Source organism: Oryctolagus cuniculus, chromosome 8 (genome assembly GCF_964237555.1).
Source record: "Oryctolagus cuniculus chromosome 8, mOryCun1.1, whole genome shotgun sequence".
NCBI classification, from domain to species: Eukaryota; Metazoa; Chordata; class Mammalia; order Lagomorpha; family Leporidae; genus Oryctolagus; species Oryctolagus cuniculus.
The window spans coordinates 128,645,565-128,789,743 of record NC_091439.1 but is presented as its reverse complement, the minus strand read 5'-3'; the positions used below and the strand labels follow the sequence as shown (position 1 = coordinate 128,789,743).

Sequence of the window (144,179 nt, the reverse complement as noted above, 5' to 3'; positions counted from 1 at the left end):
GCTTATTTTTAATAAATCATGTAATAAAATCAGGATTGTGGCAGTAAGTTGAAATTCAAGTAGTTCTGCATTAGATTTTTTTTTTTCAATTAAAGTACCTGGCGCTCATTTGAACTTGGTTTTAAAAAATGGTTGCCATTATTGTTGCAAAACCCGCAATCAGCTTCAATTTACATTTATTCCCTAAGTGATTTTTAGTGCTCTTTAGATATATTGAAAGCACTAATAAAGCCCTACAATTTAACTTGCAAAATTTAACCTTAATGTAAGCTAAAGAATGTGTATAACATTGTAAAACTGAAAAAATACTGGTTGGCGTGTCTCAGAGAAAGTCAAGTTACTAGAGGCCTTTTCAAAAATCCTTGATTTGAGCAGTAGTGAGTAAACCTTTTTTAAACTGAATTGAATAGAAGTAAACCTTTCTTAACTTCCTTTTTTCGTTCTCTGTGCTGTTTTCATCTGAATTCAGGTTCCTGAGGGTACAGGTCATTTAAGGGATAATAATGGCTGATAGAGAGGGACATTACCCGTCACTCCACAGAGGGCTGAAGGCTGCTGAGAGTCTATTAACTTTTACTGTTGTTGGAAAGTAAATAAAACAATTGGTTTCCATGCCTACTGCAAGGACAGCACTCTACTGCTTCCTAAGACATTAAAATTCAAACCAGGAGAATCTTCAAAGAATGTCCTCAGTATTGTTTAAGGTTGATGATGCAGCCTGATCATGTTTCTTGAGTAGTAGGCATACCCTGAGCACTGTAGAATTCTCCCTTACGCTACCTCAACAGGTGGCAGCACAGTTCACTCTTCTACTTTGCAAAGAATATGTGCCAAATATAAAATTAGAGGATTATTAATAATTTGGATAAGTTTAACAAAGTAACTGCTATTTTCTATAGCAGTTTCTATTTTCTAATCCTAATAATGGATACTCGATTCTTAAGAAAATGCACACTATCAGCGTTTCTTGTCATGGAACTTTGCTAACCGTTGTAATTATGTTTTATCATAGTTGAGATCATAGGCTTTTCTTGTAAATTCTTAATATTTAATTCACTGCCTTAACATCAGTGTTTTTCTTTCTTTCTGTTGCTTTATTTATTTGTGAAACAGGGAGCTCCCATCTGCTGGTTCAGTTTTCAGATACCCACAAGGGCTGGGGCTGAGCTGAGGTTGAAGGTAGTAGCCACCAACTGAATCCAGGTCTCCTCTGTGGTTGATAGGAAGCCAGTTATTTGAGCTGTCATCTGCCTGCCAGGATCCGAAATGACAGGAAGCTGGAGTTGGGAGCCAGAGCCTGGAATTAAACCCAGACACTCTGATGTGGGCTGCCTGTGTCTAGGTGCTAGGGCAAATGCCTATTCCTCTTTTGCTTCGTTGATGATAATATACCATGTGCCTAGTACTTAACAAGCTGTTGACTATCCCAAGGTGCTTCAAAAAATTCATGGAAAAAAGAATTAGAAGATACATTGATTTTTGTGCAAAAATTGAAATCCATGCATACCATTTTCTTAATATTCATTTTACCTGAATAATTGAAAGTCCTTGATACTGTTTGTATTTGCAGGTCACAGCAAGTGAGAATATAGAATGAAATAGCATTTATATGGGACTGCTATTCATATTGTTTAAATCAGGACATTTAATCAAGTGAGAGACAGTTGACTTCTGAACTCAAGTAATAGTCTGACAGTTGTGGGACCAGTGAGTACCCACAGTGCCAAGGGCTAGCCATTTGCAGCAACCTGAACCATACCTTGTTGTCTGGGTCCTACTTTAGCTCTGATTGCCATATAACTTCTGCATTCCTATTTCTTTACGCTGCCATTGTCACCACTGCCATGCTCACTTGTCAGAGTGAAGATTGGCTTTGTCACGTCAGGTATCACATCACAAAGGAAGCCAGGTCAGAGGATGTACCCTTATTTGATCGTTTCTGGAGAGGGAACCTTGAAAGTGGTGGTATCACATTATGAGACTCCACTAGGGTGTTTGAACTGAATACAAAGTGTAGGAAATTTGCTGTGGGCTCAGTATCACTGAAATGATAGGGAAGTAGACAATCTTTTTAACTCCCCAGCTCTCATAACTTCTAGTGAATTAGTAGAAAAGTGCAGTGAAGTATGTTATATATTAATGTTAGCCGTCGCAAAACACACCAGACACCGGAGTAAGGGAAAGGGTTTATTGGGGAATACCCTACAGACCAGAGTGAAGGGGCAGCAAAGGAAAAAGAAAGAGAATATAAGAGAGAAACAGAGAGGAGAGGAGCTAGCAAGGAGAGAAGATAGAGCAGAGAAGAGGAGAGAGGAGAGCAGAGCCAAGAGAGAAGAACCAAGAGCCTAGAGACCAGAGGAGGAGGCTAGAGAGAGGAACCCAGAGAGAAGAGTCAAGAGATCCCGTGTGCAGGAACAGACCCTTTTAAACTTTGCCTGAGGGCGGGCAGGGAAGCAGGAGCAGCAAATCCCATTAGGATGGGGGTGGAGCCTGGCTCAGGTAGCTGGGCCATGCGGCACCTGGCTACAACTGCGCCAGTTTCCTAACAAAGTATATTGAGAAATAAATTATTCTCTGCATGTTTATGTCATATATATGTACATTTCTGTATTTGTAGGTGTATGCATAAATGTATTTGCATGGGGATATTTTGAAATTCAGGAAAGATAAGTTTATTTTGGTAGAAAGAAATTGAGATCAACATATAGGTTTTTCATAGTAGGCAATTTCCATGAACTTCTTGAAGATCCCATAGATGCCTGTGTTTTAGAAGTTTTTGCACCAAAATAAACTTTTCAATTCATTTTCCATGAACATTCTGAAGTATGCTTGTATACATGTGTGTGTCTTCCAATAGCTAACAGGTGAAATAATCTGAATATCAAGACATGCATATGTTATACTAAAGATACTATATACCAGGGGCTTCAAAAGGGGTGTGAAAAATCTGACCAAAAATGATAAAGATTTTGCATCAACTTTCGAAAGTACCGCCCTTGTAATATGCTCCTATGTGTATTATAGTTATTAGACTTAATATACTAAGTAGAAAGCAAGTGCCGCACCATCACCTAGAACGTTATGATGTGTTAGGGTTCCCTCCCGCATCCCTTGTTGGGTTTTCTGCATCCTACTTTCTGTGAGTGTGGCCTGTGTGCTTTCCTGCTTCTTACAGGAAATCAGCTTGTCTGGGATTGGATTATATCCTTAAACTTTGCAGTTGGATGTTCAAAAGGAACACTGTGTACTGTGGTAAAGCATTTATGTTCCTACTCTGACTGCTGGGTAAGACTACTGGGTTGGAAGCTTTTAGATCTCATGGTTCTGACTCGGAGTGACATTTTACCTCTTATTTTTTCATGATTGCATACTCTGGGTCAGAACTGTATTGTGTGTACTTATTTTTATAGGCTCATCATTGAATCTTCAACACATACCATCTGACCCTTCTGAGTTCCTATAGTATTTACATGTCTTTTCCTGTTTATGAAATTCCTTTCATCTTTCTGTCTGCCGGTTTTTAGAGTTGGAGACCCCCATGCAACTGTGAGCTCGCTACAGCTATAGGTTGGCTATAGGTTGGCTATAGGTTGTGGTCTCCCTTTGCTCCATACGACAGTTTAGCTAGCATTAGCACAATAACTAGCTGGGAACTTGTATTAGAAAATAGGGGCCGGTGCTGTGGCGCAGCAGATTAAAGCACTGACCTGAAGTTCTGTCATCCATCCCATATGAGTGCCGGTTCGAGACCTGGCTGCTCCTCTTCTGACCCAGCTCTCTGCTATGGCATGGGAAAGCAGTAGAAGTCCTTGGGCCCCTGCACCCGCATGGGAGACCTGGAAGAAGCTTCTGGCTCCTGGCTTCGGATCGATGCAACTCCGGCTGTTGTGGCCATTTGGGGAGTGATCCAGTGGATGGAAGACCTCTCTGTCTCTATCTCTCTCTGTAACTCTTTCAAATAAATAAAATAAATCATTTTAAAAAATGAAAATATATGTATTAAATGAAGGAACGTGATATTCAGTGCTGCCTCTCCTGTTGTCAATATATTAGAGATAGAGGAAGATCCTGCAAAAGGGAGGCCTTGAACCAGAGTGCCTTCGTTAAGATAGAGGTCATTTCCCAACCATGCAACCGACAAGAGATGGCTGTCCAGGCCTGGGCTTTGAATGACTCCCTCAGCAGGGTTGTGCCTATATGGCCTTTCTATGAACAAGAAACATTTAAGAGAAAGTCCGGAGCAGGCAGCTCACCCTACAAGTGCCCTTGAACTGGTCACACAGGACTTCTACTTGTATCCCCCAGTCCTCAATTTAGTTCCATGTCTACACTTAACCACAAGGGGAAATAACAAAATTTAATCCCTGGTGGAGAAGGATTAATTTCTAAAGAAAGAAGTCAATACCTGGTACTGGGAAAGAAATATAAAGAATATATTATATTGTATATTATATATATAGAGAGAGAATATAGAGAACTATAATGTAGTAGACAACTACTACTTTACAGGGGAACTTTAAAACATTTGCAGAAAAATGGAATTAAAAGAAAATTTTTGTGCAAATTGTTTTTGACATCCATGAAAATTTTTTTTGATAATACATATTTCCCAAAGACTTTCTGAAGACCGCCTTGTGCATATAGATTTCAAAATTTTGTATCAAAATGAATTTATCCTTTAATTCAGTTTTCTACACACATTTTAAAGTTCTGTCATATTTGATCGTGCTCCATCAGTCATCTAAATATCTCTTGAAGATGTTCTCAACCTCCATCCTGTGCCTACTGATAAAATTTTTTGTAGTCAGCAAATTGCCTTGCCTTCAGTTTTTTCCTCTTAATTTCATGTGAGCCCTCTGTCCTCAGCCCATGAGAGAGGCTGAACAGGCAGGCAGCCTGCATAAAATTGGAGTGCCTGGTACCTAAGGGGGTGAGTCTAGGGGTTCAGTATGGGTGCAAGTGGTGGTGTGCTGGTTTCTAAGAGGAAGTGTTGGTCAGAACCCAGAGGTATCCAACAGGTTATCACAGGAGAGAGCCTGCCTCTGCTGACCAGCCCTGTTTTCCTCCAGGGAAAGCATTTAGCGTATCTTCTGTGAAAGTTTTTTCAGCTTTCAATGTGGGGGTCAGAGTTTCCGAATGCCCTTGTGTGTCAGTAGTGATGCGTCGGGGAGAAGTAGAATTTACTTTTTACTTCCCTGAGGTGAAGGGACAGGATGCTGTCTTGCAGCCCAGGTTGTACTTCCTCTGAGAAAAGGAAAAGGGACAAATGTGCCAATTCCCATTCACTGAAATATTGCTAGAGATCATGCCATTGCCAGGTTCATGCAGCTCCTGGTATGGAAGCAAAGCAAACAGTCTGTTTAGCAGTCCCATCTCTGGGGCAGTTAGACTTGCTGAGTGGCCCTTGTGCTTTCTGTTTGTTTCTTGACATCAGAGACGGATGGCAGCTTGAATGCCGAGTCTCTGGCCTGGATCCCAGGCAGCGCTGGGGGATGACACTGGTTGACTCTTGTTGTTTTGGAGAGATCCTTGATTCCTTCCTCCTTCATACGTGTCAAAACTTTACTAATGAGCCGAGGTGCCGGCCCATTTGTGTTTTCTTACTCATTAACAGCTGTTAGGTTAGTCATTAACAGCTGTTAGGTTAGTCATTACTGGCCACTCAGAACGGTTTTCTATCTTTTGAAATGTGACATTTGGTCTTTCAAAATCATCACTTTGACTGTCTTTGTTATTTTTGAGACCAAGAGGTGGATAATGCTTTGGGATGTTTATTAGGATTTATTGTCTTTAATACAGAATCCCAGTAATTTGATGAGTTTATCTTGAAGTCAGAATAAAAGGCCTCCAGTTGACTGTCCTGGTTGACTGCCTTACTGGCCAGTAGTCACGAGGCACACTCTGCTCAAAGGGTAATGTTTGTTGTTGTAGGGACACCACTACTGGTAATAGCATGTTACTGCTATTTATACTAGTGAGCTTTCTGTGACATCTCAGCACAGTGCTAAATATCTTAGTTGGGCAGGAATGGCTGTTAGAAGGAATGTTAAAATATCCTTACACTAGCTATTGTTTGGTCAGGTGTCAGTGTGCCCATCTACAGTTGTGGTTGATTTCTTTTCTTTTTTTTTTTTCTTGATAGATTAAGCCCCTTCCACCCCCGCCCCAACTCACATGTGCACACATATTTTCAAAGCATGTAAAACCTGGAAATGGAAAAGAAATTATTTGCTTCAAATAAACATTAGGAATTCATAAATTATTATTGTATAGAATCACATGCACCTGTAATGTAAGTGAAATCCATGTGGAATGGGTTCTGAGAGTCTTCCAGTCTGTATCTAGCAGATCACTTACTCTTTCATGTTGAATATCAAAGCATGATATAATGCTATTGACTTAGAAAAATGAAGCCCTGTCATATATAAAGTAGGTTGGAATATAGCTAATGTTTTATATTTGGAAGGCCTTTCTATTCAGAATTTCATTTAAGAGATTAAATAGCATAATCATTGAACATGGATTCACTGCTTTGGAGTTTTGTAGCAAAAGAGCAAAACTAATTAGCTGCCAGACTAAGGAAAACACAGAATAAATTAAAATTCAATGATTTCTATATTTTATTCTTAGTGAAGCTAAATCATTTTGAACTTTTTAATGCTAAATTTTAAACTAAGTGCGATATGAAATAAGTGGGTATATGAAATATTCTCTGACAAAAATGAAAACCAGCATTTATATTGAGCGTTCCAGATGAATTTTGTGAGTTGATTCTCAGCATAAGGACAAACTTATTTAGCTGGACTGAAAGAAGAGGGAGCAAAAATGTAACAACTTAATCTCATTTTCTGCAAATACATAAAACGTTACTGGGCATGTCTTCCTGAATATGGTGATATACTTACTATAGAGAACTCCTAAAAATAGTAATTTGATGGCGCCTTAATCATAGCTCACTTTTATTTTCCGATCACCAAGCTACTTTGTGACTTTCAAAATATTTACACAGGGTGCTCTAGGCAGGGTATTCTGAAATATGAGCTCGCTAATTGCCTTGGCACATGGTATTAGCATCTGCTGAAGGATCCGTTTTGGAATATCAGGAGAATATTTATAGTCCTTTCATGGCATAGAGTAGGGAATTATAGGAAACCTTCTAGTCTTTAGCAAGGCTGTCTGAGGTGCCCTTGGCAACATCTGATATTCTCCTCAAATGTCCCTCAGGCAGCCAGAGTCATCTAAAGTGAACATTCCCTGAGGCAAAGCTTTCTAGAACATTGTTTCAACAGCATTCACCTAGTGTTACCTGAGAAACCTTTCTTGGACATAAAAATATAGGGCTGAGATCTTATACTCTTTATTGTTTTTGAAGAACTATTGTATTTACTGAAATTGAGTGAATTAAAAGCCCACTCCATGCTGATAACTTGGGAAGGTTCATTTGGAAGATGTAAAATTTGAAAGCAGTCCTAGGCAAAGGTACACATTTGTTTGTAGATCAATACATTGGGCATTTTGTCCCCAGAACTCCATGTTGATGAAAATGCTAACCCAGGACTGGAGTTTGGTGTAGCAGTGAAGTCACCTCTTGGGACACCTACATCCCATTGTGGAGTGTCGGGTTTGTGTCCCAGCTACTCTGCTTCCCATCCAGTTTCCAGCTAATGTGTGCCCTGGGAGGCAGCAGATGATGTCTCAAAGTATTTGGATCTCTGTCATCCATATGTTAGCCCCAGATGTAGGTCCTGGTTCCTGGCTCAGCCCTGGCTGAGCCCAGACTGCAGACATTTGGGGACTGAACCAGGGAAATCTGTTTCTTTGCATTTTTTTTAAAGATTGATTTATTTGAAAGTCAGAGTTACACAGAGAGAGGAAAGGCAGATAAAGAGAGGTCTTCCATCCACTGTTCACTTCACAATTGGCCACAATGGCCTGAGCTGCACCGATCCGAGGCCAGGAGCCAGGAGCTTCCTCCAGGTCTCCCACACAGGTGCAGGGGCCCAAGGACTTGGGCCATTTTCCACTGCCTTTCCAGGCCACAGTAGAGAGCTGGGTCGGAAGTGGAGCAGCTGGGTCTTGAACTGGTGCCGATATGGGATGCAGGCACTACAGGTGGTGTCTTTACCTTCTATGCCACAGTGCCAGGCCCTCTGCATTTCAAATAAGATGAAAATGAATAAGCAAAAATGCTAATCCTACTTGTTAGTGTTATTGCTATTTATAATCAGAATCAAAAGAGTTCTCTTTTTAATCTACGCATTTCCTATGTAAAAGTTTTGAAAACATGTGAAAAATGCCAATAGAGAATGACATATTTAACTTACACAGCATATCAATATTGTAGGAGAAGACATCCCACCTAGTCTTTGGAGATTAAAATGTATTTGAGAAAAAGAAGTTATTGGATGCATACAGTGCTTCAAATCTTTAAAGTGACTGACAACCACAAGTAGTTTATAGGGCAATGAATGAGATCTGGAAATCTAATTGAGAACTGTTTTGTTTGCTCTGAGTATCTGGAAGCCGCCTGGCTTTTGCTGCCGGAAGTCTTGCATTTGTTCTTGGAAGGAGGCCCGTTTATTTACATGCACTGTGTGCACTGATGTTTGGCTCAGGAAAAAGATTTGCATCAGCCTCAGTGGTGACAAAAGCACCCATGGCCCAGGTGTCTTGTGTGGCTACTGCTCTGGTCCTGCAAGGAAAGTAGCATAAAGTGTCAGAACTGCACTGAAGGTTGCGTGTATTTGGCCTTGAACACAGGATCATTTTTGAGCTAACAGCGGTCCCTTGATCTCAGCTTCCTCTGCTCTGGGCTCCTGAATGACTTTCGAGTGTCCTTTGAACTCTAGTCTTGAATTCTCACAATAGGTTTTTTGTGTACAGTGCTCTTAATACGTGGTAAGTAGTTTATGATTTCTAAATGTACTTAAAATTGCTTTTAATTATTGGTCTTGGATGAAATCATTTCATTTTAACTTCTGTGCTGCTGAGGTAGACTGTGATGTTTCTTATTTGTATTTGTGCTTGAATAAAACCCTGGTGTATTGAAGTTTGTGAGTGTAACTTTTTATTTTACTTAAACAAAGTTGTATAAATACCTTTCTCCTAGATAGTGCAATAAAAATCTCAGCATCTCACTTTTCCAGAAATACAGCAATATTTGTATCACATTATAGGTCTGGAGTATGTGAAAATACCTATTTAGGACAGGCTTCTGAACTGGGCTTAAATTATCTTCATTCCCACATCCTTTCTTAAATAAACATTGGCTAAGCACTTAGAAGTCAAAATAAACTGTGTAAAGAACATATGCTAATAGAATGTGTATTATGCAAATTTGAAATAGCATGTTTTCCAAATTTTGTAATATTTTAATATATTACAATTTTTCTGAAATAGCTTTGTAAATTAAAGGAATGGCTAGTTTAGAAGTTTCAAATAGTCTCTCTCTTTTTTTTTTTTTTTTTTTTTTTGACAGGCAGAGTGGACAGAGAGAGAAAGAGACAGAGAGAAAGGTCTTCCTTTACCGTTGGTTCACCCTCCAATGGCTGCCACGGCTGGCGCATCGTGCTGATCCAAAGCCAGGAGCCAGGTGCTTTTCCTGGTCTTCCATGGGGTGCAGAGCCCAAGCACTTGGGCCATCCTCCACTGCACTCCCAGGCCATAGCAGAGAGCTGGCCTGGAATAGGGGCAACTGGGACAGAATCCGGTGCCCGACTGGGACTAGGACCCGGTGTGCCAGCGCCGCAGGTGGAGGATTAGCCTAGTGAGCCGCGGCGCCGGCCTCAAATAGTCTCTTTAAAAAATTTTATTTTCTTTTTGGAATTCAAATGCATTAATACAGTGCAAATAAAAACCAACATTAATTTCATCTTACATTGTTTAGTCAAGTTTTAAAAATACCGACACTGGAGTAAGGCAATTTGTATGTGTATGTTTAGTTTGACAAAATGTTTATTTCTACTCTCTGATCCTATTTAAATTTACTTTTAAGTTACCCCTAATGTTGTCATTCAATCAGGAGTATTAACTTCTGCAATATAATTAATAAAAAAGTTTCTATATTTATAAAACTGACTCTTTTCCAAAGCTAATCTTCTGAGCCAAAAGTCTTTAACATTGTGGGGTACAGAAACTCAGAACTCAAGGACAGCTACGATCACTTTATCCAGAAAATGTTTAGATACACAAAACATGTTTTAAAATTCAGGTGACTCAAGGCCGGCGCTGTGGCAAAGCGGGAAAAGCCGTCACCTGCAATGCCTGCATCTTCACTTCCCATCCAGCTTTCTGCTATGGCGTGGGAAAGCAGTGGAAGATGGTCCAGCTTCTTGGGTCCCTGCTCCCCTGTGGGAGACCTGGAGGACACTCTAGGCTACTGGCAGCCATTTGGGGGAGTGAACTAGTGGAAGGAAGACCTCTCTCTCTCTCTCTGCCTCTGTAACTCTGCCTTTCAAATAAAATAAATAAATCTTAAAAAAAAAAAAACACATTCAGATGACTCATTGCTTCGCTGTGATAATCTGAAACATGGATATAGGTGCCTCTGCAAGGCAGCGATCACTGTGGAACAGAGGCTGTAGCTTGGAGCTGTGGGGATTTTTTGATGCTCTTGGGATTTTAGGAAATTTCTAATGGAAGTTGTCTTAGAGCCGTGCGTGCCTCCATTGTTCCCAGTCCAGGCCCTTGCCAGTCTTGTCAGGATCTCCTCTGCAGTATGTTTCAAAGCAAGACCCTTTGCTCTTCCGAGCCGCTCACTTAGACTGTGAGAAGTTACCCTCATGCTCCTGGTGACCTTCATGTTTCTAGACGATCTTCCCGTTTTTCTGTGAGCGTCGTGCTTTCAGACTTTTACCTGCCAGTGAGATCTATAGTGCTTATTGATCAAGTACGTTCTCCTACAGTGTAGCTCTCCTGTGTTGCTCCTCTGTTCAAGGCTTCCCATTCAGCATTTAATTTATTACGGAGTAGTACTGATCCCATTGCTACTGTAAGCTGCCATCCAAAAATTCCAGAGTAGAATTGCCTTGAGTGGGATAAATTGTAACCTGCACATAGTGGGACTGTTCTTATATTTTGTATAGGCATATTGGAGGGAGATTATATGCTCCTAAATATGTTAGAGTTAATGTAAGCCCCAAGGATATTGTAACACCTACTGGGAGGAGGGCTGTCAGAGCAGTCTGAAATGAGTCAGAGAAAATAGTTCTCAGAAAACTCTGACGGTGCCCCGGAAGGAGAATAATTCCTTCCAAGTTTGGTCTAGTGCTCTGTAACATGTAGAAGAAAAAAAATCCCTGTCTCCGAGTCTGTGTTCATGCAGCAAACATCTGATTTCCATGTAGCTCAGACTCGGGGAGATCATGCACCGGGCTTTCTGACATGCTGTTTCTGCTGTCAGAACCAGGTTTTTTCCTGAGGCTTCGGGGCCGGAGGCCAGGTCCTAGGTGGTGGTAAATTTATCAAGGTAACGCCACGGTGTGAGCTCCTTGGTTGGTAGCCAGGATCTTTCTGGTGCAGACAGAGATCTCCAGGAGATTTCTGTTCAAATGTCAGCACCAAATAGCATTCGGTTTTCCTGTCCTCAAATCCAAAACCCCTTATCTACCTCCTCCAAACCATATTTACTTCCCTCTGTCCTGCATTCTTTGCCAATCAAATTGAATTCTTACCTGTATTTTTGCTACATTTTCTGCTTTCTGTGTGTGGCTTACTCACTATGAGCCCTTCATCCAGAAGGGAAGAGACCAAGGCCCTACTATTTATAACTTCCCTAATATTTCTCATTTTTGATGGCCCATTTCATATTCTTTTTTTCCCAAGACTCCTGCCATGATTTCCATGGTCAAATGCAACATTTCTTTTCCTTGAACCCCTGAAGCTTTTTTGAAACATTTGTGTTTGCTCAGAGGATTATGCTCCTTTTTTTCTTCATCTTCTTTCTTTTCCCCAAGAAATCTTTTATCTACAGAATACACTTCATGCTTTTCATAATGTAACATTAGGAATTGAATGGATGTTACCACCATACCTGCCCTTCCACCCATACTCCCAGCCCTCTTCCTCTTCCCTCTGCTATTCCCATTCTTATTTTTTAATAAAACCTATTTTCAATTAACTTTATACACATATGATTAACTCTATACTAAGTAAAGAGTTCAACAAATTTTATGGAAAAAAAGCTATTTCTCAATTGTCAAGACATTTGCATCTTGAAGTGTTAATTTCACTTCTATAGATTATCTTTAAGGTGCATTATTAGTTATCACAGATGAGGGGGAGCATATGGTATTTGTGATGTCTTTTGGATCCCCTATATATAGAATCATGTTACCAGCAAATAGGGATAGTTTGGCTTCCTCCTTTCCAATTTGTATCCCTTTGATTTCTTTTCTTGCCTAACGGCTCTGGCTAAAATTTCCAGGACTATATTGAGTAGCAGTGGTAAGAGTGGGCATCTTTGTCTGATTCCAGAAGTCAGTGGGGATGCTCCAACTTTTCCCCATTCAATAGGACTCTGGCTGTGGGTTTATCATAAATTGCCTTGATTCTATTTAGGATTGTTCCTTCTATACCCAATTTGCTTAGAGTTTTCATCATGAAAGGGTATTGTATTTTGTCAAATGCTTTCTCTGCATCTATTGGGATGATAATACATTTTTTTGTTCCTTAGTTAGTTCATGTGATGTATCATATTGATTGAGTTTTGAATGCTGAACCATCTCTTGCATACCAGAGATAAATCCAACTTGGTCCAGGTAAATGATCTTTCTGATATGTTGCTGGATTCGATTGGCTAGTATTTTGTTAAGGGCTTTTGCATCTATGTATTGCATCTAAGTATTCCCTCCCTTTCAATTGTTTTGAATAACTTGAGAAGAATTGGGATGGTGAGGCCATCTGGTCCTGGACTTTTCTTTGCTAGGAGGGTCTTTATTACTGATTCAATTTCTGTCTTTGTTATTGATCTGTTTTGGTTTTCTTTGTCTTCATGACTCAATTTAGGTGCGTTGTATGTGTCTGGGAATCTATCTATTTCTTCTAGGTTTCCTGATTTGTAGCATGCAGCTCTTTGTAGTAATTTCTAATGATTCTTTTTATTTCTGTGGTGTCCGTTGTTACATTTCCTTTTTCATCTTTAATTTTATTGATTTGGGTCTTTACCCTCTTTTTTTGGTTAGTTGGGACAATGGTGTGTCAATTTGTTTATTTTTTCAAAAAAATAGCTATTCATTTGGCTGATGTTTTGTATTTTTTTGTTTCAATTTTGTTTATTTCTTCTCTAATTTAATTATTTATTTTCTCCTACTAGTTATAGGTTTGGTTTTCTGTTGTTTTTCTAGGTCCTTGAGATGCATTGATAGCTTATTTATTTGGGTACCTTTCCGATTTCTTGATGTAGGCACCAGTTTCTATAAACTTCCCTCTTATTACTGCTTTTGCTGTATCCTGTAAGTTTTGATATGTTATATTGTCATCTTCATTTGTTTCCAGTAATTTTTTGTTTTCTCTTTTGATTTCTTCTATAATGCACTGTTCATTCAGGAGCATGTAGTTCAGTCTCCATGTGTTTGCGTATGTTCTGGGGTTACTGAGTTGTTTCTAGCGTCTGAGTGCAGCAGGAACACCTACCAAGCAAGTTCATGTACAGATGAGTGAACAGGGATGTGACTGGTTCTTTTCTGATTACATGTGGCATAATTTTCCTGTTGCTTATTTTCATTTTATTTGAATGCTGGAGGAGGGAGGAAGAGACAGACTCACACACACACACACACACTGCTTGACTCCCCAAATGCCCACATCAGCTAGGGTTGTGTCAGGTGGAAGGCAGGAGCCTAGAACTCAGTCTGAGTTTTTCAGGTGGGTACAGGGATCCCAGTACTTGAGCCATCACCTGTTGTCTCCCAAAGTGCACATGAGCAGGGAACTGGAATTGGGAAACAGAGGCCCTCCAGTGTGGGATGAAGGCTACGCAAGCAGCATCTAAACCACCAAGCCAAATGTCTATCCCTGGTGTTGACAGAGATATCAAAACTCTGGTTAACACTATTAGCTGATTGCACAACATTTAATCTTATTTTCCCTTAGGGTTTTCATTGAGCCTGTCAGTTAAGGAACATATGTTCATTTCCAATTTCAGACCATCTTTCTGAGATACCTGATTTTGCAATTAAATGCTCAGCTAATATACAAGAACATTGTTTCTTTTGCCACCAAGTTTGAACTGTACTGTGGGGTTAATATAAAAGAAAAAATATTAACAAAAATTTGCCATGTCATATGTGACACATTTTTGCTCTTCCAAGCAGCCAACTCCTGATCTATAATTACTATAAAAATGTCAACGGTAGGCTGCTGGATTTCTGCCACAGTCATCACAGACATTAGCCACCCCCAGGCAATCTTTCACAGGCAGAGAAAGGGTTGTCACTGCCTGTCTTCTTCTACCTTCAAACTTTCTAAAAATGAGAGTCTTAAGTAAGAAGCACCATTGATGACCTACTGTTAAAACTCAAAAATGATTTATTTATTCTCTGATAATATTAGAGAAAAATGAAATTTATAGACTTTCTGAAAGATGATCTGCTGAAAGGTAACTCTTTAACTTGATTTCATAATAAAACATATTTAATGTCAAGAATAATCATTTGGGAAACACCTATTAAAAAGACACAGTTTGGGGCCAGCGTAGTGGCGCAGTAGGTTAATCCTCCGTCTGGAGTGCAGGCATCCCATATGGGTGCCGGTTCTAATCCCAGCTGCTCCACTTCAAATCCAGCTCCCTGTTGTGGCCTGGGAAAGCAGCAGAATATGGTCCAAGTCCTTGGGTCCCTGCGCCCATGTGGGAGACTGGAAAGAAGCACCTGGCTCCTGGCTTCGGGTTGGCACAGCTCCAGCCATTGCAGCCATTTGGGGAGTGAACCAAAGGAAGGAAGACCTTTCTCTCTGTCCTTCCCTCTCACTGTAACTCTACCTCTCAAATAAAATAAATAAAATCTTTCAATAAAGACACAGTTTATCCGAGATATATTACATAGCTTGAAGTTTTACCATATGAATTAAGCAAAATACAGGTTTTGATTACTACAAATGCCATTGAATTCATAATTCGCCACAAAACCTTTTTCTTCTTTTTTCCTTGTAATCTTATATTGTTATACACTCAGTTTGGAGAACTTGGAGTACTAGAGTCAGACAGATGGACTTATAATCCATGATATGGACTGAACTTATTTTTAAAGGGTAATGACAACTACTATTTGTTGACATTTTATTCAACTGTATAATGCAGTAGGAACAACAAATACAATACCAGAAATCTGCTATATATTGGATGATTTCATCCTGTTATACTTTCTATTTCTTAAGACATTTTCTAAAGTTACTTCTTGGAAGGGAGCCTTAGCCAATTTAATGGACGGTACATCTATACTCATAAAATCAAAAGCAGAAATGAGGCCTTTGAGAACATAATTTGAGATCAAATCATATACTCCAATTGCTTGAATTTTACCATAGCATTTTACAAGTGTAAGATTAGAGTGTTTCAATTTTCATCATAGTGAAAAATTAAGATATTTAAATCATACCATCTTGTTACAATGCAGAAGATGACCAAATCTACCATGGAATGCTACCTTGAAGTTTACCAATTTTTACAGTGACTGCTTATGAACATTGTCATATGACATTTTATACTTACTGCTCTTTTGTAGTACTTCAAAGATTCAAGAATTAAATGCATCATTTCTTATGATTTACGAATCTGACCTTAATAATGTAAGGTAGCTGAATTTAGTTATATGAAAGCAGTTATGTTTTGATTGTTACTGAAATTGATCATGAGGAAAACGAGATTTCTGTTCTTTCATTATGATTAAATAAATATTTCTGGCAATAGTGTTTGCATTTCAAACTACAGCTCCGTTTTTTTGTTCAACACTTAGTATCAACTGATACTATAAAAAAGTCACAATAAAATAGAGATGTTCTGCTTAATATTTAATGTTTCTATGTTTTTGAGAGAGTTATTTAATAGTGTAACTTAGAATTTTTTTTCACAGCCTACCTTTAATGAACATGAATGAAACAGAATAAATATTTTATATCCTCATATAAATGACAGAAATTTTATTAACATAATTACAATGCTTGAATAAATTATGGTAGGTCTTTATGACAATGACTCCGTATAACACAGAACTGCATTTAATTAATTTCACAAATGCAGTAATAAATCTAAGTTGTAAACTGATTTTTTTAAAAAAGATTTATTATTTATTTGAAAGTCAGAATTATAGAGAGAAATGGAGAGACAGACAGAGAAACCATCCATCCACTGGTTCACTCCCCAGATGCCCACAATGGCCAGGGTTGAGCCAGGGAAAAGCCAGGGGCCTCGGGTTTCTTCCAGGTATTCCATGTGGGCGGAAGACCCAAACACTGGCCCATCTTCTGCTGCTTTTTCAGGCACATTAGCAGGGAGCTAGATCGGAAGTGGAGCATCTGGACGTGAACCAGTGTCCCCATGGGATGCCAGAGTCCCAGGTGGCATCTTTACCTACTACTATGCCACAACATTTGCCCCCAAACAGTGAATTTTATGTCAAGGGTAAACTAAAGTATTGTCATGTTTTAGTGGCTGAGTATATTTTAAACCACTATAGGAGGACAGCACTATTTCCCGAGCAAGGAGCTGAGACCTGTGGGAGCAGCATCACTACTTACTTTGCCATCAGTGAGCACAGACTGACGCCAGGCCATCTATGCAAACACCTGAGTGACTGAAGTGCGTGCCGCTGAGAGCACTGAAGTGGTTGTTCTAGAACAGCTGAAAATGCTCAGGTATAGATTAGGCTGCGGCATCATTGCTTGTAGGCAGTGGTGATAGCCAAACCAAGCATTTTAAGATGGTTCTTGGATTTATCTGGGCTAATGCTCTGTGTTTTAATTTGTGCTGCATGTTGTCACATGTCTTAAAAAAAAGTTACTCGTGTCATTAAATATCTTGAATTTCTCAAGATTTCTATTACTCTAAAGATTTCTAATGAGTTTATGTAAACAAATGGGAAAAAGGTGTTTTATCAGTTTTGAAATGACTCTAGATGGATTTTGACTTGAGAGAGTTTGCTGTTTTATACTGTGATCTGTTGAGTGAAGAAAGGAGTCCTTTGGTTGTTGACTGATTTACATCAAATAGTTTTCTAGGCAATGGTTGCTCTTTGTGGAAGCAATTGGGAGAGAAGAATGATTAGTTTAAGTTGAGATGGTTAAAGCTGCTTTAATACAGTTATATATCCATAGTTAAGAGGTAGTAGACTGTCTAGCTTTATTTTAAGTTAGATAAACAAAATAACAGCTTTAGTAAAAACTCGAAATAAGGATTACTCAGATTATAGTGCCTAGAAAAGGAGCAGAAAACACTTTGAACTTGCTTTTGTTGTGCATCACCAGTTTTTAAAAATGCTGTAATGTAGTATCATTGTCATTGCTTAACAAAGAAGGCAGAGTAACAGAAAATGGTGGTTGTAGATTAGTCTGATACTAGAGTAAGTGTGTTTATATTGGCTATTGTGTGGCAGCTTTAAGAACCTGTAAATAGTAATGAAACTATATGTTGAAGTCTCTGTGTTACAGAATGATCTGCATAGCCTAGCATGAGAAAGTTGTTTAATTAAACCACTGAGTCCAAGTATGCTATTGCCTGTTGTCAAAATGAAAAGGATTATATTTATTACATTTTAATGTGCGTATTTCATAATTTTATAAAGGTCATTTTTAAAATGAAATAGGTTTTTTAAATGTTAGATAGACAATATGGTTTTTTGTTTGTTTTGTTTTCTGCAAACTGTCAATAAATAATTATAAAGATAAGAACAATCCTAATACGCTTTACAGAAGACAGAGCATTTAATCTATCTTAACTGTATGAAAAGCTGATTTGATTGACTGTACTAAGTTGCTTGTTAAGACTTAGTGTTAAACCTCTATTCATTAGTGGTCCATTAAAAATCCATTCAAAGCAGTCTCAAAATGCAGAGCGTATACTTGGTCTTTGACAAAAATCTAAGACAATATTAGTGGTTGGCTCATTAGATTAGATGAACAAATATTTACATTTATTTAGAGAAACATGATTTAAAATTAATTTAATTAAAAATTAAAGATAGAATTGGTCTCATTTCCTAAGATCATTATCCACATCAGACGAAGAGATGCTAAGCATCAAAGTATGGTGTCTTCATTATTGGAGGGGTTATATGTGAGGCCTGGCATGGCTCTTTAGCTCCTGAGCTACAAATAATGCTTACGTAAGAAAAACCTTCTTTTCATATAGTTTTAGAAAGAGAAACATAATAATTTCTAAGAAGCAGCAGTTTTACAGTTTGTACTATTTTCTGAGATACTGATCAAACATGAATGAATCTGGTTTTTTTTGGAGATTCTTAGAATCCGTTATTCCTGAAGAGATAGGTGCCTGGTTTTGAAAGTTCTTTTTTAAGTTCTGCATCATTAGCATCTTAAGAAAGTCAAAGCCTGAAGTTATTGATCTGATTGACTGCTGCACTGGATTCCGTCAGCCCAAGTAAAACCAGAAAACGCTTCAACACACAGTAACAGCAAGGAACCCTATTACAGTTCATAAACATAGTGAGATGTCATTTATTTGGTTCAATACACTGTAATCTTCTGTTGAATATTGGGAGCTTCGATCTGGATACTATAAAGAATGGCTTTTATGGTGTTATATTATCTTGGTGTAAGACCTCCTGAGTTTGAACACTGAAGAGATACTGCTGAATGAACCTGGGTGAGTTATAGTCTGTCCTAATTGTCTGACTTTGTAAAAGGGAGATGATGTTAACACCCCCGTCCTAGTATGCAGGAGTGTGATGTCTTAGTACATATGACGTTCCTAGTTCATGTTGTCATATATTAAGTGTATAATATATGTTAATAATATTTTGTTCAGATCATTACCCATAACTTATTATTTTGATTTATAATCTGTTGACCTTTTACAAAAATAATTGTTTTTTTGACAACTAAACCAAACTTAGATTAAGCATGTTGTCTGAAATTTGAAGATCTGGAATTTTTTTTAATACATTAGAAGTATATATTCAATGACTGAGAAGTATGATCAAATGTTAAGTTAAAGTAAATATATCTAAAAAAAACATTCTTTTTTATTTTTATTTTTTTTGACAGGCAGAGTGGACAGTGAGAGAGAGAGACAGAGAGAAAGGTCTTCCTTTGCTGTTGGTTCACCCTCCAATGGCCGGCATGGCCGGCGCGCTGCAGCCAGTGCCCTGCACTGATCCGAAGCCAGGAGCCAGGGGCTTCCTCCTGGTCTCCCATGGAGGTGCCTGGAACCCGGTGTGCTGGCGCCGCTAGGCGGAGGATTAGCCTAGTGAGCTGCGCCGCCGACTAAAAGAAGCATTCTTTACTAACCTATTTGCTTGGGAGATAATTACATAACTATAATACTCAGTTATTTAGCCATTAAAAGAGAACAATACTTGTTCTTTCTAAAAATGAGAGGCCATTTGGGGGGTGAACCAATGGAAGGAAGACCTTTCTCTCTGACTCTCTCTCACTGTCTAACTCTGCTTGTCAAAAATAAAATAAAATAAAAATGAGAGAATTATTATAAACTTCAGATGATTAGATGTACCTGAAAACTGGAAGATAAATTGTTAAAATATTGTATCTTTTCAAAAACAGATGTTCATTTGTTTATAAATCTGATCTCTTTGCTAAATACAAACATTTCTATTTATAAAATCTATAGTAATCATTTTCACTAAAATACATATCAAAATGAAGGATAAATGATGTTTTATCTTAATCACATGCACTATTTATTACCTTTGCCCAAGACATACCATCTTCTCTCTGAAGAATCCTTGGAATAGTTGTAAAGGTTGACATGATGACGAATGATGAGACTGCAATGTGACAAGGGAAGCAGATAAGTACATGCAAATTACATCTGCAGGGGGAGGTGATTCAGGGAAGGCCTGGCAGAGTCCATGACACTTAATCTGAGTTTTGATGGATGAGTAGAGTGTGCTGTTTGGACAACTGGAAGAAAGCAAACCTGAGAGGGATTTGCATGTGTGAAGGTAAGAGAAGTGTGCAAGGACATGGCGTGTTGAATAGCTGTACAGAAATTAAGTGTGGCATAAATGAAGATTAGATGATAGGGACTCATGGGAGATGGGACTGTAAAGTATAAGGTCTGGAATGGGAGGGCATCCTGATGCTCTCATTTGAAGGCTACAACCTGCTAAGCAGATTGTCCTTTGTAAACAGTGAAAGGTTCTTACGATTACCACTCATGACAGCTGCCCGAATAATTTTGATGGATGTCCATGAAATCAGAGGAGGCTCTCCCGTTCAGAACAGCTTGTGATTCCTGCTCCACTGCTCCATATGCAATATGAAATAAAAATAAGAGTGTGAAACTCCTATGAGGGATTTCAGCAAAGTTCTGTCTCCCTCCACCATGATGTCTGCTTTGCTTTGATTCTTCCAAAGTATAGAAAGTCTAAAAATCTCTATAATTTTTGTTTTCTTCTTTTAAAAAAAGATCCACTTACAAAGGGAGAAGCAGAGAAAGCTATCTTCCATCCACTGCTTCACTTCCTAGTTGGCAGATCAGACCAAAGTCAGCAGCTTCATCCAAGTCTCCCACATGGGCGGCAGGGGCCCAAGCACTTGGGCCATCTTCCACTGCTCTCCCAGGCCATTAGCAGGCAGCTGGATCAGAAGAGGAACAGCTGGGACATGAACTGGTGCCTCTGTGGGATATTGGCATCATAGGTGGTGGCTTTATCCAGTGTGCCACAACACCACCTCCCTGTTTTCTTTTTTAAAAACTGTTTGGGGGTTTTTAGTTTGCTAGACTTCTCAGTTAATGTGCCATCTCAGGCCATTTGTTTCTAAATGATTGGTTTCCCAAGTAATGACTTGGGAACACATTCACATTTTGTACTCTGTCTACTTAAGGGAGAGAATGAGGACTGGAATGATGTCTTAATCCAGATAGCATTAACAGGAAATCTGCAAGAACACTGGGGTATTTTGAACATAAGGACTTGTAAAGACGTGAGAGTGTTCCTGCTAGCATCCAAAAAGAGAAAACAAGATTAATTTCTATACTTAAGATTGCAAAACTTTTCAGTGTGTGCACTGTGCAGTATCTTGGAAATATCATTTTTCTTTAAAATTCATAAGCCTTTTGTACAAATGCAAAGTCTACTCATCCATCAGACCCAGATTAAGCATAATAAAACTGTCTGCTTCTATGTAAAAGTTATATTTTCAAACAGTACATGGAGAACTGATGAGTTGGAAGTTTAGAAGATACTGCTACTTTTCCGGGGACATGAACTTTCCATGGCTTGTCATCTGATGTGTGTTCCCCAGTCTGAGAGGCATGCTGTCAACACTAGCTGCTTCACCTTCCTCTTCGGTTATTGAAACTAAAGTGCTGACCTTCTTCTGGCTTCAGCTGTGACTGTGCTGTTTTATGGGAAGTGAGACAGTGATTAGGACACCTGTATAGCGCTTTCACTCATCCAGTTTCATCTGTATATTAAAATGTCAAAGGAGAAAGTTAACTTCTAGTAGTCTATATGCAGAATACAAATAAATAGTTAACTAGCATATTTAATTTTTGAAAGGAATTATTGCAAACTAATATAATGTGCAGACTATTGTGTTTGACAATAAGATTGTGATGTTTTCCTTGCTAGAATACTTTGAATCTTTTTAGTTATAGCCTCTCTGGGAAAGGAGAATTTTCTGTCAATATATAAATAAAAAATAATCACTTAATTTTAATAGATAGAAGTGTGTTAAATTTAGAAGAAATTTTTCTTGTATTTTCAGAAAGACCTACTTGTATAAACAGAATGTTAAATTGGAGGCAGGCAGGCATTTGGCACAGCCGTTGTTAAGTTGCCGATTTTGCTGTCCACATCCCTTATTGGGGTGCCTGGCTACAGTCCTGGCTGCTCTGCTTCCAACCCAGCTTCCTGCCAATGCACATGCTAGGAGGCAGTGGGTGATGATTCAAGTAATTGGATCCTTGCCATCCGCATGGGAGACCTTAACTGAGTTCCAGGCTCCTTGTTCCGGCCTGGCCAAGCTCTGGCTATTGTGTGCATTTGGAGAATGAAACAGTGGATGGACGATCTTTCTCCATCTGTTTCTTTGCCTTTCAAATAAAATGAAAATAAATTTTAAAAAACTAAGAAAATATTGAATCTCACTCAGTTGCTACTGCTACGTGTAAATACATGCTTGCATTGCCAAAAATGTACTTGATTAAAAAATGTATAAGATTTAAAAAAAAGAAAAAATATATAAATACCAGTAAGTATGAGAATTTATTTGCCCAAGATGACTTAACCAGTAGTTCTGAGAGATGTCCTGTTTCACTCTGAAGCCCAACTTCTTACTCATGTTCTTCACTGATAACTCAAATCAGGATGGATTTTCAAGTCTACAGATCCTAAAAGTAAATGACCAGAGTCTAGTACCATTTGGAGTGAAATGATAGCTCTAAAAGACAACACCTACATTTCTTGTTGTACCTCATAGAGACAAAGAACTATAAATAACAAACTGCAAGAATTGAAAAAAAAATGTTTCCTTAGTTTTGGTTGGTTGGACATTTTCATTCCACTTATGAATCAACCGATCTCTTTGAAACTGCCCCTTCATTGTTCTCCCTCACTGTGCCAGGCAGTGGTTATTCAAAGACAAATACCTCAAGAATCCTACCTTTTTTTTTTTTACCCTGGGTCAGGAAATTTCTCATAGAAGAGGATTCCTTGAAGCGAGTATTGAGGAATAAGTATTTGCCAAAGCTTAGCAACTGGGGAGTAGAGAAGTGTTGAGTCCTAGGGAGCCCTGAATAAGAGCTTGGAAGTAGGAAAGCTTGGGAGGCCATTCACAAATCAGGCTTCCTCCCTGAATGGGTTTTCAATTCTTGGGCACACACAGAATGAAAGCAGCATGACCCAATTTTGCTAGAGGCAATTTGGAATTTAATTTTTGTTGGATAATTAAAATATGAATAATCTAAAATTTACAATTAACTGTAGGAATACATTTACTTTTATGTTAACCATTACTCAGAACATGTGTAGTATGCTTCACAACATTTAAAATAACATGTTAAAATAAATATTTTAGACAGCACTCCAGTGGGTTTGTATAGAATAATAGAGTACTCAATAAGGTTTTACATTATGCTCATCATTGATTAAAATACTTAACTTTGACATTTAAAAATTATGTATAGCTGCAGTGATTTTACATACTATATGGTATAGTAGTTAGAAAATATTATTTTAAAGGTATTTCCTACATTAATTTTATAGTCTTTATTAGAAGGTCAGTGTTCTGTTAACATACATTTCTACAACCCTTTCACAATGCTATGAATTTGATGATATCAGTATTTAAATGTTTACAGTTCTTAACTTCTTTTGAGAGAGTAGAAGTTGATTGTTTGAAGTTGTAAATAAATTACTATACAAGTATAAATAGTAAATCAACAAATCTGCTGAGCCTTATTACCCATGCATTCTTGTGTAGTTTTATATCAGACAAATAAAACAGCTTGAACACGAAATCCATGAAATATTTGCACAATGACAGCTGGCCTCCCAGTTATTTAAATTTGATAATTTTTAGTCATACAGCTTGCTTGTTAGACTAAAAAACCCACCAAGAAATCAAACACAAGGACAAAACAAAAGAAATTGTGACTCAAAAGAGAAAGTTGGTATTTGTTCATAAAAATGTTTGAATTTTAAGCTTCTTACTATGTTCAGTTTATATAATATTTTATGTATGTATATGCTTATTTACTTGAAAGGAAGAGAAAGAGAGTGAGAGAAGGAGAGACAGAATATGAATGAATATGAGATAGAGATCTTCTATCCTCTGGCTTATTCCCCAAATGGCCACAGCAGCCAGGGCCTGGCTGAAGGTAGAAAGCCATAACTCCATCCTGGTGTCCCACACAGGTGGCAAGGGCCCTAGTACTTGGAGGCCACCTTCTGTTGCTTCCCAGGTGCGTAGCAGGGAGGTGGATTGTAAGTAGAGCAGCTAGGACTCAATGCAACACTCATCCATTGTGTCACTGCCAGCACTCCATGCATGTCTATTTGTTGAAGAATAGCTACATCTCCTTCTCATTGATGAACGCTTTAAACAACATAGTAATTTATTATTTTATGTTATTATGTATTGTGATAAAAATAATACATTAAATTGTTTGCAGATACTTTTATCTATTAATGATTTATACATTCAATCTGCATATGTGACACATGTAAACATACTTCTAAAAAGTCTTTCCATAATAAGTGTGCTAATTACTCTGGCTTAGTCTAATCCAGATATACATACATGAATCAAAACATCACCTTCTACTTCATGGTATGTACAATTACAGGGTGTCAATCAAAAATATAAATTTCATAAAAAGCTTTCTAGAATCATATGTAATTAATGTAAATTTTTGATGGGTAATTACCTTGAACAAATTGAAAAATCAAGAAGTTCTTCTACAGCATTTAAACTCATCTAAACTGAAATAAATCATTTTCCCTATTGGGGAACATTTTTCTTTCAAGATTTGTTTATTTGAATAGCAGATTCACAGAGAGGGAGAAAAAGAGACACAGAAAGAGATAGAGAGATCATGGGTAAATTTTTTCATTAGGGTAAAGGCTAAGCTAATATTAAAATAAAAAAACTCTCAAAAATAACAGTGACAAAATTTTTCAAAGATGAATTCTCTATCATATAACAGTTCAAGCATAGTCAACCAAGGACGTTGCAGCACAGAACGCAGGAGTCATGCCTTTCTTTCTTGCTCTGTTCTACTTCGTGGCTCCAGATGGTTGTTGTAACTCTGCCAGCACATCTGGATTCCAGCTCCTGGGAAGGGGAGGGAGGGACAGTGGAGGGCAGGATTTCTCTCTAGGCCTGGTTCCGTTGGGGAAATCCTACACACCAATCTCACTGGTACCTGTTTGGCAAGGATTTCTTGGCATGCATTCACTCAGAGGGGCAGGGAGATGTATGTGTCTCTACAGCTAAAATCAGAAGTTCTGTTGCTAACACAAATGAAAAATGGATATTAGTTGAAAACAAGTAGTTTCTGCTATAGGAATGTCAGAATGTAGTTTAGAAGTCTTAGACAAAGATGTTTGCCTAAAATGTTAGTGCATCATTTAGAATAGTTTCTTTGAAAAAAAAAAAAGATTTATTTATTTGAAAGTCAGAGTTACAGAGAGAGAAAGGAGAAAAGGAGATACAGAGATCCTCCATCCAGTGGTTTGCTCTCCAGATGGCTACAACAGCTGGAGCTGGGCCAGGCTGAGGCCAGGAGCAAAAACTCCGTCCAGGTCTCCCCTATAGGTTCAGGTGCCAAAGCACTTGAACCATCTGTGGCTGCTTTCCCAGGTGCATTTGCAGGTAGCTGGATGGGAAGTAGGAAGCAGAGCAGCTGGAACTCCAAACCATGTGGGATGCCCACAGTGCAGATGGCGGCTTTACCCGCTATGCCACAGTGCCAGCCCCAATTTAGAATTTTTTATACTGAAAACACCAAGTGATGTAATTGAAAGTGGTGTATACTATAAGAACATTTTTTTAGCTGAAACAAGGAGAGCTATGACATGATCAGTTATTAAAAATATTTATTTGTTTATTTGATAGGCAAAATGACAGAAAGGAAGATGGTAGGAGAAAGAGGGAGAGAGAAGAGAGAGGCAGGCGGTAGGGAGAGATCCATCTTCTCTATCTTCTATCTGTTGGTTCACTCCCCAAATAGTCACAACAGCCAGGGTTTGTCAAGGCCAAAGCCAGCAGCCAGAACTTCAACCAGGTCCCCCATGTGGGTGGAGGGTCTCAAGCACTTGGGCCACCATCTGCTGCCTTCCGAGGCGCAGTAAGAAGTTGGGTGGGAAGTGGAGCAAATTGGCTCTCCAGTGTGGGATGATGGAATTGAAAGTGGTGGCTTAACCCACTGCACCACTATGTCAACCCCCAAGATTGGCTACTTTGACTCAGGAATTTTATCAAGGATATACAGTTTTCCTTGATCTCCACTTGACATCCTCAGCAAGATTGTCACTTACAATTTTGTCTTCATGGTTACAAATGGCTACTGTAGCTCCAGGCAACACCTTTTCAGAAAGCCATGCCCAAATGTAGGAAGCCCATTCTTTATTTATTTACCTTTCTTTGCTCCCTTATTTTAAAATCAGATAGAAAAAATTGTTTCTGTTGTCTCCCAGATTCCTTATAGGACTGAATGAAAAACTATGAGTCACACATTTTTTGTCTTGGTTGCAGAAAGTGTTAATATATTCTAGAAAAGAAAATATTTAGGAAATTATGCTTGAATAACATTAAAAATCTCAACCACAATTAGGTTATGTAATTCATAAGCATATATATATATAGAAATGCATTTGATGTTTACTTACATTTCAAAAACAGTTCTAATGTGGAAGCTATTATTAAAAAGAGAAATATTTTATTTCTTTTTTTTAAAGATTTGTTTATTTGAAAGGCAGAATTACAGAGAGAGAGAGAGAGAGAGATCTTCCACGTACTGATTCACTCCCTAAATGGTCACAACAGGCAAGGCTGGGCCAAGCTGAAGCCAGGAGTTAGGAGCCAGGAGCTTCACCCCGCTTTCCCAGGTGGATGCAAGGGTCCAAACAGCTGGGCCATCTTCTGTTGCTTTTTCCAGACCATTGGCAGAGAGCTATATTGAAAATAGAGCAACCAACAATTGAACTGGCACCTAGATGAGATTTTGATACTGCAGGTTAATGTCTTAACTCGCTGTGAGAGTCAAACATATATTTATTAATTACCACAAATCAGGGAGAACATTGCGTTTTGGGGACTGGCTTATTTCACTAAGTATAATGTTTTCAGTTGGATCCATGTTGTTGTAAATGACAGGATTTCATTTTTTTAAGCACTGTGTATAATTCCATGGCTTACATATACCATAATTTCTTTATCCAGTCTTAAGTTGACAGGTATCTGGGTTGATTCTGTACCTTAGCTATTGTGAATTGAGCTGCAGTAAATGGCCCCCAATTTGCTGCTTTAACATTGAATTCATTTTTTCAAAAACATTTTTATCTTTATTTCTATAGGGAACAAATTTCATGTTTTTCATAAAATTTTAAAATTTTCAGTTTTAATTTTCATTTTTAAGAGTGTAATGACTATTCCCACCCTAAACTCCCTCTCTCACTCTTTCCTTTCTTGTTTTTCATTTAAGTTTTACAATGACCTACTTTCTTTCCTTTTTTTTGAATAAAATAATGAATCTTATTTTGGTGCAGAAAAACTTTTGGAATCTATATAGCTTTTTTTTTTTTTTACCTAGAAACCTTTTATTTAAAGTATATAAACTTCATGCATTTCAGATATACAAATTTAGGAACATAGTGATTCTTCCCACCCTACCCTCTCTCCCACCCCACTGCCACCCTTCTTCCTCCTCCCTCTCCTATTCCCATTCTTACTATCTGCTACAATTCACTTTCGATTAACTTTATCCACTAAGATAAACCCTATACTAAGTAAAGAGTTCAATGAATAGTATGAAAAAAAAAAAAAAACTGTTCCTCAACAGTTGAGACTAGGGCTGTTCAAAGTCATTGCATCTCAACGTGTCAATTTCACTTCTCTAAATTGCCTTTTAGGTTGTTTATTAATTACCACAAATCAGGGAGAACATAATAAACATATATTTATTAATTACCACAAATCAGGGAGAACATTGCATTTTGGGGACTGGCTTATTTCACTAAGTATAATGTTTTCAGTTGGATCCATGTTGTTGTAAATGACAGGATTTCATTTTTTTAAGCACTGTGTATAATTCCATGGCTTACATATACCATAATTTCTTTATCCAGTCTTAAGTTGACAGGTATCTGGGTTGATTCTGTACCTTAGCTATTGTGAATTGAGCTGCAGTAAACATGGATGTACAGAGATCTCCTTCATATGCTGGTTTCATTTCCTTTGGGCATATTCCCAGGAGAGGGATGTCTGGGTCATATGGTAGGTCTGTATTCAGATTTCTAAGGTATCTCCATACTGACAATGACTTACTTTCAATTTACTTCATAATTAGAAGTTTACTACTACATTAAATAAAAAATTCAACAAAGAGTAAATAGAGAAACCACTGTTATTCAAATAGTATAGACAGGCACTATAAACAATAATCAAATCTCAAAATGTCACTTTTGCTATATACATCACTTCTTTTGTATTCTGTGTATTAGTAACCATAAGTCAGGGAAAATATATATTTGTCTTTTGGGGACAGGCTTCCAGTTGCAACCATTTTGTTACAAAAGGCAGGATTTCATTCTTTTTTATGATTGAGTAGAATTCCATCATGTATATATACCACATTTTTGTTATTCAGTAATCAGCTGCTGCTATAAACATAGGGGTATAGACAACTCTTTCATATGCTGATTTCATCTCCTTTGATTCCCTCCAACAGTGTATTAGGGTACCTTTTTCATATATCCTCACCAGTATTTGTTATTTTTTGTTTTTGTATGATAGTCATTCCAGCTGGGGTGAGGTGAAACCTCATTGTGGTTTTGATTTGCGTTTCCCTGATGGCTAGTGATCCTGAGCATATTTGTGTGTTTGTTGGACTCAGGCCCCTAAACCCAGAGTGGAGCACCGGATACAGTCCCCGGCTTCTGCTTCGGCCTGGCTATGTCTTCCTTTTCTTAATTTTTTTATTTTTTTTGAAGATCTTATTTATATGAAATTCAGGGAGGGCTGGAGGGAGGGAGAGAGAGGGGGAGAGAGAGAGAGAGAGAGAGAGAGAGAATCGCTATGGAGAGGTCTTCCATCTGCTGGTCTGCTACCCAATTGGCTGCAATGGGCAGGCCTGAGCGGATCTGAAGCCAGGAGCCAGGAGCCTCCCCGGGGTGTAGCGCATGGGTGCAGGGGCCCAAGGATTTGGGCCCTCTTCTGCAGAGAGCTGCACCGGAAGTGGAGCAGCCGGGACTCGAACCTGCGCCCATGTGGATGCAGGCGCTGCGGGCGGTGGCTTTACCCGCTCCCCCACAGCGCCGGCCCCTCCTGGGAGCCTTTCCCCGTGGGATCCAGCTGTCTGCTGCCATGCCTGGGAAAGCAGAGGGAGACGGCCCAAGGACTCAGGCCCCTGAACCCAGAGTGGAGCACCGGATACAGTCCCGGGCTTCTGCTTCGGCCTGGCCCGGTCCCGGCCTTAGTAGCCACCTGGGGGTTGAACCCCCAGAGGGACGATCCGTGAGAGAGAGCAAGAGGCAAGAGGGCTCGCGATGCCCGGTGCTCTGCTTCTCTCCCCAAGCGGCTCCAACGGCCAGCGCCGGGCCAGGCAGAAGCCAGGAGGCTTGACCTCCATTCAGGGCGCCCAGGAGGCCGGGAGGCGTGGTCCCTGGGTCACAGGCTGGAGAGGCCGCCCCGCCTGCAGCCCTGGGGCTTCGGACGCTGGACGCGGCAGGCAGCGCGGAGGTGCGTCCCGCGGCGCCACGGTGGCCGCCCATGGGGAGTGCGCCTGCGCCCGGCGCTGTGACCCGGAAGTGGCCCCTTGTGCCCCGGAAGTGGCCCCTCGTGGCCCGCGGCGCTCAGGTAGGAGTCCTCGCGGGTCCCGTCCGCTGCTGCCGGAGAGCCCGCGCGAGCCGTCGGGAGCCGTCCTGGACGCTGCCGGCGGAGCCTGCGGGAGACCCAGCGCCCCCGGGGTCAGGCCGGGCTCAGAGAGGCTGCGGCCCGAGGCTGCCGCGCCGTTTCCCGGGCGCGGTTCTCTTCTTCGGCCCTTCGTGGAAGCAGCGGCCTTCGCGGGCCCCTGTGCCGCCAGCAGACCGGGCCCCCTTGGCGGTGAGTGATGCGGGGGCTGTTGGGGTTTCCCGCTGCGAGTCTTCGCTGCCGGCGCGTGCCTGTTGCTCTCGGGTCCCGAAGGCGCGGGTGGAGTCGTGGTCTTGCTGTGCGGACGGTCGGTCTGGAACTTTCCCCAGTGTGCGAGCAGCTGTGCCAGAGCAGAGGGGCTCCGTCTCCTCCTGGAGCGGCCCCGCGTTCCCGTCTGTTTGCGTTTTGATGGCCCAGCCGCCCTGCTCGAGACCCCTGAGACTGCTGACGGGGAGGAATAAGAGCGAAAACGCTCGTCTGTTTCCTGGTCTAGGAGGACAGTTTCCGGTTAACTGGCATTTGGTGTGATGTTAGCGCTCTGTGGGTTTTCAGTGAGAGGCCATTGTCAAGCCGAGGTTTACCTTCTGTTCCTGATTTGATGATTCCTTTTTTTTTTTTTTTTTTTAATATCGCCAAAGCGGTGGGAGTTTTTGTGAAATAGGTTTTCTGTGTCTATAGGGATACTTTGTGGGCTTTCCCCATGTTTATTCTGTTCTGTGATATATTGATTGTGTATGGTAGCCATCCTTGCATTCCTGGAGTTGCACCCAGCGTGCTAAGCTTTGGTTGTGCTTCAGGAGCGCGTTTGGTAATATTTTGTTAAGGAATGTGACAGCGCAGTCATGACAGATACGTATGTGCCGTGTTCTTTATGATGCATTTGTTTTGGATGTTGGGAAAATGTTGGTCCGAAGGGATGAGATGGAAGATTTTTCCCCTTCGTCTCCTTTTTGGAAGGGTTTGCAAATCACGGGTTTTAACTATCCTTCCCACAGGAGTTCTGTGTTAATAGGCCAGGTGATGCATATAGTATCAAGTTCGATATAAACTCTAGTAGTTGGCCGTGATGTAGTATTTTATTTATAGCTATGTCTCCCCCCCCCCCTTTTTTTTTTTATGAAGTTCTTATTTGTTTATTTGAAATTCGGAGTTACATGCAGAGAGAGAGAAAGAGAAAGTAAGTCTTTCATCTGCTGGTCCTCTGCAAATTGGCGCAATGATGGGAGCTGAGCAGATCCGGAGCCAGTATTCAGGAGCCAGGGGCCCGGTGGCAGGTTCTCAGAATGGGGCACCAGATAAAGTCCCTGGCTTCTGTTTCAGCCTGGCCCAGCCCTGGCCTTTGTAGCCACCTGGGAGGGGGGCGAACCACCAGATGGGCAATCACTGAGAGAGAGCAAGAGTGCTTGCGATGCCCCATGCACTGCTTCTCTCCCCAAGTGGCTTCAAAGGCCAGCGCCGGGCCAGGCAGAAGCCAGGAGGCAAGAACTCCATTCAGGACTCCCAGGAGGGAAGGAGGCAGGATCCAAGTACCTGGGCCATCAGCGGCTGCCTCCCTGGTTCCCAACCTGGAGTAGCGGGATTGGAATCGGCTCTTGGGCACCCCACACTGGACGTAGCAGCATGCAGATGTGTCCCATGGCGCCATGGCAGCTGCCTGTGGGGAGTGAATTTGCGCCCTGCGCTGTGACCAGGAATTGTACCCGTAGGTACATCTCCTGCTCAGCCATCCTCAGATGGAAGTCTGCTCCTCATCTGTTCCTGCCCAAAAGCCTGTTCAAGTCTTGAGGAGCCGTCCTCGATGCTGCTGGCGGAGCCTGAGTGAGACCCAGTGCCTCCGGGGTCAGGCCTGAATCAGAGACACTGCAGCCCGGGACAGCCGCATCAGTTACCTTGCCCTTCTGGAAATGTGTAGGCGCGGTCCTCTTCTTCGGCAGCTTCCGGACGACTACCCCTCGGACCTCGGCTCCTGTTCCAGAGGAGCAGAAACGCTCTTTGGTGAGTTGGGCGCGATGGCCTTGCTGTCGTCACGGGGTAGGTGGGGCCTGGGGTGCAGATAGCAGGCAAGGGGTGTGCATGTGAGGGGTGGAGGGGAGAGGAGGAGGAGAGAGGCGGCCAAGGGAGATTCGGGAGGAGAGAGGAAGGGGGGAGAAGGAAAAGGTGGCGTGAAGGTGGGGTGGCGTGGAAGGAAGGGGAAGGAAGGCGTGTGGGGCAGCGTCGAGGGAGGGCGAGTGTGACAGGAGTGCTGGTGGGCGGGTGGAGGCGGGGGTTGGGAGAGGAAGAACTTTTCCCACGGCCCGGGTTCCATTTTGGAGGTTTCCTGGCCCTGGCTGGAATCAGTCTTGGCCACGTCCGTGAGAAGCGGCCTTGACTCCCGGCCTCTCTTCTCTGGGTGGTTCTGAACTGTAATGTGTGTGCGGGAAAACTGGCCTGGGGCACTCGAATTAACTTGCACGTAATCCGGTGAATTTTCACAGACTGCACACAAGGACTAGACAGCAGAAGCTTAGAGAAACCCCAGGAATCCCTTTGTGCTCTGTTCCAGCCTGTCCAAGGTTCTGACACCTCATGGTAAGTACTGGATTGTTTTTTCTTTTTAAAGACTGGTGTGAAAGGCAGAGTTACTGATGAGGCAGTGGTGGAGAGAGAGTCAGTGTATGGGTTCACACCCCAGGTGGCTACGATGTCCTGGGGCTGCGCCAGGCTGAAGCAGAAGCCAGGTACTTTATCCAGGACTCCAGTGTGGGTTCGGGTGCCCAAGTCCTTGGGCCTCTTGCTCTGCTTTCCTGGGCTTGTTAGCAGCCAGCTGGATCACGAGTGCAACCACCTGGGCATTTGGGGGTGGGGGCGGGCCGAGCCGTGGCAGAGTGGATGAAGCTGCTGCCTGAAGTAGCAGCATCCCATATGGGTGGTGGTTCAAGTCCCAGCACCTCCACTTCCGTCCCAGCACCTCCGCTTCCATTCCAGCTCTGCTGTGGCCCGGCCCAGCAGTAGAAGAGTACCCAAGTCCTTGGTCTCCTGCAACTGTTTGGGAATCCTGGAGGAAGCTGCAGGCTCCTGCTTCAAATCTGCTCAGGCTGAAAATGGAGAGAAGTGGAGAAAGTTTACAGGTGGCACTGATGGCTTGATGGAAATGAAGGAGTGAGAATGATGCTAGGGTTTGACTTGAGCTGCTGGTGAAATGGTGGGTCAGTTATTGCAGGGGAAGATAGGGGGCCAGAGCAAGAGGTTTCATGGGGAAATCAGCAGTTTGGTTTTGATACATTGAGTTTCCTGTGTGTGTGGTTGTGGTTGTGTAAGGACAGATGTTGATGGAATGGTATGACTTTTTATTTTAGACAATTGGGATAGATTTAAATCCAGAGTGAATTTCTGGGAGCAGCTATTGCAGTTATGTAGGTGACACGATGAGACTCTGAACTGGGACAGTGGCTGTGCAGGGGGAGGATGTGCAAGGTCTGTGTGAAATAGGACCAGTTGGCCTTAGTGACAGTTCAGTTGTAGCTACTGGTACAACTTAACCAATTGAACTTAGGTAACATTGGTGGTTCAGGATAACTCTTAGTTCTAATGCTTGGTGATTAGTGGTGCCGGCCTGTCAGGAGAAGGAAGAAGGGAGTGAGTGAGCTCAGCCCAGGAGGTGTGGAGTTTTCCGCCTGTGGGCTCTCGCAGGGAAGACACCTGGCAGCCTGCCTGGGCTGTGAGCATGGAAAGGGAGACTCACTGCTCCTAGGATGTCAGATGTGTGTATGATTGCTTTGGAACCTTAAGAGTTGCTGCTTTAGCTTCAGACTTAGTAATCTGGGGCTGCATTGAGAAAAACAGCATTGAAAGAAATGCTCCCAAAGGAAATTAGATATTGCATTCTAGGATCACAACACAGTTAGTGCTTTATGATCCACTTGTTCTGCAATCTTCTACTCTAAAGAAATAAAAATGCAAACAAACATTCACGTGCAAAGATGTTTAAAGTCACCTTAGTTGTAATGAAGAATGGGATAAATGCACAGAAGGTAATCCTCCATGTTAGCATGCTCATTCTAGTGAAGGGGTTATGGTGGCTTTTATCCTCTCCTTTTTGAATGATTGTGATTTACAGTTTTTCAAAACTGAGCATGTCTTCCTTTCTGATGAGGGAGGAAAAATGAAGTTAGGAATAATATATACATGGAAAAGAATAATATATAAGTAAGTAGCAAATTCTGCTGCATCCATAGAGTAAAATGTTAGAAAGCTATTTAGTTTTTTAAGATTGTATGGATGTAAGTAGGTATGTATGTATTTGAGAGGCAGAGTTACAGACAGTGAGAGGGAGAGACAGAGAGAAAGGCCTTCCGTCTGGTGGTTCACTCCCCAAATGGCCACAACGGCTGGAGCTGTGCCGATCCGAAGCCAGGAGCCAGGAGCTTCTTCCTGTCTCCGGCATGACTGCAGGGGCCCAAGGACTTGAGCCATCTTCCCCTGCTTTCCCAGGCCATAGCAGAGAGCTGGATTGGAAGAGGAGCAGCTGGGACTAGAACCGGCGCCCACATGGGATGCAGGCGCTGCAGGCAGAGGATTAACCCACCCACCCACAACGGCAGCCCCGAAAGCTATTTCTTTTGTTATGAAAAGTTTTTAAGTAGGTGGGTAAATGCTTATAAAGTGTTAAGGATCACCTCTTAGTTGAGCCTGTGATTATATGAGCATATACGTCTTCTGTTGGCAAGCTGGCATCAAAAGGGGTTTTCGTGGGATTGATTTTGAATACTTGTTTTCTTATTTTCCAAAATAGTTTTAAATACATTTATTTTCCTTTTTCTTTTTTAATAGATTTTTTGACCTCTCTTTTAACTTGAAAAATTTTGTTCTATTCCTGTTGATGCTACCATTTGAGAAACTACACATATGCTCTACTGTACCAACATACACACATACTTTAGTTTTTCAACTTCTATTTAATAACTATAAATTTCCAAAGCACAATGTTTGGATTATAGCGGCTTTTCCCCCAGTAACATCCATCCCACCCGCAACCATCCCATCCCCCACTCCTTCTCCCATCCCATTCTTTATCAAAATTCATTTGCAATTCTCTTCATGTATAGAAGATCAAATTAGTATATACCAAGTAAAGATTCCAACAGACTGCACCCACACAGACACACAAAGTATAGAGTACTGTTTGAGTAGTAGTTTTAGCATTCATTCACAGAGTACAACACATTAAGGACAGAGATGTTACATGGGGAGTAAGTGCACAGTGACTCCTGTTGTTGATTTAACAATGGACACTCTTATTGATGACGTCAGTAATCACCAGAGGTTCTTGTCATGAGCTGCCAAGGCTATGGAAGTTCCTCTGGAGTTCACCAACTCTGATCTTATTTAGACAAGGCCAGAGTCAAAGTGGAAGTTCTCTCCTCCCTTCAGAGAAAAGTACCTCCTTCTTTGCTGGCCTGTTCTTTCCTCTGGGATCTCACTCACAGCGTTCTTAAATTTAGGTCATTTTTTTTCTTTTGCCAGAGTGTCTTGACTTCCCATGCCTGAAATACTCTCATGGGCTTTTTAGCCAGATCCGAATGCCTTAGGGGCCGATTCGGAGGCCAGAGTGCTGTTTAGGGCTTTGGCCATTCTATGAGTCTGCTGTGTATCCTGCTTCCCATGTTGGATTGTTTTCTCCTTTTTAATTCTATCAGTTAGTAGAAGCAGACAGTAGACTTGTTTATGTGATCCCTTTGACATTTAATCCTCTCATTATGATCAATTATGAACTGAAACTGATCACTTTAGACTAGTAAGATGGCATTGGTACATGCCACATTGATGGGATTGAATTGGAATCCCCTGGCACGTTTCTAGCTCTACCATTAAGGGTAAGTCTGAGTGAGCATGTGCCGAACTGTACATCTCCTCCCTCTCTTATTCCCACTCTTATATTTAACAGGGATCACTTTTCAGTTGAATTTAAACACCTAAGAATAATTGTGTGTAAATTAAAGAGTTCAGCCGATGGTAATAAGTAGAACAAACAAATACTAAAAGGAATAAAGTAGTAAGGTGTTCCTGGACAGTCAGGACAAGGGCTGATCAAGTCATTGTTTCTCATCTGAGATATTTCTATCACCAAACATTTTCTACCAGTGATATTCAACCTTTTTTTTTTTTAAGATGTATTTATTTATTCATGTGAAAGGCAGAATTACAGAGAGGCAGAGGCAGACAGAGAGGTCTTCCATCTGCTGGTTCACTCCCCAGATGGCCACAATGGTCAGAGCTATGCCGATTCAAAGGCGGGAGCCAGGACCTTCTGGGTCTCCCATGTGGGTGCAGGGGACCAAGGACTTGAGCCATCTTTTGCTGCTTTCCCAGGCCACAGTAGAGAGCTGGATCGGAAGTGGGGCATATGGGATTCGAACCGGCACCCATATGGGATGCCGATGCTGCAGGTGGCAGCTGTATCTGCTACGCCACAGCGCCAGCCCCTCAACCTCTATCGTTTTTACCTTCAGCTTTTGGAACGTTTTCGGCCGTCATTACTTCCAATATTGCCCCTGTTCCTTCCTTTCTTCTAGTATTCCTGCTTTGTGTGTGTCATACCTTTGTAATTGTCCCATAATCTCAGGCATTCCATTAGCGTTTTCCCCATTTCTTTCTTTGGCTTTTAGTTGAGGAAGTTTTTATTGATACACACCCGCTCACGGATTGTCTTCTCTCTAGTGTCTAGTCTGATAATGAGCCCCTCCAAGACATTCTTCGTTTCTGTCTCAGTGGTTGTTTTGATCTGGCGGCCCCTTTTGATTCTTTGAGAGTTTCCATCTATCTGTTTGCATTATTCATGTGGTTCTGTATATCGTCCAATTTTTCTATTACAGTTGTTTTAATAACCCAGTCAGACAGCTCCAGAATCTTTGCCATGGTAGGGCCTGGTTTTGATGCTTGCTTTGTCTCTTCAGACTGCATTTTTCTTGCTTTAACTTTTTTTTTTTTTTCTGAAAGCTGGACACAATGTATCAGGTAATAGAAAGCAAAGTAAGCAGGTCACTTAGTGTGAGGTTTATGTTCCTCTGGGTGGGAGTTAGGCTATTTAATGTTTGCTTTGCTGTAGGTATCAGAGGTTTCATTTTCCTTTGGGGCCTTTATTTTGGTGTCTCACACTCTTTTTTGGGGTTTCCCTAGAAATTCCTTCTTAAATAGAACCTGTGTCTGGTATAGATCTGGAGCCCGGGTGATGTGCTAAAGTATTGAAGGAAGAAAGCATGTATAATCTTAGGATTGAATATTTGGTTTCATTGGCCTACACCCCTAGCCTGTAGCTTTCACAATACTTTTCTAGCCTTTTTCTTTGCTCTTTTATCCCCTGTGTAAGACAGCAAGTCTTCCAGGGGCAGGAGTTGGTTAATTGCCCTTCCCCAAGGTCGATTAGGCTCTAAGGTAGAGTGGTCTCCTTGTTCTCAAGTGGAGAACATATAGGCAGGGCTATTTCAAAATGATGGCCTTTCCTCTCCCCTGCGGTCTGTATATGTATGTGTGGTGTACATGGCCCGTAATTTCTTTCTTCAGTCTTCAGGAGAGCGGCATTTTGGTTGATTGCCTATCTTTGCTGTTGTGAAATGAGCTGCAGTAAATATGACTCTTCCATATGCTGATTTCCTTTCCCTTGCCTATATTCCCCGGGGTGGAACGGCTGGTTTGTCTATATTCAGGTTTCTGAGGTTTCTCATACTGTCTCCCACAGTGGCTATACCAGTTTACATTCCCACCAACAGCGGAGCAGGCCGCCTTTCCCCCCCTGACATCCTCAAGGCTGTTGTAGTATTGCTGTGCATTTCCCTGATGGCTAGTGACCCTGAGCATTTTTGCATGTGTTTGTTGGCCATTTGGATTTCCTTTCTTGAACCATGCCTGCGGAAGTCCTTGGCCCGTTTCTTGAGTGGGTGGTTTGTTTTGCTGCTGTTGAGTTTCTTGAAAACCTCTGGTAGTGAATCCTTTACCAGCTGCATACTTTGCAGATAATTTCTCCCATTCTGTTAGTTGCCTCTGCGCTTTGCCGAGTGTTTTGCTTGCAGTGCAGAAGCTTCTCAATTTGGTTTTTTGCTTTTTGTCCTCTTCTATTCCTTTCTTTAATCTGTTGTGATTCTCAGCTAGTGGACATCCTTGGTTGAAATGGTCCCCAGAGCCTGTATTTTCTTTGTAGCTATGTGGACGGGATTGGTCCTAGACGTTCTTTCTGAGCCACGGCACTGTCTGCGTATACAAAGGCTGTTGATTTTCTATCCTGCCACTTTACCAAACTCTACTCTGAGTTTCGATAGTCTCTCAGTGGAGTCGTGTGGATCTCCTCTGTATGGAATCATGTCCTCTGCCAATAGTGATAGTTTGACTTCCTCCCTCCCAACTTGTATCTAACGTTGAGAAAGGAGAGAAAAAGTACCAACGTGATAACGTGCACGTAGAAAATGCCAAGAGGGACCTCAGACGCTACATTTACGTATTCTATGGTGCTTTGTGGAAGACACGGTTTGTCCTAGTTCAAGCATGCTCCATCCATTAAATGCAGGCCTAGACTGTGGAGGGCGGAGGTTGGGGAGCAGACCTGTGTTCAGTGGAGAACTCTGTAGATCACAGGTGTCTCAAGTCCCTGTGCGAGTGGGTACCCAAGTGTCTGAATAAATAAACTACATTGATTTCCTCATGCGTAAGTCATAGATAATACCACACGGAACGTTTCTAAGGTAGAAGAGAAAGAATGGGTACCAACACCTTTTTTTTTTTTTTTTTTTTTTTTTTTTTTGACAGGCAGAGTGGACAGTGAGAGAGAGAGACAGAGAGAAAGGTCTTCCTTTGCCATTGGTTCACCCTCCAGTGGCCGCCGCTGATCCAAAGGCAGGAGCCAGGTACTTATCCTGGTCTCCCATGCGGGTACAGGGCCCAAGGACTCGGGCCATCCTCTACTGCACTCCTGGGCCATAGCAGAGAGCTGGCCTGGAAGAGGGAGCAACCGGGACAGAATCCGGCACCCCGACCGGGACTAGAACCTGGTGTGCTGGCGCCACTAGGTGGAGGATTAGCCTAGTGAGCTGCGTTGCCTGCCACCAACACCTTTTCTAAGAGTGAGTTAAATTCCTTTTCAAATTCTATGTTAATAGGGTAGGTAATGTATATAATATCAAATTGTAATGAACTGTAATAGTTGGCCTTGATGTAGTATTTTATTTAAAGCTATGTCTTCCTTTTCTTAATTTTTTTATTTTTTTTGAAGATCTTATTTATATGAAATTCAGGGAGGGCTGGAGGGAGGGAGAGAGAGGGGGAGAGAGAGAGAGAGAGAGAGAGAGAATCGCTATGGAGAGGTCTTCCATCTGCTGGTCTGCTACCCAATTGGCTGCAATGGGCAGGCCTGAGCGGATCTGAAGCCAGGAGCCAGGAGCCTCCCCGGGGTGTAGCGCATGGGTGCAGGGGCCCAAGGATTTGGGCCCTCTTCTGCAGAGAGCTGCACCGGAAGTGGAGCAGCCGGGACTCGAACCTGCGCCCATGTGGATGCAGGCGCTGCGGGCGGTGGCTTTACCCGCTCCCCCACAGCGCCGGCCCCTCCTGGGAGCCTTTCCCCGTGGGATCCAGCTGTCTGCTGCCATGCCTGGGAAAGCAGAGGGAGACGGCCCAAGGACTCAGGCCCCTGAACCCAGAGTGGAGCACCGGATACAGTCCCGGGCTTCTGCTTCGGCCTGGCCCGGTCCCGGCCTTAGTAGCCACCTGGGGGTTGAACCCCCAGAGGGACGATCCGTGAGAGAGAGCAAGAGGCAAGAGGGCTCGCGATGCCCGGTGCTCTGCTTCTCTCCCCAAGCGGCTCCAACGGCCAGCGCCGGGCCAGGCAGAAGCCAGGAGGCTTGACCTCCATTCAGGGCGCCCAGGAGGCCGGGAGGCGTGGTCCCTGGGTCACAGGCTGGAGAGGCCGCCCCGCCTGCAGCCCTGGGGCTTCGGACGCTGGACGCGGCAGGCAGCGCGGAGGTGCGTCCCGCGGCGCCACGGTGGCCGCCCATGGGGAGTGCGCCTGCGCCCGGCGCTGTGACCCGGAAGTGGCCCCTTGTGCCCCGGAAGTGGCCCCTCGTGGCCCGCGGCGCTCAGGTAGGAGTCCTCGCGGGTCCCGTCCGCTGCTGCCGGAGAGCCCGCGCGAGCCGTCGGGAGCCGTCCTGGACGCTGCCGGCGGAGCCTGCGGGAGACCCAGCGCCCCCGGGGTCAGGCCGGGCTCAGAGAGGCTGCGGCCCGAGGCTGCCGCGCCGTTTCCCGGGCGCGGTTCTCTTCTTCGGCCCTTCGTGGAAGCAGCGGCCTTCGCGGGCCCCTGTGCCGCCAGCAGACCGGGCCCCCTTGGCGGTGAGTGATGCGGGGGCTGTTGGGGTTTCCCGCTGCGAGTCTTCGCTGCCGGCGCGTGCCTGTTGCTCTCGGGTCCCGAAGGCGCGGGTGGAGTCGTGGTCTTGCTGTGCGGACGGTCGGTCTGGAACTTTCCCCAGTGTGCGAGCAGCTGTGCCAGAGCAGAGGGGCTCCGTCTCCTCCTGGAGCGGCCCCGCGTTCCCGTCTGTTTGCGTTTTGATGGCCCAGCCGCCCTGCTCGAGACCCCCGAGACTGCTGACGGGGAGGAATAAGAGCGAAAACGCTCGTCTGTTTCCTGGTCTAGGAGGACAGTTTCCGGTTAACTGGCATTTGGTGTGATGTTAGCGCTCTGTGGGTTTTCAGTGAGAGGCCATTGTCAAGCCGAGGTTTACCTTCTGTTCCTGATTTGATGATTCCTTTTTTTTTTTTTTTTTTAATATCGCCAAAGCGGTGGGAGTTTTTGTGAAATAGGTTTTCTGTGTCTATAGGGATACTTTGTGGGCTTTCCCCATGTTTATTCTGTTCTGTGATATATTGATTGTGTATGGTAGCCATCCTTGCATTCCTGGAGTTGCACCCAGCGTGCTAAGCTTTGGTTGTGCTTCAGGAGCGCGTTTGGTAATATTTTGTTAAGGAATGTGACAGCGCAGTCATGACAGATACGTATGTGCCGTGTTCTTTATGATGCATTTGTTTTGGATGTTGGGAAAATGTTGGTCCGAAGGGATGAGATGGAAGATTTTTCCCCTTCGTCTCCTTTTTGGAAGGGTTTGCAAATCACGGGTTTTAACTATCCTTCCCACAGGAGTTCTGTGTTAATAGGCCAGGTGATGCATATAGTATCAAGTTCGATATAAACTCTAGTAGTTGGCCGTGATGTAGTATTTTATTTATAGCTATGTCTCCCCCCCCCCTTTTTTTTTTTTATGAAGTTCTTATTTGTTTATTTGAAATTCGGAGTTACATGCAGAGAGAGAGAAAGAGAAAGTAAGTCTTTCATCTGCTGGTCCTCTGCAAATTGGCGCAATGATGGGAGCTGAGCAGATCCGGAGCCAGTATTCAGGAGCCAGGGGCCCGGTGGCAGGTTCTCAGAATGGGGCACCAGATAAAGTCCCTGGCTTCTGTTTCAGCCTGGCCCAGCCCTGGCCTTTGTAGCCACCTGGGAGGGGGGCGAACCACCAGATGGGCAATCACTGAGAGAGAGCAAGAGTGCTTGCGATGCCCCATGCACTGCTTCTCTCCCCAAGTGGCTTCAAAGGCCAGCGCCGGGCCAGGCAGAAGCCAGGAGGCAAGAACTCCATTCAGGACTCCCAGGAGGGAAGGAGGCAGGATCCAAGTACCTGGGCCATCAGCGGCTGCCTCCCTGGTTCCCAACCTGGAGTAGCGGGATTGGAATCGGCTCTTGGGTGCCCCACACTGGACGTAGCAGCATGCAGATGTGTCCCATGGCGCCATGGCAGCTGCCTGTGGGGAGTGAATTTGCGCCCTGCGCTGTGACCAGGAATTGTACCCGTAGGTACATCTCCTGCTCAGCCATCCTCAGATGGAAGTCTGCTCCTCATCTGTTCCTGCCCAAAAGCCTGTTCAAGTCTTGAGGAGCCGTCCTCGATGCTGCTGGCGGAGCCTGAGTGAGACCCAGTGCCTCCGGGGTCAGGCCTGAATCAGAGACACTGCAGCCCGGGACAGCCGCATCAGTTACCTTGCCCTTCTGGAAATGTGTAGGCGCGGTCCTCTTCTTGGGCAGTCTGGAAGTCTACCCCTCGGGCCTCGGCTCCTGTTCCAGAGGAGCAGAAACGCTCTTTGGTGAGTTGGGCGCGATGGCCTTGCTGTCGTCACGGGGTAGGTGGGGCCTGGGGTGCAGATAGCAGGCAAGGGGTGTGCATGTGAGGGGTGGAGGGGAGAGGAGGAGGAGAGAGGCGGCCAAGGGAGATTCGGGAGGAGAGAGGAAGGGGGGAGAAGGAAAAGGTGGCGTGAAGGTGGGGTGGCGTGGAAGGAAGGGGAAGGAAGGCGTGTGGGGCAGCGTCGAGGGAGGGCGAGTGTGACAGGAGTGCTGGTGGGCGGGTGGAGGCGGGGGTTGGGAGAGGAAGAACTTTTCCCACGGCCCGGGTTCCATTTTGGAGGTTTCCTGGCCCTGGCTGGAATCAGTCTTGGCCACGTCCGTGAGAAGCGGCCTTGACTCCCGGCCTCTCTTCTCTGGGTGGTTCTGAACTGTAATGTGTGTGCGGGAAAACTGGCCTGGGGCACTCGAATTAACTTGCACGTAATCCGGTGAATTTTCACAGACTGCACACAAGGACTAGACAGCAGAAGCTTAGAGAAACCCCAGGAATCCCTTTGTGCTCTGTTCCAGCCTGTCCAAGGTTCTGACACCTCATGGTAAGTACTGGATTGTTTTTTCTTTTTAAAGACTGGTGTGAAAGGCAGAGTTACTGATGAGGCAGTGGTGGAGAGAGAGTCAGTGTATGGGTTCACACCCCAGGTGGCTACGATGTCCTGGGGCTGCGCCAGGCTGAAGCAGAAGCCAGGTACTTTATCCAGGACTCCAGTGTGGGTTCGGGTGCCCAAGTCCTTGGGCCTCTTGCTCTGCTTTCCTGGGCTTGTTAGCAGCCAGCTGGATCACGAGTGCAACCACCTGGGCATTTGGGGGTGGGGGCGGGCCGAGCCGTGGCAGAGTGGATGAAGCTGCTGCCTGAAGTAGCAGCATCCCATATGGGTGGTGGTTCAAGTCCCAGCACCTCCACTTCCGTCCCAGCACCTCCGCTTCCATTCCAGCTCTGCTGTGGCCCGGCCCAGCAGTAGAAGAGTACCCAAGTCCTTGGTCTCCTGCAACTGTTTGGGAATCCTGGAGGAAGCTGCAGGCTCCTGCTTCAAATCTGCTCAGGCTGAAAATGGAGAGAAGTGGAGAAAGTTTACAGGTGGCACTGATGGCTTGATGGAAATGAAGGAGTGAGAATGATGCTAGGGTTTGACTTGAGCTGCTGGTGAAATGGTGGGTCAGTTATTGCAGGGGAAGATAGGGGGCCAGAGCAAGAGGTTTCATGGGGAAATCAGCAGTTTGGTTTTGATACATTGAGTTTCCTGTGTGTGTGGTTGTGGTTGTGTAAGGACAGATGTTGATGGAATGGTATGACTTTTTATTTTAGACAATTGGGATAGATTTAAATCCAGAGTGAATTTCTGGGAGCAGCTATTGCAGTTATGTAGGTGACACGATGAGACTCTGAACTGGGACAGTGGCTGTGCAGGGGGAGGATGTGCAAGGTCTGTGTGAAATAGGACCAGTTGGCCTTAGTGACAGTTCAGTTGTAGCTACTGGTACAACTTAACCAATTGAACTTAGGTAACATTGGTGGTTCAGGATAACTCTTAGTTCTAATGCTTGGTGATTAGTGGTGCCGGCCTGTCAGGAGAAGGAAGAAGGGAGTGAGTGAGCTCAGCCCAGGAGGTGTGGAGTTTTCCGCCTGTGGGCTCTCGCAGGGAAGACACCTGGCAGCCTGCCTGGGCTGTGAGCATGGAAAGGGAGACTCACTGCTCCTAGGATGTCAGATGTGTGTATGATTGCTTTGGAACCTTAAGAGTTGCTGCTTTAGCTTCAGACTTAGTAATCTGGGGCTGCATTGAGAAAAACAGCATTGAAAGAAATGCTCCCAAAGGAAATTAGATATTGCATTCTAGGATCACAACACAGTTAGTGCTTTATGATCCACTTGTTCTGCAATCTTCTACTCTAAAGAAATAAAAATGCAAACAAACATTCACGTGCAAAGATGTTTAAAGTCACCTTAGTTGTAATGAAGAATGGGATAAATGCACAGAAGGTAATCCTCCATGTTAGCATGCTCATTCTAGTGAAGGGGTTATGGTGGCTTTTATCCTCTCCTTTTTGAATGATTGTGATTTACAGTTTTTCAAAACTGAGCATGTCTTCCTTTCTGATGAGGGAGGAAAAATGAAGTTAGGAATAATATATACATGGAAAAGAATAATATATAAGTAAGTAGCAAATTCTGCTGCATCCATAGAGTAAAATGTTAGAAAGCTATTTAGTTTTTTAAGATTGTATGGATGTAAGTAGGTATGTATGTATTTGAGAGGCAGAGTTACAGACAGTGAGAGGGAGAGACAGAGAGAAAGGCCTTCCGTCTGGTGGTTCACTCCCCAAATGGCCACAACGGCTGGAGCTGTGCCGATCCGAAGCCAGGAGCCAGGAGCTTCTTCCTGTCTCCGGCATGACTGCAGGGGCCCAAGGACTTGAGCCATCTTCCCCTGCTTTCCCAGGCCATAGCAGAGAGCTGGATTGGAAGAGGAGCAGCTGGGACTAGAACCGGCGCCCACATGGGATGCAGGCGCTGCAGGCAGAGGATTAACCCACCCACCCACAACGGCAGCCCCGAAAGCTATTTCTTTTGTTATGAAAAGTTTTTAAGTAGGTGGGTAAATGCTTATAAAGTGTTAAGGATCACCTCTTAGTTGAGCCTGTGATTATATGAGCATATACGTCTTCTGTTGGCAAGCTGGCATCAAAAGGGGTTTTCGTGGGATTGATTTTGAATACTTGTTTTCTTATTTTCCAAAATAGTTTTAAATACATTTATTTTCCTTTTTCTTTTTTAATAGATTTTTTGACCTCTCTTTTAACTTGAAAAATTTTGTTCTATTCCTGTTGATGCTACCATTTGAGAAACTACACATATGCTCTACTGTACCAACATACACACATACTTTAGTTTTTCAACTTCTATTTAATAACTATAAATTTCCAAAGCACAATGTTTGGATTATAGCGGCTTTTCCCCCAGTAACATCCATCCCACCCGCAACCATCCCATCCCCCACTCCTTCTCCCATCCCATTCTTCATCAAAATTCATTTGCAATTCTCTTCATGTATAGAAGATCAAATTAGTATATACCAAGTAAAGATTCCAACAGACTGCACCCACACAGACACACAAAGTATAGAGTACTGTTTGAGTAGTAGTTTTAGCATTCATTCACAGAGTACAACACATTAAGGACAGAGATGTTACATGGGGAGTAAGTGCACAGTGACTCCTGTTGTTGATTTAACAATGGACACTCTTATTGATGACGTCAGTAATCACCAGAGGTTCTTGTCATGAGCTGCCAAGGCTATGGAAGTTCCTCTGGAGTTCACCAACTCTGATCTTATTTAGACAAGGCCAGAGTCAAAGTGGAAGTTCTCTCCTCCCTTCAGAGAAAAGTACCTCCTTCTTTGCTGGCCTGTTCTTTCCTCTGGGATCTCACTCACAGCGTTCTTAAATTTAGGTCATTTTTTTTCTTTTGCCAGAGTGTCTTGACTTCCCATGCCTGAAATACTCTCATGGGCTTTTTAGCCAGATCCGAATGCCTTAGGGGCCGATTCGGAGGCCAGAGTGCTGTTTAGGGCTTTGGCCATTCTATGAGTCTGCTGTGTATCCTGCTTCCCATGTTGGATTGTTTTCTCCTTTTTAATTCTATCAGTTAGTAGAAGCAGACAGTAGACTTGTTTATGTGATCCCTTTGACATTTAATCCTCTCATTATGATCAATTATGAACTGAAACTGATCACTTTAGACTAGTAAGATGGCATTGGTACATGCCACATTGATGGGATTGAATTGGAATCCCCTGGCACGTTTCTAGCTCTACCATTAAGGGTAAGTCTGAGTGAGCATGTGCCGAACTGTACATCTCCTCCCTCTCTTATTCCCACTCTTATATTTAACAGGGATCACTTTTCAGTTGAATTTAAACACCTAAGAATAATTGTGTGTAAATTAAAGAGTTCAGCCGATGGTAATAAGTAGAACAAACAAATACTAAAAGGAATAAAGTAGTAAGGTGTTCCTGGACAGTCAGGACAAGGGCTGATCAAGTCATTGTTTCTCATCTGAGATATTTCTATCACCAAACATTTTCTACCAGTGATATTCAACCTTTTTTTTTTTTTAAGATGTATTTATTTATTCATGTGAAAGGCAGAATTACAGAGAGGCAGAGGCAGACAGAGAGGTCTTCCATCTGCTGGTTCACTCCCCAGATGGCCACAATGGTCAGAGCTATGCCGATTCAAAGGCGGGAGCCAGGACCTTCTGGGTCTCCCATGTGGGTGCAGGGGACCAAGGACTTGAGCCATCTTTTGCTGCTTTCCCAGGCCACAGTAGAGAGCTGGATCGGAAGTGGGGCATATGGGATTCGAACCGGCACCCATATGGGATGCCGATGCTGCAGGTGGCAGCTGTATCTGCTACGCCACAGCGCCAGCCCCTCAACCTCTATCGTTTTTACCTTCAGCTTTTGGAACGTTTTCGGCCGTCATTACTTCCAATATTGCCCCTGTTCCTTCCTTTCTTCTAGTATTCCTGCTTTGTGTGTGTCATACCTTTGTAATTGTCCCATAATCTCAGGCATTCCATTAGCGTTTTCCCCATTTCTTTCTTTGGCTTTTAGTTGAGGAAGTTTTTATTGATACACACCCGCTCACGGATTGTCTTCTCTCTAGTGTCTAGTCTGATAATGAGCCCCTCCAAGACATTCTTCGTTTCTGTCTCAGTGGTTGTTTTGATCTGGCGGCCCCTTTTGATTCTTTGAGAGTTTCCATCTATCTGTTTGCATTATTCATGTGGTTCTGTATATCGTCCAATTTTTCTATTACAGTTGTTTTAATAACCCAGTCAGACAGCTCCAGAATCTTTGCCATGGTAGGGCCTGGTTTTGATGCTTGCTTTGTCTCTTCAGACTGCATTTTTCTTGCTTTAACTTTTTTTTTTTTTTTTCTGAAAGCTGGACACAATGTATCAGGTAATAGAAAGCAAAGTAAGCAGGTCACTTAGTGTGAGGTTTATGTTCCTCTGGGTGGGAGTTAGGCTATTTAATGTTTGCTTTGCTGTAGGTATCAGAGGTTTCATTTTCCTTTGGGGCCTTTATTTTGGTGTCTCACACTCTTTTTTGGGGTTTCCCTAGAAATTCCTTCTTAAATAGAACCTGTGTCTGGTATAGATCTGGAGCCCGGGTGATGTGCTAAAGTATTGAAGGAAGAAAGCATGTATAATCTTAGGATTGAATATTTGGTTTCATTGGCCTACACCCCTAGCCTGTAGCTTTCACAATACTTTTCTAGCCTTTTTCTTTGCTCTTTTATCCCCTGTGTAAGACAGCAAGTCTTCCAGGGGCAGGAGTTGGTTAATTGCCCTTCCCCAAGGTCGATTAGGCTCTAAGGTAGAGTGGTCTCCTTGTTCTCAAGTGGAGAACATATAGGCAGGGCTATTTCAAAATGATGGCCTTTCCTCTCCCCTGCGGTCTGTATATGTATGTGTGGTGTACATGGCCCGTAATTTCTTTCTTCAGTCTTCAGGAGAGCGGCATTTTGGTTGATTGCCTATCTTTGCTGTTGTGAAATGAGCTGCAGTAAATATGACTCTTCCATATGCTGATTTCCTTTCCCTTGCCTATATTCCCCGGGGTGGAACGGCTGGTTTGTCTATATTCAGGTTTCTGAGGTTTCTCATACTGTCTCCCACAGTGGCTATACCAGTTTACATTCCCACCAACAGCGGAGCAGGCCGCCTTTCCCCCCCTGACATCCTCAAGGCTGTTGTAGTATTGCTGTGCATTTCCCTGATGGCTAGTGACCCTGAGCATTTTTGCATGTGTTTGTTGGCCATTTGGATTTCCTTTCTTGAACCATGCCTGCGGAAGTCCTTGGCCCGTTTCTTGAGTGGGTGGTTTGTTTTGCTGCTGTTGAGTTTCTTGAAAACCTCTGGTAGTGAATCCTTTACCAGCTGCATACTTTGCAGATAATTTCTCCCATTCTGTTAGTTGCCTCTGCGCTTTGCCGAGTGTTTTGCTTGCAGTGCAGAAGCTTCTCAATTTGGTTTTTTGCTTTTTGTCCTCTTCTATTCCTTTCTTTAATCTGTTGTGATTCTCAGCTAGTGGACATCCTTGGTTGAAATGGTCCCCAGAGCCTGTATTTTCTTTGTAGCTATGTGGACGGGATTGGTCCTAGACGTTCTTTCTGAGCCACGGCACTGTCTGCGTATACAAAGGCTGTTGATTTTCTATCCTGCCACTTTACCAAACTCTACTCTGAGTTTCGATAGTCTCTCAGTGGAGTCGTGTGGATCTCCTCTGTATGGAATCATGTCCTCTGCCAATAGTGATAGTTTGACTTCCTCCCTCCCAACTTGTATCTAACGTTGAGAAAGGAGAGAAAAAGTACCAACGTGATAACGTGCACGTAGAAAATGCCAAGAGGGACCTCAGACGCTACATTTACGTATTCTATGGTGCTTTGTGGAAGACACGGTTTGTCCTAGTTCAAGCATGCTCCATCCATTAAATGCAGGCCTAGACTGTGGAGGGCGGAGGTTGGGGAGCAGACCTGTGTTCAGTGGAGAACTCTGTAGATCACAGGTGTCTCAAGTCCCTGTGCGAGTGGGTACCCAAGTGTCTGAATAAATAAACTACATTGATTTCCTCATGCGTAAGTCATAGATAATACCACACGGAACGTTTCTAAGGTAGAAGAGAAAGAATGGGTACCAACACCTTTTTTTTTTTTTTTTTTTTTTTTTTTTTGACAGGCAGAGTGGACAGTGAGAGAGAGAGACAGAGAGAAAGGTCTTCCTTTGCCATTGGTTCACCCTCCAGTGGCCGCCGCTGATCCAAAGGCAGGAGCCAGGTACTTATCCTGGTCTCCCATGCGGGTACAGGGCCCAAGGACTCGGGCCATCCTCTACTGCACTCCTGGGCCATAGCAGAGAGCTGGCCTGGAAGAGGGAGCAACCGGGACAGAATCCGGCACCCCGACCGGGACTAGAACCTGGTGTGCTGGCGCCACTAGGTGGAGGATTAGCCTAGTGAGCTGCGTTGCCTGCCACCAACACCTTTTCTAAGAGTGAGTTAAATTCCTTTTCAAATTCTATGTTAATAGGGTAGGTAATGTATATAATATCAAATTGTAATGAACTGTAATAGTTGGCCTTGATGTAGTATTTTATTTAAAGCTATGTCTTCCTTTTCTTAATTTTTTTATTTTTTTTGAAGATCTTATTTATATGAAATTCAGGGAGGGCTGGAGGGAGGGAGAGAGAGGGGAGAGAGAGAGAGAGAGAGAGAGAGAGAATCGCTATGGAGAGGTCTTCCATCTGCTGGTCTGCTACCCAATTGGCTGCAATGGGCAGGCCTGAGCGGATCTGAAGCCAGGAGCCAGGAGCCTCCCCGGGGTGTAGCGCATGGGTGCAGGGGCCCAAGGATTTGGGCCCTCTTCTGCAGAGAGCTGCACCGGAAGTGGAGCAGCCGGGACTCGAACCTGCGCCCATGTGGATGCAGGCGCTGCGGGCGGTGGCTTTACCCGCTCCCCCACAGCGCCGGCCCCTCCTGGGAGCCTTTCCCCGTGGGATCCAGCTGTCTGCTGCCATGCCTGGGAAAGCAGAGGGAGACGGCCCAAGGACTCAGGCCCCTGAACCCAGAGTGGAGCACCGGATACAGTCCCGGGCTTCTGCTTCGGCCTGGCCCGGTCCCGGCCTTAGTAGCCACCTGGGGGTTGAACCCCCAGAGGGACGATCCGTGAGAGAGAGCAAGAGGCAAGAGGGCTCGCGATGCCCGGTGCTCTGCTTCTCTCCCCAAGCGGCTCCAACGGCCAGCGCCGGGCCAGGCAGAAGCCAGGAGGCTTGACCTCCATTCAGGGCGCCCAGGAGGCCGGGAGGCGTGGTCCCTGGGTCACAGGCTGGAGAGGCCGCCCCGCCTGCAGCCCTGGGGCTTCGGACGCTGGACGCGGCAGGCAGCGCGGAGGTGCGTCCCGCGGCGCCACGGTGGCCGCCCATGGGGAGTGCGCCTGCGCCCGGCGCTGTGACCCGGAAGTGGCCCCTTGTGCCCCGGAAGTGGCCCCTCGTGGCCCGCGGCGCTCAGGTAGGAGTCCTCGCGGGTCCCGTCCGCTGCTGCCGGAGAGCCCGCGCGAGCCGTCGGGAGCCGTCCTGGACGCTGCCGGCGGAGCCTGCGGGAGACCCAGCGCCCCCGGGGTCAGGCCGGGCTCAGAGAGGCTGCGGCCCGAGGCTGCCGCGCCGTTTCCCGGGCGCGGTTCTCTTCTTCGGCCCTTCGTGGAAGCAGCGGCCTTCGCGGGCCCCTGTGCCGCCAGCAGACCGGGCCCCCTTGGCGGTGAGTGATGCGGGGGCTGTTGGGGTTTCCCGCTGCGAGTCTTCGCTGCCGGCGCGTGCCTGTTGCTCTCGGGTCCCGAAGGCGCGGGTGGAGTCGTGGTCTTGCTGTGCGGACGGTCGGTCTGGAACTTTCCCCAGTGTGCGAGCAGCTGTGCCAGAGCAGAGGGGCTCCGTCTCCTCCTGGAGCGGCCCCGCGTTCCCGTCTGTTTGCGTTTTGATGGCCCAGCCGCCCTGCTCGAGACCCCCGAGACTGCTGACGGGGAGGAATAAGAGCGAAAACGCTCGTCTGTTTCCTGGTCTAGGAGGACAGTTTCCGGTTAACTGGCATTTGGTGTGATGTTAGCGCTCTGTGGGTTTTCAGTGAGAGGCCATTGTCAAGCCGAGGTTTACCTTCTGTTCCTGATTTGATGATTCCTTTTTTTTTTTTTTTTTTAATATCGCCAAAGCGGTGGGAGTTTTTGTGAAATAGGTTTTCTGTGTCTATAGGGATACTTTGTGGGCTTTCCCCATGTTTATTCTGTTCTGTGATATATTGATTGTGTATGGTAGCCATCCTTGCATTCCTGGAGTTGCACCCAGCGTGCTAAGCTTTGGTTGTGCTTCAGGAGCGCGTTTGGTAATATTTTGTTAAGGAATGTGACAGCGCAGTCATGACAGATACGTATGTGCCGTGTTCTTTATGATGCATTTGTTTTGGATGTTGGGAAAATGTTGGTCCGAAGGGATGAGATGGAAGATTTTTCCCCTTCGTCTCCTTTTTGGAAGGGTTTGCAAATCACGGGTTTTAACTATCCTTCCCACAGGAGTTCTGTGTTAATAGGCCAGGTGATGCATATAGTATCAAGTTCGATATAAACTCTAGTAGTTGGCCGTGATGTAGTATTTTATTTATAGCTATGTCTCCCCCCCCCCTTTTTTTTTTTTATGAAGTTCTTATTTGTTTATTTGAAATTCGGAGTTACATGCAGAGAGAGAGAAAGAGAAAGTAAGTCTTTCATCTGCTGGTCCTCTGCAAATTGGCGCAATGATGGGAGCTGAGCAGATCCGGAGCCAGTATTCAGGAGCCAGGGGCCCGGTGGCAGGTTCTCAGAATGGGGCACCAGATAAAGTCCCTGGCTTCTGTTTCAGCCTGGCCCAGCCCTGGCCTTTGTAGCCACCTGGGAGGGGGGCGAACCACCAGATGGGCAATCACTGAGAGAGAGCAAGAGTGCTTGCGATGCCCCATGCACTGCTTCTCTCCCCAAGTGGCTTCAAAGGCCAGCGCCGGGCCAGGCAGAAGCCAGGAGGCAAGAACTCCATTCAGGACTCCCAGGAGGGAAGGAGGCAGGATCCAAGTACCTGGGCCATCAGCGGCTGCCTCCCTGGTTCCCAACCTGGAGTAGCGGGATTGGAATCGGCTCTTGGGCACCCCACACTGGACGTAGCAGCATGCAGATGTGTCCCATGGCGCCATGGCAGCTGCCTGTGGGGAGTGAATTTGCGCCCTGCGCTGTGACCAGGAATTGTACCCGTAGGTACATCTCCTGCTCAGCCATCCTCAGATGGAAGTCTGCTCCTCATCTGTTCCTGCCCAAAAGCCTGTTCAAGTCTTGAGGAGCCGTCCTCGATGCTGCTGGCGGAGCCTGAGTGAGACCCAGTGCCTCCGGGGTCAGGCCTGAATCAGAGACACTGCAGCCCGGGACAGCCGCATCAGTTACCTTGCCCTTCTGGAAATGTGTAGGCGCGGTCCTCTTCTTCGGCAGCTTCCGGACGACTACCCCTCGGACCTCGGCTCCTGTTCCAGAGGAGCAGAAACGCTCTTTGGTGAGTTGGGCGCGATGGCCTTGCTGTCGTCACGGGGTAGGTGGGGCCTGGGGTGCAGATAGCAGGCAAGGGGTGTGCATGTGAGGGGTGGAGGGGAGAGGAGGAGGAGAGAGGCGGCCAAGGGAGATTCGGGAGGAGAGAGGAAGGGGGGAGAAGGAAAAGGTGGCGTGAAGGTGGGGTGGCGTGGAAGGAAGGGGAAGGAAGGCGTGTGGGGCAGCGTCGAGGGAGGGCGAGTGTGACAGGAGTGCTGGTGGGCGGGTGGAGGCGGGGGTTGGGAGAGGAAGAACTTTTCCCACGGCCCGGGTTCCATTTTGGAGGTTTCCTGGCCCTGGCTGGAATCAGTCTTGGCCACGTCCGTGAGAAGCGGCCTTGACTCCCGGCCTCTCTTCTCTGGGTGGTTCTGAACTGTAATGTGTGTGCGGGAAAACTGGCCTGGGGCACTCGAATTAACTTGCACGTAATCCGGTGAATTTTCACAGACTGCACACAAGGACTAGACAGCAGAAGCTTAGAGAAACCCCAGGAATCCCTTTGTGCTCTGTTCCAGCCTGTCCAAGGTTCTGACACCTCATGGTAAGTACTGGATTGTTTTTTCTTTTTAAAGACTGGTGTGAAAGGCAGAGTTACTGATGAGGCAGTGGTGGAGAGAGAGTCAGTGTATGGGTTCACACCCCAGGTGGCTACGATGTCCTGGGGCTGCGCCAGGCTGAAGCAGAAGCCAGGTACTTTATCCAGGACTCCAGTGTGGGTTCGGGTGCCCAAGTCCTTGGGCCTCTTGCTCTGCTTTCCTGGGCTTGTTAGCAGCCAGCTGGATCACGAGTGCAACCACCTGGGCATTTGGGGGTGGGGGCGGGCCGAGCCGTGGCAGAGTGGATGAAGCTGCTGCCTGAAGTAGCAGCATCCCATATGGGTGGTGGTTCAAGTCCCAGCACCTCCACTTCCGTCCCAGCACCTCCGCTTCCATTCCAGCTCTGCTGTGGCCCGGCCCAGCAGTAGAAGAGTACCCAAGTCCTTGGTCTCCTGCAACTGTTTGGGAATCCTGGAGGAAGCTGCAGGCTCCTGCTTCAAATCTGCTCAGGCTGAAAATGGAGAGAAGTGGAGAAAGTTTACAGGTGGCACTGATGGCTTGATGGAAATGAAGGAGTGAGAATGATGCTAGGGTTTGACTTGAGCTGCTGGTGAAATGGTGGGTCAGTTATTGCAGGGGAAGATAGGGGGCCAGAGCAAGAGGTTTCATGGGGAAATCAGCAGTTTGGTTTTGATACATTGAGTTTCCTGTGTGTGTGGTTGTGGTTGTGTAAGGACAGATGTTGATGGAATGGTATGACTTTTTATTTTAGACAATTGGGATAGATTTAAATCCAGAGTGAATTTCTGGGAGCAGCTATTGCAGTTATGTAGGTGACACGATGAGACTCTGAACTGGGACAGTGGCTGTGCAGGGGGAGGATGTGCAAGGTCTGTGTGAAATAGGACCAGTTGGCCTTAGTGACAGTTCAGTTGTAGCTACTGGTACAACTTAACCAATTGAACTTAGGTAACATTGGTGGTTCAGGATAACTCTTAGTTCTAATGCTTGGTGATTAGTGGTGCCGGCCTGTCAGGAGAAGGAAGAAGGGAGTGAGTGAGCTCAGCCCAGGAGGTGTGGAGTTTTCCGCCTGTGGGCTCTCGCAGGGAAGACACCTGGCAGCCTGCCTGGGCTGTGAGCATGGAAAGGGAGACTCACTGCTCCTAGGATGTCAGATGTGTGTATGATTGCTTTGGAACCTTAAGAGTTGCTGCTTTAGCTTCAGACTTAGTAATCTGGGGCTGCATTGAGAAAAACAGCATTGAAAGAAATGCTCCCAAAGGAAATTAGATATTGCATTCTAGGATCACAACACAGTTAGTGCTTTATGATCCACTTGTTCTGCAATCTTCTACTCTAAAGAAATAAAAATGCAAACAAACATTCACGTGCAAAGATGTTTAAAGTCACCTTAGTTGTAATGAAGAATGGGATAAATGCACAGAAGGTAATCCTCCATGTTAGCATGCTCATTCTAGTGAAGGGGTTATGGTGGCTTTTATCCTCTCCTTTTTGAATGATTGTGATTTACAGTTTTTCAAAACTGAGCATGTCTTCCTTTCTGATGAGGGAGGAAAAATGAAGTTAGGAATAATATATACATGGAAAAGAATAATATATAAGTAAGTAGCAAATTCTGCTGCATCCATAGAGTAAAATGTTAGAAAGCTATTTAGTTTTTTAAGATTGTATGGATGTAAGTAGGTATGTATGTATTTGAGAGGCAGAGTTACAGACAGTGAGAGGGAGAGACAGAGAGAAAGGCCTTCCGTCTGGTGGTTCACTCCCCAAATGGCCACAACGGCTGGAGCTGTGCCGATCCGAAGCCAGGAGCCAGGAGCTTCTTCCTGTCTCCGGCATGACTGCAGGGGCCCAAGGACTTGAGCCATCTTCCCCTGCTTTCCCAGGCCATAGCAGAGAGCTGGATTGGAAGAGGAGCAGCTGGGACTAGAACCGGCGCCCACATGGGATGCAGGCGCTGCAGGCAGAGGATTAACCCACCCACCCACAACGGCAGCCCCGAAAGCTATTTCTTTTGTTATGAAAAGTTTTTAAGTAGGTGGGTAAATGCTTATAAAGTGTTAAGGATCACCTCTTAGTTGAGCCTGTGATTATATGAGCATATACGTCTTCTGTTGGCAAGCTGGCATCAAAAGGGGTTTTCGTGGGATTGATTTTGAATACTTGTTTTCTTATTTTCCAAAATAGTTTTAAATACATTTATTTTCCTTTTTCTTTTTTAATAGATTTTTTGACCTCTCTTTTAACTTGAAAAATTTTGTTCTATTCCTGTTGATGCTACCATTTGAGAAACTACACATATGCTCTACTGTACCAACATACACACATACTTTAGTTTTTCAACTTCTATTTAATAACTATAAATTTCCAAAGCACAATGTTTGGATTATAGCGGCTTTTCCCCCAGTAACATCCATCCCACCCGCAACCATCCCATCCCCCACTCCTTCTCCCATCCCATTCTTCATCAAAATTCATTTGCAATTCTCTTCATGTATAGAAGATCAAATTAGTATATACCAAGTAAAGATTCCAACAGACTGCACCCACACAGACACACAAAGTATAGAGTACTGTTTGAGTAGTAGTTTTAGCATTCATTCACAGAGTACAACACATTAAGGACAGAGATGTTACATGGGGAGTAAGTGCACAGTGACTCCTGTTGTTGATTTAACAATGGACACTCTTATTGATGACGTCAGTAATCACCAGAGGTTCTTGTCATGAGCTGCCAAGGCTATGGAAGTTCCTCTGGAGTTCACCAACTCTGATCTTATTTAGACAAGGCCAGAGTCAAAGTGGAAGTTCTCTCCTCCCTTCAGAGAAAAGTACCTCCTTCTTTGCTGGCCTGTTCTTTCCTCTGGGATCTCACTCACAGCGTTCTTAAATTTAGGTCATTTTTTTTCTTTTGCCAGAGTGTCTTGACTTCCCATGCCTGAAATACTCTCATGGGCTTTTTAGCCAGATCCGAATGCCTTAGGGGCCGATTCGGAGGCCAGAGTGCTGTTTAGGGCTTTGGCCATTCTATGAGTCTGCTGTGTATCCTGCTTCCCATGTTGGATTGTTTTCTCCTTTTTAATTCTATCAGTTAGTAGAAGCAGACAGTAGACTTGTTTATGTGATCCCTTTGACATTTAATCCTCTCATTATGATCAATTATGAACTGAAACTGATCACTTTAGACTAGTAAGATGGCATTGGTACATGCCACATTGATGGGATTGAATTGGAATCCCCTGGCACGTTTCTAGCTCTACCATTAAGGGTAAGTCTGAGTGAGCATGTGCCGAACTGTACATCTCCTCCCTCTCTTATTCCCACTCTTATATTTAACAGGGATCACTTTTCAGTTGAATTTAAACACCTAAGAATAATTGTGTGTAAATTAAAGAGTTCAGCCGATGGTAATAAGTAGAACAAACAAATACTAAAAGGAATAAAGTAGTAAGGTGTTCCTGGACAGTCAGGACAAGGGCTGATCAAGTCATTGTTTCTCATCTGAGATATTTCTATCACCAAACATTTTCTACCAGTGATATTCAACCTTTTTTTTTTTTTAAGATGTATTTATTTATTCATGTGAAAGGCAGAATTACAGAGAGGCAGAGGCAGACAGAGAGGTCTTCCATCTGCTGGTTCACTCCCCAGATGGCCACAATGGTCAGAGCTATGCCGATTCAAAGGCGGGAGCCAGGACCTTCTGGGTCTCCCATGTGGGTGCAGGGGACCAAGGACTTGAGCCATCTTTTGCTGCTTTCCCAGGCCACAGTAGAGAGCTGGATCGGAAGTGGGGCATATGGGATTCGAACCGGCACCCATATGGGATGCCGATGCTGCAGGTGGCAGCTGTATCTGCTACGCCACAGCGCCAGCCCCTCAACCTCTATCGTTTTTACCTTCAGCTTTTGGAACGTTTTCGGCCGTCATTACTTCCAATATTGCCCCTGTTCCTTCCTTTCTTCTAGTATTCCTGCTTTGTGTGTGTCATACCTTTGTAATTGTCCCATAATCTCAGGCATTCCATTAGCGTTTTCCCCATTTCTTTCTTTGGCTTTTAGTTGAGGAAGTTTTTATTGATACACACCCGCTCACGGATTGTCTTCTCTCTAGTGTCTAGTCTGATAATGAGCCCCTCCAAGACATTCTTCGTTTCTGTCTCAGTGGTTGTTTTGATCTGGCGGCCCCTTTTGATTCTTTGAGAGTTTCCATCTATCTGTTTGCATTATTCATGTGGTTCTGTATATCGTCCAATTTTTCTATTACAGTTGTTTTAATAACCCAGTCAGACAGCTCCAGAATCTTTGCCATGGTAGGGCCTGGTTTTGATGCTTGCTTTGTCTCTTCAGACTGCATTTTTCTTGCTTTAACTTTTTTTTTTTTTTTTCTGAAAGCTGGACACAATGTATCAGGTAATAGAAAGCAAAGTAAGCAGGTCACTTAGTGTGAGGTTTATGTTCCTCTGGGTGGGAGTTAGGCTATTTAATGTTTGCTTTGCTGTAGGTATCAGAGGTTTCATTTTCCTTTGGGGCCTTTATTTTGGTGTCTCACACTCTTTTTTGGGGTTTCCCTAGAAATTCCTTCTTAAATAGAACCTGTGTCTGGTATAGATCTGGAGCCCGGGTGATGTGCTAAAGTATTGAAGGAAGAAAGCATGTATAATCTTAGGATTGAATATTTGGTTTCATTGGCCTACACCCCTAGCCTGTAGCTTTCACAATACTTTTCTAGCCTTTTTCTTTGCTCTTTTATCCCCTGTGTAAGACAGCAAGTCTTCCAGGGGCAGGAGTTGGTTAATTGCCCTTCCCCAAGGTCGATTAGGCTCTAAGGTAGAGTGGTCTCCTTGTTCTCAAGTGGAGAACATATAGGCAGGGCTATTTCAAAATGATGGCCTTTCCTCTCCCCTGCGGTCTGTATATGTATGTGTGGTGTACATGGCCCGTAATTTCTTTCTTCAGTCTTCAGGAGAGCGGCATTTTGGTTGATTGCCTATCTTTGCTGTTGTGAAATGAGCTGCAGTAAATATGACTCTTCCATATGCTGATTTCCTTTCCCTTGCCTATATTCCCCGGGGTGGAACGGCTGGTTTGTCTATATTCAGGTTTCTGAGGTTTCTCATACTGTCTCCCACAGTGGCTATACCAGTTTACATTCCCACCAACAGCGGAGCAGGCCGCCTTTCCCCCCCTGACATCCTCAAGGCTGTTGTAGTATTGCTGTGCATTTCCCTGATGGCTAGTGACCCTGAGCATTTTTGCATGTGTTTGTTGGCCATTTGGATTTCCTTTCTTGAACCATGCCTGCGGAAGTCCTTGGCCCGTTTCTTGAGTGGGTGGTTTGTTTTGCTGCTGTTGAGTTTCTTGAAAACCTCTGGTAGTGAATCCTTTACCAGCTGCATACTTTGCAGATAATTTCTCCCATTCTGTTAGTTGCCTCTGCGCTTTGCCGAGTGTTTTGCTTGCAGTGCAGAAGCTTCTCAATTTGGTTTTTTGCTTTTTGTCCTCTTCTATTCCTTTCTTTAATCTGTTGTGATTCTCAGCTAGTGGACATCCTTGGTTGAAATGGTCCCCAGAGCCTGTATTTTCTTTGTAGCTATGTGGACGGGATTGGTCCTAGACGTTCTTTCTGAGCCACGGCACTGTCTGCGTATACAAAGGCTGTTGATTTTCTATCCTGCCACTTTACCAAACTCTACTCTGAGTTTCGATAGTCTCTCAGTGGAGTCGTGTGGATCTCCTCTGTATGGAATCATGTCCTCTGCCAATAGTGATAGTTTGACTTCCTCCCTCCCAACTTGTATCTAACGTTGAGAAAGGAGAGAAAAAGTACCAACGTGATAACGTGCACGTAGAAAATGCCAAGAGGGACCTCAGACGCTACATTTACGTATTCTATGGTGCTTTGTGGAAGACACGGTTTGTCCTAGTTCAAGCATGCTCCATCCATTAAATGCAGGCCTAGACTGTGGAGGGCGGAGGTTGGGGAGCAGACCTGTGTTCAGTGGAGAACTCTGTAGATCACAGGTGTCTCAAGTCCCTGTGCGAGTGGGTACCCAAGTGTCTGAATAAATAAACTACATTGATTTCCTCATGCGTAAGTCATAGATAATACCACACGGAACGTTTCTAAGGTAGAAGAGAAAGAATGGGTACCAACACCTTTTTTTTTTTTTTTTTTTTTTTTTTTTTTTGACAGGCAGAGTGGACAGTGAGAGAGAGAGACAGAGAGAAAGGTCTTCCTTTGCCATTGGTTCACCCTCCAGTGGCCGCCGCTGATCCAAAGGCAGGAGCCAGGTACTTATCCTGGTCTCCCATGCGGGTACAGGGCCCAAGGACTCGGGCCATCCTCTACTGCACTCCTGGGCCATAGCAGAGAGCTGGCCTGGAAGAGGGAGCAACCGGGACAGAATCCGGCACCCCGACCGGGACTAGAACCTGGTGTGCTGGCGCCACTAGGTGGAGGATTAGCCTAGTGAGCTGCGTTGCCTGCCACCAACACCTTTTCTAAGAGTGAGTTAAATTCCTTTTCAAATTCTATGTTAATAGGGTAGGTAATGTATATAATATCAAATTGTAATGAACTGTAATAGTTGGCCTTGATGTAGTATTTTATTTAAAGCTATGTCTTCCTTTTCTTAATTTTTTTATTTTTTTTGAAGATCTTATTTATATGAAATTCAGGGAGGGCTGGAGGGAGGGAGAGAGAGGGGGAGAGAGAGAGAGAGAGAGAGAGAGAATCGCTATGGAGAGGTCTTCCATCTGCTGGTCTGCTACCCAATTGGCTGCAATGGGCAGGCCTGAGCGGATCTGAAGCCAGGAGCCAGGAGCCTCCCCGGGGTGTAGCGCATGGGTGCAGGGGCCCAAGGATTTGGGCCCTCTTCTGCAGAGAGCTGCACCGGAAGTGGAGCAGCCGGGACTCGAACCTGCGCCCATGTGGATGCAGGCGCTGCGGGCGGTGGCTTTACCCGCTCCCCCACAGCGCCGGCCCCTCCTGGGAGCCTTTCCCCGTGGGATCCAGCTGTCTGCTGCCATGCCTGGGAAAGCAGAGGGAGACGGCCCAAGGACTCAGGCCCCTGAACCCAGAGTGGAGCACCGGATACAGTCCCGGGCTTCTGCTTCGGCCTGGCCCGGTCCCGGCCTTAGTAGCCACCTGGGGGTTGAACCCCCAGAGGGACGATCCGTGAGAGAGAGCAAGAGGCAAGAGGGCTCGCGATGCCCGGTGCTCTGCTTCTCTCCCCAAGCGGCTCCAACGGCCAGCGCCGGGCCAGGCAGAAGCCAGGAGGCTTGACCTCCATTCAGGGCGCCCAGGAGGCCGGGAGGCGTGGTCCCTGGGTCACAGGCTGGAGAGGCCGCCCCGCCTGCAGCCCTGGGGCTTCGGACGCTGGACGCGGCAGGCAGCGCGGAGGTGCGTCCCGCGGCGCCACGGTGGCCGCCCATGGGGAGTGCGCCTGCGCCCGGCGCTGTGACCCGGAAGTGGCCCCTTGTGCCCCGGAAGTGGCCCCTCGTGGCCCGCGGCGCTCAGGTAGGAGTCCTCGCGGGTCCCGTCCGCTGCTGCCGGAGAGCCCGCGCGAGCCGTCGGGAGCCGTCCTGGACGCTGCCGGCGGAGCCTGCGGGAGACCCAGCGCCCCCGGGGTCAGGCCGGGCTCAGAGAGGCTGCGGCCCGAGGCTGCCGCGCCGTTTCCCGGGCGCGGTTCTCTTCTTCGGCCCTTCGTGGAAGCAGCGGCCTTCGCGGGCCCCTGTGCCGCCAGCAGACCGGGCCCCCTTGGCGGTGAGTGATGCGGGGGCTGTTGGGGTTTCCCGCTGCGAGTCTTCGCTGCCGGCGCGTGCCTGTTGCTCTCGGGTCCCGAAGGCGCGGGTGGAGTCGTGGTCTTGCTGTGCGGACGGTCGGTCTGGAACTTTCCCCAGTGTGCGAGCAGCTGTGCCAGAGCAGAGGGGCTCCGTCTCCTCCTGGAGCGGCCCCGCGTTCCCGTCTGTTTGCGTTTTGATGGCCCAGCCGCCCTGCTCGAGACCCCCGAGACTGCTGACGGGGAGGAATAAGAGCGAAAACGCTCGTCTGTTTCCTGGTCTAGGAGGACAGTTTCCGGTTAACTGGCATTTGGTGTGATGTTAGCGCTCTGTGGGTTTTCAGTGAGAGGCCATTGTCAAGCCGAGGTTTACCTTCTGTTCCTGATTTGATGATTCCTTTTTTTTTTTTTTTTTTTTTAATATCGCCAAAGCGGTGGGAGTTTTTGTGAAATAGGTTTTCTGTGTCTATAGGGATACTTTGTGGGCTTTCCCCATGTTTATTCTGTTCTGTGATATATTGATTGTGTATGGTAGCCATCCTTGCATTCCTGGAGTTGCACCCAGCGTGCTAAGCTTTGGTTGTGCTTCAGGAGCGCGTTTGGTAATATTTTGTTAAGGAATGTGACAGCGCAGTCATGACAGATACGTATGTGCCGTGTTCTTTATGATGCATTTGTTTTGGATGTTGGGAAAATGTTGGTCCGAAGGGATGAGATGGAAGATTTTTCCCCTTCGTCTCCTTTTTGGAAGGGTTTGCAAATCACGGGTTTTAACTATCCTTCCCACAGGAGTTCTGTGTTAATAGGCCAGGTGATGCATATAGTATCAAGTTCGATATAAACTCTAGTAGTTGGCCGTGATGTAGTATTTTATTTATAGCTATGTCCCCCCCCCCCTTTTTTTTTTTTATGAAGTTCTTATTTGTTTATTTGAAATTCGGAGTTACATGCAGAGAGAGAGAAAGAGAAAGTAAGTCTTTCATCTGCTGGTCCTCTGCAAATTGGCGCAATGATGGGAGCTGAGCAGATCCGGAGCCAGTATTCAGGAGCCAGGGGCCCGGTGGCAGGTTCTCAGAATGGGGCACCAGATAAAGTCCCTGGCTTCTGTTTCAGCCTGGCCCAGCCCTGGCCTTTGTAGCCACCTGGGAGGGGGGCGAACCACCAGATGGGCAATCACTGAGAGAGAGCAAGAGTGCTTGCGATGCCCCATGCACTGCTTCTCTCCCCAGGCGGCTTCAAAGGCCAGCGCTGGGCCAGGCAGAAGCCAGGAGGCAAGAACTCCATTCAGGACTCCCAGGAGGGAAGGAGGCAGGATCCAAGTACCTGGGCCATCAGCGGCTGCCTCCCTGGTTCCCAACCTGGAGTAGCGGGACTGGAATCGGCTCTTGGGCGCCCCACACTGGACGTAGCAGCATGCAGATGTGTCCCATGGTGCCATGGCAGCTGCCTGTGGGGAGTGAATTTGCGCCCTGCGCTGTGACCAGGAATTGTACCCGTAGGTACATCTCCTGCTCAGCCATCCTCAGATGGAAGTCTGCTCCTCATCTGTTCCTGCCCAAAAGCCTGTTCAAGTCTTGAGGAGCCGTCCTCGATGCTGCTTGCGGAGCCTGAGTGAGACCCAGTGCCTCCGGGGTCAGGCCTGAATCAGAGACACTGCAGCCCGGGACAGCCGCATCAGTTACCTTGCCCTTCTGGAAATGTGTAGGCGCGGGCCTCTTCTTGGGCAGCTTCCGGAAGTCTACCCCTCGGGCCTCGGCTCCTGTTCCAGAGGAGCAGAAACGCTCTTTGGTGAGTTGGGCGCGATGGCCTTGCTGTCGTCACGGGGTAGGTGGGGCCTGGGGTGCAGATAGCAGGCAAGGGGTGTGCATGTGAGGGGTGGAGGGGAGAGGAGGAGGAGAGAGGCGGCCAAGGGAGATTCGGGAGGAGAGAAGAAGGGGGGAGAAGGAAAAGGTGGCGTGAAGGTGGGGTGGCGTGGAAGGAAGGGGAAGGAAGGCGTGTGGGGCAGCGTCGAGGGAGGGCGAGTGTGACAGGAGTGCCGGTGGGCGGGTGGAGGCGGGGGTTGGGAGAGGAAGAACTTTTCCCACGGCCCGGGTTCCGTTTTGGGGGTTTCCTGGCCCTGGCCGGAATCAGTCTTGGCCGCGTCCGTGAGAAGCGGCCTTGACTCCCGGCCTCTCTTCTCTGGGTGGTTCTGAACCGTAATGTGTGTGCGGGAACACTGGCCTGGGGCACTCGAATCAACTCGAGGTGATCGTACTGCTGTGGCTTGAACCGACGTCTCTATGAGACTACCTGCCAAAGCAGTGTCTCCATCCTCAGCCTCTACCATGGGATCTACCTCTCCGTTTGCATTGCCTCTTAGACACACACTTGAGTGTCCTGCAGGTACCGCAGACTTCCTGTTCCATTCAAACCTGCTCCACACATTGCACTGATCTCTGTATTGGCGGCTCCATCTGACTTGCCTTCCAAGTTGGGAAGCTTGGCAGCACCCTCTTTACCAGCATCTGTCTCCTAGTAGTCACCGAATCTATGTCAGTGGTGGCTCAGGTCCTACACAAGCCCTCAGGCCGAGGCTGCCTGCTGCCAAGTCTCATTGCTCTCCGGATTCTTTCTTCCAGGCTTTTCTGCTTCAGGCCTGCATACCACCTGCATTTCCCTAGAAAGCACAGGGGACTGTCTGATCTTTTCTCATCTCCTCTTGCATACTTTCAAAAGCCCTAATCCCTTAGGGGGGCATTCCAAGGCCTTGTTCTCAGGTCTGTTCACAGCTTCCTTTTCCAAGCTGCACAGCCCCTGCTTCTGTCATGCCAGACTTGCCACTGCTCTGCAGATAGGCAGCCACTACTTGATGTTCCTCAGTGTTTTCAGCTTGAGAAAGTCGTAGCCATGTTTCAAAATATCCAACTCAAGGGTCTTCCTTCTCTGTGATACTTTTCTCTCATCCTCCCAGGCAGGGATACGTTTCCAGAACTTGCATAACACACTGCTTATCTTCGTAAAGCGCTTAACCCATTTTATCAGCATGTATTTGCTAAATACCTGTATCTCATAGAAGACTGTGAGCTTGTCCAGGGCAGGCCTTTTCTCTCTGCTTTCATTCCTGTAGTCCCTGGTACACAGTTGGTATTCAGCCTATGCAGAACTAACAATACACTCATTGGTGGGTCTTGGGACAGGAACTGATGGTTTATGAAGGGTCTGGTCTCAAGAACAAGGGCACGAGGGCCAAGGAAGGAGACAGCAACAGAATCAGCATTCTTGAAGCACTTTCACTTGTCAGGGTTCTTAGTGTATCATCGTCTCATTTCTAAATAGCAGCACAAGGAGGGAAAGCAAGAGTTTTATTTAATTATACCACATTGTACTGTTTAATCCTCTTCAAAGCTCTGTGAGGAAGGCACTGCTGATCCCCTTTGAAATAGGAGGCTAAAGGAGGTGGGCACCTGTCCTAGGCCATATATCAAAAACAGTAAAGCCCCAGTTTAAAACCTGCTCTGCTGTGTCCCTCCTGGGGTTGGAACCCCAGGTTCCAGTAGTTCTAGAGGTGGCGTATCAGAGAGGTGTAGCTCATAAAAACCAGTGGTACTTTTCTTTTGGGCTTGTCTTTGTATGGAGCAGAACCACAGGGACTTGTCCTATGTTACTAAGGACCCTTCTTAATAACTCTGTGGCCTCATGCTGTGATTTGTTAATATAGGTCCTGTGTCCTGGTTCCCACCAGTGGTCATCTTTCTTTGAGCTATCGGAGGAGTCTGAGGTGGACATCTTGCCACCCGGGGACTGGAACTGACTTTTGAGAGGGACCCTTAGGTATGAAAGGAGATTTGCTGGTAGGGTTAAGACCAGAGGGTTTGAGGGGTCCACAAGGTCCCTGGCGATTAGTCTTTGTTTCTTATTTCTTTACTTTTGAGAGGGACCCTTAGGTATGAAAGGAGATTTGCTGGTAGGGTTAAGACCAGAGGGTTTGAGGGGTCCACAAGGTCCCTGGCGATTAGTCTTTGTTTCTTATTTCTTTATTTCAAAGGAAGAGAGAAATATTTCATCCCTTAGTTTCCTTCCCTAGTGCCCACAACAGCTGGAACTGTATCTGAAGCCAGGGCCTGGGAACTCAATCCAAGTCTCCTATGTGAGTGGCAGGGATGGAAGTACTTGAGCCTTCACCTGCTGCCTCCCAGGGTGGATTAGCAGGAAGCTGGAATCAGGACTTCAGCCAGGACTTGATCCTGGGCACTCTAACATGGGCTGTGGGGATTCCAGCAGTGGCTTAGCCACTATACCAGAAGCCATTCCTTGATTAGTCTTCCGTTCCCTCCTTCACAGGGTGGCTGGCTGCTTGGGAGGGGTTTGCATCACCACTGCTAACAGGGCCTGCTGCATAATTTTGTGAGCGCCTTGTTCCTAAGGCAGGGATAAAGTGCCACTAAAGGTACTAAGTCATAAAGCTCTTTCCTTTCTCCCGCATACCTCCTTGGCTCAGCCTCATGTTCTTTGGACTCGCTTACAAACCGAGGATTTTGAGTCACCACCAGCAGAGGTTTACACCCAGTGAAGGCCCTTCTGAGTACCAGCGCTGTGTGATGGCTCCTTTGTGACCATGTAGGCTGCGCCCGTGAGGTTGGCCTTGGCTGCTGAGTATAATCCATTGGCTGTGACTGTATAAGATTACATTGTATTCCAACATAAGCGGTTGCTATTTTGTATGATAATTCTGATATTTCACCATTAAAGCAATGCTGCAGGGAGCAACGTGGATTATCCATACCAGAGCATTCCTGGAACTGTTTTGATGACTTGTGTTAGTTCAGAATCACTAGGTCTTTGCTAGCATTCTGCAGTAGGCAATGGCATTGCAGGCCAGCTCTCTCCCTAGCACAAGGCTGACCGCGTTGAAATTTACACAGGTGTTGAACAGATCTCCGCACCTGCAGTGTGGAAAAGACTAGAGCAGTGCCCTCTTGTGCCTGACTGCCCTTCTTTCTGCCTCTTTGCTTTGTACATTATTAAATGTGCTCTCAAACCACTAGGACTCACAGCTGAAAATAAAGTAGGTTGGTGGACAGTCACAGACAGCACTGTCCACTCACCAGGCCCGGGTTGTTTCTCCTTAAGCACTGTACCAGATGCCCTACTCCACCCATTAATAACTCTTGTCCTTTCCGAGTTGTTAGCTGTGTCATAAAATTTCTAGATTTCTGAGGGGTTTTGTAAATCTTAAAGTAGAAGATAAGAACTTTTGCTGCCAGTGTTTTGGCTTAGCTGGTAAAGCCGCCCCCCATGATACCAACATCCCATATGGACGCTGATTCAGATTCCCAGATCCACTTCCAATCCAGCTCTCTGCTAATGCACTTGGGAGGGCAGCACAAGATAGCCCCAGTGCTTGGGCTCCTGCACCCACGTGGGAAAGCCAGAAGAGGCTCCTGGCCATTGTGGCCATCTGGGGAGTGAACTAGTGTATGGAAGACCTCTCTCTTTCTCTTTTCTCTTTCTCTTTCTCTTTCTCTCCCTCTCTTTCTGTAACTGTGCCTTTAAAATAAATAAAATGTTTTTTTTTTTTTTAAAAAGAACCTTTAACCATTCAAAGAAAGCCTCAAGTAGAAAGAAGAAGAATCTTGCAGACCCACAGTACTCACTGACCTAAAATCTTGCCTGAAATTCTTGTTGAAGTTTGCTGATATTTATAATTTCTGATGATTATAATTTCTGATGATCATCAGAAATGACACATACTGACTTGTGTGAAGTGAGCTAGTAGATATTCTTGGCCTGTGTAAAAGTCACGTCTGCTAGTTTTACAAGATGTAACTGCTACGCTCCTGAGCTACTCGAGAGCTGTTGGGTAGAGATGTTATTACTGGCAGAGTCGTCACACTGCACAGCCCCCATGGGCATCGTTACGCCCTGTGACTGGCATTTCCAGGGCTAGTGCTGTGCACACTGGGGAGGCCTTACCCACAGGTGGTGTGGTGTCTGCACAATGTCTGCATGATGGTTCTCCCTCATTTGGATGGCTGGTAGGGTTCTGTTAGTACACAGCCCCTCAACTTGTGACTTTTCAAAATTGCTCAAGCACGCGTTTTTGAGTCACCTCGGAGGGGAACAGTTGGGGCCCTGGGGGATTGATTGCCCACTGTTCTAGAGACTAGAACAGACCTACCCTTGCCTCCTGGAACTTTCTCTGAGTTAGAAACCTCTTAGAGTTATTATAAATCCTTGAAATATTTTATTTCATGGTGTATCTTTAAGCAGAGGTATCTTAAATTAGTGCAGCAATCATAGACTTATTTTTATTATATTTTTATTAAGTAGGAGGGAGGAAAGCATTGTTGGTCAGCGCACATGGTGCTTAACGTGGAATCTGGAGGTGGAGATGGTGTTTTCTTACTTCAGAGTTTGTGATTTCCAACTCTTGCCAAGGGTAAACACTAGAATTAGGTCTAGGCTGTGGTTCTAGCTGGTATGCCTCTGTTTCAAATTTCATCTCGCTTCTGCTTGGCATCAAGATTTCCAGCTTTCCAAGGCTGGCCGCAAATTCAAATCAAGTGTCTAAACCAGTAGTTAGAGGAAAAGATCCCGCAGTGGTAATGGTACTGCTAAATGACCTAAATACCCATCCTACATTTTTTTTTCCTGTCAAGAAAAAAAAAATGGACACCTGCCAAGGCTGTGTATGAGATTCTAAGCATGATTTTCATCACACTCTGCCCTGAGCAGTAGGGAGAGGAGAGCCTGCCTTCAAAAATCTGTCTTGAGGTGTTCTGAATTTCAGGACCGCCTTAAGTTGGCTGGTGGATGCCCTCAATCTATGTTTCTTTGTAAAAATTTTCTGGTGTTATGGATGGAAGAAAATCATCACTGCTCCCATAAATTGTTTTTAGAAATTTATTTATTTGAAAGTCAGAGTTACAGAGAGAAGGAGAGGCAGAGAGAGAGAGAGAGAGAGAGAGAGAGAGCGAGTTTCCATCTGCTGGTTCCCTCCCCAATTGGCAGCAACGGCCAGAGCTAAGCCAATCTGAAGTCAGGAGCCAGGAGCTTCTTCCTGGTCTCCACGCAGATGCAGGGGCCCAAGGACCTGGGCCATCTTCCACTGCTTTCCCAGGCCACAGCAGAGAGCTGGATCAGAAGTGGAGCAGCCGGGGCTCGAACCAGCGCCCATATGGGATGCTGGCATTGTAGGTGGCAGCTTTACCTGCTACGCCACAGTGCCGGCCCCTGCTCCCATACTTTCAAGCGCTGCAGCCAAAGCATTTTTTTCAGTGCCTTACCCTCCACCTGTGCTTCATTAGAATTAAGCACAGAGTAAAGCATTAGTGACTGTGATCCTGCTGTGTGCCAAGGTTATGGGCGCCTGTCTTAGCCCCAGCAACGGGATCACCATGCACCTTCCACCAGGGAGGGATCCAGCTGCACGATTCAATCCTGAAGACAGACTCTCAGTGACCACTCCTGATCTCAATGCTCTTGGTCAAGGTTCCCAAGAAAGCAGAGACTGAGATTTAAAAAAAAAAAAAGTGCTAATAATTTATTAAGACGTGCAGTTTCAGGAAATCCAAGGTCAAGAAGAATGAGGTGGAGCAAGAGGAAGAGCCAACACAGAGGTGCACCACAGAGGTGTCCACGGCTTAGTATCTACACGGCTAATAATTCATTCCCTTGGGGTCATCTTGCAAGAGGCCATTTAAAGTGGGGTGGGCATTTGACCCAGCAATGAAGACTCCAATTAGGATGACCACATCCCGCAGTAGAGTGCCTGGACTTAAGAATGACCTTCAATTCCTGAGAGCAGGAGTGCTTCGGTATACAATGACGTGATGAGCTCTTCCAGCCAGAAGACACTGTCTCACTGTTGGCACCTCTGCTGGGGCCGCTCCTGCAGTATTTCCTGGTGAAAGGACACATAAAGCGAGGGTACATACGCTGATTCGAGTAAGAGAGTGTGCGTTTCAGAACCTCAGCTGAGGACGCCCCGAAAATCATTGAGCGTGCAGAAACCAACAACTCCCTCATGTTAGTTGGATGCTAATTCAGTGTAAGCTGGCTGACTATGCGCTCAACTGTGAGAGAGAATATGACTTAGTAACACTTCAAATGCTGCAAATTTGTCTTTGGAGACTCTTCCAAAAGGAAGGTGCGAACATAACTTTCTACCATTTTCTAGATTTCTTGCTTCACATCCTTCTGCAGACACTATTTTTTTTCTCTGTAAATGTGACTTTCATGCATGAGAGGACTTTAAAAAGTTTGTGGGAAATGTTTATTATGAAAAAACCATGCATGGATTTCATTGTTTTTACAAAAAAAAAAAAAAGTCCTTTTAGTTCAATTTTTCACAGGCTTTTTGAAGCAGCTTCAGGTATTTTCAGAAGTGTTTTGTGCCATGCAGTGGTGCCACACCATCTTCTTCTTCTTTTTTTAAGATTTATTTGTTTATTTGAAAGTCAGAGTTACACACAGAGAGAAGGAGAGGCAGAGAGAGAGAGAGAGAGCGGTCTTCCATCTACTGGTTCACTCCCCAGTTGGCCACAATGGCCAGAGCTGTGCCGATCCAGAGCCAGGAGCTTTTTCTGGGTCTCCCACGTGGGTGCAGGGGCCCAAGCACTTGGGCCATCTTCCACTGCTTTCCCAGGCCATAGCAGAGAGCTGGATCAGAAGTGGAGCAGCCGGGGCTTGAACCAGCGCCCATATGGGATGCTGGCACTGCAGGCGGCAGCTTAACTCGCTATGCCACAGTGCCTTCCCCACACCATTTTCTTTTGAATGACTTGCAGCAAACATATTTGGGGGAAGGATTGTGAAAAATATCCTCTTGGGTAAATACGAACTGGGAAGATTTAGAGAGAGAAGTAATAAAGCAGATGTTACTGTTGAATGAGTGAACTATCGTGATATCTTATTTTTAAAAAATGGGTAATGCTTAATAGGTTTGCTTTTATAGATCATGGCTACTGCACCTGCTGTGGCAGGTGAAAAGTCAAGCTCCAGTGACAGTGACAGTGACACTGAAAATGATAGCTCTGAAGCCAGTGAGACCACGGAGAGCGTGTCCTCTTTTGATCAATTTGAAGAAGAAGATGACCTGAGCTCAGAAGGCATCGTAGAAGAGCCAACTTCCAGGCAACTGCAGTTTGAAATCAATGAAGAGACACCTCCAGGAGCTGAAGCTACAGTTGAGAACAGCTGTCAGTTGGGAGAATCAGGTGAGGGATTACCCATGCATGTGAGTTTCTTTCATGCTTCTCCTCTTTGGGAAAAGATTTATTATTTATTTATTTCCAAGGTAGAATGACACAACAGAGAAGAAGAGATACAGAGGGTGGAAGATGGGGAAAAGGAGAGGGGAGAGAGAGAGATTGATCAATCTTTCTTTCGCTAGTTCACTCCCCAAATGGCCTCAATAGGCAAGACTAAGCCAGGAGTCAGGAACTCCCTCTGGGTCTCCCACATGGGTGCAGGGGGCCTAAGCACTTGGACCACCCTCTGCTGCTTTCCCAGGAGCATTGTCAGGGAGCTGGATGGGAAGTGGAGCAGCCGGGACTCGAACTGATGCCTAGATGGCATGCTAGTGCTGCAGGCTGGGACTTTAGCCCACTGCGACACAGCGCCGCACCGTGGCAGAACTTTTGAAGGTAGATGTAGATATTTAGAAATTTATATAACTGTTTATTTAACATCTCTCTCTCTGTGTGTGTGTCTCTCCATATAAAATATTCACATGAATTAACTTTGGAAGTGGCACATTGCTCAAGTTTTGTTTACATTTGTATTTTGCAGATTTCTTAAAGATTTATGTATATCATAAAATTCATTTGTGACTGAGAATTTATGAAAAAGCTAATTTCAAAATTGTACGATTTGGCTGCCCTGGCCCACAATCATTCTGTTTAATGAGTGGGGTAGGCAGGCTGTCATTATGGAGACAGCGATGTGTCTTTCACATTCTTAGGAACGTTCCATTGATGTGTTTGCAGCTTTGCATAAAATACAAATATAGTCAAAGTTATCAGCAGAAGTTGTCTTTTAAAACTGAATATGAGAGGGTGGTGTTGTGTCACAGCAGGTTAAGCTGCTGCCTGCAATGCCAGCATCCCCTGTGAGCACCAGTTCGAGTCCTGGCTGCTCCACTTCCAATCCAGCTCCCTGCAAACGTGCCCGGGAAAGCAATGGAAGATGGCCCAGATGTTTGGGCCCCTGCTATCATGTGGGAGACCTAAGCAGAGTTCTGGGCTCCTGGGTCGATCTCTCCCTCCCTTTCTGTTGCTCTGCCTTACAAATAAATCTTTAAAAAAATGAATATTAAACCTCTGTTATTTATTTTGAAAGGATTAACTGAATGTGGGGAAATTCTAAAGAAACTCTCCAGGTACCTTTGGGCCCACCTGTCAAAATCCGAGTAAGTATAACACAAATAGTTCAAAGTCACACATCACGACATGTTATTTCCCTCTGCATGGCATATTTTTTTTTAAATTTTCTTCCTGCTAAGTTGTTTTGTATAACCTTCCAATGGGGTAAAAAGTTAATGTTATTAAAAATAGAGAAATCTTTCCTTGGGAAATGTTATGGTCTAAGTCATTCGGTAGCCAGGAGTAAGTTATTGAAGAATTTGAAGAGGGGTATAAGCGGAGAAAAGACTCAATTTTCTTTTAATACTGCACAATAATAAAGTAGCTGTTTAACTAACATTGTATACCATTTAAAACATTGCGTGAGTTTCATGAAACTGACTTTGGCACAAGTTGACCAACGGTGAAACATTCTATAATATCAGCAACGATGACTGCACCACGCCAGTGTGTTGTGTTGTTTTCCTGACAACCATTTGTGTGTGCTTGCTAATGTGCTAGGGACTTTGCACACCACAGTGAAGAGAGTAAAAATGTTCCTGCCACTGGTGGTTTATTGAGTCTAATCTTGGCATTTGGTACCTCATTCCAATTTTCTCAATTAATTTACAATAGAATAAGTTTAGAATCAAAATGGAATTTATAATACTACAATACCAATTGTATTCAACTACAAAGTAAAATAAAAACTCAAAACATTCTTTATAACAAGCATATTTTAAGTATAGATTATGGCCTAAGCATATTTTGGTTCTAACCACTCATGTTTATCTCATTAATCCTCACAGCAATTGTTTGAAGGATTAGCTGTTCTGAATTCTTTTTTTTTTTTTTTGCAAGTCAAGAAACTGTAGCACAGGATAGACAAGCAATTTGTCTAAAGTCACGTAGGAGCAGGCTTAGAATCCAGAGCATTTGGTCTTAGCCAAAACATTATGTGTTGAAATTTGCGGAAAGTGAATTCTGAAAGAATACATAGAGTTAACATTTTCCTACTGTGTTTGAGTTTTTAGTTTGAGAGGAGCAGGATGGAAAAGAGAGGGAGAGAGGGAGAGAAGGAGAGAGGGAGGGGGAAGGGGAGAGAGAGAGAGTTAGTTTCCACCTGCTGGTTCAGTCTTCAAATGCCTGGGACTGCCGGGCTGGGCTTGGTCAATGCTGGGAGCTGGGAACTTAGTGTGGGTCTCCCGTGTGGGTGGCAGGGAGCCAGCTACTTGAGCCATCACCACTGCCTCCCAGGGTGTGCTTTAGCAGGAAGCTGGAATTGGTAGCTGAAACCAGGACTCAAATCCAGGCACTCGCATGTAGGTTATAGGCATCCTAACAGGCCAAATGCTTTCCTTTAATTAAAAGGAATTATATCTAGTAACAACCCACGTCCTAGCAGTTCTTGTTTTTATACACCACCAGATGTAGCTGGAATAACTTCTGATACCTGCTAAGGCCTGTGTAGCTCTATGATGACTTTGGAAACCGCTTGGTGCTACCCTATAACTTGCAACTCAGTAATTCCATCTGCCTGAGTTCAGTCAAGTGGGCATTGAGGAAACCTGTGTTTCAGGAAGCTAAGAGAATAGTCCTTGCAGCACAGTTGGCAGTATCAAAAAATGCATAGAAACAAGTCAGATGCCCATGGGAAGGAGGACACAGAATCAGTTATGATGTACACATCACAGTGCAGTAGTTCAAGCATAGCATCCTATAACCACATGCGGGATTTTAATCGTAATTAGTACTTGAGTTAAACAAAGAAATTTCAGAAAAGGCGTGGGATGCCTTTCTGATAAAAATTACAAATTAAGCATAATATACATCATAAGAACTTAAAAAGTGAAGTGAGACTGAGTAAAATTGAATTCAAGGCAGTGGCTGCCTCTGAGGGGAGAGGCTGGGTAATGAGCTTTGGAAACGACTCACTGGGAAGATATAAGTTATGAAAAATCTTGGGCACCGGGTTCTAGTCTCGATTGCCCCTCTTCCAGTCCAGCTCTCTGCTGTAGCCCGGGAGTGCAGTGGAGGATGGCCCAAGTGCTTGGGCCCTGCACCCCATGGGAGACCAGGAAGAAGCACCTGGCTCCTGGCTTCGGATCAGCGCAGCACCGGCCGTAGTGGCCATTTGGGGAGTGAACCAATGGAAGGAGGACCTTTCTCTTTGTCTCTCTCTCTCTCACTAACTCTACCTGTCAAAAAAAATTAAAAAAAAAAAAAGAAAATTTTTTTTGTTGCTGGGTTGAGTGAAGACGTCACAGATGTTGATTGTACATTAGCTTAAAAAGCAAATAACTGAACTGAATAAATAAACAGCATATAACTGAACAAGGATAATGACTGATTTAGTGTTTCACATTTGAAGTACATAACAGTAAGCCTGTCAATCTAAAATGTATGTGGAGATGAATTTTTTGCATAAATTTAAGCATACGCGTACACTGAAGTGAGTTGCAGTTCCACTCTTAGGATGTCAGGCTCCAACCAGGGGCTTATTCTATTATCAAAATCATGGCAATGCCCTGGAAAACTGTTAAAGATAACAGAAATTTGTGCTTAGTTTTTTCTTTAAATTTCTTAGACTGGAAGAAGAGTTGCCCACCCAATCAAACTGTACGTTTTCTCTGAGGCGGCTGCTGCTCTGTCCACAGTCTCCGCCTGTTCTGTATTTTATTCAGGAGGGTCAGCTTGCTGAAAGACTTCGTTGAATCTGAATTTTTTTTGATTGATGGAGATTCCTTACTCCTCACTTGTGCTCTCCATGTGAACCTCAAGATGGGGCAAACCCTCCACTTCTTCTACATTATGGAGCGGTTTCTGCACGACTTCATTCAAAAGGAAGCCAGATTTGTAATCGTCTTTTTTAAGGTAACAGATATTTCGTTCTCCGTTCTCATCTTGGAAAACAGAGTCAATCATTTCGAAACGTGGCCCATCATTACTTAACTATTAGCTATATTGCTTCTTCAGTCTGTAACTAGAGGCTCTGCTGAAAGGGCTAATAGTAAATGTTGTACAGAGGAGAATGGCCACCGAGTGTGTTCTTATCTACTTACACTTGTAGAGGCTGTGTAGAACATGTTTAATCATCTTAGCTCTTTCTATCATGTTAGCACAGTAACTCCCATAAGCTTCACAAAAATAACTAGACACTCATTTTTTATCTCTAATACTAACACTTGTTTCCTTTTTTTTTACAGGATGCAGAAAATATATATTTTAACTGCCCTCATTTTCTGGCCCTTCGTACTGCCCTGATTCAACATTTAGAATACAATACTGATGTCACTGTTCATACTGAGTTTTCCAATTGTTTGTCTCCAGAATGGAACACACTTCTTGAGGAATGCTACCCGCATTTCTTGGTCATCTCAGATGAAGGAATAACCGCTCGACAAACAGATTTTTTAAACATTTTTATCATTCATGCTCTTCAGAAGAAAATCAATATAGTACAGCCCTTGGGGCTAGAGTCGGATGTCCTTAGAATTTATGGATACCATACCTCAAGTCGCTTTGAGCACAGACAATTCTTTGAAATGGTAAGTCAGGTTGAACTGCCTAAGAAGAAGTGAGCCGTGTAAATGTGGAAGAAACAACCCTGATAATGTGAGTCCTTGTTCAAGAGGTTGGGCCTAGGAAGGCTCTGAAGGAATCTTTTAACGTGGAAAGCAGGAAGGTTTTGCTCTGGCTTTACAAGTCAGGTTAGTAGAAGTGAGTTCTGAGTTTTGGCAAAGAGAGAAATTCTTGTTGGGGATGAAGCCTTTGGGTGATTCGGTGAGATGAGGAAGAAGGGTGTGGGCCAAGTTCAAGGGCAAGAGGCAATGGAGGCCAGCGCCACAGCTCACTAGGCTAATCCTCCGCCTGTGGCGCCGGCACCCCAGGTTCTAGTCCGGTCAGGGCCCCGCATTCTGTCCCGATTGCCCCTCTTCTGGGCCAGCTCTCTGCTGTGGCCTGGAGTGCAGTGGAGGATGGCTCAAGTGCTTGGGCCCTGCACCGGCACGGGAGACCAGGAGAAGCACCTGGCTCCTGGCTTTGGATCAGTGCGGTGCGCCGGCCGCAGTGGCCATTGTGGGGTGAACCAATGGAAAAGGAAGACCTTTCTCTCTGTCTCTCTCTCTCTCACTGACAGTGGACAGTGAGAGAGAGAGAGAAAAAAAAAAAAAGAAAGAGGAAATGGAGGGGAGGAACCCAGAGAAACCAGACATGAGAGCACCAAGGTGGGAAATTCTGTTTCTTCTGCATAAATTATACAAATATGTGTGCACGTGACAGCTCATAGGGACACACACTCAGACGTGTACTTGTTTGAATATGTATTACCTAGGAGAGTTCTTCAAAATGTTCGTGGAAAATGGAATTAAAGATGCTAAGTTTGGTGCAAAAAATCGAACATGCATAGTTTTTTTAATAATTTTTTTGTTTTTGTAATATGGACAAATTTTATCTGTACAGTTTTAGAGTACAGTGATACTTCCCACCCTCCCCTCCCTCGTGCCCATGCTCCCACACCCCCCCTTCCTTTGTTATTTTTTTTCTTTTAAAGATTTTTATTTATTTATTTGACAGAGTCACAAAGAGCAGACAGAGAGGGAGAAACAGAGGGAAAGATCTTCCATCCACCAGTTCTCTCTCCAATTGGCTGCAGCGGCTGGAGCTGAGCTGATCTGAAGCTAGAATGCAATCCAGATCTCCCACATGGGAGGCGGGAGCCCAGTTCCCTGAGCTGTCACTGGTTTCCCAGGGTGTGCATTAGCAGGAAGCTGGAGTTAGGAACTGGAGCTGGGAATCAGATCCAAGCATTCCCGTGTGGGATGTGGGTGTCAGTCTCAAGGCTCAGTGCTCATACCATTTGGTACTTTTTAAATAGTTGCTTTTATGGAACTAGGTAGAAGTGTTTTTTGTTGTTGTTGTTAGATTGCAATGTCCTCAGCATTAGTTCAAGAAGACATAATGGAAGTTTATTTGATTTGAATTGATGGCTTTCTTTTTGTTTTCCTGTAGCCAAATAAACATGACTTTCCACCTTGTATTTAGTTTAAGTAGAGGTTTGTGATGTGTACACATACGTGTTTTTTTTTTTTTTTGTATCTGTGTGTGTAGCATGAGAAACAGCTGCGACATGCCTTACATGCCCATGTGGTTTTCCAAAAGTCACAGGAAGCAAGAATATCTGTGTGTGGTCATTTGAAACTAAATGTGGAAGACCTGCAGAAAGAGGTAATGACTATGCTCCTAAAACTAAAGTTCAGTGTGTAGGAAATATACCTTTGATGGCTATTGCTTCTAGCAAACAGGCCTGTCCTACGCTCACCTTCACGCCCCCTGACTCCCTAGCCTTCCATCTCTGGGAAGTGTTCTCTTGCAAGCCGCATTCCTCTGAGGCAGAAAGGGTCTTGCTAAATTGTTATCAAAACATCCTGAAGTTGGTTAAAAATATTTTCTACAAAATACTTTGTATGCAATGTGTGGTGATACTGGCCAGAGGCCAGTGCTGTGATAACGTTAACGATCCCAAGGCTTACTCTTGTGATGGGTGAGGTGGCTCTTGTGGGTGCTGGCTTCCTGGAAGATGGGAATTGTTCAGATCTTGAAAGGAAAGGGATCTTTGAGGTTAGCAAATGCAAGGAAGCCATTGGCCTTTGGGAACGTCTCCGGAAGTTAACCTAAGCCAGTGGTTACTCTGTACTTCTGATTTCCTGAATCATGCCATCTCATGTGGTTCCACAATCCATAGAACAGTGTTTTTGGAAGACTAGGCATGACGTGGTGATGAGACGGGGTTCACCTGACTGTGGAGTCAGTACACGTATGAGCATCCAGATATTTAGTGTCCCCTATTCTAAGGTGAACTAAAAGTCCCCACCTCATTGGATTCTTCTGTCCATTCTCCCTGCATTCGCTCTCTCACTTAACCATACAGCAATATTTGTGACACGGATGCATCGTTCCACATGTCGTGCTAGGTGCTGGACTTACAGTGGTGGACAAGACCAAAAGGGGTCTTGTTTTCATAGGAATTTTAACCTATGTGAGCCAAGTAACCAACTGTAACGTTGCACGGAGAAAGATGCAGGTGATTCCTTGAGCAGCTGTGAGAAGGGGAGGGACTCTTAGAGCTGCAGCGGAGCATTCACTGTGGCTCTAGCTATGGTTTTCATTCGTGTCCTCACTCTCATTCCTGTTTTACATAGGTGGGGTTTTTTAACAGCCTGTGCTCAAGCGTTACCCTGTCCTTCTCTCCTTCCCAAACTTGTAGCCCTTCCTGGGGCTCAGTGGCCCTCCCCTGCTCCTTAGGCCCCCAGGAGCACACAGAGTAGAAATAGGGCTGCCGATTTCATCCTCTGAGTTCCTCTGATTTCAAAGGGCAGCCTATGTGTGCTGATGCTCTCCTGCTCGGAACTCCCTGGGGGTGCTCTTTTCAGTCTTAGTGTAAAGCCCCTGTGAGACCCGACATAGCATGTAGACACTGAACTGACGTCTTTAAGTGAAAGAATTGAGACCAGGTGACTTGTTCAATGACTGTTTCAAGCTTTTAGGAGGTGTTGCGTCTCCTGGTTCAAATCCTGATGCCTCACCACGGACTCAGATAAACATCTTGTCTCCATCGCCCCCGTCTGCTCCTGTCTGCATCTCTTGCTGAGCGCTGTGATTTATCGCGCCTTTGCAACTTTCCCCAAAATACAAGGGTTCTCGTGATCACGCCTTTGGTAGCAGTCGTTCGTATCAGTTTATGGGAGTAGAGCTGTTGATCGTTAGCAGTGTGTATGCCATGCATCTCAGTGTCTTCACTGGCCCCTGGGAAGTGTCTGGGCTGACAACACTGAAGAATCCACAGGTTAATCACACAGAGACCTGTGGATTTGCCATGGCCTGTAGATCAGCAGGAGAAAGTTGTTCATATTAAAATGTCACTTAGGGCCTTATTAAATACCGGCTCAGCATCATTTTCCAAGTTCCGCAGGCCTATCTTATATGTTTTTCTTTAAGTTTTTGAAAGATAAAATTTCAGTATTTTTCTAGAATTAATTACTATGTCAGCTTTGAATCTTGTTTCTTGGAATCACTGTTTTTTTTGTTTTTTTTTGACAAAGTGTTCTATTTCAGGTGCATCAAACCCTGTCCTTGCTTCAGGACCTGTGGCCACAAGGAGCTGAAATCCGAGGTGTTGTCTGCTCCGTTTCATGTTCGGTGGCACTAAAGCTCTACAAAAAAATGTTACTAGATTTAGAAGACCGTGAAAACCCAAACACATACACAGAAAACTGTGATACACAGGTGAGACTCCTTCAAAACCAATGAGCCCGTCTCATGCCACTTTTGATGATGTGACAGTGCTTGTGGGTGGTGGCCCTATGCATAAGCTCAAGGTCAAACAGAAAATACGACGTGTGGATCACATGTTTGCTGGCTAAGCATGGAGATATCATTATGATCTCATTCTTATGAAAGCTGGCAAGATTCTTTATAAGATAGTTGAGATGAATCTGTCACCTCTTTCATCTCTGATCACAGGACAAATATCTTTTGTCCCCTGGCTCAGAGCTGGTCATCATTGCTGCTTGCAATCTCCTGGGCCAGTTTCAATGCATACGTGGTGACATTGCACAGAAGTTAGCATTTGTCAAAGCCGATAGGCAGTGGGACCTGACGATGAGCCCACTGTCCACTTTGTGGCTCAGCATCACGTTTTCTGTAATGATAAGGTTGCTCCTATTTGTAACAGTAGTGAGCTAGTAGAGTCTGAATTACTTGTCAATCCTTGCTGTAGTGGGCATGCAGTCACCAACTTTTTACTGTTCTTGGTGGTCTACTACATGGTAAGTAAAAGTCAAGCAGCTACTCGGGGGCAGAGCTGGGATGCAACCCATTTTTTCCTTTTCTGTTCTGCTACGTTGCTTTACCGTATAGATCACAGCCATGCTCAGCCCTGGTTCTACATAGGAACAGGTGTGACAGGAAGCAGCTTTTCTGCAACCCCTGGTACTTCTGCTCTTGAGGACATGAATAACTGGCTGCTGGACATGTCCTTAAACAGAGGCCATCCCCTACCATTTTATCAAATGCAAGGTTTAGATACAGTGAATTTCGGAACTCCATGTATTAGGCAAAGCTTTCACTCCTAGGCAACACAGCTAGTTGTGTTGTTTTTCATCCATCACATGCTTAGTAGAATTTTTCTAGAGATAAAATTACCCCCAAAAGAATTAAATCGTCACATGGGAGAATTTTGGGTAAGGTGCCTTAAAATATTGTTACTGCATGTCTGAATTTTTTCAAGAAAATTTGACTTCTTGTTTGTATTTTTCTCTTTAAAATTTTTTCTTTCTTTGTTTTTATTTATTTGAAAGGGAGAGCAGAGAGAGAACATGAGCAAGTGCAAGCGAGCCCATCTGCCAATTAATTTCTCAAATGCCCACAACAGCAGGACTGGGCCAGGCTGAAGCCAGGGCTCTGATCTCAGTGTGGTTCTCCCAGCTGAATGGCAGTCATCACCTGGGGTCTTAACGTTAGGAGGTTGGGTGTTAGCAGGAAGTTGGTCTTGGAAGCAAAGCTGGGACTCCATCCTAGACACCTGTTACGGGATGTAGGTGTCCAAGCAGACTCAACCCGTGCACCAAAGGCCCACCTTTGTATCTGAATTTTTATGTTGCCTGTGCAAGTGGACATTTTAAAAATTCATGTTTTTCCAGGATTTGAAGGAGGCACCCACACTCAGTGAAGCAGCAGACCTGTGCCCAATGTACTGTCTCAGTGTGATTTTCCTTCAGCATTTACCTCTGATCCAAAGAGCTAAGAGTAGAATCATTACTCATAAATGGGATGCAACACTTTCTCCATTTCTAAGAATGGTAAGTGAACCACCTGGAGATTCATAAGCGCTCAAAATTCAATAAGGCAAAACTTGGACGGTGCAATCCTGTGTCTCTACTGATGCTGTTTTGCTTTCTATAGTCATCTTAAAAGGTTCTTTGTTTCCTGTATCCATCTTCAACATGGCTACCAACAAACAATGCATGTTTCCTTGAAAAACTGAGTCCTAGATAAAAGCACTCCATACAAAAATGTAGTCCTCCCTAGTATAAAACAACCCCCACACTGAAGAGTTCATTGAGAAAACAACTCTAATGAGTATATATAAATAGTGAAGTAATGAATAAAGAACTTACATTCATTGCGTTTCACACTTCGTAGCCAGTTGAAACAGAGACGACAGGAATACAAAAGTCCTTTGTAAGTTCTTAGGAAATTTAGGAAAATTTGAAAACCTTGGTTTTTTGTACTTAGCACAGTTTGATGCTTTTATGTAGTTAGTTGTGATCTCACTTCTTTTTTTTATTTTTATTTTTTATTTTTTATTTTTATTTTTTGACAGGCAGAGTGGACAGTGAGAGAGAGAGACAGAGGGAAAGGTCTTGCTTTGCCGTTGGTTCACCCTCCAATGGCCGCCGTGGCTGGCACGCTGCGGCCGGCGCACCGCGCTGATCCAAAGGCAGGAGCCAGGTGCTTCTCCTGGTCTCCCATGGGGTGCAGGGCCCAAGCACCTGGGCCATCCTCCACTGTACTCCCTGGCCACAGCAGAGAGCTGGCCTGGAAGAGGGGCAACCGGGACAGAATCCGGCACCCCGACCGGGACTAGAACCCGGTGTGCCAGCGCCGCTAGGCAGAGGATTAGCCTAGTGAGCCGCGGCACTGGCCGATCTCACTTCTTTTTTAAGATTTATTTTATTTCTTTGAAAGACAGAATTACAGAGAGACGTAGAGACACAGAGAGAGGTCTTCTATCCACTGGTTCACTCCCCAAATGGCCGCAGAGAGAGAGAGAGAGAGAGAGAGAGAGAGAGATCTTTCTTCCACAGGCTCACTCCCCAAATGGTTACAATGGTGGGGGCTGGCCCAGACTGAAGCCAGGAGCTTCTTCTGGGTCTCCCATGTGGGTTCAAGGGCCAAAGACTTGGGCCATCTTCTACTGCTTTCCCAGGCCATAACAAAGAGCTGGATCGGAAGAGCAGCAACCGGGACTCGAACAGGTGCCCATATGGGATGCCGGTGCTTCAAGCCAGGGCTTTAACCCACTGCGCCACAGTGTGTCGGCCCTTGAGCCATCTTCCACTGCTTTCCCAGGTGCATCAGCAGGGAACTGGATTGGAGAAAGAGTGTCTGAGACTTCAACCAGCACCCATATGGGATGCCTAGTAAAGGCCCCATAGACCTAACTCTTGAAATGATACCATAAATAGCTTTTAATTGTAAATCTGTAGTAAAGCAGTTAAATGCCCACTACTTTTATATATTTATTAGTTCGAATCAATGAGGAAGTATTTATTGAAATTATGATTGGGATGAGTTCAGAAGAAAAAATTAATGTTAGCACTGAAAAATACCTCAAAGGTTATACACGGTTATTTCAAAAAGTTCATGGAAAGGGGCTGGCACTGTGGTGTAGCAGGTAAAGCTGCCACCTGCAGTGCCAGCATCCCATATGGATGCCGGTTCAAGTCCTGGCTGCTCCACTTCCAATCCAGCTCTCTTCTATGGCCTGGGAAAGCAGTAGAAGATGGCCCAAGTCCTTGGGCCCCTGCACCCACGTGGGAGACCTGAAAGAAGTTCCTGGCTCCTGGATTGGTGCAGCTCCAGCCATTGTGACCATCTGGGGAGTGACCCAGTGGATGGAAGACCTCTCTCTCTCTCTCTCTCTCTCTGCTTCTGCCTCTCTGTAACTCTGCCTTTCAAATAAATAAATAAATATTTTAGTATATGTGCTGCTGAAGCGAGCACAATAAATAAATATTTTTTAAAAATTTCATGGAACTACAAGGTATCGTGAATTTCCACAAACTTTTTGAAGACCCCTTGGATATTGCCCTTGTTATTTTGCAATGGGATGGACCAGAAGAAGGTAACTGGCTCTAAGCTCTTGGTCTTCACTGTATGTCCTTTGTCTTTGTACAAGGAGTAGATGATGCTCAGGGAAACTTAATTGACACAGTCACATTTTTGGAAGATTTTATATCATTAACACCTGTTCCTCTCTCTCTTTTGTCCTTTTGTATTTTTTCCAGCTAAAACAATGTGAATTTCTCATCCTAAAACAATTAAAAGTTACAAATAATTGGAGTGTGGATTTCACCGGCCTCCCTGACTTAACTGATAATATTTTATGGAAAAATATTGCTTATTATTATGAAATTGAGTATCACAGAGGTATGTTTTAAATAGCTGTTCATTAAATAGTTTTTTAAATTCATTGTCCATGCCTGAATGAGAATTGTATCTAATAAATAATGACAGAGGGTTAGTCATGCATCAATTAGGTTGAATTACATAAAAAGTTTCTCTGAAGATATGTTTTTTTTTAAAAAGATGTATTTATTTGAAAGTCAGAGTTATAGAGGGAGAGAAAGAGGGAGAGAGAGAAAGAGAACATTTTCTATCCACTGGTTCCCTGGTTCCCTCCCCAGATGCCTGCAATGGCCAGGTCTGGGCCAGGCTGAAGCCCAGAGCAAGGAGCTTCTTCTGGATCTCCCGTGTGGGTGGAAGGGGCCCAAGGACTTGGGTCATCTTATATTGCTTCTCCCAGGCCAGTATCAGGGAGCTGGATTGGCAGTGGAGCAGCTGGGGCTTGAACTGGCGCCCATATGGGATGCTGGCCAACCACCCTGAAGATATTTTCTGTGGGATGCTGGCCAACCACCCTGAAGATATTTTCTGTGGAAAGTCTGTATTTTCTTTCTTTCTTTCTTTCTTTCTTTCTTTCTTTCTTTCTTTCTTTCTTTCTTTCTTTCTTTCTTTTTTTTTTTTCTTTTTTTTTTTTTTTTTGACAGGCAGAGTGGATAGTGAGAGAGAGAGACAGGTCTTCCTTTGCCATTGGTTCACCCTCCAATGGCTGCCACGGCTGGCGCTGTGGCCGGCACACCGCACTAATCCGAAGGCAGGATCCAGGTGCTTCTCCTGGTCTCCCATGGGGTGCAGAGCCCAAGCACTTGGTCCATCCTCCACTGCCTTCCCTGGCCACAGGCAGAGAGCTGGCCTGGAAGAGGGGCAACCGGGAAAGAATCCGGCGCCCCGACCAGGACTAGAACCCGGTGTGCCGGCGCCACTAGGTGGAGGATTAGCCTAGTGAGCCGCGGGCGCCGGCCTGGAAAGTCTGTATTTTCACAAGGTTCAGTTGAGAGGTCTTTATAAGAGTTTTTTTTTTTTTTTTTTGAATAATTATGGGGTAATTGATTAGTTACTTGGGGAAAAAAGGAAGATAAATGGAAAGGAACTACGGAGTTGTAATTTATTCTGTGTCTTCCATATGAGGTGCTTCAAAGTGTTCATGGATAATGGAATTAAATGCCACATCTTCTTTCTTATGTGGAAGGAAAAGAAAAAAGAGACTATCTGAACTTAGAATAGTGACCAGTAGTGCTTGGAGGGGATGGAGGGAGGGAATTAGAGGGAGGTTGGCTATAGGGTCTAAAACCCCACTAGACAGAAGTAACTGGTCCTAGTGTTGCACAGCACAGGGAGAGACCGTAGCCCATAATAACGCATTGCACAGTGTGGAGAGGAGCTGGAGGTGGGCATGCTGATTTCCCGATTTGATCAGCTTTCACTGTTGAAATATTGCACCATGCACCATAATGCTGTGCAAGTATTGCATGTTAATTAAAAATGCAAGAAGTAAAGTATAATAAAATAAGTTGATTTTGGTATAAAAATTTCTGGAATCTCCAAAAACTTTGTGGAAAATGAGTATGAAGAACACCTTATGCATAGATTTCAATTCTTTTTTGCACCAGAATCAACTTTTAGTTCCATTTTTCCATGCAGTTTTTGAAGAACCCTCCTACACCAGATATTGTGTATGTGTTGGAAAATGACAATGTAGCTTTGCTGCTGGCTGCTTCAGATAAGATGTTGTTCCCATGGAAACTGAAGTGGCGTACCAGCTTGGAGCATTTTCTGAAGGATGCTCACTCATGTGTGCATGTGAGAGCGAGAGCAAGAGAGAGAGAGAGAGAGAGAGTGTGTGTGTGTCTTCCATATGCTGGATCACTCTCCAAATAGCCACAATGGTTAGGGCTGGGCCCAGCCAAAGTCAGGAGCTTGGAGCTCCACCTGGATCTCCCATGCAGGTGGCAGGGGCCCAAGCACTTGGACCATCATCTGCTCCTTTCTCAGGAGTGTTAGCAGGAGGTTGGATGGGAAGCAGAGCAGCCGGAACTCCTACTAGTGCTCCAATATGGGATGCCAGTATCACAGGTGTCCAGGATGGGATGCCAGTATCACAAGTGGCAGCTTGACCCACTGTGCCACAATGCTGCTCCCTGCTTTTTTTTGTGGCAGAAAAATATAACAATAGCAGTATCAATTTTATTTTTGCTCTAGCAGTCTTCAAATATTGAGTACGTAATGAAAACATCATATTCTGTCCTGCATTAAGCATCTAACATTAGAAGCTAGTAACTATAAACTTGAATAACTCAGACACCTGTAACACATAAATTCAGACTTTGATTATGAATTGGAATCTGTTACCTTCTCCTCCCTAGGACTGGACTTGGAATTGGGTGACGCTCTGATGCACGCATATCACAAGCTGTGGAACACAACGTTAGCCTTGTCAGAGGGTGGTGACTTTGGAGACTCCATGCCCGTGAGGACAACTTCCAGACTGTTCCTTACACAGAAGGAAACATTGCCTAAAGGTGCTGACAGTTTGCTAGAAAAGATTTGCTTGTTATTTGAAAGACAAAATGGCACAGAGAGAGAGGGAGAGGAGAGAGATCTTCCATCTGCTTTTTCACTTTCCAAATGGCTGCAACCACTGGGCTGGTCCAGGCTGAAGCGAGGAGTCAGAAACTCCATCCAGGTCTCCAACTGAGGTGACAGGGACCAAGCACTTGGGACATCTTCTGTTACTTTTCCAAGAGCATTAGCAGGGAGCTGGATCAGAAGTGGAGCAGCTGGAACAGCACTCATGAGATGCTGATGTTGCAAACAGCTTTAACTTGCTGCACCACAGTGCCAGCCCCAATAGTTTTTTAAAAGTGGATCTCATTCCAGATGGAAAGAGATTAGCAGTGCAATCCTTGTTTAGAAAATAGGTCTGGTCTTTATAAGTTTTGCCTTTTGGCTGGGATAGTCATACTGAATAGCTTCTACTCCTCTAGCAACTCCTTTGCCTTGCGATTGTTTTTATTTATTTTTCTAGTTGGTTTCCCAATCAACCTTGCTGGTGGTATTATCAATCTCATTTTAGAGGTAAGATCTTGGGAAGGTTGTTGTAGATCACACAGCAAATTCATGGAAGAGAGAGGATTTGAATCCGTGTCTGTCTGTCTCCGTAGTCAGGTACAGAAAACGTTGTCATAGCTTTACTACTTTTTTTTTACCAAAGGCAACTTTTTCCCTAAAGCTCTATGAAGAAGTAGCTTAAATTTAAATAGGTCTTAAGGTGTTGTGATTGACACATCAGATGAGTCCATTCATGCAGAAAAAGGTTTGGGAGTTGAATGAAATATACAAAAGTTCTTTTGAATTTTCGCTAGCCCGAGATGTGGAAATAAATTAATGCACTTTTTGGTACCGATGTTTAAATTTAAAACATTTTTATTAAACAAATTTATTTCTCTTGGTTTGGCCTATGGAAAAATAAGCAGAGATCTTTCTGTGGTCTAGAATAAATATTTGTCTTTTCTAGGTTACATAGTGATTCTTTGACTCTTAAAATAAATTCTACCTAACTCCATTCAGATATGAGGAGCTTTCAAAAAAATTAATGGAAAATGAGTATTAGGGAAAAACTATGTGGGATTTCAAACAACTTTGCACCAAAATGAACTTATCTTTTAGTATCCTCACACTTTAAATAGTTCATGGAAAATGGAATTTTAAAACAAACTTACATTTTGCCAGATTTTGAAATCTACACCTATGAGTATTTACATTTGTGACTTAATATGTGGAGCAGAAATGTGATTTGAACGCCTACTTTGTAGAAATTCTATTCAGTTTCTATTTATTTGGTAATGAGAGATTACTTAGATTACTTAGGCTTAGTTTTGCTATTGCAGAAATGCCTGCATCAGAATGGTGAATTTTAATTAGAGTTTAGTGTTCAAATATCAATTGTATTTCTGAATATTGCCAGGATCAAATCAAGAAATTCCCAAGCTTGGACTAATTCCTCTGAAATCCGAGGTTATAGAAGATTACGCTGGAGATATTTGGTCCGAACTACCTTTTGTAAGCAGGTATTTATCTTGCTTGTAATAGCTCTGTGGCTGTAACCAAATATCTTTTTTTAAACTTTTATTTAATGAATATAAATTTACAAAGTACAGCTTATGGATTACAATGCCAAATATCTTTGAGTATGGTGGACTGCATCTATTGTATGTGGTGAAAATTCACATTGAGAGATACTTTTTTTTCAACTTGATTGATTGGTATGATTTTAAAAACATTTATGTGTTTGCTTTAAATGACTCTACACTGCTTACATATCTTTACCTTTTTCTCCATAATAATGTCATCATAATTAATAGTATAATGAAAGCAGTGGGTTGTTGAGGTGTGGCTGTAGCAAGACCATAAAAATTCAAGGCCTGATGTTGGATACATCATCTATGTGGATCTTAAAGTCAGCAAAAATGATCAGTGAGAACAAGGAGGTGACAAAGAGAATTGTTGGGTGGCTGGGTTCAGGTTCTTATCTGTAATGCAAGAAAGAATTTGATCTTTAGATGTGAGTAAAGGTTGGCAGAGGAATAAGATTGATTATCCATAAAGTGAAAGTACACACTCAACAGGAAGCGCAGGTGTACCTGAGAGTGAGCTGCACCCAGCCAGGTTTGAGTTACCTCTTTTAGATGAAATTGAGAGATGGGAAGGATAGAATATTCTTAGGAGGTGTTATGTGGGGCAGGGTTTTCTAGGGGTAGGGGGAGAGTCGATATTTGGGCACCTCCCATTTACTTGCCTTTTTAGGAAGTCTTGGAAGAGTCTGGTGTCAGGCACGTGGAGGGAGTGAAGTGTCAGCAGTGATGTCATTGTAACTGGTTGTGGGTATGGTCAGCAGTCATAGGTTCCAGGCAGTTCTGTGGTGATTGTGATTTTGGTTACGTTAGCCGCAGCACAAAAAGGGAGGGATTTGGGGAGTAGGTGAGGTCCTGGGGGAGGGGCTGGTGGCGCCTGTGACAAGGTGATTCAGCAGAGAAGGTTGTTGGAGTTTTTTTAAATTAATTTATTTATTTGAAAGGCAGAGTTACAGAGAGGCAGAGGCAGAGGGGAAGAGAGAGAGAGAGAGAGAGAGAGAGAGAGAGAGAGGTCTTCCATCTGCTGGTTCCCTCCCCAGATGGCTGCAATGGGTGGAATTTCACCAATCTGAAGCCAGAAGCCAGGAGTTTCTTCCAGGTCTCCCACGCGGGTACAGGGACCCAAGCACTTGAGCCATCCTCCACTGCTTTCCCAGGCCACAGCAGAGAGCTGGATCAGAAGTGGAGCTGGGAATGGAACCAGTGCCCTTATGGGATGCCGGTGCTGCAGATGGCAGCTTTACCTGCTATGCCACAGCGCTGGCCAGGATTATTGGATTAACATGAAGTAAGGTTGCTCCACACCTTTATTTGCTAGAATTGTCAGTGTCACATTGGAGGCATAGGTTTCCGTGTTGTAGAAGTGGGGACGGTGTTCTTGAGACAGCAGTTAAGTGTACTAAAGGCTCAAGAGTAAGAGGATAATTGGTTGAAAAATTAGCCAAACTAGGCCGGCGCTGCGGCTCACTAGGCTAATCCTCTGCCTAGCGGCGCCGGCACACCGGGTTCTAGTCCCGGTCGGGGCGCCGGATTCTGTCCCGGTTGCCCCTCTTCCAGTCCAGCTCTCTGCTGTGGCCCGGGAGTGCAGTGGAGGATGGCCCAAGTGCTTGGGCCCTGCACCCCATGGGAGACCAGGAAAAGCACCTGGCTCCTGGCTCCTACCATCGGATCAGTGCAGTGCGCCGGCCGCGGCGGCCATTGGAGGGTGAACCAACGGCAAAAGGAAGACCTTTCTCTCTGTCTCTCTCTCACTGTCCACTCTACCTGTCAAAAAAAAAAAAAAAAAAATTAGCCAAACTGAAGAGATAACAAAGGAAGCAGAAAAAATTCCAAATGTAAATGTGTATATGGCAGACAGAATAAAGCAAATCCTTGTGAAAGTAGCAAATTACTTTGCAAATGGTATGTTTTAAAATATCTATATTTATAAAAAATCAAAGTCTCTCTGTACATAACACCATGCCATAAGTCAAATCTTGGTGGTCAGAAATCTAAATGTGAAAGACAACAGTCACATTTTCAGAAGACAATACAGGAAAATACCTTTATGGTGCCAGAGTAGAGACGTCATGGCCTTCAAAGACAGTATAAAACTCCAAGTCATTAGGAAAATAAGGATACATTTGACATTATAAAAATCAATAATAACAAAACAGATTTTGGAAGTCATTTAGAAGGTATATAAGCATCACAGGGTTAGCATAAAAGATTTAGGATAAAGATGTCCTAGAACTCATGAGAAAGACAGGAATGAGACAGTAGAGAAAGAGGAATAGGGAGAAATAGGTCATTAATAGAGAAGCTAGTGGGGAATGGCCCGTAAAACTGTAAAAAGATATCTAAAGGTCCTTGTGCATCTAAGAAATGAAAATTAAAGCTACAGCGAGGCCCTATTCAACACTCTTCCTTTTGATAAAATTTATGACTAAGTAAGGCCAAAGGTGTGAGGCAGTGGGCACGCTGGTGGCAGAAACAGAACCAGTAAAAGCTACACAGGTTCAAGATGTGCTGTGTCCGCAACCTGCAGCTTCCCTGGAGAAACTCTGATTCTCTGAGTGAGGTGAGTTTGCATCAGTGTCACTGCAGGATTGTTTATATAGATGCAAGCCATCTGTAGGACAAGGAAAAGAATATTGTGGAACAGAATATAAACTAAAAAATATTTGTTGAGAGGCGGACACAGACACACAGAGAAAGAAACAGAGACTCACACACACACACACACACACACACAGCTCTCCTCTATTGAGTCACTCCCCAGATGCCTGCAATAACTGGGTTTGGACTGGGCTGCTGCCCATCCAGTGTCTGCATTTACAGGAAGCCAGAGTCAGGAGCTGGAGCCAGGAATCGAATCTGGGTATTTCCAATGTGGGTGTTTTAACCGCTGGGCTAAATGCCTGCCCCAGTAGTGGGATATTCTTACAATGCAGTACTCCACAGTAAAAATAAATAACTGCATATACATACACACACAGCCATGCACGCATCCACACGGGTGAATTTCCAAACCACACTGCTTATGTAGCTAAGTAAGTTAGAGAGTGTTGTGACTCTCATATCATTTATGGGCACGCTACTTGTTTTTTTTTTTTTTTTTTTTTTTTTTTTTTTTTTTTTTTTTTTGACAGGCAGAGTGGATAGTGAGAGAGAGAGACAGAGAGAAAGGTCTTTTCTTCCTTTTGCCATTGGTTCACCCTCCAATGGCCACCATGGCTGGCGCGCTGCGGCCGGCGCACCACGCTGATCCGAAGGCAGGAGCCAGGTGCTTCTCCTGGTCTCCCATGGGGTGCAGAGCCCAAGCACTTGGGCCATCCTCCACTGCCTTCCCGGGCCACAGCAGAGAGCTGGCCTGGAAGAGGGGCAACCGGGAAAGAACCCGGCACCCTGACCAGACTGGAACCTGGTGTGCTGGTGCCGCTAGGTGGAGGATTAGCCTATTGAGCCGCGGCGCTGGCCAGGGGCACACTACTTGTAATGTATGCACATTTATATTGTGCATGGGCATGATATACATATAAGGAAGAAGCTGCTTCTTAGAAGAGAGAATGAGGGGTAGTCTTTGATGCAGCAGCTTAACTCACCACTTGGGATGCCTGCAATCAGAGTGCCTGGTTCAAGGGTCAGCCACTGCACTTCCAATCCTGCTTCCTGCTACTGTGCATCCTGGGAGACCGCAGATGATGGTTAAGGTCCATGAGTCCCTGCCACCCACTTGGGAGACCTGGATGGAGTTCTGGCTCCTTGCTTTGGCCTGGCCCAGCCCTGGCTGTGTGGGCATTTGAGGAGCAAACCAGTGGATAGAAGATTGTTTTCTATCTCTGTCTCTTGTCTCTGTCTCTCGCTCTCTGATTCTTTCAAGGCAAAAAAAAAAAAAAAAGACATAAACATAAAAAAAGAGAAGAATGGAATTTCTGAGAAATATATAGGGGGCTTCAAATATATCTACAGTGGTTTATTTTTTCTTTCTTCATTTGACAGATAGGGTTAGACAATGAGAGAGAGAGACAGAGAGAAAGGTCTTCCTTCCGTTGTTTCTCTCCCCAAATGGCCGCTATGGCCAGAGCTGTGCCCGATCCGAAGCCAGGAGCCAGGTGCTTCCTCCTGGTCTCCCACGCGGGTGCAGGGGCCCAAACACTTGGGCCATCCTCCACTGCCTTCCTGCGCCATAGCAGAGAGCTGGACTGGAAGAGGAGCAACTGAGACTAGAACCTGGCGCCCATATTGGATGCCGGTGCCACAGGCGGAGGATTAACCAAGTGAGCCACAGCGCCAACTCTTATTTTTTTTAAAATCAATGAAATCTGAAACAAACCTGGAAAAAAATTATCAGTTATCAAAATGAGTTGCCATCTCCTTGGTCAACCAATCTCATGACTTGAGGATGAACTGTCGCAAGTATCAAATTCTTAACTCCAGCTACCAGATAAGAATTGGCTGAAAATTCTGTGACTCATGTATTTTTTTTTTAAGATTTATTTATTTATTTGAATGGCAGAATTACAGAGAGGCAGAGGCAGAGGCAGAGAGAGAGAGAGAGAGAGAGAGAGGTCTTCCGTCCACTGGTTCACTCCCTAGATGGCTGCAAATGGCCAGAGCTGGGCTGATCTGACGCCAGGAGCCAGAAGCTTCTTCCAGGTCTCCCATGCAGGTGCAGGGGCCCAAACACTTGGGCCATCTTCCACTGCTTTCCCGGGCCACAGCAGAGAGATGGGTCGGAAGTGGAGCAGCTGGGTCTTGAACCGGCGCCATTATGGGATGCTGGCCCTGCAGGCGGCGGCTTTACCCGCTGCCCCACGGCACTGACCCCGTGACTCGTATCTTGAATCTGCTCTCAGTTGCTGTCTCCTGGGCCCCGTAAACTCACTGTGTGCAATGCCAGCGCCCACTGACCTCACAGGCACCTAGAGGTCCCACCGTGCATCTCTATCATTCTCTCTTCTCTCTCCATGTTTTTCTCATCATCCTTGGCGATGTCCTTGACTTCCCTTTCTGTTTCTCATCTAATCTGGCAGCGAAATCTGTTCTTGTTCCTGCAAGATGCTTCCAGAGCCTGGCCTTCCTTGCTCACCCTGTAGCTGTGCGATCGGCCCCCCATCACCCCAAGTGATCTCCTTCACAGTGGTGTCCAAACATCCGCTGCGGGGAGAGATCAGTTTGTTTCTCCCTGCTCAAACCTGCTAAGGAGCCTGACTCCCTCAGATGGAAAGGACTCCAGGATCTGCTGCTCTGTCCTCTGTCTTACTCTCCCTGCCCCCTTAACCTCATTTGAGCCTAATCTGTCCCCCTCTGAGTACTCCTCCAGGCTGGCCTCCCGCTGTTTCTTGTACACAATTGCTCTCCCAGCTCACAGCCTTTCTATTTTTTTTTTTTTTTAAGATTTATTTTATTTATATGAAAGACAGAGTCACAGAGAGGTAGAGCCAGAGAGAAAGAGAGGGAGGGAGAGAGGGAGGGAGGGAGAGAGAGAGAGGCCCTCCATCTGATGGTTCACCTCCAAAGGACTGCAACAGCCAGAGCTGAGCTGATGTGGAGGCAGGAGCCAGGAGCCTCCCACGGGTCTCCCATGCAGGCACAGGGGCCCAAGCACCCGGGCCATCCTCCACTGCTCTCCCAGGCCACAGCAGAGAGCTGGATCGGAAGTGGAGCAGCCAGGACTTGAACCGGCCCCCATATGGGATGCTGGCACTGCGCCACTGCGTTGGCCCCCTCACAGCCTTTCTGCCTGTGTTTCTGTTGGTTGGCAATGTTCTGAGCCAGACGACTTTGTACCCTCTGCTCCCATAGCTTCTCAGCCAGGCATTCTTCACCACTCTGCTTTAAGTGGCACCTTCTCCTCCTCCTCCTCTGTCTCTCTGTGTGATTTTTAATCTGTATCACGCACCATCTACCACAGTGTGTATTTTACCTTTGTATCTCTTTATTGTCTGTCAGTCTCTGTGAACACATGAACTCTGTAAAGGGCTCATGTCTGGCCTAGTGTTTAACATGATCCTGTGCTTCTAGGAGCACCTAGATTCACTTCCTGGCTCTGTTCCCGATTCTGGTGCCATGTTTCCGTGCACCCTGAAAGACAGCAGTGATGGTTCAGGTAGTTGAATTCCTGATACCCATGTGGGAGGCTGGATTAAATTTCTGGCTCCCAGTTTTAGCCCAGGCCGGCCCCAGCCAGTAGGGAGTAACCAGTGGTGGGCACATTGTCTGTCTGTCTCTCTGCCTTTCAAATAAAATAAATAAATAAACACTCATTGAAGAGATTTTTATTCTATTTTGTACGCTGATATGTTCTTAGCATCCATAAGAGTTTCTGGCATATAATTAGGACTTAATGGATGTCTTATGAATGAATGCATGGTAGATTCATGGTTATCATTTATTCTCTAATATTTTCTCTATGTTTGAAATATTACACAAATACACATACATACACACAAATAAAAACGCTGCTTTTTTAAAAAAGATTTATTTATTTATTTGAAAGTTAGAGAGGGAGACACACACACACACACAGAGAGAAAGAGAGAGAGAAAGAGAGAGAGAGAGGTCTTCCTTCTGCTAATTCACCCCCCAAATGCCTGCAACACCAGGGGTTGGCCAGGTGGAAGCAAGGCGTTTGGAATCCAATCCAGGTCTCCCACAAGTATACTTGACCCATCATCAGCTGCCTTCCATTGTGGGTTAGCAGGAAATTGCAATCAGAATGGGAGCTGGGACACAAACCGAGGTGCCTGGGTATGGGATACAAGCATCTCAAGTGGGGTCTTAGTTGAACACTGACCTACACATGTGTTTTCTAAATTATACTCCCTCCCTCCCACCGCAGTGATGACCCAGCTATCACCTGTCTTTCTAAGAAGAGAGAGTTTGATGAGCTCATACATTGGCATTCCTCTCAACCTCTAAGTGATGATTTTGAAAGGACAAGAAACAGCGATAGTGGTGAGTATAATTCATACTAGGGAATGTTTCCAGCAGTTTTCTTGTTTAAACAAGCATCATGTGTAGAAGGGAAAAATTACTCATCTGGGGATAGTGACGTCTCACTTACAGTCTCCTCTCTCTCTACCACTGTATGCACTCCCAGTGGCTTGGAGATACAGAAATGGGCAAAAGCTAGTTTCTGTAGGATGAACAATTCTCATAAATCCATTGAGGGGAAAAAAGTCATTGTGTGCAGCCAAGTCATTGTGCCTAGCTTTCTAATTTTCTTAGATTGTTACAACAGTTACTTTATATGTTATTGTTGAAATTCCTTTTGTTCTTTGCTGGTTTGCATAAAAGTCCCCACTGTATTGTTTCACAGGACCTGGTGTTTATATTAATCAGGCACATAGTGTTGTAATTGCCAAAATTAATAATTGTATTTATTACTTGTTATAAAACATTGGTTCATAATTGTATTCATTAATAAAAAATATTTAAATCACCAAAGAATTATTTTGGGTGGTAAGACACCATGAACCAATATAGTTTGTAAACTTGTCTTCTTGGATTTCAAACTGGTGAGGAAAATGGATAGAGGTGTGTATACACAGATACATACAGAGAAAAAGACCAATGACGCATAAGTACGATTCCTCAGGGCGTGGACACTAGCGGCCTGACTGGTGCTGCCAATCTCTGGATGTATTCAGTGTCTGAATTCAGGCGTGCCCTGTCCCTGTCCTTGGCTCTGTGCTGGGCTCTGGACTTGGTCTTGTAGCACTCCTAGGGCAGAGGGAGAGGCGGGATGAGAGCAGCCATGAGAGAGGTCCTTACTGAAAATTCTAGGGAGTGGTACAGCTGGGAGCAAAAGGCAGGGAGGGAGGTGTCCAGGTGTCCGTCGGGAGGACTGGGGGCGACTCTAGCCACACCCGAACCATGCGGAGAGTCCTGCCGGAAGTGGAACAGGCTGTGACCGGAAGTGAGGCGGGCTGTGACCGGAAGTGGGAAGGGCTGGTGACCGAAGCAGCCCGAGAGCCCCAGTGACGTCAGACAAGTCGGTGAGGCGCTAGGGGTTTCGTCTTTCCCAGAACCGAAGAGCAAGGGGAGGCTGCTTAAACGTCTGCCCGGGGGAGCCTGGCGCTCAGGTACTTGTTTAAGGGGAAGGATTTTTGCTTCCACCTTCGTCGTGCGCTCCGTGGCTGGGTGGCCCGCTGGGGCCTTGAGCAGCTGGAACTGCGTTCCTGGCTTCTGGCATCTTCCGTTCAGTTCTCGTAGCGCGGTCCCAGGAACGGCCTCAGAGCAGTCGGGGAGTTAGAGGGAGAGCGGAGCTGTGGTTTGAACTGGACGTGCCCGCTTAATGCAGTGATGATGCTGAGGGCGTGGGGCTGCCTTCCGACGGTGGTTCTCAGCGGGGTTGGTTGCTGGAGCCCGGTTGGACCCCCGTTGCTCTGTAGCTTCCTGGCTCAGCTGCCCTGCAGCCCTCCTCCACCTGAGCTCCGTTCCCTGCCTCGACCCTCAGCATGGCCTGAACCATGGGGCTGCCCAATGTGGGCGTGATGCAGAGTAATCCTTTTTTCTTCCTGAAGTTAGTTTTCTTTTTAAAGATTTACTTATGTATTTGAAAGGCAGAGTTGGAGCGAGGAGAGGCAGAGAGAGAGAGAGAGAGGGGTCTTCCATCCGCTGGTTCACTCCCCAGGTGACTGCAGTGGCTGGAGCTGCACCGATCCGAAGCCGGGAGCCAGGAGCTTCTTCCAGGGCTCCCACGTGGGTGCAGAGGCCCCCTGAAGTTAGTTTTCTCAGGTATTTTGTTCTAATGATAAAAAGCTGGCAAAAACACCTGCTCAGGCCTCTGAATTTCTTCTGGACGTGGAATATGTAGTAGGTGTGGATGGGTGAGTTGCTGACACTCACCCTGAGGCCATGGGTGTTGCCAGCGATAAACGCCTTTGAGTTCAGCGCTGCCGCAGGCTTAGAGTGGTCTGGGAACTGGTGACATCTTGTTTCCAGAGTCCATTCTCTCCTAGAGCAAGAATCTGGCTGAGTGGTTGTAGCCAAATGTTTCTGGCCAAATTTGGGTATAGTTTTCAGAAACTCTGTTTCCGAGTTCATGCAGTGCTCATGTGCTTCGTTTTTGATCCTGTGTCCAGAGACAGCAACCATGTCCAAGAGCAGGTGTTTTCTTTTGTGGCTTTGATACGCTGTAGGATGAGCAGGTCATATCTCACCCTCGACTTACTCTATGGGATGCACCCATAATGCTTAGTAGTTGTAATAAAATGAATAAGTAAATAACTGATTTGATTTTTAAAAAGATGTGTTTTATTTATTTGAAAGCAGAGTTACTGGGGGGGGGGGGATCTTCCATCTGCTGGTTTTTTCTGCGAATGGCCACAACGGCTGGGCTGGGGCAGGCCAAAGCCAGGAGCCTGCAACTCCACCAGGATCTGCCACATGGGTGGCAGGGGCCCAAGTACTTGGACTGTCTTCAGCTGCCTTCCCAGGTGTATTAGCAGGAAGCGGGATCAGAAGTGGAACTGCCAGGACTTGTACTGGTGCTCATATGGGATGCTGGTGTTGCAAGCAGTGGATTAACTAACTCTGAGTCACAATGCCAGCCCCAAGAACAGATGCTAATTTGGATCATCTCATGATATTTAAATATGGTTCAATAATTTTACTTTACATTGCCACATCTCAATCTCTGTAATAGTAATAGCCTCTAATTAGAATATTATGAGTTTCTCAGGGGATTTGTCAAAGCCTTTCTCATGAATGCTCTAGGAGTGCAGCTTTTATATATCAACAGTAGAGTCATGATATTTTAATAACTTTATTTCCCTCAGCTAAATCCAAAGATGCCAAAGAAAGAAGAGATACACAGAAACTGTATCATTTTTATCATGTGTTTGGAAGGTCTTTGGTAGGAAGTAACAGATCAGTAAGGATTACAAAAGCGGGCTCGCTGCCATCTCCAGCAAATTCTTCCAGGCAGAAGAAAAGACAACATCAGGTGCGTTCTTGGGCTAGCGGAGCTCATTGCTGTGGGGGCTTGAGACTCTACTCCCACCCTGTGAGACCTGTGTTAACTTTACTCAGCATGGCAACACTGGTAATCTCATGTTATTGGAGAAAAAAATATTTTGTTTAAAAAAATACTCCCAAGTACTAACCATGAATTATAACAGATAAAGGACCTTATTCTCCTTTTAGAACACTGGGAAAATGAAGGGAGGTGTAACGAAGAAAACAAAATCCTAATGGGACCGGCACAGAATTGAGCACTGGGAATGCTTTGGTGAATTCCCTCAGTCACACTTCTCTCCAGTGTTATTAAACATCTTTTGCAACATAATTTTGTGGATGGATACTCCTCCATAATATGGCAATGTCGTGGTTTGTTTAGTTATTTCTTTGTTGGAATATAGAAAAACAAGTAAGGAAAAGAAAAGAAAAATCCACATTCTCACGTCCCACAAGTAACTGTATGACTATTTTGGCATAAACCTGTGCAGTCCTATATTGTCTGTTGTTTTTTCTATATGTATTCCACATCTACTAATAGTATAGCTGACTTCTTTCTGTATCATTAAATATACAATAAATTCACAATAGTATGTTATTTCCCAAATTTTAAGCAACTTTAATAGAAAAATCCAGCACACACACACACACACACACACAGCTAATTCAGGCTATTCAGAAAGGTACTTAAAGTGTGAAAAATAACTAACATTTTACCTTCTTCAAAGACCTGGTCCTATTAACTTTGGTGAACATCCTTCCAAATACTTACAGTCTATACACACTTACTAACACGCACAGTTTTACAGTTTACATATGGCTTTATACTTTTTTTTTCCCATTAAACAGTGTGCTTTCTAAAACTTTTTATTGCAATGAGTGAACAATAAACTTTCCCTTTTAATATTTGCATAATATTCCATGTTTATTTTTCTTTGTTTCCTTTTTAATCTTTAATATGTGTGCATTATTTTACTGTTATAACCCTGGTGCTCTTTTCTGTTTAACCACAGAGATACCCAGTATCATTCTGTGAGTGTGCCTGCTTTTTTGTTTAACATCATCTCAACAAGAGATTTTGATTGCAAATTCAAATACCAGTGATATGAGTATTAGTCTATTTGTGTTTCTTCCCCTGTGACTTTCTATTTTATCTCCTTTACTATTTGCCATTGTTATTATTATTTTGCTTATTGACTGCTAAACCCTATGATGAGGGAACTTCAGAAAGTCCGTGGGAGAGTGGGCCTTTGGCACAGTACTAAAGTTGCTGCTTGGGATGCCTGCATCCCGTGTTGGAGTGCTTGGTTCAAGTTCTGGCTGCTCTGCTCCTCATCCAGCTTCCTGATAGCGCACACCCTGGGAAGCAGCAGAGGATGACTCAAACACTGGGGTCCATGCCACTCAAATAGAAGACCTCAGCCCAGCCCAGCCCAGCCCTGACTATTGTGGGCATTTGGGGAGTGGACCAGCAGATGGGAGATCTCTTTTCATCTTTCTATCTTTCTGCCTTTCAAATAAAGTTTGAATTAATAGATATTGAAAAGTTTATGTTCAAATAAAATTAGATAACTTTATATCAGTGCAAAAATTTTGAAATCCAAGCATTTTTTAAAAAATAATATACATTTTGGTGCATTTCTGAAGCCCCCTCTGTATTTGCTTAAAAATTTTTTCTTAGTGCTCATTTTTGGTGCTTTAGGAAGTGCAGTCATGGGGCTGTTATCCTGTAGACCGTACTCTGCAAGCATACTTTCTCCTCTTGCGTAGGGTGTGCACTCCCCTGAGGAGCTGGTGTCATTTGCTAGTGCTCAGATATTCTTAGATGGCCTGTATTTCCATACTGGGGGTGGAAGGCTGGGCTAAGTAAAGATGCGCCCTGGGAACTGGACAAGAGAGTTAGCCAGAGAATGGCCATGGTGGCATTTTCCATTGCAAGCAGTATTCCAGCTATTGCAATTTTAGGTCTGATTTTTATCTATTCATAACTGCTTTCATCATATCCTGTTCTCTTGGCTACCACTGCACAAGAGTTGTATTTGATTTCTATACAGTGCAATGTGTCACACCCCAGGGAGTTTTTGTAATTTTACCAGTTGGTCTGGTCATATAAAAGATACTTATCCTCATTGGACCTTTGTTGGGTGTTTCTTAGACTCAGCACAGATCTGGACTGCCTAAACACTGGCTTTCAGTATAATGGACTAAGGGGTTAGCAGCTGAGAAGATAGAGAAAAGGAATAGCCAATTACCATCTTTGTGTATAAAAAAAGATATTTACATTTAATTCTTTGCAACACCAAAGGTCCAATTTGATGTCCTTAAGTGCTCTGAATGCTAAACTAATAGTCCAAGATATTAAATATTTCCTTCCAAATATAAAAAGTATTAATCTGGAAACAATTGCTTTTATGTTTATTTAATTTTATTTCTATTTTTTAGAAGAAAAATGCAGAAAAACTTATTGAAGAAAATCAAAAGAGACAACTAGCTAAACTAGAGAAAAAGGAGGAAGAGAGATGGAATAATTTGTCTCTATTGAAAAAGAAATTAAAGAGAATCTTCACTCTGGAATCAAAAGACTAGAAGATTTTCTCCAGATATGTGCTGTTAAATCTGTAAAATTTATTGCAGAAATGGTTGGATTGGATGCCTGTTTCAAATTATTGAAAGAATGCTGTCTAAAACCAGGTATATAAGGACATCAATTCTAGAAGTTTCTTGAAATCAGAGATTAATAAGGACAGCAAAAGAGCTGGCATTGATTCTTCTGTGATTATGGAACTCTTGTGAAGTCTTAGAAGGATTTCCTCTTGTTGGATCCACAGTTGTTTGTGTGTGAAAGGCATTGGTGGAAAGAGTCAACTCAGAAATCAATGCAGCAGACAGTTCTTCATAGCCAGCTATTGGCCAAATACCATACACACACACACACACACACACACAAAATTGTTAAATTCTCACAATTCTTTGGGATAGGCTTCCTATCTTGATATAATACGTAAAGCCCTAGGAGAACCAATTATGTGCCTGAATGTCAGTGACACAGCAACATTTTTAATGAAAAGTTTACTTCAATCTATATGCACAAATTGAATAAGTAATAAATTGGGATATAACCACAGTGTCATGGCTGAAGGCCCAAGAATGAGCAATTTTGATTGGAGATAAGATAAAAAATATTTATCTCTTAATTGTGGTCACAGAAAAGTAATTATTAGAAGAGTAATAAAAGAGTATAGAATGGTCATGTTCTTAGGAAATTATTGTATCATTTTATGTAGATTATTTTGTTTAATCTTGATAATAGCCATGTGAGGTGAGCCCTGTGGTTAATATCTCCCTTATACAGAGAAAGAAAACAAGGCTGAGAGAAGTAATTTGCCATGTTTCTATGTCAGAAAAGGCACGTTAAGTTTGCATTTCAGGTGTGTGATGAATTTTGTGAATATGTGCCCTGTAGTTTTTGTCAAAGCAGGCTTCCTGTTTTTCGCTTGCTAAGTCTAGCAGCACTTTTAGAATCTAGGAGCCCACACTTTTAATTGTCATGCAGAACTGGGAGTTGTGAGTTCTTTGATTATTGTGAGTGGTTCATGTGAATATGCTTTCTTTAAAATCTTAAAATTAAGTCAGCGCTGGGGTAGAGTGTGGGTTGTTATCACTCTCTTGCTTCACTTAGGTCGTGCAATTATTTTACTTCAACAGAAGCAGAATCCAAAGATATAAATGTGGTAATTCAGATGATGAAGAGGATTCACATACTGCACGAGAAATACTCAGAATTGTTACAGAATACACACAGGCAAAAATTAGCCAAATATCTAAAATATATCGGGTTTGACAACTTGGCACACACGTTATGTCCTCAGGTAAATGCCATGGAAGATACTACTTGACATTCGTGTGAGTGTGTGTGTATGTGTGTGTCTGTGAAATATTTTATGGGATATATTGAGAATCAATACCTGTCACCAGAACTGTATATTCTGAATATATTGAGAATCAGTATACATTAGATTAAGCTAATAGTTCACAGTTAACCATGCATTATACTGTATAGACACAGGTCTAATGTTTATGACTGTGTATTTTTCTAGGATTCATATTTATCCACACAACCGACTTCCCATCTTACCCAGGATGCCAGGGCTATACACATCGGGTCCCTAGTTACCTCTGCTACTAGTTCCAACAGATTCTGTTGAGTACAGAGAACTATGTTTGCTGTGGAGTTTTGCGGCAGCTGTTTTCGGTAGTTCATCCCCTCAGCTCATAGCCGGGCTGCTGCTTTTCCCTGTGCCTGTGCCAGATGAATGCAACGCTGTGGTGAGTCTTCACTGGAGACCATCTAGTATTGTGTAGCCTTTCTTACACTCTTCTCCCTACCCAGGAAGCCACTAAGACATGTCCTTATTTCTCTCCTTTTTTTAATTTTAATGTATACAAATTTTGTGTATTTCATATATACGGATTAGGAACATGGTGATACTATACCCTCCTTCCCACCCATGCTCCAACTGTTCTTCCTCCTCCCTCTCCTGTTCCCACTCTCAACTTTTACAATGATATATTTTCAGTTTACTTGAAACTCCTAAGATTAACCCTGCTACACTAAATAGTTCAACAAATAGTATGAAAGAAAAAAAAAAAAAAAACCACCATCCCTTAACAGTAGAGACAAGGGCTATAAACAGTCATCAAATCTCAAAATGTCAATTTAATTCCAATACATTACATTTTAAGTACTCTGTTAGTTACTACAGATCAGGAAAAACATATGGTATCTGTCTTTTTGGGACTGGCTTACTTCACCAAGTATAATGGTTTCCAGTTGCATCCATTTTGTTGCAAAAGTCAAGATTTCATTTTTTTTTATCACTGAGTGGTACTCCATAGTGTATATAAACCATAATTTCTTTATCTAGTCATCAGTTGTTGGACATCTGGGTTGATTCTGTATCTTGGCTATTGTGAATTGAGCTGCAAAGAACTGGGGTTACAGATAACTCTTACACATATGTCATTGTCTGAATTTTTTTGTTTGTATTTTATTCATATGTTCATTGTTTCAAAAATTTGTGTGCAAATTTCATAGAAGTGGAACACTTTTTGGTCATGGTTCTTGTCATGCCTTATCTTTAGTTAACTTTTAGAAGAGAATAAATCTTCCATACACTGATTCACTCCCATAATGGTTGTAATAGCTAGGCCTGGGCTAAGGTGAAGCCAGGAGCCAGGAACTCTATTCTGGTTTCCAATGTGGATCACAGATCCCTAAATACTTAGATCATCTTATGCTGCTTTCCCAGGTGCATTAGCAGAGAGATGGGACTGGAATATGGATGTTGACCTTGCAGGTGGAAGATTAACCCCTTGAGCCACAATGCTGGCCCCAGAGAAAAATTGTAGGTCAAAATATCTCTTCAAGGGGCCAGTGCTGTGGTATAGAGGGTTAAGCCACCACCTGCAGTGCCAGCATCCCATACGGGTGCTGGTTCAAGACCCAGCTGCTCCACTTCCAATCCAGCTCTCTGCTATGGCCTGGGAAAGCAATGGAAGATGGCCCAAGCTCCTGGGTCCTGGCTTCGGATAAGCACAGCTCTAGCCATGGTGCTCAGTTGGGGAGTGAACCAGCAGATGGAACACCTCTCTCTCTCTCTCTCTACTTCTGCCTTTCTCTCTCTGTAAGTCTGCCTTTCAACTAAATAAATTTTTTAAAAAAATCTCTTCAAGTAATGCCTTTAAAATAGTGTTTTTAGAAATTATGAAGACATGCTTGGGGTACTGCATGGTCTTAGAGTGGAGATATTTCTGTAAGTAGAGAAATATAAGGGATGTGGGGAGAGATACCAGCTCAGGGTGAGAAGCCAAAAAGAGGAGATATAGGTAGCTCTCCACTTCCTATGCCAAATCTCCCCATTTTAGGCTTTCTGACTTTCCTTACGCTTCACTGGGACCCCCGTCTTTGCTAGGTTAGCCTTGCTGGGAATCTCAGCAGGGCCTGTGGCCCCTTCCTTGGTGTATCTCGCTCTGCTCATCTCAGGAATACTTTCAACCAGTCTTTGGTGATTCTGTAGATTCACTAAGGGTCTGAGGTCAGGTTTCCTATCATGCAAACATGGAAGGAGCCCTACATCTCTGTTCCCCAAGTGCCACAGACAAAATTTAACTATCCCATCTAATAAGCCTTCTATCAGGAAGACTGACATATTTAAGAAGGCCTTTGAAGCCATGAGGATAGAGAAACTAATTTCATTGGAAAGAATTATCTTAATGCAGGATGTGAACATCAAGAGTGGAAATTATGAGTCTGTCACACAAATCCCTTCCTTTGGTTATTCTATGCCTACCTTATGTTGCACAGGTATAGGGTTTGTCTGAAGGGAGGAGAGCTGTTCCTCACTCCTTTAAGAGACTTGGAGACCTATAAGCTCTAGGAAAGCAACTCTCTCTCTAAAAAAATAAAACAAGAAAACCTTGATGGTGATGATCAGAACGGGAATCTAGCTATTTCCAACAGCTGTAGATTTGAAATAGGATATTTGCTTAAACATTGCATGACCAAAACTGCTATTACTTTTTAATTTCTTAAATGAGAAAGTAAATAAATTTTAAAAAGCTTGTTTTTAAACATTTTCCATTAATGTTTTTGGCAATTTTTAAATGAAGTCTTCTCTGCTCCAAGCCATCATTGTGTCCAAACATGTCTTGGTGTTGATTGACAGTGAGAACACTTTGGCACAGAAGTTTATGTTTTCCATGCATGGCTAATATGATCATAATCCAGTTTTGTCAGAACTCTGAGAATGGAGGCTCAGCCAAGCACGTGAATTTCCTGTGATGTTGAGGCCCTGTAGTAAGAGCTGTTGACCCATTGGGTGGAATTCTCTGAGTAAAATAGTTTGACTTGTAAGATGATAGGTATTTGTTATATAGATCTTTACAGAGATATTTATTTTTACCAAAGATGCCTTTTTAAGGTCAGAAAAAATTCCTTAAAGGAAATACAGTTTTAGTGTGTGTGAGTGTGTGTGTGTGTGTGTAATAATTGTGGAACAGTTATCAAAGATTTTACTAATTTGTAACAAAAGATCAATTTCATATTGTCTTTTACTTATATGCCATGGAAAATGATCTTGCCATAAAAATGATATTTAAAAAATTATACTGAATATAGCCTCAATGTTCCCTGTGCTATTGTAATGATATATTAAGTTGAGTGGCACTTTTACCCTCTGGTAACTCCAAAATTGGGTTATCCAGTTTTAAGAGTTGCAGCTTATTGAAAGAACATGAAAAAATAATCTCACTGAGGCAAAGCAAACTACAACAGGATTGGGAATAATTCCTGCATGCCCAGGTTAGGAATTGTAAAGTCGTACAGAGGTCTAATGCACCATACTTATTTTAGGGGAAGGAGTCAGGTGCTGGGAAGGATATTTCTAAATACTCAGTTCACATGGGAGCCGCTCGGTTTCAGTTAACGCACATGGGCCCTTACTTGTTCCGAGAAGAAAGAAGTGATCCAGATCGCCGGGTGCATCATTTTATACCGGACACGTGGCAGGTATTTCTCTAAAAGATCTGTCGTATGGAAAGGCAAAGACGCTTCGGTGAAACTGTGTGTTCAGACCTCATTGTGTGCGACAAATTTTGAAAATGCCTGTTGTTCTAGAAAGCGACTTAATGACAAGAAAAGTAAATCATGTCTTGGCCCAAGAGATAAAGCAATGCAGTGACGAGTCAGTTGAGTGACAGATACACTGGTTCTCTTAAATGGAGTATGGGAAGCAATGCATTGAGAAGCAGCAGTTTGACCTGGTTGTGAAGCCATTGGTCAGGACGCCGCGTCCCAAACCATAGTGCTTGGGTGTCACGTGCAGCGTCTGACTCCAGCTCTTGCTAATGCACGCTAGGAGGCAGCAGTGAAAGCTCAAGTGATTGGGATCCTGCCATTCACAGGGGAGACCTGGATTGAGTTCCCAGTTTCTAGCCATTTGGGGAGTGAACCAGCAGATGGGACCTGTCTTTGTCTATCTGTGTCTTTGCCCCTCAAATAAAAACAAAAGCAAAAACAAAACAAACAAGAACCCAACTATACACTCCAATTCTGTGCAGCCACTTAATTCACATAACAAAATAGGTGCCTGATGTATATTTGGCAAAATATACCGTTTTTTTTTTTTTTTAAAGTAGTGTTGCTTTTGGGTTGTCCAATTGTTCAACCACAGTCACTCATAATACATCATGATGTGTCACGGATCCTATTATGTATTTTTTGAAAAACTTCTTTTCTACACCTTAATCATTCGCTGACCATAATTAATGAAACATGGAAATGAAAAGAGCAACAGGTTTTGGTAATTCCGTCTCAGCATGAGGTTTCCCTAATCTGAACTAAAAAGAACTCCAAGAGCCAGGCTACAGACCCATGGCACTGTCCTCTGCTGTATTAGAGGGTTTTTAAATCTAAGTTTAAGTAAGGACTTTCCTGTCTCCAGTGATTTGGGTTATTTGCACATAGCCGGAAGTGGTGATTCCTGCCATCTTGAGCACTAGCAGGTCTCAGAACTGTAAACACTAGTCTAAGAGCTAGTTGAAGCTAACTTAAAAATGGACAGTGAAGATGCATTTTCCAATGAAAGGTGATTTTTTTTCCCTCAGAGGGAACTCCTGGATGTCGTAGATAACAATGAGTCGGCTGTGATTGTTGTTCCAACCTCATCAGGGAAAACCTACGCCTCCTACTACTGCATGGGGAAAGTCCTGCGGGAGAGCGATGACGGAGTGGCCGTGTACGTCGCGCCCACAAAGGTATCGTGCCCTGTGACCCTGCGCTGTTCTAGGGGTGTTCCTCTACCGTAGCCGTGTGTCCCACCTGGTAGTGCCCAGCCTCCAGTGTCACACAGTCGTGGGCTTGGTGCTCATGTGCTGTGTGCCCTTGGCCAGTTTCCTGGCATGTTTTCCACCTGCAAGGAGACACGGCACCACTTACTTTATGCTGTTGTTCCGAGCGTGACCTGAGACAAGGCACACCAGGCATCCAGTGTACTGTCTGGGCATGAATAATGATGGGTAAATGTGCCATTCACAAGCATTTGTTTATTAGTGTTCTCTCATAAATCTCCCTAGGGCCAGCACTTGTGAAAAGACAGGGCTGGACACTTCTGAGAGTCTTGCCAATGGGAATGATTTGGTGTTGGTGCCAGGCTTGTGTACTTAAGAGAGGACAGACAAGTTCAAGAGAGAGAGAGAGAGAGGGAGAGAGAGAGAGAGAGAGAGAGAGAGGCGCTTCTCCCCTCAGTTTTACCAGCTCTGGGGTTGGGCAGGTGCCTGATGGAAGAGCCTTGGATTCTTACAGGGGCCATGGGTTTCTTCCTTTGCAGCAACCTGGGTGAAGTAGAGTTAAAGGGCACTTGCGAAATAAATATTCTTTTTCTCTCAAAAGGGGTTTTGGGATACACTCCTTCCTCTCACTTTCCCTAGCAAAATACTTAATTCCCAGGCTTACAGCTGCACTGCGAGGAGCCAGTGTGGGGAGGGGCCCTGCGTCCCACGAGCCACATCCTTCACTGATGAGGACGCGGGAGCTTAGTGAGCTTCAGTGCTGTGCCCATTACTGTTCAGCATTGTAAAATACAGGCGCCATCTAATATTACCTGTATCAGCACATATTACACTGACGGGACGAGGAACCACTGTTTGTGTTTTTGTTGCTGGCCATCCCATCAACAGGCACTGCATTGTATTATATAACATTTAGAAAACTTAAATGGAATTGGTGGAAGGATTTGCTGTGAGGTATTGCCTTATTAGGGCAGAATTGTTACCAGTTCGGTACTGCATTGTTGCGTATCAGTGGTTCCAGACGTGGGTTTGCTTGAACCAGTTTTTTTGCAGCATTGTTGATAGTTTACTGAGTAGCCGCTCACTCTGTCTTTTGTGACTGCAGGCTCTGGTTAACCAGGTGGTGGGAACTGTCTACAATTTGTTTACTAAAGCACTGCCGAAAGGCTCAGTGGTGTGTGGAGTTTTCACAAGGGATTACCGCCACGACACCTTGAACTGTCAGGTACGTCACAGCTGTCCGCGTGATGAGTCGTAGTGTGAATGTGGCACTCTGGGAGACACGTAGGGTTTTAATGGGGTAACATGAAACCCACAGCTACCCTGATAGATGTATTTATATTGGGCTAGATGGTTTGTATAATTTTTCTTATCTAAGAATTTGATTACTGATGATATTTTAATTCTATATTAATTATTAAATGTTTACATTACATAAATGTTACGTAAAGAGAATGCATTACTTTTCTGAAATTTTAGCCTGAGGAAGCAACTTCCTCTTTAGTAGAGATGGTTTCAGGACATGGTGACTTTTGTATTCCCAGAATACTGTGCCAGAGAATATTTCTTTTTTTTTAAAAAGATTTATTTATTTATTTGAAAGAGTTCTACAGAGAGAGGAGAGGCAGAGAGAGAGAGAGGTCTTCCATCTGCTGGTTCGCTCCCCAACTGACCATAATGGCTGGAGCTGTGGTGATCCGAAGCCAGGAGCCAGGAGCTTCTTCCTGGTCTCCCACATGGGTACAGGGGCCCAAGCACTTGGGCCATCCTCTACTGCTTCCCCAAGCCATAGCAGAGAGCTGAATCAGAAGTGGAGCAGCCGAGACTAGAACTGGTGCCCATATGGGATGCTGGCACTGCAGGCAGCGGCTTTACCTGCTACATCACAGCACCAGCCCCAAGAGAATGTTTCTTAATGAAACAAACTTAACTGCTTTTGAGTGTATCAGTGGCAGCATATGTGGGGATCAGTTGTACATATTCATTTTACTTTCACATTAATGAAATATTTTTTTGAACATGGAAATGTCAAGATGGATATAGTGTGTCATAAAATTTCTTATTAATGTTTGGAAATTAAAACAGCTTTTTTTAAAAAAAAAACAGATATTAGTAACAGTGCCTCAGTGTTTGGAAATACTCTTGCTATCACCTCATTATCAGAAATGGACAGAAAGAATGCGCTATGTCATATTTGATGAGGTATGTGCTTTTTATTCCTTTTATCTCAACAGAATATTTTATGTCAACCAAGACCACATGTACCATATGTACTTTAATAAAGATGGCATTCATATGGTTAGTTACTAAAATAAATATAAGTTGTTTATAGAAGGGTTTACCAATAAGTTCTGGGAGAGTTGTTTCCTGTTAACACTGCTTTTGCTGTATCCCACAAATTTTGGTATGTTGTATTGTTGTCTTCATTTGTTTCCAGAAATTTTCTGATTTCTCTTTTGATTTCTTCTATGACCCACTGTGCATTCAGGAACATGTTGTTCATTCTCCATGTGTTTTCATATAATGTAGAGATTCTTGAGTTGTTGATTTTCAGTTTCCTTGCATTGTGGTCCGAGAAGATGCATGGCATGATTTGATTTGCTTGAATTTGCTTAGACTTGCTTTATGGCCTAGTATGTGGTCAATCCTATAGAAAGTTCCATGTACCAAGTAGAATAAGATGTACCCTGTGGCTGTAGGGTGGAAGGCTCTATAGATAGCTAATAGGCTAATAGGTCTATTTTGTCTATGGTATTGATTAACTCTGTTATTTCTTTTTTGATATTCTGCCTCATTGATCTGTCCATTGCTGAAAGTGGGGTATTGAAGTCCCCCATTACTATTGTATTTGAATCTATATCTCCCTTTACATTTCTTTTAAATAACCAGGTGCCCTGTTATTATGTGCATATACATTTATAATAGTCACATTTTCCTGTTGAATTGATCCTTTAATCATTGTATAGTGCCCTTCTTTATCTCTTTTAATAGTTTTTGTGTTAAAGTTTATTTTGTCTGATTTAGGATGGCCACACCAGCTCTTTTTTGGTTTCTGTTAGCGTGGAATATCTTGTTTCATCCTTTCACTTTCAGTCTGCATGCATCTTTGTTGGAAAGATATGTTTCTTGTAGGCAGCAAATAGATGGATTTTCTTTTTTAATCCATTCAGCTAGTCTGTGTCTTTTAACTGGTGAGTTCAGGCCATTTACATTCACCATACGTATTGTTAAGTGCCGACTTTGCCCTGCCATGTTTCTGTAAATAGTTCTGTTTTTGAATTTTGTTTGTACTTTTGCTGGGTCATTTTCTGCATTCAACTACTTTTGTAGGGATGTTCCTGTTTCTGTGTTTTTGTGTGTAGCACATCCTTGAACATCTTTTTAGGGCTGTGCAGGTAGTTAGAAATTCTTTCAATTTCTGTTTGTTGTGGAAGATCCTTATTTTTCCTTCATTCATAAATGAGAGCTTTGCAGGGTACAGTATTCTGGGTTGACAATTTTTTTCCCTTAGGACTTGGAGTATGTCTTCCATTCTCTCCTTGTCTTTAGGGTTTGTGATGAGAAGTTGGAAGTGAATCTAATTGGGTTTTCTGAGTGTGATTTGTCTTTCTCTCCTGCAGGTTTTAAGATCTTTTCTTTATGCGTTATGGAGGAGAGCTATGCTACAATGTGTCAAGGTGCAGATCTTTTCTCTTCCTGTCTTTTGGGAATTCTGTGTACTTCCTGTACTTGGATGTCTCTTTCTCCAGATTGCAGAAGTTTTCTGTTATTATTGCATTAAGAAGGCCTTCTAATTCTTTCTCTCCATGCCTTCTGGCAGTCTAGGATCTGTGTGTTGGGTCGTTTGATAGAATCTTGTAGATCTCCTACCATGTTTTTCAGTTTCCTAATTTCTTCTTCTTGTGTTTGGTCTGACCTTATTATTTCCAGAAAATTGTCTTCTAGTCTGATATTCTTTTTTCTGTCTCACTTATTCTATTGTTAAGGCTTTCCACTGCATTTTTTATTTGAACTATGGAATTCTTCATTTCTAGTATTTCATTCTGACTTCTCTTTTTTTAACTTTTATTTAATAAACATAAATTTCCAAAGTACAGCTTTTGGATTACAGTGCCCCCCCCCCGTAACTTCCCTCCCACCTGCAACCCTCCCATTTCCAGCTCCCTCTCCCATTCCATTCACATCAAGGTTCATTTTCAATTATCATTATATACAGAAGATCAATTTAGTATATATTAAGTAAAGATTTCAACAGTTTGCACCCACACAGAAACACAAAGTGTAAAGTACTGTTTGAGTACTAGTTATAGCATTAATTTGCATAGTATAACACATTAAGGACAGAGATCCTACATGGGGAGTAAGTGCACAATGACTCCTGTTGTTGACTTAACAATTGACACTCTTGTTTATGGCATCAGTAATCACCCTAGGCTCTTATCATGGGTTGCCAAGGCTATGGAAGCCTTTTGAGTTCACCAACTCCAATCTTATTTAGACAAGGTCATACTGACTTCTCTTTAATATCTCAATTTCTTGGGAACATGTTTCATTTAGATTGTGAGTTTATTTCTGATTGCTTCTAAGTAATCTGATGATTAATTTTCTGAATTCCATTTCTGGCATAACCTCAGCCTCTTCTCCAGCTTCTATTATTGAAGAGTTGTAGTATTCCTTTGGGAGGGACTCATACTGTCTTTCTTATCCTTATTAAGGTTTTTTCCTTTGTTTTTTTGGCATTTCCGGTTGCTTTTCTCTTAAATATGTGTCTTGGTGCTTGTGGTGATGTTACTGTGAATGGCAGAGTTCTTGTCTTTGCAAGAAAGAATTCAGGCGTGAGACAGAGTAGTAAAATAGCAAAGTTTATTAGGGAAGGGACATTCGTAAGAACGGATGGGCACCTCTCCAGATAGGACCTGAGAGAGAGTGCGCAGTCACTTGGACTGGGGCGGGCGGGGGGGGGGGGACGAGGTTACATGGTTGAATGGAGAGATTACACCTGGCCAGGCAGGCAGGCAGCTCAGCAGAGAGGCAGAGCGCACCGTCCGGTGGAGGCTGGGGGTTTTTAAGGAGATGAGTATTTGTCTTCACACATCTCCTGAAACAAAGGATTTTATGGATGCAAATAGTAAGAAGCTCCTATCTGGGTTTTCCTCTGAAGGTATCAGACAGGAGGAAGCCTAGCTGGCACCATCCTAACCCAGGATCTGGAGCAGGGTATTTTAAATTCAGATACTGGGCTGCGATTGTGGAAGATTGTCAGGCAGAAGGGGCAGGGACCCCACCTGGCAGATTATGGGGTAGGAAGGGGCAGTGCAGGATGTGAACACTGGGCTGCCCCTGAAACGTTATTGGGATGACTTTGAGATGCAGATGCATATGCTGGACATAGACGTCTTCTCTTTAAGCCTTTATGTCATACACACATAAGCTCATATCTGACTTCCTACCTAACAGTGAGATTTCCCACTGCTATGAGCTGCTATGTGTCTGTGTGTTGCAAATGGAAGCACGCAGGGCCGCCTCCAGGAGTCGTCCTGTTCACTTCTTGATCTTGATGGGGCAGGTACGAGAGCTCTGATGCACTAAGCCCTGCCTTTTGGGGTTGGGCTTGCTTCTCGCTTGTGCATGGAACCAGCTCGAGATTTCGATATTTAGTACTTCTCCTTGTTGTACAGCTTGCTGCTGGTGGTGGGGAAATTACTCTGGAATGTTGTGATCCTATTTCTGGGGTCTTGTGAAGTGGCCCCCCCAATTGACGGACATGAGCATGAGCAGCAAAGCAGTCGCCCCCTGCTTACATTTGAAGATGTAAACAAATAATATGGCTTCTCCCAGCAGGCTGCAGGTCTGATTGTGGGGAGGGGGAGACATGGATGGTAGGAGGTGCCCAACCTCTCCATTTGTTCCCCTGTTCTTCCAGCTTGGAACTTCAAACACAGTTCACCAGGCTCCCCCGCCCACTTCTACCCACAGCTCCGTGGACTTGAGACCTCGTGTCTCGCCTGGTCTGCCGGGGGTGGGGGTGGTGTCAGTCTCGAGGTTCGGTTTCTCCACTGCTCTTCCACCACTTTTTGCTCCCTCAGTGTGGGCCTGCTCAGTCTCTGTTGGACTCCTGGGCTTCTCTGCATGAAATTCTCATGGCTCTGTCACTGCTGGCTTATATACCCCTTCCTTATTAGCTATTTTGCCCTGTGAGACTGGTCCTGTTGCCTTGGTCTGACCTCCCTCCACCCCATTACTATTGTATTGGAGTCCTATCTCCCTTTAGATCCATTAACATTTCTTTAAATAACCAGGTGACTGTAACTAGGTGCATGTACTTTTACAATAGTCACTTCTTCCTGTTGAATTGATCCCTTAATCATTACATGGTGCCCTTCTTTGTCTTTTTCAGCAGTTTTCAAGTTGAAGTTTATTTTGTCTGATATTAGGATCGTATACCAGTTCTTTTTGGTTTCTGTTGGCATGGAGTATCTTTTTCCATCCATTCACTTTCAGTCTGTTTGTATCTTTGTTGATGAGAGGTGTTTCTTGTAGGCAGCAAATAGATGAGTCTTGTTTTTTAATCCATTCAGCCAGTCTGGTTTTTACTGGAGAGGTGAAGCCATTTACATTCAACATGACTATTGATAAGTAACAACTTGGCTCTGCCATTTTCCCATAATATTCCCATTGTTTACTTTGAATTTCTTTTGTACTTTTACTGGGGGATTTTCTGCCTTTACATTCTTTCATAATGATGGCTATCTCTCTGTGTTTCTGTGTGTAGCACATCCTTAAGGGGGAAGAGAGAGAGAGAGCGAGCGAGCGAGAGCGCGATATCTTCCATGTACTGGTTCACTCCCCAAATGGTCACAACAGCCAGGGCTGGGTCAGGCCAAAGCCAGAAGCTAGGAACTACATCTGGGTCTCCCACTTGAGTGGCAGGGGCCCAAACACTTGGGATATCGTCTGCTACCTTTCCCAGGTGCATTAGCAGGGAACTGGACCAGAAATGAAGCAGCTGGGACTCAAACAGGGGCTCATTGGGATGCTGGACCGGCTGTGCCACAATGCCAGCCCCTCCACAAATAACTTTTTCATAGCATACATTTTCTGTGAACTTTTTGAAGACCCTTGATACACTTCTGAAAAGTAAGTCAAGTGAAATACAAGTTGATGTCACACTGAGAGGCAGGCGTTTGCCCAGATCCCATATTGAAGAGCCTGGGTTCCATTCCCAACTCAGACTCTCGACTCCAGCTGCTTGTGAATGTGCACCCAGGGAGGCAGCAGGTGATACCTCAAGTAATTGGGCTCCTATCATGCATGTGGGAGACCCAGGTTGAGTTCCCAGCTCCTGGCTTTGGCTTGGCCCAGGACATTGTGGATATTTGGGGAGTGAGTCAGTAGGTACAGTCTTTGTCCCTTTCTGCCTTTCTCTCTGTTTTTCTTCTCAAATAAAGAACTAAATTAATTGAAAGTAACCTCACATTGAGTCTTACCCATCACAGTGTTGACAATTAGAGTGTCAGGTGTTGCAGAGGAGGAGGAGCAACGGGAAGGCACGGACATTGTGCTGCTTTGGAAATTGTCTCAGCAAAACTAGTGATGGTGACAGTACTTCAGGAACAAGGAATTCCACTTGTATATATTCTGAAATAGAAAAACAGGAGTCACGTTTTCAAGAGTAAGACTGAATCAGGCTAGGATACCTGTACAAAATGTTCATAGTCGCATCATTGGTGGTGTTATCAAACTATAAACAACTGAAATGTCCTCCAGAGTAGAAAAAAATAGAAGGTGGCACAGGCATTTGATAAAATACATAGAGTGAGGAAAGTCAATGAAGTGCAGATTAATTTTTTTTTTTAAATTTTTTGCCAGGCAGAGTTAGACAGAGAGAGAGAAAGAGAGGTCTTCCTTCCATTGATTCACCCCCCAAATGGCCGCTACGGCTGGTGCTGTGCCAACCCGAAGCCAGGAGCTGGGTACTTCCTCCGGGTCTCCCATGTGGGTGTAGGGACCCAAGCACTTGGGCCATCCTCCATTGCCCTCCTGGGCCACAGCAGAGAGCTGGACTGGAAGAGGAGCAACTGGGACTAGAACCCAGGGTGCCAGTGCTGCAGGCGGAGGATTAGCCTAGTGAGCCACGTGCCGGCTGAAATGCAGATTAATTTAAAAATCATGTTGGGCAAAGGAAGTTAGATACAAAGAACACAAGTTAAATAATTCCAGTTATACAATGTTTTAAATGGGCAAAATAAATTTCTATGCTTTATATATAAACATACAAGTACATATATACACATGGACATGTGAAGAAGTAGAATGACCAATGGAATCATAATTTTTTCAAAAATTGATATAGTAACTTCCAAAGAAGGAAGCTGTTATAATCTGGGCTTCTGAAATGCTAGAGGCATTATTTATCTTGATTTACAGGTGCAGTGACAATGACATTTGGTTTACTTCATTTCCATGGATAATACTTTGTGATCTGAAAAATCAAGCTTTATGTAATTTATTGAATCTTATGTTTCACAACAAAATAAAGGTTAGGAAAAGAATACAAGCATTGTGTTAATTAATAATTAAGTATATTGTAACTTATGCATTGCTATACAAAATATAATTGGCATCATTATTTTAATGTTTACTGTGATTGGCATATATTCTAAATAATTTCTAGGAAATTGTATTTCCTCTTTATAAAATGCCTTTGAAGATAGATACTGTTATCTATCAAGACTGTTTAAAGGTGTTGAGATTAGTGATGCATAAGCAAATGTGGGTTTGTATCAAGATTTATCTTAGTATCTGTTTAGGACAATCTCTGTCATTCAACCAGTGTTTCTTTTGTAAATAACACTTAACATGTGTCCTTTTGTTCATGGTGTGCTTGATGCGCTTTCACTACCACGGCAGGCAATAGTACTTGCTTATGGGTCAGTCATCACAATGTGTTACAGAGCAAGTCATTCCTAAATACATTATTGTTAAAGTCTGGAACATACTGTGATTCTGCAAAACATATTGGCTTCTTTCACAAGCTTTGTCAGTGGGTAAATGAATGTTACTGAAATGGAGAGTAGAAGGGAAAAGTAGGTCTGGTAACAAGGTAGTTTATTAACATTAAAAAATAAAACCCCTGTCCCCATTCTGACATTGAGTCTGTTTACACTGACAGGTTCACTGCCTTGGGGGAGAAGTTGGAGCGGAAGTGTGGGAACATCTCCTTGTTATGATTCGTTGTCCCTTTTTGGCCCTTTCTGCTACTATCAGTAACCCTGAGCATCTCACTGAGTGAGTCTGAGATTTATATTCATTCTTTTTTTTTTTTGAAAATTAAAGCTTTTCTTGTTTAAAAAATTTTATTTAATTTAAAGTATACAAATTTCATCCATTTCCTGTATGCAGATTCGGGAACGTGTGCAGAGCTCTCTGTGTGCACGGGTCCAGCTGCAGTGGTCTGCCCTGGCAACCTAGGAGTTCTGAAAGTGTGGCTCTGCACCCAGAACTTACCCAGCACCCGCTACACCCTGCCCCCTCTCACAGTCACAGTGTTTTCACAGTCTCAGCACCCTGGGCTCCCACAGACAAGGACTGCAAGAGAGTACACTCTGCCCCGCTAGGCTGTCCTGTCCACAGGGAGGCTGTGTGTTTCACCCTGAGCAGACTCAAAGTCCACAGGGATTTTTCGCCTTGGTAGAATCCCTGGGTTGCAAGCAAGCACAGTACTTGCCATCTGCAGCCCTGCTGCTTTCAGAACTGTGCTGGGTGGGTACAAGAGCCCTGAGGGTGGCGCTTCCCTTTGGTGGGGATGGCTCCCCCTCCCCGCCCTTTGCCATAAGGGTACAGAGGAGCTGGTGTTGTTGGCCTGATGACAGGTGGGGACAGACCCCACCAGTTGATTCGAACTGCTCTGGTTGCCCCTGCCAACAGTTCCCACTAGCTACTGGGTGCGCTCGGAGAAGCTGGAGCCGCTGCTCTGATCTTGTGGAATGACGGCAGCTGTCTCCCGGCCTGTTAGCTGCAGGGTGCTGGTGTGGTAGCGGGAGCCGTGGTGAGGGAGGTGCTCGGCTTTTCTTCCCCCACTCTGGGTGAGCAGTCGCCCCAGCTCCCCTGAGGGTTCTGGGCTGGACTCAGACACTGCACAGTCTACTAGATTCTTCTTCCAGCTGCACCAGCCGTGGTGTGGCAAGGGCCGGTGCAGTCTGACCCCACCTGGCTATCCAGGTGGGCTGCTGGTTCCTTTGTTGTGTTCCTGCTCCACGCTCCGAGCTCCTTGCTGTGTGCCTGTGCCTTCCCCTTAGGTCCAGGCCGTTTCCACTGCTTTTGCAAGATCTCCCACTGCAGTTTTCCCGGAGAGTGTGACTTCACTTTTTTTTCTGCTAAGTTCGTGGAGCCTATAGAAGACTTCCCTGTCACTGTTCCACCATCGTGCCTCCCTCCAGTCATATCTGCTTTTTAACATCTTAAGAACAATTTTAAATTTGCAGACAAATTATGAGATACAAAGAGTTACCATATTCCCCTTCACCCAAGTTCTGCTATTACGCTTTGTGCTGATATCTTTGTCAAAGTTAATGAACCACACCCATCATTTCCAATTTTTCATTTTATCTTTTTAAAATTTTTTTATTTAAGGTAAACAAATTTCATGTGATTCATATATACAGACTTAGGAACACGTTTTTCTGCAACAATGATTGTTCTCTTTTTGTAACTAGGTGGTTGGCGTTAGTTAAAGGATATTGGCAACGTGTTGAAAGCACAATGGAAAATGCTGATCCATCAAGAAATGCCTTAAAAAGCTCAAAGAGACAACAACGAACAAGAGTGGGAAAGCCATCGTACAAAGTTAGACTGGGTATGGATTTCTTCACTCGGGAGAGGGGAGTGCAGAGGTAGCAAGCATACCCCGTGTGCTCGTCACATTTGAGGGTGTTCTACATACGCAGAGCAACTTGTTCTTATTGTAACCGTGAAAGGCAGTGCATCTTACTTTCACTTACAGAGGAAATGAAATAGATAGGAAACAGCTCTAGGAGGTGATATTCCATGTTGACGTCCACAGAGCTGACTGACTGAACTTGGAGATCAAATTCTTTCCAAATATTGTCTATTTTGGTGTTGTGCGAATTCCTTCATGATTTAATGTGATTGATATGGAGTCATAGCCAAGATAAGCATTTCACTCCTGTTCTGTGAGAAAAGACTCAAACAAACCTAGAGGACAGTTCTGGCTCACTGAACAATGTGTTTCAAAATTTCCAATTCACCTGTGGTCCCAGCTTCTGTGCTATCCCCTGTTTCATCTAAGAAATCTTCTCCTTTCAGGACTTTCTTGATAGTTTGGATTATTAATTGTGCTCTGAAATCTGCCTTTGAGTTTCAGGTTTTCTTCTAGAACGCTCTCCCTGGGTCACTTTCCTCTGTACTTGGCCAAGTCCTGTCTACTCTTTATTGGAAAGATTCTGCCTTGCGGCACATCCCGAACACCACCTTGATTGTTCTAGGTCAGGGCCCATAGGGTGTCCTATGTTATGCAATTTCCTACCACCTGTGGTAGTTATTTTTGTATGTGCCCCTCTTTTCCTTGGAAAATACTGGATATTTGAAATCATATGCTTTTATCCATATCATAATTGTTTTATTATGCACATACTCTAAATGTTTTACTATTGAATTGAGTATTCCTTACCGCATGCATTTGGGACTATTTCGTGAGAATTCTCTGAAGTAGTATAGAATCATGTTTATCTGACTACTTTTTTATTTTTCTTTGTATAACGAGAACAGATTTCAGATATACAATTTGCAGGACATAATGATACTTCCCACTCTCCCTACTACCGTCCTCCATCCTTTCTTTTTTTCCCTTTTAATTTTTGCAATAACATACTTTCAACTTCTTTCATCACAGGGCTAGTCCTCCACTAAATAAAGGATTCCACCCATAGGAAGACCACTGTTCTACAGGGGTGTTGACAAGGGCTATAAGCAATAATCAAATCTCAGGATGTCAGTGTCACTCATATACATGACTTTTTGTGTACTCTATATCTTACTTACCACAAATCAGAAAACCTACTATTGTCTTTTTGGTTCTTGCTTATTTCACTAAGTAAATTGGTTTCCAGTTGCATCCATTTTATTGTAAAAGACAGGATTTCATTCTCTCTCTGTTTTGGTTTTTTTTTTTGTTTTGTTTTGTTTTTTTTTTTTTTTGGCTGAATAAATTCCATCATGTATGTATACCACATTTTCTTTATCTAGTAATCAGTTGATGGACATCTAGGTTAATTCCATCTCTTAGCTACTGTGAATTTCAGATTCCTATATGTGACATTCATGCTGTTTTATTTCATTTTTGTTTTAATTTTAAGAATCAATATGCTTATAGATACAAGTCTAAGAACATAATGGTATTCCCTTCCTCCCTCCCAGTCTCCTTCCTGCTACCTTTCTTTTTTTTAAGTTTTGAGATAGCATATTTTAAATTTCCAGTACTGTAAAAAGGCTGAATACTAAAAAAAGGTTAATACCTTACCTAATAAGAAGTTTAACATGTAAAAAGCAAGACGACCCTAGTTTAGTGGGAATATACACAGCGGCTATCAATAATTGAAGAGAAAAAGTGACCATTTCACCCATACATTTTTTTAAATGAAATAGAAGCAATGACAATGTAACATTTAAATATTTCCTGTGTGGTTACAGGATAATGATTAAGTTCATTTAGACTTTAAGCCATTTTACACAGAAGAATAATTTTGTGCAGATTGCAATGCAAATAATTATACATTACTTTTTGGTACTCTTTTCATTACCACAGATCAGGGAAAACATATGGTATTTGTTTTTTGGAATTGGCTTATTTCACTAAGTATAATGGTTTCCAGGTACATCCAATTTATTGTGAAAGACAGAATTCCATTTTTTACAGCTGAGTAATATTCCAAAGTGTATGTATTCCACATTTTCTTTGTCCAGTCACCACTTGATGGACACCTGGGTTGATTCCATATCTGAGCTGTTGGAAATTGAGCTGTAATAAACATGGATGTACAGATAACTCTTTCATATGCTGATTTTATTTTGTTTGGGTAAACTCCTGGGGTGGGATAACTGGGTCATATGACATATCTTTTTTCAGCTGTCTGAGGAATCGCCATACTGTCTTCCACAATGGCTGTATTAGTTTGCATTCCCACCAACAGTAGATTAGAGAACCTTAAAAAAAAAAAGGTTAATTTATTTGAAAGCAGAGTGACACAGAAAGGGAGAGATTGTCCATTTGCTGGTACATTCTCTCAATGACCATAATAGCTGAGAATGGGCCAGGCTGAAGCCAGGAGCCAGGAGCTCCATCTGACTCTCGTACGTGGTTGGCAGGGGCTGAAGTACTTGGGCCATCATCTGCTTTCTCAGTACAATATCAGGGTGTTGGTGGATGGAAGTGGAGCAGCCGGGACCTGACCTGTCACTCTATGGGATGGCAAGGTTGCAAACAGAAGCTCAACCAGGTGTGCCACACAGGCCCCATATACATGTTTTCACTTGACAATGTCAAAGTACCTCATCTGTGCCAGATCCCACTCAAGTCCCTAGAGATAGAGCAGAAAACAACTCCTTGCTTTCCTAGAGCTTAATTTTTATGGAGATGCAGGGTTAAACAATGCGTAAGTAAAATAGATAACATGTTAGGTAGGTAAATGCTAAATTGTCCTAATTTTAAGTGACATATTAACAAAGCCCTGTGGCATACTGGATTCCTGGATTTAAAAAATGAGTAAATGACAGAAGAAGGCTCGTTTTCTCTGGGAGATGGTGATACTGTTCTCCAAGACAGGGAGATGATCCAGTAACACCCGTGTTTCCTATTGAAATAGTTGAATGGGTTGCAGGCCTTTTTATTCAAACCATGCTCCTTATGCAAAAGCATGCTTTCCAAGAATATTTAGAAAAATATACACTAGGAATTACAAGAAGCAAGGATGGACTGTGACTGAAGATCCAGGCCAGGAGGGCAGGTAAAACATCTGTGTGCGGTATAGGCACATAAGTTCCTCCTCCACTGCATGGCCCTGTTGTCGTTTTGTCGACAGAGGCTTCCAGCACAGCTCTCCCTAGGCCTAGCTGTCTTTAGAAAATCGGAATTACATCATTGCTGAGAGACACAAACCCATCTTAATCCGCATTTTAATTCCACTTTCACAGTGTGTTACAAAGAACGATACAACGATCTAGAAAAGTATGTGTGTTCTCTAAAGGATAACGATTTTGTCATTGCACACTACCACCCGTGCGCTGCACTCACAGTCAACCATGTAAGTACAAAAGCACTTTGGAAAAGGAGGCGTCTAGGTGGTTAAAATCTGCATATGGGACGGAGATCAATGGTTTTGCATTTTCTGCTTTTCAGATAGAGAAGTATGGAGTCCCTGCAGACCTTCAGTTTTCTCCTCGGGAAAGCATACTTCTGTATGATGCTATGGTACACATTTGGCCAGAACGGTCAAGGATGCAGGTGTGTGTATGAAAGTAAACACTAGGAACTGTTTCTCTCTCTGTGTGTGCGTAAATACGTATAATACACTTACATATGTATATATATTTCAAAAATTAGAGGAAATGGAGTTGTAAGTTTGTTTTGGTGCAAAGTAATTTTGAAATTCATGCAGTTTGTTTCACAATACACATTTCCATGAACTTTTTGGAGATTTCTCGTGTGTGTGTGTGTGTGCATTTCGTGTATGTCTGTGTATGTGGTGTTTGTGTGCATGCATATTTGCATGTGATGTGTGTATGTGTGTGTGTGAATGTGGTATATGTATGTGTGTGAACGTGATGTATGTGTATGTGTGAATGTGGTGCATGTGCATGTGTGTGTGTACGTGGTGTGTGTGTTCATGGTATGTGTGTATCTGTATGTTGTGTGTGGTGTATGCGTGTATGTGCATGTGGTGTATGTATGTGTATGGTGATATGCGTGTTTGCATGTGTGTTGTGCTTGTGGTGTATGTGTGTATGTTGTATATGTGTGCATATGTGTCTGTGAATGGTATGTGTGTGTGTGTGTGTCTGTGCATGTGGGGTGTGTGTGTGTGTGTTTGTGGGTATTCCTTAGCTGATATTTCTAGTCCTGTGGCATGATAGTCCGTTAAGAATGAACAAACTAGATAATGGTGTTACTCTGATGTAGATGAAGGCGTAGTATTCCATAGTTCAAAGCAGAAACTTCAGAGACTCATTTCTCTAGATTTAGAAAAATTAGTTAAAAGAGCTAATAATGCCTATTTTGTAGCATTGTTATTAACATAAGCCAAATAATTAAAAGTTCTTAGAATAATGCTTTGCTACAGTAAGAATGATATGTCTTTTTTTTTTTTTTGATGGGTTTTGTCCCTGCCTGTAACTGAATGTCAAGCTGAGAAGTATTTTTCCTCCCCCAAAACTGTGCTTAAAAACTCCAGTGCCACGGGCCCCTTCTGGTTTGCCTCTCTTGGGGCCCCCTCCATGCCACTCTGGCTCTAATAAATCTTGCTTTTTTTTTTTTTTTTGACAGGCAGAGTGGACAGTGAGAGAGAGAGACAGAGAGAAAGGTCTTCCTTTGCCGTTGGTTCACCCTCCAATGGCCTCCGTGGCTGGCGCACTGCGGCTGGCGCACTGCGCTGATCCGATGGCAGGAGCCAGGTACTTATCCTGGTCTCCCATGGGGTGCAGGGCCCAAGCACTTGGGCCATCCTCCGCTGCACTCCCTGGCCACAGCAGAGAGCTGGCCTGGAAGAGGAGCAACCGGGACAGAATCTAGCACCCCAACCGGGACTAGAACCCGGTGTGCCGGCGCCCCAAGGCGGAGGATAGCCTAGTGAGCCGCGGCGCCGGCCTTAAATCTTGCTTTTTAAATACTTAAAAACATTATGTGTTCAACTCCTCATGTAGTTAACGCTGTTCATAAACATGGATGCAGTGAACTGAGAGACTTGCCTCATAACTGTGCATGTGGCAAACTTTAGACCAGGTGATAACTGTATTTTCTTTGGTATTTGTGCTTCTTCATTTTCAAGGAGTTAGAACCTGAAGAATTCAGCTGCTTCAAAAATAAAGTAGTCATCATGAGGACAGATGCCAAGAAATATGAAGAGGAACTGAAAAAGGAACTGCTTAGTTGGATGCAGCTGGACCCAGGCAAGGTTGTGACAGACATTTAGGATTTTTTATTTAATATAAAATGAATCTGATTTATTCAGTTATGGTAAAGAAAATCCCCATAGGGCTCTTTAGTATTTGAATATGGAAATCCTATTACTGTACTTTGCCATTCTACCTTAAATTTAGCCAGCTAGGTAAAGAAAGATGTAGAGAATCATTACTTTAGTTCCATCCTGGACAGCCCACACCTGCTACTACTATATCCTCTTTGAATGTGCACCTCAGTCAGTAAAACTCACTGGGACAGGCCACACTGATTTGCAAATGTGAAAACCACCTAATGTCCCAAATCATTATTAAATTCATGAGGGGTTCGACCCTGGCTGCTTATCAGGAATCATCTAGGAAGCCCAATCTCATCTAGAGATTCTGAGCTGATTGACCTCCAGTGGACTGGGGCACTGGAATTTTAAAACAACCTCCTATGTAATTTTTAGAAAAAGATTTATTTATTTATTTGAAAGAGTTAAGCAGACAGAGGAGAGAGAGAGAAAGAGAGAGAGAGAGAGAGAGAGAGAGAAATATCTTCCATCTGCTGTTTCAATCCCCGCAACTGCCGTAATGGCAGGAGCTGGCTGATCTGAAGCCAGGAGCCAGGGTCTCCCATGTGGGCACAGGGGCCCATGCACTTGGGCCATCTTCCAGTGCTTTCCCAGGCCGTAAACAAAACAGCCAGGACACGGACCTGCACCTGTATTGGATGCTGGTGCCATAGGAGGAGGCTTAACCTTCTATGCCACAGTGCCAGCGCCCACCCTACTGAATCTATTACCTTTTCTCTGGTAACTTATACCACGTAAAAATTGTAGCTTAAAAAATAATGAAATATCCTATTAAAATACTATTTGTAGACCATACGTGTATATGTGATATCTATAGATAAGAAAAACTATTTCAGATATTCTTGCCATTAAATGTTGAAGTCATCCTTCTGTAGCCTATATTTACTGATAATGATCAGCATTAAGTCATGATAATCCTTTCAGTAAGCACAACACCACAGTATTACATAAACTTGATCACAGTAGTGTAGAACCATGTCATTCAAGTTTTCTGAGGTTTTCATTGTATTTAAATGCTTAGTATATGACTGGTTGAAATCCTAACTTTGTACTTACATTGTCATTCTGAATATACTGTTCAACAGCAACTTGCTTTTCACCCTCAAATATCTGCACATTCTGTTGCCTTCCTTTGCGGTCGTCAGTACCTTATCTGCCTTTTATTTGTGGTAACTTTATTCAGGTGAACCAGTTACTGCAGTACCTTAAGCCTCAAACTTTTGACAGTGCAAGAATTGAAAAGGAACGAATGCTTCCTTGTTTTGTGGAAAAACTTAAAGAAATGGATAGGCTACCAGCAATATTTTTTTCGTAAGTAATTATTTTCTGTGGAAAGCATTATACATTGATTTATATGAATTTGCAGACTATTGAAAAGGAAGAACTTATAATCTGACATATCTTAGAATTTGAGAAATTTGTGAGCATATTGAAGTTATATTTTCTTTTTAAATTTTTAGAATATAGGGAACAGATTTCATGCATTTTATAGTTGTACTTTTTTTTTTTTTTTTGACAGGCAGAGTGGGCAGTGAGAGAGAGAGACAGAGAGAAAGGTCTTCCTTTTGCCATTGGTTCACCCTCCAATGGCCGCTGGGGCTGGCACACTGCGGCTGGCGCACCGCGGCCGGCGCACCGCGCTGATCCGATGGCAGGAGCCAGGTACTTATCCTGGTCTCCCATGGGGTGCAGGGCCCAAGCACTTGGGCCATCCTCCACTGCACTCCCTGGCCACAGCAGAGAGCTGGCCTGGAAGAAGGGCAACCGGGACAGAATCCAGCGCCCCGACCGGGACTAGAACCCGGTGTGCCGGCGCCGCAAGGCGGAGGATTAGCCTAGTGAGCCGCGGCACCGGCTATAGATGTACTTCTAAGATAAGCACAGTTCCCTCTCTACCTCCCTCAATCCACCTTTCTCCTTTCCTTAATTTTCCTTTAATTTTTGCAATAACATATTTTCTGTTTTAAAAAAGATTTATTTTATTTATTTGAAAGACAGAGTTACAGAGAGAGGTAGAGACACAGAGAGAAGTCTTCTATCCACTGGTTCACTCCCCAGATGGCCACAATGGCCAGAGCTGCACTGATCCGAAGCCAGGAGCCAGGAGTTTCCTCCAGGTCTCCCAGGTGGGCGCAGGGGCCCAAGAGCTTGGGCCATCTTGTACTGCTTTCCTAGGCCACAGCAGAGAGCTGGATGGAAGAGGAGCAGCCGGGACTCGAACTGGCACCCATATGGGATGCCAACACTTCAGGCCAGGGCTTTAACCTGCTGTGCCACGGCATCAGCCCCTGCAATAACATATTTTCAATCTATTTTATGACCACAGGATTAACACACCACTAACCATGATGTTCAACAAGTAAAAAGTAGGAAGACCAGTGTTCCACAGGAATATAGAAAAGGGTTATAAACAATAATCAAATCATAAGGTATCAGTTTCATTCTGATATGTTATTTTTGTATCTATATCAACTAGCACATATAAGAGATATTTTCTATAGCAACTTGGATATAATACAACAGAAACAAACACTCTCCTACTGAATTTTATTTGAAAATCTAATTGTATGGCTTGGTAGAGTGGAATTTCCTGGGCCATAAGTTAATAGAAAGTTCAACATATTTGTAGAATCAGATATGGTAAAAAGAGTAATGTGTATTTGGCAAAACAGAGTACATACATTAACATACACCTATATACACATATGATGGCATATTGAGTGTTTAGTCTGCCATTTTTCTTTTGTGAAGTTTTATTATATATAAGCTCTCTTTAAGTGGAAAGAAAAGACCTTGAAGAATATTTATGACAATCACTTCAAAGAATTAAAAGAAAAATTAGATAGGGCCTGGTAGCAAGATGATTTAATTAGCAATCATGTTTTCATCAGCTCTTTGTGGGAGGTTTAATTTATGCATATTGTGTATATGTGGGCACTCACCGACATAGAGTATATATATACATATATACTATATATATAAAACTTCAAAATTGGAAGGAAAATATGAGGCCAAATTGTCAATTCTTTACATGTCTGTATAGGAATGTGCATTGATCTTGTAATAAGTCTGAAAATTTTTGAGAAAAGTGAAGAGAAAAAGGTTAAGCCAAATATGAGGAAGTACAAAAGTACTCCTAGAAATCCAATTCCTAACTCAAACTTCATGTCACAGGTGAAAAGGAACTAACTAGTAACAATGACAAGTAGGTGCTGGTCTGTTCTTTACAAAGATTCAGCAGTCTTAATATGGGAACTGTGTCAAATGAGAAAAGAGCAGTTTTTTTTTTTTTTTCCCTAGTAAAGAGCCTTTACCTAACTACTCTTACCATAGTATCAAAATTCACCTTTGTAACTAACTCTGATCTTCCCTTCCATTCACATGAACTCTGATTTAGGAGTTAAATGGGCAAAAATGAATGAATGACAGAGATTGATGTTACCCAAACAAAGGTTCCTACATCCAAAAATTGTCTTTATTAATGAATGCAGGGCTGGACTGGAATGAGCATGCAGTTATCCAGTGTTCTCACATACTTTACTTTAGATTCAGCATTCACTCAGTGGAAAGGTCAGCTTCACACCTTCTTACTAATATGTTGATGAGACAATATACTCGTAGTCACAACTCTGAAGGAGAGAAGAATTTAAACAGGAAACTGGAGAAAGCAATTAAGTCTCAAAGGAGAATGTATGCTGCGTGAGTATTTCTACTGGAATTGTGGAATTCATTGTGAACTGAAACCTTTAAGTGTGCAATTATTTATATAATTAAAATCATATTTCACTGCTTTATGTTTTTATGATACACCAACTTAATTTAATTAGAACATCATTTTGGGGGACTTATGTGGGAGAAGATTATTGAGTATTTCAGTAATTGTACAATGTTTTACAGTAACTTTCTTCAGTTGATTAGCTGATTTCTAACATTTTCTTAGGTCCACAAAGTTTAAGTTTGTGATTAACAACCTAATCATATATTTAAAGTCCCACAACACTCAGTACCATTATAGGGATCAAGCTTCGTTATGAGTTCTGGGACAAAATATATTCAAATGATAGCAGATCCAAAAGCTTCCTACTCACTTATTATTTCATTCTTTTTGTTGGTGTTTCTTTAACTAGATAATTGAAATGGTCTGTCTTTGAATTCGTTGATTCTTTCTTTCACTGGATTAAGTTTGCTATGGAAACTCTTGAATTTTTTGTTTCGATGATTTTGTTCTTCAGCTTCAGAATTCTTGTTTATCTATCTTTGTTGAACCCTCATTTTGTTCATGTATTATTTTGCTGATTTTTAAAATATTTTCTTTCTATGTTCTCTTATATATTGCTCACTAAACTTCTTTAGGATGATTATCTTGAATTCTTTGTTAGGCAGTTCATAGATCTCCATTTCTTCTGTTTTAAAAAGATCTATTTATTTATTTGAAAGACAAAATTGGGGGGGGGGGAGAGAATCTTTCATCTGCTGGTTTATTCCACAAAGAGCTGCAACAGTTGTAGCTGGGCCAGTCTGAAATCAGGAGCCGGAAGATTCTTCGGGGTCTCCCATGGGTGTGCAGGGGCTCAAGAACTTGGGCCATCTTCCACTGCTTTCCCAGGTGTGTTAGGGAGCTGGAGTGGAAGTGGAGCAGCCGGGACTTAAACCGGTGTCCATATGGGATGCTGGTACTACAGGCAGTGGCTTTACCCACTGTGCCATAGTGCCAGCCCTAGATCTCCATTTCTTTCTTTTTTTAAAAGATTTATTTATTTATTTGAAAGTCAGAGTTACACAGAAGAGAGGCAGAGAGAGAGAGAGAGGGAGAGGGGCCCTCCATCCGATGTTCACTCCTCAATCGGCCACAATGGCCAGAGCTGCACTGATCCAGAGCCAGGAGCCCCCTCAGGGTCTTCCACACACATGTAGGGGCCCAAGGCCTTGTGCCATCCTCCACTGCTTTCTCAGGCATAGCAGGATTGGAAATAGAGCAGCCGGGCCTCGAACCGGCTCCCACATGGGATGCCGGCACTTTAGGCCAGGGCGTTAACCCGCTGAGCCACAGTGCCAGCCCCTAGATCTCCATTTCTTTAAGCTTCGTTATTGGAATCTTATTTTATTCCTTTGGTGATGTCATGTTTCCCTGATTCTTTGATTCTGGTACCTGCATGTTGCTCTCTGTGCATTTGAAGAAGCAATCATTTCTTCCAATCTTTATAAACTGGCTTTGGCAGTTTTACCAGTTGGCTTGAATGGAGGTTTTAGATGGGCCAGTTAGTGGAGCTTATGGGCTTACTGGCTTGCCAAGTCTGGCGACAGACCTGTTGCTGGAATCCACAGGTGAGCAGGCCTCATACCAGAATCTGTAGTCAAGCAGGACCAAGAATGGTTTTTCTATTTTCTGTTAAGTAGGTGTCAATGCTTATGTTAAAAATAACAGATGGTAAGCAATGAGAATTGAAGTAATTAAGGCCTGGTGAATATCCTTTAATAAGGGCAATCATATTTTGGGTTCAAATTACCAGGCATTCTTTTATGCTGGCACTTACAGACACAATTTCAAATGTTGAAAAGAAGAGGGCATGTTATAATCAATATTCACGACGTTCCTGATTTTTTATATTCAGTTATTTACATTCAAATTCAACTGCTCGAATTCAGAGATTGATTTTATGGGACGCTGAAATAAAGGAAATAAAGAAGAGTCTTAAAAAGAGTAAAGGAGTTCCTCCGGACTGTACTTATGTTGATCGAGCAGGTGTGGATAGCAAGGTAAGAGACGAGAACAGGGGGCATGCCTAGGTGGATGGATTCATTTGCTAAGGCTTCTGCACCAGGGTACCACGTGTTAGGAATTTATTTCTTAACAGTTATGCCTGCTGGAAGTCTGGCACCCAGTAGGATTACTTCCTACTGAGGCTTCAGAGGGCAGGGTCTGCTCCAGGTCTCTCTCCAGGGCTTACATGCATTACTTTAGAGGGCTCATGAAAAACAGAATTAAAAAATAAGTTTATTTTATGCAAAAGAATTTTGAAATCTGCCCACACGAGGCATCTTCCCAGAGGCCATGGAGAATACATGTTATGAGAAAGCTCTGCGTGAATTTCTAAAGTTTTTTGCACTAGAATAAACTTAGTTTTTCGATTTGATTTTTCCATGAACTTGTTGCAGTCCTCTTGTATAATTGGGTACCTTCTCCCTGCTGTCTGTTACCACTACATCGTGTTTCCTCTGTATGTGTCTGTCGGAAATTCCTCTTACAAAGGTAGTAGTCATATTGGATTGCAGCTCACTGTAATGATTTTACTTTTAACTTAATTGTATCAAGTACTTCAAAGTTCAGTTTTGGTGGTGCACAATCTGGCGCATAACCTTATATGTGTGTGTGTGTGTCTATACTGTACTATGCAGTTTATAAAACACAACCTATTTCATCTAAATTGATCTTAATGTATGGGAAACTGGAGTTGGAGGCTGAAGAAGTTAAGATTATATATGTAAGCTTACACAGCTATTAAAAGTGGTTCAAAGATTCATGACGAGGTATAGCAAGTGCAGGCTTTTTCTTTGTGCAGTCGACTGCATCTGTTAAAGTTAATGATAATCTTTTATGTAATAGAAATAGAAATAGAAAAGGTAAAAGTAATCACCAAGAGTCACCCTCCAGTAAGTAAAGAATTCAACAAGCAGTCAGCAAAAAACCCCACTGTTCCTGAAGAGTATAGACAAGGGCCATGAGCAATAATCGAATCTTGTGACTATAAAGTGAATTCAAAGTATATCATTGTAGAAATTAAAGGAAAATAAGAAAGGAAGGAGGAAGTAGATGGGAGCAAGGGAGGGAACAAAGGAGGGTGGGAAGTATCATCATGATATTTTAAAAAAATATTTATTATTTTGAAAGGCAGAATTACACGGATATACACACACACACACACACAAATCTTCCATCTGCTGGTTCACTCCCCAAGTTGCCACATTGGCCAAGACTGGGCCAGGCTGAAGCCAGGAACCAGGAGCCAGGAGCTTCTCCTAGGTTTCCCACATGGTTGCAGAGATCCAAGCACTTTGGCCATCCTCCACTGCTTTCCCAGGCACATTAGTAGAGGACTGGATAGAAAGTGGAGCAGCTGGGACTCGAACTGGTGTCCATATAGGATGCTGGCACTACAGGCAGTAGCTTTACCCGCTGTACCACAGTGGCGGCCCCATAATTATGTTCTTAAAACTGTATATATAAAATACATGAGATTTGTTCTCCTTATAGCAAATAAAAAATTTAAGAAAAAGAAAAGGTAAATGTTAAATCTCTTTTCTGAGCTAATGCAGTGACTTGCTACCAAGAAATCAAAATCAGATTTGTCTTTCATTTGAAAACTTCTCCCGTTTTCTGTGCTTCATGTCACCAAATCATCCACCACATGCCCAGTTTTACAAACTAGAAACGGTTGCCTTCTCCTCCACTGCTGTGTGTCTCACTCAGAAACTAAGCCCAGAACACTGAGAGATATGCCAGATAACGGGTGTGCATCTGTTGGTTGGTTGACCTACTAGACCATGTAGTCAGATCAATGGTTATTACTTGTGTATGTTTGCTTTTTTCTTTTAGTGATGGTGCAGGTTGGAAAGGGGGAGGGAAGCAGAATAAAAGTAAAAAAGAGGGTGGGAAAGAGAAGAAAGAAAGAAAAAGAGCAATAGTGACTGACAGAGGTAGAAACTGTTCAGGAGCAGACAGGGAGTTTCAGAGAAGGGGCTGCAGGACAGAGATGGGGAGAGAGTGTGGAGAGAGAGACAGGAAGTGAGAAACACAAAGGTGCCAGCCTGGAAGCACAGGGAGACACAGACAGACACGGGCAGACAGTGGTCAGATGTGATTGGAGTGAACAGCGGTTAGTTAGTTTCAAGTCAGCAGCAAAAATAGAGCACAAGGCAGTTGATCATCAGACTCCGCTGAGAGCTGTGTCGGGGCCAGGGATGGATTTTGCTACTTGCCTGGAGGGACGCTGGGCCTGCATGGAGCATCTTCCTCTTGGAATTCTTACTGTGTTGCTTCAGTGTTTCCTCATTACCCCAGGATGAGCTGGAGCTGCCTCCAGCATTGTGGGAATGATGTCAGCAGGTGTATGAGGGAAAATTGGGCACATGGCTGCTGTGAGGAAGGCATGTGAAGAAAGGATCAGTGCATTTGAGGTTGGGCTGCATTCTACTTTCTCAGGTCTTATGCATGAATGCCACTTAGGACAGAACTGCTCTGTTTATGAACTTGAGGTTCTAGCCTAAAACACAACTGCTCTTCCTAGAAATGCATCTAACTCTGCCTGCTAAAGCCTTCTAACACATAAAATCAGGCTTCAGTCAAAGGACATATGCCTTCATTTGATTTTGGAAACTGTGTGTGTGTTTCAGACTTTCAGGAAGATTGTATCCAGGCTGAGATGGACAAGAGGAGGCTCTGGTCTGATCAGGCTGTTACAGCGGGGCATTGGCTACCATCATGGTTTAATGGAGTACAAACAGAGACAAGTTGTTGAGACCCTTTTCAGACTGAAGCACGTCAAGGTAGATGAACTCACTACAAAGCACAGCTTTCACTTTAATTGGGTAGCTGCAGTGGCTACGGGACGGAAGATGCTCTATCTAGCTCTCTCTCAATCCCTGCACCTGGGGAGATGCGCCACCTACATTTATCATATTTCCTTCCATACATTTTACATAGTTAATATGATAATGTGTACCCAATTTGGGATCTTGTCTGCCTTGCCTAATATTATTTTAATAATTAGCATGAGGTAATAAACATGTGTGCAACAGAAAATACACATATTTAATTTACTTAAGCATTATACTGTTAATTTTCTTTCAACATAGACAATCATTTTTTAAAAGGTTTATTTATGTATTTGAAAGAGTTACAGAGAGAGAGAGAGAGAGAGAGAGATCTTCCATCTGCTGGTTCACTCCCCAAGTGGCTGTAATGGCTGGAGTTGGGACGATCTGAAGCCAGGAGCCCGGAGCTTCTTCCAGGTCTCCCACTGTGGTGGGTGCAGGAGCCCAAGTGCTTGGGCCATTTTCTGCTGCTTTCCGAGGCCATAGCAGAGTTGGATTGGAAGTGGAGCAGCCAGGACTTGAACTGGCGCCCATATGGGATGCTAGCACTGCAGGCAGTGGCTTTACCTACTGCACCACAGTATTGGCCCCATCAATCATCATTTTAATTATTTATTTAGAATTGATTGATTCTGCTAAGTGAAAGAAATGTCTCAGAAGGAAAAGGTAGCAGGCTCTGGAAATACATAGCCAAATTTCTTTCCAGGATGACTCTTTTTAACTTCATTTAGATTTTGAGTATTAGGGTTAAAAACTGAAGTTGTTATGATGGTACAGAGAATATCTCATGCCACCCAATTTCTCCTTTTATTAACATCTTACACTATTACAACATATTATTGCCACAGATGAATCCATATTGTTACATTTTTATTAAATAAAATCCATTCTTTTTTTGAAGATGTATTTACTTATTTTAAAGACAGTTACACACACACACACACACACACACACGGGGGGGGGGTGGAATCTTCCCTCTATTGATTCGCTCCCCAAATGACCACAATGGCCACAGTGGGCCAGAATGAAGCCCGGAACCAGGAACTCCATCTGGTCTCCCACATGGGTGTCAAGGGCCCAAGTACTTGGCCATTTTCCACTGTTTTCCCAGGCACTTTAGCAGGGGGCTGGGTAGGCAATGAAACAGCCAGAGCTCAAACTTGCTCTCCTATGGGATGCAGGCACCTCAGGTGGCAGCTTAACCTGCTGAGCTACAGTCCCAGCCCCGAAAGTCCATTCTTTGTTCAGATAGCCCAATCATTCCCCAGTGATCCAGAAAGATAACTGTATAAACTGCAGTGTGAAAATTAAGAGTAAATTAACGGGGTAAAGGAGAACTAATAATGGAAATAAGAAAGTTTATTTATTTATTTATTTTTAAAGAATTATTTATTCATTTGAAAGTCGGGGTTACACAGAGAGAGAAGGAGAGGCAGAGAGAGAGAGGTCTTCCATCTGCTGGTTCACTCCCCAGTTGGCCGCACTGGCTGGAGCTTCGCTTATTGAAGCCAGGAGCCAGGAGCTTCTTCCTGGTCTCTCACGTGGGTGCAGGGGCCCAAGTGCTTGGGCCATCTTGTACTGCTTTCCCAGGCCATAGCAGAGAGCTGGATTGGAAGAGGAGCAGCCGGGACTCGAACCGGCGCCCATATGGGGTGCCAGCACTGCAGGCGGCAGCTTTATCCGCTATGCCACAGCGCCAGCCCCAGAAAATTTATTTATTTGCTAGGTAAATAAAATGCTGTATAGACAAAGTTCTGTGATGCAGCTAAGCTAGTAGTTGGAGGAAAATGTATAACCTAACTATGTTTATTTTCAAGAGAAGAAAAGGCTACATGAGAAACAAAAATGTATCTGAGCAACCTTAGGTAGGTTTGAGATAAGACAGTTTCCAGCAGTAGATTGACCTTTCTCTAAGAAATGTGAACCCCTCGGTATCTGCAGGGGACTGATTCTAGGACTTGCACAGATACCAAAATCCATCAGTGCTCTAGTCTTTTATATAAGACAGCATAGCTTTGGCATAGAACCAATGCATATCCTCTGTGTCTCTAGGTTACTTACATTACTTAGTGCAGTGTATTGTATGTAAGTAGTTGCTACAGTATATTATTTAGAAAATAATGACAGGAAAAAAAAAGACTGTAAGTGTTCAGTACACTTTTTTGTCCAAATATTTCCAGTCTTTGGTTGGTTGAATTCACAGATACAGAACTCAGGGACATGGAACCCAGTGCTTTTTCCTTCCACATTAAAACAGCCAGAATACGTCAGCAAGTGCTTATCAACTCTCTCTCTCTCTCTCACACACACACATGCACGCACACACACACGTGCACACACATGCATGTACAGCCCACATCTCTCCACTAGGAATATTTCCTGTTCAATTATGTCATAATATGTTGTCTAGAATAATCTAAAAGCATTCTGTCAGACTTCTACTTTTGGTAATCACCTCCTACAATTATTTCCTCCCAGAGCTGCCAAATCGATCTTGTAAATATTAATTATATCATATTACCTTTCTTTCTTTTTACAATCTACGTCTTAGAATGGTTTTGTCATGCTTATTATGACTTGCTTCCTGCTTAGTCTGACTTTGTATCATTTACTATTTTCTGTTCTTGGAAATCTTTTAACGTGAAAATAAACTCCTTGTATAACATATTGCTCTTATTCATGCCAAACACACACAGACAGTAACACTGAAGGCTTACTGAATGGCTTTGATTTTGTATCATTTTGTTACCTGGAAAATGCTGTATAATTGTAATGTTCAGCAAGAATATGAGAATGAATGAACATCCAAGTGGGATGTAGAGCTGTCTATTCCAAAAGCAAGCATAGAGTTTGATGTTTTGCAATACTGTCTTAACACTGCACTTTTACTCAAGAAAAATAATGTAAGGGGATTTAATTTGGTCAATACTTACTACGTATGCATCTGTGTATGCTACATTAAATATGTTTTCCCAATTTTTTATTTTTTTGCTTTCCATCATAGGTAGTGACAGCTACATCATCCCTTGCTTTGGGAATTAATATGCCCTGTAAAACCGTTGTTTTTACAGAAGACTCTGTTTATTTGGATGCTCTGAACTTTCGACAGGTATTTATAATACATGCCTTCTGTTACGGTTCTATATACAGGTATCTGAAATGTTCATTCAGTAGGCCAGGAAAAGCCATTTGTTCTGAAATATTTGGTGGCCATAAAAATATTTGAAACTGAGTTTTTATATATATATATTAATGAATATGATTACACTTAAAAAACTTGTAAAATATATTGTCAGTAGCTTAGTTTTCCTGAAGATATTCTCAATTTGATAAATATTCTTGAACATAAACAAAAATAATATTGGAGGGAAGTAACTACATCTTTGAGCACCCAATTCATGCCAACCACCAATAATTATATGTTAAGTGTCTATAAGGTTTTGATTTTAGGCTCATTTCTGGAACTACGTTGGTAAATCAGAAATTGTGCCTGCTTTAAAGGCCATGATTTTAATTTAATTTTATAGGCAGAGAGAGAGAAACGAGAGAGGAAGGAAAAAAGAGACAAAGAGGTTTCCTACCCACTGGTTCAAGCCTCAGACACCTACAGTGGCTAGGGTTAGGCCAGGCTGAAGTCAGGAGTCAGTAACTCAGTCCGGATTTCCAGTGTGAATGATAGGAACCTGACTACTTGAGCTGCCACCTGCTGCCTTCCAGGAAGCTGGGAAGGGGACCAGAGCTGGTGTTTGAACCCAGGCATTCCAATCTAGGTGTCAGGCATCCCAAGCATCCTACACCAAATGCCTTCCCTAAGGTCATGATCTTTATTTGTTTATTTAAAGATTTATTTACTTATTTGAAAGACAGAGTTATAGACAGAGAGAGGTGGGGGGGGGTCTTTCATCGTTTGGTTCACTCCCCAAATGGACCCAAAGGCTGGAGCTAGGCCAATCTGAAGCCAGGCGCTAGGAGCTTCTTCCACATTTCCAACATGGGTGCAGGGACCCCAGCACTTGAGCCATCTTCCAGTGCCTTCTCAGGCCATGAGCAGGGAGCTGGATCTGAAGGGAAGCAGCCGGGACTCCAAGTGGTGCCCATATGGGATGCTGGCACTGTAGGCGGCCCAACCTAGTTAAACCACAGCACCGACCCCAGATCATGATCTCTAAACACAGGAGCTGGTACTCCATTTATTTTTTTAAAAAGAGGCAATACTGTCTTAACACTGGACTTTAAAATGTATCTATAAAAATATATCTATAAAATAAAATAATTCTGCAAGATTTGACAACATCAATATACCAAGAAACAAAAAACTCATTGAAGATTTATTTTCAAATGTTTAATGTTCCACATGGTATAGGTAAGTGAGACATTATTTACAGTGCCAGGATTTGAACTTGCATAAGTTTTGTGGTCATCTCTTTAGATGTCTGGGCGTGCAGGAAGGCGTGGAGAAGATCTTATAGGAAGTGTGATCTTCTATGATATTCCATTACCCAAGATAGACCGGCTCTTGAAGTCTGATGTGCCCAAGCTGAAGGGTCAGTTTCCCCTAAACATCACCTTGGTTCTCAGACTCATGCTGTTGGTTGCCAAAGCAGATGACAAAGAGGATGCCAAAGCAAAGGTACAGTCTCTACCCTCTCTAACAGACATAATCATCTTAGCTCAAGTCTAAAGTAAGCCTCGCCTGTTAGGTATCTTGGAGGGAATAAAATCACAATGTGCAGTTCGCAAACTCTTAGCAACATTTGATTCTTGTCTTAGTGCCTTTCCTTCACACAAGAACATGGTGGTAACTTCTGTACACGTGACAAATTAAGTCCATGATTATAAATACACTCTGCATATATGAGAAATTTTTTCAATAAATATATCTAGCCTAGAACATTTTAAAAGTAAATTTTCAAAGAATTAATGGTTGAAAATGTACTAAATACTGGAATGTTCCTAACTCTTACTTTTATATATTCATAAGCTTACATTTATTTCTCAGTGGTTATGAGTGAAGTTGTCATTGTTCATCTCTCCCAGTAAATTTTTCATCCTATTATGTTTTATTCATACATAGAGAATGTAAAACTTATGGCATATCTGTAATAATTATTTAGAGTATATAATATAACAAAGTCATTAGTGATATCTCAAACTTTATAGCTAGCCTGTCTAACTTTGGTGTTTTGACATGTGTGCATAGGCATTGTCGCTGCTCCAGTATTCCTTGATGTCCTTCAAGTGACCAAAGGTCAAGTGCATGTTAAAATTTTACTTCATATATTCTTTGCAATTCTTGATCAGAGAGGTAAGATTTAAACCTGTTTTCACTAAAGTGTTCGTACATGTATTTAACTTTACTACTGAAATCTCCTTACTTGATGACTTACCTGTTGGGTATTTCTGAGATCTAGGGACTGAGGCTAAATTGTTAAATTGATTCACAGGGATACCTGAATCAAGAATGTGTTCCCGTTGGATATGCTGGCCTTGTGTCCCACCTGCACTACCACGAACCTTCAAACTTTGCTTTAGTAAGCATGCTGGTGAAAGGTCTGTTTCACAAGCTGTGTGTTCCAGTCATCGTAGATGGTGAGCAGATATCCTTTTCCCAACTCCTACCCCTTACACTGTACATGTACACACACTGACATCCCGTACGACTGCTTCACATATACCTGCACATTCCCCAGAACTACATTTGCTTTTGATGGTGTGTCATCTTTAAAAGATTGAGAGGGAGGGAGGGACAGGGGGAAGAAGGGGGAGAGACAGGGAAGGAGGGAAGAAGGGAAAGATGGGGAGAGAGGGGGGGAGGAGGGAAAAGAGAGAGAGAGGATGAATGAATGAATGAATGAGCGAGTAGACCAAGAGAAATCTTCCACTGATTTGCTTTCCGATGTCCACAGTAGCTGGTCCTGGGCCAGGTCAAAGTTGGGAGCTGGAAACTCAATCCATGTCTCTCATGTGGGTGGGAAGAACCCAGTCAATCACTTGCGCCATCATCTGCATTAGCAGGAAGTAAGAGCTGGATCTGAATTTTAAACCTGGGTACCCCATATGAGATGTAGGCATCTTAACTGCTAGGCTAAGCATGCATCTTGGTAGGCCATTTTCTGATTGCCCATTCTCCTAATGTATCTTGAAGGTTTTTCTTGTCATTTTACAAAATTAAATATGTTTATAAAATATTATTAGCATCTGAATTTTGTATGTATAATCATAATATAAATATGATTCTTAATGATTATTTAATATACTTTTAAATTTTAAGAAATTATAACCTTTAGCTTTGTTAAAGACAATAAGCATTATTCTACTGAAAAATTTTTGGAAGTTATTTACATAAAACATTGTCATCTGTAATGATTTCCTTTACTATAATTTTAAATTAGTTTTTCCCTTTTCTATAACTGAAACACAATGCTGTAAGGTAAAGAGGGAAATAGAACGGTGTGATCCAAACACAAATGCAGGCAGCTAAGGCTAGAATATACAGTTAGTGACCCATTGTTCTATTTTATTTTTGGAAACATCAACTTTTATCAAAATAGTACAGAAATAATTAAGATGATATGGTAGTATATATCTTTTTAAAAAATATTTATTTATTTATTTGAAAGTCAGAGTTACACAGAGAGAGGAGAGGCAAAGAGAGAGAGAGAGGTCTTCCATCTGCTGGTTCACTCCCCAATTGGCTGCAATGGCCAGAGCTGGGACGATCTGAAGCCAGGAGCCAGGAGCTTCTTCCAGTTCTCCCACATGGGTGCAGGGGCCGAAGGACCTGGGTCATCTTCTACTGCTTTCCCAGGCCATAACAGAGAGCTGGATCAGAAGTGGAGCAGCCAGGACTTGAACCGGTGCCCATATGGGATGCCGGCACTGCAGGCCAGGTGTTAACCCACTATGCCACAGTGCTGACCCATGATATCTTAACACTAATAATAAATCAAATCATAAAGCCTTTGATCCATGTGAACCTGTTTTTTTTTTTTTTCCAAGAAAGAGTCATGAATTTTACTTATGATATAAATATTGCGTAGAGGGTCTCAGAATGCTAAAGCAATTTGAAAGCTGGGCACAATTTTCACATGATGCTAACAATGTATAGAAATCAAGTTCGAGCCGGCGCCACAGCTCACTAGGCTAATCCTCCACCTAGCGGCGCCGGCACACCGGGTTCTAGTCCCGGTCGGGGCGCCGGATTCTGTCCCTGTTGCCCCTCTTCCAGGCCAGCTCTCTGCTGTGGCCAGGGAGTGCAGTGGAGGATGGCCCAAGTGCTTGGGCCCTGCACCCCATGGGAGACCAGGAAAAGCACCTGGCTCCTGGCTCCTGCCATTGGATCGGCACGGTGCGCCGGCCGCAGCGCGCCGGCCGCGGCGGCCATTGGAGGGTGAACCAACGGCAAAGGAAGACCTTTCTCTCTGTCTCTCTCTCTCTCACTGTCCACTCTGTCTGTCAAAAAACAAACAAACAAACAAACAAAAAAAAAAGAAATCAAGTTTGAAAGCCTCACTCTGCATGGCATTTCTCTGATAGCCTGTAGCCTGTTTCCTAGTCTCTCATGAGTGCCTGTCATTCAGCTCCTTCATCCATCATGCTCCCAGTGGTCTGGACCCTGGCCCTTTGCAAAATGCTGGAGCAGATCAAATATCGGGAATTTCACATAGGCTTTCCCTCTAGGAGATTTAGTCCCTAGTGTATTGCGAGGGTTTGGGCATAAGAAAATATGGGGAATAAATATTCCACGGAAAAAGCAATATTGGCAGCAAAGGCCTGTCAAGAGGAGCAGGTGCGAGTTCTTTCTGTAACGTGCACCAAAGAGAGAGTGGGCGCAGATTCACGTCACACAGGGCCTGGAAGGGCAGACGAGGAGTTTAGCAAGCAGCTTCGGGCCTTTGTTCCTTGGCAGGGGTTGCACCAAGGTAGAAAAAAATGAGTAGAATGGAGACAGAGGAGCAAAGGGAAGACTTGGAGCCAGTGAGGGAATCCCAGGGCAGTTACAGAGTAGGGGCAACCATCGCTCATTGACCACCAGGCTTCTGCAGGTAAGAGTGGGTAGGAGGATGCAAAGCGTTTTGTAGCAAGATGCCATCAGTTAGCCTGCCATAATTGTGAAATGCTGGTGTAGTTTGTTAAAAAAAAGTCACCAAATTCATAGGAAGTAAGTTTTCAGCTGTGTCTTACACATTACATTTGTTCTCTAAGGTTTTGAAAAATTAAACTTTTTTTTTAAAATAACAAAATACAGGCAAAAAGACATTTTCTGAAGATGTGATGGAAACCTTGGTGGTGGTTTTAGCACATCTTTTTGGAAAGAGATACCTTCCTCCCTGTGCGAAAAAGTTTAAGAAGGTGTTTTCTCATTCAATGGTAAGAAAATAAAATACTGCAATACTCGTACTTTGATGTAACCTCTTTCTGCTTTAATAATAATGAAGTGCAACAGCATTTTCCCAGTAACAAGATTTTGCCATCATTCACTAGAGTTACTTCTTCATGCTCCAGTTAGTCTTTGGGATGCATGAGTGCAGATTTGTATATGAATGCTTTGTTTTTTACTAATATGCGTTCTCCATGAACTTTTTGAAGATCCCTTGTATGAATAGATGTCAGTTTGTTTTGCAGTCAAACTTACCTTTTAATTACAGTTTCCATGAACTTTCTGAAGTGTCATAGTGTAGTAATTGCAGATGAATGGAACTTATTCCTAACAGAGATGAATAGCCAGCTAGTCATTTAATATTAATATTAATAAAGAAGAAGATAAGAAGATCAATCTAACACCTATCTAGAAATAGTGTTCTGGGAATTCTAATCCTTGCCAAATGGAAAGAAAGGAAAATCGGATGGTTTTCATCCGATGCAAAGGTGGGCGAGGTGAACAGCAAAATACTACAGCGTATGATGGAGTAATGTGCTGGGTTACCCGCCCAGCCCTGCCACTGAACTGATGGCACATTTCTGTACCAGACCTGTTTTCTTATCTGAAAACTGGCAATTGGAATAGCACCCACTTCGAAGAGTTGCCATGAGGATTAGATGAGTGAATACCTGCAAAGTGGGGCCAGCATTGTGGCTCAGCGGGTTAAGCCACCACTTGCAATGCAGGAATCCCCTATCAAATGCTGGCTTGAGTCTCAGCTCCTCTGCTTCTGACCCAGCTTCTTGCTAATGTGCCTAGGAAGGCAGTGGAAGGTGACATAAATACTTGGGTCCCTGCAACCTACATGGGAGAGACCACGATGGAGGTCCTGGCTCCTGGTTTTGCCCTGGCCTAGACCTGGCTGTTGTGGCCATTTGGGGAGTGAACCAGCAGATGGAAGATCTCTGTCTGTCTGTCTCTGTCTCTCTCTCTGTCTCTTCCCCTTTCTCTGTTGCTCTGCCTTTCAAATCAATCAATCAATCTTTAAAAATACACGCAAAATGCTTAAAACAATGTTTGGCATATAAAAACACTCAGTAATGTTGGCTCTTATTTTTGTAATTGTTATTTACAGATAAAATCTCTGGCTATGTAAAAAGCCAAGAAAATCAACAGAAAAATGTTTATAATTTGCCAAAATAATCTATTGAAATGTATAACTTTCCCTATACTAAAGTTACAAAGAAAACAAAATGTAAAATCTCAGCTGTAATTAAAGGTAGAAAGTAATAAAATGCTTGGCTCATCTGAAAATGTGGCAAAGATCTCAATGAACAGTTACACTGATCTCATAGATCCTTTAACAACATGCTTTAAGGCGGGCATTTGACTGAGTGGTTCAGGCTGCCAGTTAAGACGCCCATGTTTCATGTTGGAATATCTGGATCAGTGCCTGGTGACAGCTCCAGCTCTCTGTTAATATGCACTTTGGGAGACGGTAGGTGATACTCGAGTACTTTGGTCCCTGCCACCTATGTGGGAGGCCTGGATCACCTTCCTGCTTCCCAGCCCTGATGGTTATTGGCATTTGGGACACAAACCAGCAAATGGGAGCTCTCTGTCTCTCCATTTCTCTGTCTCTCAAATAAATAAATAAAAATTTAAAACATAACAATTGCAAGAGAAAGTGATTATTAAAAAGGAAAACTTTACATACATTTCAAGACTGTTTTGCACCACAATAAGCTTATCTTTTAATTGCATTTTCCCTGAATTCTTTGAAGTTTCTCATAGTTAAAATTGTATGCACTTTCTAGTAAATGTTCCAAAAAAGGGAGGTTGGGTACCTCTTACCAGCTGTGCATTGGCTAGAACAAATAGGAAATTTCTGCTGGCCACTATCACTTTAAGGGTTGCAGGGCTAGAATCATCTAGAAATCCAGCCTCAGGCTGCTGGAAGCCTTGTTAGAGTCTGGTCATGTCTCTTAGTGTGGGATTCGGATGGAGCTGTCCTGTGCCCAGAGTTCTGCAGCATTGGGAGAGAGGAGCTGGCAGGCTGCAAATATAAAGAAAAGGTAAGGAGGGGTCACTGCTGTGGCATAGTGGGTAAACGCTTCGCCGGCAATGCTGGCGTCCCATGTGTGCACTAGTTTGTGTCCCAGCTGCTCCACTACCAGTCTAGCTCCCTGCTAAAGGTGTTGGGAAAACAGTGGAAGATTGCCCAAGTGCTTTAGGCCCTGCAACCCACATGGAAGACCTGATGAAGCTCCTGGCTCCTGGCTTTCACCTGGCTCAGCCTTGGCCATTGCAGCCATTTAGGGAGTGAACCAGTGGATGGAGAGAATCTCTCTCTCCCTCTGTATTCTGACTTCCAAATAAAGAAATCTTTTTTTTTTAAAGGTAAGGAAATGGAAAGGCTAATTACCTCATTGATCTGCTTACATGTGATGAAACAGTATACTGTACCCCAGAGAAACGAACAAGTCTTATATGTTCTTCTAAATTTTTTTTTCTTTAGTATTTGAAGTTCTCAGTAGAAATGCGTGATGACCAAGGATTAGTTTCTTAAAGCTGCTCTAATGAAGTGGTACAAACCAGGTAGCTTACATGGCAGAAATGAATTGTCTCAGCTGGCACCGTAGCTCACTAGGCTAATCCTCCGTCTGCGGTACTGGCACCCCAGGTTCTAGTCCCGGTTGGGGCGCCAGATTCTGTCCCGGTTGCTCCTCTTCCAGTCCAGCTCTCTGCTGTGGCCTGGGAGTGCAGTGGAGGATGGCCCAGGTGCTTGAGCCCTGCACCCGCATGGGAGACCAGGAGAAGCACCTGGCTCCTGCCTTCGGATAGGCGCAGTGTGCTGGTCATAGCAGCCATTTGGTTTCTCTCTGTCTCTCTTTCACTGTCGAACTCTGCCTGTCACAAAAAAAAAAAAAAGAAAAAAAAAAAAAGAAAAAGAAATGCATTGTCTCGCAGCCCTGTAGATGCAGAAGCATGGCAGAGGTTTCCTTGCTGAGGGCCTCGAGGGAGACTCTGGTCCAGACCTCTCTTCTAGCTTCTGGTGTTGCTGTTGATTTTTGGTGCTCCTTGACTTGTAGAAGCAGCCTTCGGGTCTCTGCCTTTGTGTACACATGGTGTGTGTGTACCTGTGTGCAGACTTCTGCCCCCCCCTTTAAAGATTTATTTATTTGAAAAGCAGAGAGATCTTCATCCATTGGTTCCCTCCCCAAATGGCCGCAACAGCTGGAGCTTGGCCATTCTGAAGCCAGGAGCTGGGACTGGAACCAGCACTCATGTGGGCTGTCAGCGCTGCAGGTGGCAGCTTCACCTGCTACGCCACAGCACTGGACTCACCCCCTCATTTTTTTTTTTTTTTTTTTTTTTTTTGGACAGGCAGAGCTAGACAGAGAGAGAGAGAGAAAGGTCTTCCTTTTTCCGTTTGTTCACTCCCCAAATGGCTGCTACGGCCGGCGTGCTGCGCTGATCTGAATGATCTGAAGCCAGGAGCCAGGTGCTTCCTCCTGGTCTCCCACGCGGGTGCAGGGCCCAAGCACTTGGGCCATCTTCCACTGCCCTCCCGGGCCACAGCAGAGAGCTGGACTGGAAGAGGAGCAACCGGGACAGAATCTGGTGCCCCAACCGGTTCTAGAACCCCGTGTGCTGGCGCCGCAGATGGAGGATTAGCCTAGTGAGCCACGGCGCTGGCTCACCCCCTCCTTTAAAAAAAATTATTTACTTATTTGAAAGGCAGAGTTACACACACACATACACACACACACACAAACCAACCAACATTTGCTGCTTGGCTTCCCAAATAGCTGCAGCAGCTAGGGCTGCCCCAGGCAAAAGCCAGGAGCCTGGAACTCTATCCAGATCTTGCAGGTGGGTACAGGGGTCCAAGGGACATCTTCCACTGCCTTCCCTGGCACATTAACAGGGGCCTGGATTGGAAGTGGAGCAGCTGGGACATGAGCTGGTGCCCATATGGGATGCCAGCATTGCAGGTGGTGGCTTTATCTGCTTGCAATGCTGACTGCTAAAATTCTTCTTTTTAAATGAAGTCCATGACATGGGAAAATGCACCAAATACAATGCTGAGTATGAACATTCTGTTGTGAAGCTGCATACTGCACCCTAGTTAGAAGGTGATTCTAATCACCAAAATCTTTATAACCTATATCCCTGAATGGTAGGATTACACATTAGTTTTTACTTCAGTTTATGTATTTGTGTGTCCATGAGTAAAAGAGTTTATATTTAGAAGTACATTTCCATCTATATTTTTAAAATATACATTTTAAATATGCATTTATTTCATCTACTTGCAAAGCAGAGAGCAAGTGGAGGGGGGGAAAGAGAGCACGCACACACGAATGAAAATTCTTCCATTTGCTGGTTCATTCTCCAAATGCCCATAGCAATAGGGGCTGGACCAGGAGCCTCAATCCCAGTCTCTCACATAGCTGGCAGAGGTCCAAGTACTTGTGCCATCATCGGCTGCCTCCCAGGATGCACTGGCAGGCAGCTGATATGGGATGAGGATATCCCAGGCAGCAGCTTAATCGCTGTCCCTAAGAAGATTTTGGCCCCGTGTCTCCCAGACCTTGGCCATGCTCTGCTCCTGGTTTGAGCGGTCAGGCCCATCTGACTCCTTGTTCACAGGTGTTCCTCCGCCATCTTCCAGAGGACTTCGCTGCTGCAGTGAAGGAGTACAATGCCAGGATTCGGAAGAGCTTTGGTTCCTTCCTCCTGACCGTTTCTAAGCTGGCTGATGGGAGCCAGGAATACCGACTCCCTCTTTCAGAAATAGGTAAGAGGAACAGAAGGCCCATAAAGTAAAACATATCTAACTATGCTGAGATAAAACGGAAGTTTGGAAGATAAAGACATAACTATTGCAAGAGAATATACAAAAAAAAAAAACCCTAAAAGTCCTTCAGTTTATGCTGTGGAAATTTTACCCTGATAAAAATCTTTTATTGTCTGGAATTAGGTAAGTCACTGTAGATTTCATTTAACACTAAATGCTTAAAATAGTTCTATTTTCTTCTGGCACAATCATGAAGAAGCACCCCCTTGCCTAGTCTGAATTTATTATAGAATATTTCTTTACCTATTGATATTATTTGTCCTTTAGTGGATATTGACACTCTCCACTTAGTTCAACTTTTCAATGTGAATAGCTTTGAAACTATGAGAAGAGGCATGTTGGCATATTTCTTTAGGACCATCAGTGCGTTGTGACTCCCTCAGTACAAAGTGGGCGGTGAGGGAGATAAGGCATCGCCCATCTGATTCAGGAAGGGAGAAAACTGCACGAGAAAGAAAATGACAAAAATATAAAGAAAAATAATGAATCTATGACAAATAAAGGTTCTGGAAGCAGGTCATGCACTCAGTGTCCTTAGCAGGGAGACAGAGAGAGCTAAGAAGATGTGGGAATGTGGCAGGATTCTGTTTTCATCCACTTCCTGTAGAAACAAGGAGAAAACCGTGGTTCTGGTGGGCTGCTTTGACTTCTTCCTATTTCAGGATCCATGATTATATTGGAATATGGAAGGCGTGTGAGGGACAAGGCAAAATGTTGGCCTTTTCAGCCAGGGAGTGAGAAGTTCACCAGTCATGGGTCAGTTTCGTGGGAAAGAACCCAGTGTCTCCGAGCCATGGCTGTCATCCAGAATTGGAGGGGTGTGGTGCAGTGGGGCGGTGATCTCCTTTTCCTCTGGGGTGACTTCTGGGGTTGGTAGGGTGAGACCCTTCCCCGCCTCCATGGATGTCCGGATCCTCATCTGAGGAGCCTGAATGTTTTGTGGCAAAGGGAGGATGAAGCCTGCAGATCGAATCACATCTTCTGATCTGCTGCTCTTGGCTTGGGGAGACACGCAGACTGTCTGGGTGGACCTGATCAAGTTGAAGAGGGAGGCAGGAGCATCAGAGTGAGAGGACATGGCATGGGAAGAGTTAACCGACCAGCTGGCTCTGAAGGTGGGAGGAACCAGAGAGGCAGCTTCTAGGAGCCCTCCCAGGACGCCCAAAAAGAACAAGCAGAGAGCCCTGCTTATGACTTGTTTTAGCCCAATGACACCAATTTCC

General features: G+C 43.7%; 1 protein-coding gene across 1 annotated transcript; it reads left to right on the top strand.

The window, feature by feature from the left end:
- Window positions 1–28,870: 28,870 nt before the first annotated feature.
- Window positions 28,871–142,896, top strand: LOC127486657 (probable ATP-dependent RNA helicase DDX60; the record flags this gene model as incomplete). The annotated part of the gene is given in 41 exon segments (XM_070047160.1): window positions 28,871–29,961; window positions 31,476–31,764; window positions 32,244–32,337; window positions 41,630–41,916; window positions 42,396–42,489; window positions 51,785–52,073; window positions 52,553–52,646; window positions 69,381–69,642; window positions 70,766–70,835; window positions 73,452–73,641; window positions 73,974–74,315; window positions 75,877–75,993; window positions 77,881–78,051; window positions 79,467–79,625; window positions 81,837–81,978; window positions 84,315–84,470; window positions 85,916–86,018; window positions 92,905–93,020; window positions 95,849–96,015; window positions 98,469–98,609; window positions 99,311–99,345; window positions 99,706–99,895; window positions 103,438–103,593; window positions 104,691–104,840; window positions 105,979–106,098; window positions 106,980–107,075; window positions 114,046–114,161; window positions 115,589–115,728; window positions 119,082–119,191; window positions 119,287–119,391; window positions 120,932–121,057; window positions 122,322–122,449; window positions 124,685–124,837; window positions 126,751–126,895; window positions 129,530–129,682; window positions 132,735–132,839; window positions 134,160–134,360; window positions 134,931–135,035; window positions 135,175–135,319; window positions 137,979–138,100; window positions 142,749–142,896. Coding segments are annotated over 35 exon segments (4,888 nt in total), but the record flags the coding sequence as incomplete, so codon positions are not given.
- Between the last annotated feature and the right edge of the window lie 1,283 nt (window positions 142,897–144,179).